Source organism: Paramormyrops kingsleyae, chromosome 24 (assembly GCF_048594095.1).
Source record: "Paramormyrops kingsleyae isolate MSU_618 chromosome 24, PKINGS_0.4, whole genome shotgun sequence".
NCBI classification, from domain to species: Eukaryota; Metazoa; Chordata; class Actinopteri; order Osteoglossiformes; family Mormyridae; genus Paramormyrops; species Paramormyrops kingsleyae.
This window is the reverse complement of record NC_132820.1, coordinates 5860575-6002420: the sequence shown is the minus strand read 5'-3', so window position 1 is coordinate 6002420 and position 141846 is coordinate 5860575. Positions and strand designations below refer to the sequence as shown.

General features: G+C 44.8%; 8 protein-coding genes across 21 annotated transcripts; 5 read left to right on the top strand and 3 right to left on the bottom strand.

Annotated features, from left to right (window-relative positions):
* Window positions 1-22313: 22313 nt before the first annotated feature.
* septin8a (septin 8a) lies at window positions 22314-41459 on the bottom strand. 2 transcript variants are annotated; one of them, XM_023838332.2, is made up of 10 exons: window positions 41096-41459; window positions 38512-38626; window positions 37853-38048; window positions 36621-36807; window positions 34765-34926; window positions 34029-34125; window positions 30254-30422; window positions 29623-29755; window positions 29290-29477; window positions 22314-23947 (listed from the first exon to the last, which is right to left on the bottom strand). In XM_023838332.2, exons 1-10 carry the CDS (start codon window positions 41123-41125, stop codon window positions 23782-23784), a joined length of 1443 nt encoding a protein of 480 aa, XP_023694100.1. In that variant the 5' UTR covers window positions 41126-41459; the 3' UTR covers window positions 22314-23781. The 2 variants fall into 2 exon arrangements, with proteins under 2 accessions (XP_023694100.1, XP_023694101.1); XM_023838333.2 differs by lacking the exon at window positions 22314-23947 and adding an exon at window positions 27406-28191 and having other exon boundaries at window positions 41096-41452.
* Window positions 41460-41604: 145 nt separating this feature from the next.
* Window positions 41605-44466, top strand: sowahaa (sosondowah ankyrin repeat domain family member Aa). The gene has a single exon (XM_023838335.2). The coding sequence runs from the start codon at window positions 42360-42362 to the stop codon at window positions 43716-43718; it is 1359 nt and encodes a 452-aa protein (XP_023694103.2). The 5' UTR covers window positions 41605-42359; the 3' UTR covers window positions 43719-44466.
* A 4308-nt stretch (window positions 44467-48774) lies between these two features.
* Window positions 48775-73710, bottom strand: shroom1 (shroom family member 1). Of its 5 annotated transcripts, none has more exons than XM_023838361.2 (8): window positions 73508-73710; window positions 55918-58533; window positions 55316-55365; window positions 54194-54736; window positions 53568-54107; window positions 53268-53382; window positions 51394-51666; window positions 48775-50667 (listed from the first exon to the last, which is right to left on the bottom strand). In XM_023838361.2, the coding sequence occupies exons 2-8, from the start codon at window positions 58462-58464 to the stop codon at window positions 50413-50415; spliced, it is 4323 nt and encodes a 1440-aa protein (XP_023694129.2). In that variant the 5' UTR covers window positions 58465-58533; window positions 73508-73710; the 3' UTR covers window positions 48775-50412. The 5 variants fall into 5 exon arrangements, with proteins under 5 accessions (XP_023694129.2, XP_023694126.2, XP_023694127.2 ...); XM_023838358.2 differs by lacking the exon at window positions 73508-73710 and adding an exon at window positions 61254-61406; XM_023838359.2 differs by lacking the exon at window positions 73508-73710 and adding an exon at window positions 61254-61406 and having other exon boundaries at window positions 53568-54104.
* A 1363-nt stretch (window positions 73711-75073) lies between these two features.
* On the bottom strand, window positions 75074-101402 carry LOC111857448 (AF4/FMR2 family member 4). 5 transcript variants are annotated; one of them, XM_023838338.2, is made up of 20 exons: window positions 101262-101402; window positions 90663-90789; window positions 88142-88900; window positions 87841-87885; window positions 87516-87602; window positions 87346-87391; window positions 87010-87082; window positions 86760-86852; window positions 84989-85112; window positions 83624-84484; window positions 83336-83415; window positions 83008-83221; window positions 82376-82473; window positions 82101-82164; window positions 80882-81018; window positions 80517-80588; window positions 80335-80428; window positions 80165-80208; window positions 79441-79655; window positions 75074-78492 (listed from the first exon to the last, which is right to left on the bottom strand). In XM_023838338.2, the coding sequence occupies exons 2-20, from the start codon at window positions 90783-90785 to the stop codon at window positions 78365-78367; spliced, it is 3357 nt and encodes a 1118-aa protein (XP_023694106.1). In that variant the 5' UTR covers window positions 90786-90789; window positions 101262-101402; the 3' UTR covers window positions 75074-78364. The 5 variants fall into 5 exon arrangements, with proteins under 5 accessions (XP_023694106.1, XP_023694105.1, XP_023694104.2 ...); XM_023838337.2 differs by lacking the exon at window positions 101262-101402 and adding an exon at window positions 95039-95235; XM_023838336.2 differs by lacking the exon at window positions 101262-101402 and adding an exon at window positions 93068-93868.
* Window positions 101403-101540: 138 nt separating this feature from the next.
* On the top strand, window positions 101541-105306 carry zcchc10 (zinc finger, CCHC domain containing 10). Of its 3 annotated transcripts, none has more exons than XM_023838342.1 (4): window positions 101541-101678; window positions 103544-103705; window positions 104020-104061; window positions 104155-105306. In XM_023838342.1, exons 1-4 carry the CDS (start codon window positions 101662-101664, stop codon window positions 104384-104386), a joined length of 453 nt encoding a protein of 150 aa, XP_023694110.1. In that variant the 5' UTR covers window positions 101541-101661; the 3' UTR covers window positions 104387-105306. The 3 variants fall into 3 exon arrangements, with proteins under 3 accessions (XP_023694110.1, XP_023694111.1, XP_023694109.1); XM_023838343.2 differs by lacking the exon at window positions 101541-101678 and adding an exon at window positions 101726-101828; XM_023838341.2 differs by lacking the exon at window positions 101541-101678 and adding an exon at window positions 103125-103236.
* Window positions 105307-106482: 1176 nt separating this feature from the next.
* Window positions 106483-118455, top strand: LOC111857450 (heat shock 70 kDa protein 4-like). Its single transcript, XM_023838345.2, has 19 exons — window positions 106483-106801; window positions 107994-108051; window positions 108545-108685; window positions 108854-108976; window positions 109516-109615; window positions 110567-110700; window positions 110792-111036; window positions 111155-111231; window positions 111343-111494; window positions 111689-111795; window positions 112342-112475; window positions 112976-113157; window positions 113454-113546; window positions 114359-114514; window positions 114947-115072; window positions 115176-115283; window positions 115516-115635; window positions 115721-115882; window positions 117102-118455. Exons 1-19 carry the CDS (start codon window positions 106695-106697, stop codon window positions 117321-117323), a joined length of 2547 nt encoding a protein of 848 aa, XP_023694113.2. The 5' UTR covers window positions 106483-106694; the 3' UTR covers window positions 117324-118455.
* Window positions 118456-120097: 1642 nt separating this feature from the next.
* rnf14 (ring finger protein 14) lies at window positions 120098-125590 on the top strand. Of its 3 annotated transcripts, none has more exons than XM_023838346.2 (8): window positions 120098-120278; window positions 120909-121067; window positions 121192-121322; window positions 121760-122254; window positions 122670-122898; window positions 123152-123375; window positions 123743-123873; window positions 124061-125590. In XM_023838346.2, exons 2-8 carry the CDS (start codon window positions 120917-120919, stop codon window positions 124119-124121), a joined length of 1422 nt encoding a protein of 473 aa, XP_023694114.1. In that variant the 5' UTR covers window positions 120098-120278; window positions 120909-120916; the 3' UTR covers window positions 124122-125590. The 3 variants fall into 3 exon arrangements, with proteins under 3 accessions (XP_023694114.1, XP_023694116.1, XP_023694115.1); XM_023838348.2 differs by having other exon boundaries at window positions 120102-120278; window positions 123203-123375; XM_023838347.2 differs by lacking the exon at window positions 120098-120278 and adding an exon at window positions 120308-120474.
* Window positions 125591-126545: 955 nt separating this feature from the next.
* LOC111857456 (NEDD4 family-interacting protein 1-like) lies at window positions 126546-136135 on the top strand. The gene is made up of 8 exons (XM_023838356.2): window positions 126546-126998; window positions 129385-129472; window positions 131852-131982; window positions 132474-132561; window positions 132702-132826; window positions 133573-133639; window positions 133832-133937; window positions 135052-136135. Exons 1-7 carry the CDS (start codon window positions 126969-126971, stop codon window positions 133933-133935), a joined length of 633 nt encoding a protein of 210 aa, XP_023694124.1. The 5' UTR covers window positions 126546-126968; the 3' UTR covers window positions 133936-133937; window positions 135052-136135.
* The last annotated feature ends 5711 nt before the right edge of the window (window positions 136136-141846 follow it).

The following is a 141846-nucleotide window of genomic DNA, read 5'->3' as shown; positions in this document are numbered from 1 at the left end:
ATGGAAGCGGCGATATTCTCGCGTTCCGCACTGAACGGAGAGCGCTGTCAAGCTTCATGCATACAGTACTGATCACAGGTTTCCCCCCGATGTTAAACTCATTAATAATAGTAGCCTCATTTTAAAAATAGTTACGCGTGCTGCCTCTAATAATATATACAAGGTATAGGTTTCTACCCATTATGAAACAAAAAGGAAAATTAATATATTATCGGATAGTAAAGTTTAAGAATAAAATATCAAGTACTAAACAGAAATGCACACATACACACAAAATTCATATGGAAAGATGTAATGTTGTCTTGTTTCTTTGGTGTATAGGAGGGTGTTTCATATTTGAAGGGTCAACTTAATATTTTAAATGTAACAGTCTGTTTTTTTTTTGGGAGGCTAAAGTCAAATTTAATACTGGGGATATACTTACCCCTATCCGGTTCCTACACCCCAGAAAGGACCAATTCTACCAAAAATACATACCCTAAAACTATTAATTGTTACACTGGAGTTATTATTTGGGAAATGTAATCTCTGCTGATGTTAACTAACCGGTGTAATAGCCACCAAATAGATAGGTGGGGGCCTTCGGAGTAGGTAAGAGTGCAGGGGTGCAGCATTTTTGGGACTCATTTGCCACAACTAGCCATGATTGTTTTTTCCCCGGACTGCCCGATTAAAATTTGCAATGGAAATGACCTCACATGGTGACCCCATCGCACACTGACCTCAAAGGTGCCCGACTGTCATTCGATCCCAGCGAGCAAGACCCGAGTCAGTCTGCCTGGGGGAGCCGGCATGGTTGTCGTGTGAATAACTATCGCTTTCATCCAGTCAGCCATGCCAGAGGAGTAAAACCTAATGGATATATAAAGGAGAGAAAACTTTTCATAGTTGTCAATCGGCTGCCGCAAGGCCGGGCTAGTCATGTGACACGTCACGGTGCACATAGTGTGAGTAGAATGAAAGTTGTCAGAAATCTTAGCTAAAAAAAAAAATAACTCACGGACTGTAGGACATATTGGGAATTTCAGTACCGTGCAGCTCGACTTCACTCCGTTATATCATTTTCTTCCCATGTATTTTTGTTCAGCACTGCTAGCCTTTCTGTCAGTTTGTGACTCTCTATCTTAAGTTTAACGAGCAGTTTTCTCCACGGGAGGAAAGAATCAGAAACAGCTGACCGATAATGGTTCCTTAAGGGCCGGTGGGGGGGGGGGGGGTTTCAAATACTTCAAATCATTCCCCTCTGTTCACTGATTTCACATGGGCTTATTTCATAGGAAGCCTCGCCAGTAATGGGAACATTTCTTTCATGGCTGCCAGTGATACTGCCTGCAAAATCATCAAGGACTCCTTCTTCTTGCACTCTCTGCCCACGCTGGGAAAACACACGGCACACATAAACCTGGCATTCCAAGTTCTGGATGAGATCCTCCTCATCCTCACCCAAAGACAGAAAGTTGGACTGCAGGTCCAGAGAAGTAAATTAAATATCAACCTTAAGCTGGAAAAAGGTGCACAACCTCCACATTTCAAAGGTAGAGTACGGTATATACACATTCAAAGGGAGAGTATGGTATATACACATTTCAAAGGTAGTGTACGGTATATACACATTTCAAAGGTAGAGTACGGTATATACACATTCAAAGGTAGAGTACGGTATATACACATTCAAAGGTAGAGTATGGTATATACACATTTCAAAGGTAGAGTACGGTATATACACATTCAAAGGTAGAGTACGGTATATACACATTTCAAAGGTAGAGTACGGTATATACACATTCAAAGGGAGAGTATGGTATATTCACATTCAAAGGTAGAGTACGGTATATACACATTCAAAGGTAGAGTACGGTATATACACATTTCAAAGGTAGAGTACGGTATATACACATTTCAAAGGTAGAGTACGGTATATACACATTCAAAGGTAGAGTACGGTATATACACATTTCAAAGGTAGAATACGGTATATACACATTCAAAGGTAGAGTACGGTATATACACATTCAAAGGTAGAGTATGGTATATACACATTTCAAAGGTAGAGTACGGTATATACACATTCAAAGGTAGAGTATGGTATATACACATTTCAAAGGTAGAGTACGGTATATACACATTCAAAGGTAGAGTATGGTATATACACATTTCAAAGGTAGAGTACGGTATATACACATTCAAAGGTAGAGTACTGCATATACACATTCAAAGGTAGAGTACTGCATATACACAATCTAACCTGCCGTTTCGAATTCTGCATGAAATCCTCTTCAGCTCTGTGCAACGACAGGTGGCTCAACTGTAGGTCCAGTGAAGAAAATTAAAAATCAGTGTTACTTTGGAAAATGTAGTCAGCATCCATATTTTAAAGACTCTATCTTTACAATGTTGGCACACATAGCATATCCGCAAGCTAACATGTCAAAGAACGATATGAACTGTACAATAACTTATAAAAAAAAACATATTGATATTCCAATGTTGAAACTTACAAGTCTGTCATACTTTTGTAATATTAATGACACCTATAATGTCCCAAACGTCAAATCTGCGGGAGACTAAATGAATCATATTCATCTCTGAATTCAGCTTGGACCCCAAAGGTGAATTACTCACAAATAAACTCTAAACCAGCCTTACAATAAATCACCTCTCAGACGTTGTTTGGAATGACAAAAATTCGAAATTGCAGCCCTGAAATATCATTAATCTCTTGAGGGCACATTCGTGTTTTTTACATATCTACAGCGTTGCATTGTATTTTCATTATTCTTTTTTTCTTTTTTTTCCATTATTATCACAACACAATTACAAGAAAATATATTCAGGCATTCAGCCAAAAATTATGCGAAAAGAATGCATCCACTGAGCGATGACGTAAAATAAACTGCGCAAAGAAATGGATGCTGATCAGATAGCTGCAAAGCATTTCAGGCATAAAACGTGTCGTAAATGGGATATGCTTCAGATAAGTATATTTTTAGATGGCCGTGTCCGCTTACTGAATAGATACACAAAACAATTGTTACGGCAAATGAATCAAAATTATGAAAAGCTGACTACTACCGCAGTGATCGTCAATTGAAAAAGAACTGCTTCCATCCATCCATCCATCCATCCATCCATACTTTTTCTGTAATCGCTTGTCCTTTTCAAGGTCGCGTGGGGTCTGGGCGCAAGGCGGAGAACAACTTACAATGTAAAAATGAAACAATGTAGCCTAGACAATGGTGCCCAATATTGGTTCTGTGTTTTATTAATTATCACTTAAGTCTTGGCGTCACTCTTTTCCCATAAGTCGCGATTTTATTTTTAATTAAATTTTTTCCTATTATGTGAACGGAAGGAGAGGCTTTCCGTCATTACTAAACGCTCCCCGGGCGCTTTTCAATCTCAATAGCCGCTCTGGAGCTGTCTGGATACACTAGGATGTAGCGGAGAGAGATGGGCGCTGAACGCCGGGCCGTCAAGGCTGATTATGCGGGTGAAGATGTTCCCGTTTCCCTGCGGGTCCCGGCGAGACGTAGATCATCATCACACTCGAGACGCCATCAGCCGTCAGGGAGACGTACACTTGGCCGTAATATTATATCTTATGATGTCCTTATTTCAACTATGACTTTTATATATGATCACTGCCTTCGCTGTATGTTGTCTGAAGAGCTGCGTAATCGTTTAAGAACATCATTCAGATATCTGTCCGAAACCGGTAGACGTGGCTCGCACAGTTTATTAACACCCGCTCAGTTCCTGCGGGGTGACATCTCTGGAAGCTGTCAGCTTCACGCCACAAGGTGGCGACGCGGGAAGGGGCGCGCGGCCGCTGTACAGTATATAGGGTGAAGCTCTGACACCGCACGCTATAACAAGCGAATGCATGGATTCAGGCCGGCCGCCAACACATGTCAAGCGAGGCGTGAAAATGGAGCCCCATCACCGAGGAAGCTAAATCTGCAGACACATCTAACTTTAGCAGAAGCTCCATCAGAAACCAGCAAGCCTTATCAGCTGATTTCAGATGGACTTTTGGACGCCAGATCTGGGTTGCATCATGCTCTGATGGGTTAACTGGTGCACCATGACTCCAGCTGAAGAGGAAGTTTCCAAACTCACTCATTCCACCATGTAAGTAAGTACCATTTCTGTGGACTTAGTGAGTTTTGGCAAATTTAATAAAACTTCATGTCGTCTTGGGTTACATGAGGACTGAGTGAGTTTTTGGTCCCTGATACCGATGAGGAAGATCATTTACGTCATGGGAGGACTTGTCACAAGCACAACAAAACAGATTTGAGTGAGCTTTGGAAATTTGCTCTTCAATTTGTTTTAGAAATCAGTAAATCTGAGTTCATATCGTTCCTTGACATGTTAGCTTGCGGATATGCTAAGTGTGCCAACATTGTAAAGATAGAGTCTTTAAAATATGGATGCTGGCTACATTTTTCCATAAAGTTGATTTTTAATTTGCTTCACTGGACCTAAGTTAGACTAATTAGGCTGTTTAAAAAACACCACGAAACCTGTCAGAAATTATACTGAAAAGTTAATTACACCTGAATGTTAATAGAGACACAGGAAAACGGCGGGGGCTAATAACTGAAACTTGCCTTCTGTCTGAAGGGGGGCGCTGTTCCAGGCGGGTGTGGGGGGGGGGGGGGGGGGGTCCCACAACCTTACTGGAAGGCAGAGGCAGAGATGGGATTCAGAGAATAAGATACAGAAAGAGTCACCGGCATCATGTGGAGAGTGAGATAAAAATCAGCAGTAAAATATGGAGCAGAACAGCTCCTCTGGGTCATTTCAGAAGAGCTCTACTTGCCGGGTGAGTATCGATCAGCCTTCTTTCAGCTTCCAGAGATGGACGGGAGGATTAATGGCACGCAGGAGGATGACTAGAACGAGGAAAAGAAAACGTGTGGGGGATGGGAGGTGGATAGCAGGGATGGGCATAAGTCTCGCCTTGGCGAGTCCGAGTCTCAAGTCAAAACATTGCAGTCTAAGTCAAGTCTCGAGTCATTTGCCCTCAAGTCCAAGTCAAGTCCAAGTCAAGATCAGCTTGCTGCAGCAAAAACTGCAGGCAGGGGTGTCACAGGGGCAGGGATACCCAGGCTGACTCCGGGAGCCCAGCACTTCACAGGGGCCCCTGAATACATAAAATCATGTACAAAATTAAGCAGGCGGCCCCCGAGGTGACATTTTGTCATCAGCCCCAGAATTTCCATGTACGCCCACAGAGTCTAGATTCGCTGGGTTGTCAGGAAAGCTTTAGGCCAAAATCAGTTGTCACACCTGTATGACACACGACGAGGGCAGGATAGTCCGCTGCAGACGCCAGTCTTTCACTTCTTTCACAATTTCCATTTGTCTCTCGGCCCCCGAAACTTTCCACATCCTGATTTTGCAGAGATCGACAGGTCCATGGGTCAACGTAGGAGAGGTTTGAGTTACACTTCTTCAACCAATCGCAGGCTTCACCGCATGACATCACCGCTTAGCTTGCTGAGACACTCACTGCCCCCAAGCAGATGACAGGATGGTTGTAAGCCTTGAGTTTGAAAATGAGAAGAAAAAAAAAAACAGAGCAATGTGGTGATGTCATACGATGAAGGCTGTGATTGGTTAAAGAAGTGAAACGCAAGCCCCTCCCTTTTTGACCCAAGGACACTTCAAGCTCAGCAAAATCAGAACATCCCCAAAAGCAGCTCAGACCCTCCTCACAGCTCACCGCAGTGATCCCCAGAAACTGAATGCCCCCCCCCCCCCCCCCCCCCCCCCCCCCCCCCCCCCCCGCATCGCATCCCTGTGGAAGTCCCCCTCCCCCCCCAGCTGTCGCGGAAGAGGGAAACCGCAGGAGGGCCGGAACCTTCCATTACAGCTGCTCCTCCATGCTGTGGTACGCACTGCTCTTCCCGTTTTACAGTCTCCTGTCTGAAGCAGTAGGGGGTTAAATTTAAAAGGCCAATATAATACGAAAGGGCATAACCTACTGGTTCTGGTTCTGACTGGCCAACCTGTACCTGGTGTCCCCATTCCTCCCAGCCACGGCCATGGCGAGATTAGCGGGTGAAAGGTCGCGCAGGACAGGGGTCAGTCCAGTGACTGACCGCATGTCCTCATTGGTTCACAGCCACCAATTACGGCTCAGTAATTAAAAGACCGCTGACCACAGGGTGGAAGAAACAGGGGCAGCGATCTGGAATTCTTGTACCCTCAAGAAAAGTACCTAACCCGAATTTCCTGTGCAAAAAAAACAACAGCTGCATTAATAGGCATGAAGGACCCCCCCCCCCCCCCCCAAAAAAAAAAGCAACAGTGTCGGAGAGAGTGATCAGCCCCCCCCCCCGGCTGCTGGCCCACAGAGTATGAGACACGCACTGTTTTACTTGCAAGGGTGCACACCGCAGTGTAGCTACAAGGGTGTGGCACCACGAGAGGGTTTATTTATACTTTAAGGTGATCAGGTTACATTGTGGGTGTGAACAACAATTCGAGTGGGATAGAATGGGATGTGGAAGTGGGAGTGGAAATAGGAACAACAGAACGTACAGCAGAGGTGGGCTCGACTGCTGCACGTGATAGAAAATTACTGTTAAGCACTTACACAGTTGCCATATAAAACAAGCTATACATTCATAAGAATACACATGAGTGATAATATATAAACAATTCCAACCCAACAAACAGCAATACATCCATGTTTACACCAGATAATTCAAGGAGTCGACAGCATTCCGGCCACATTCCGGAAACATTCCTGCCAGCGTCCGGGCTTTCGGGCCTCTCAGTGAGCGACGCTGATGTCATCCGCAGAGTGTTCATTCAGACACGGTTAGGTGAACAGCACACCACAGATACCCAAAGCCGGGGTGGGGGGAAGCCGTCTAGGCATTAAGGAGCACCTTCTCCCGCCAGGGGCTCTTTATGTCTGTCCACCCATCCATCCATCTATCCATTCACCCATCCATCCATCTATCCATTCACCCATCCATCCATTCTCCATACATGTGCAAGGATCACGGCGATCCGGGGCCCATCTCAGCAGGGATAAACCCAGGATGGGGTGCCAACCCATTGCCGGGCACACAGACCATTCATACTCTGTGGTGGAGACTCGAACCCTGGTCCCACAGGTATGAAGCCACCATGCCCCCCCCCCCCCCCTTTATGTTCAATGGAATCAAATGATGATGAGGGCAGCATCCTGATCGCTCGCTAAATACAGTAACGGGACGATCTCTCTAGGATAGGAAGGAAAGCAGAAAGCAAATATCTGTGTGTCCTTTACAGAATCATTCCCTCCTGGTGCCGTCTGACGGTCCTACAGACCCCTGACCGGCCCAGACATGTGCTGAACCGACCAGGGCCCCCAGTCAGAACGCAAGCTGAACTTTTGGCTACTTGGCAGATTCCCACAGCAAAGGGCATGATGTCAGTCTGGGGGCTCAGAAGACCCCAGATGGGACTGAAGCTGTTCATGGTCCCTTATATTACATTTATCAGCAGTGCATCCTCACACCCTCAGGGATGGGGTTCGACTCCCAGCACCGGGTAAGTACCCCATCTCTGTTTATAAATGTTTCCTCGGACGGCTCCAGGATCCTCCCCCTGTCCAGAAACAGGCAGCTATCTGGCGTGTCGGAATTGGTGTGTGGAAATGCGAGCCTGATTGTGGGCTATCATCCCATCCAGGGTGGCCACTGCCTAGCAACATCCAGGCTCCAGGCATTCCATGACCCTATCTTGGATGGATGGATGGATGGATGGATGGATGGATGGGCGTAGGTTTGGTACCAACATTAGTGTGGACCAAATCAGCTCCAAACCCCCCCCTCCCAAACACACCTGCTCCTCCCACAATATTTGCAGAGACGTGACCCTACCGTCCATACTCAAATCTACACCTTTAGATGGATGGATGGATTCAATATACAGTCAAACGTCGACTTACGTTCGATCGTATTTACGTTTAACACCCCGATTTATCGAGCCTGCAGCAGACATAGTGGACGTTCGCAGATGTGCGGCACGCGGCACGAAAAAAAACCAAAAAGAGGTTTAGTTAAACGTGTGTATTATTGTATCTTATGTAACAGTATAGTAGACCTCTCCCCTATAATAATCAGATACATCCAGATTGACTTGCATCCTCGCTTCCAGAGCGCAACCTGGACGTCGACGGATACCCGTACACGTGATGGAGTCGAGCTTCAAACATCCCCAGGCATGACTGAAAGGACAGGTGACATAACTGTTCTCCACAGGTGGCATCTCTTGTAGCAATTTCCTGTTGACGTATCAAATAAATACACTGTCTGATTATGTTTTCCCCTACACAAGTTCCTCCTCTTTTTGGAGGGAAAAGAGAGTTGATATATTAAAGATTTATGGCAATGCCTTTTATCCATAATGGGAGACAACTTAAAACATAACTTTAGACATGAAGAGGTGATAAACACATCAAAGCAGTTATTATTTATAAGACTTGATTCAGTCCCATTTAAAAGTAAACACGCTCATCTAATATTTCCATTGACTTGTTCCAGTGAATGATCTTAACGTGTTTTTCTCGTTTGTTTTTCAGCGTTTTCCGCAATGACGTTTAAAGTCAGCTCCTTTTTAGTCTGTCTGTGATGTTGTTCCTATTTTTATTATTAATCTCTTTAAATGTACATGTAATTTTGTTGCCAAATCCTTGCTAAGCTGTTTGAGAGAACTAGATAGGGAATGTTGCTATTTAAAATAAACTGAGTTGGGCTCAATTTTTAATGCAGTTTCACTGCCTTTACCGTGGAAGGCACTGTTAAAAACAGCCCACCATTCCATGGCATGACAGCAGTTTTCAGCCTACCACATTATATATATTTATATGTCAGGAATGTCTGCTTGCACGTAAGCAATCTTATCCTATGGAAATAGCACTAAACGTCAAGACGTTAAGAAGCAAAGAATACCCATTATTCAAAGAAGGCTAATCCCGCTGGATTTCTTCCCATATTACTGCAAAATCGTGCCTTCAACCCAGAATGGCCGCGACCATCAATGATGCCTTTCAAACTTCAAAGACATGACACATAAGCTTTGGAAATTAAGCTTATAGCTAAAAGAAGAAACCAGTACCAACCAGCTGTACCGGAACATATGAGTCACCTCCTTCAGTACTGAATAAGCACCATGTTATCTATATTTCAACGGTTATAGACCGTAATTATCCATGCCTATACAGTTAGACAATGTAAAAGGATGTTCTGATTCAAACCCTCACACTTAGAAAGCAATATTTAGAATAAGCCATTGTCTCCCACATGTTTCTCTCGAACATAAAGCCGTTATTTTCCATTTTATAAACTCTGCCTAGATGCATTCTATCATCGCCTCCTAAATTAGCCGAGGAGCTGAACTCCGCACGCGCTGCTCCCCACGCTGCGCGCCTTCCGCGCGACATCACTGCCGCTCCGCGCTGGGAAGCGTCATCGCACCGCAGAGACGGGGCACCTCCGCCTCCCGCCGGCACTGGACACGCACTGTTCATTTTAATGCTCCGTACTGACAGGCAAGATAATAGTGTTTAAAAACGTGCATTTAAAGGGAATTAGTTCCTCAAAACGTGCAAATTAAATAAATAGTATTTACTGCAATCCATCCATCCATGTTCCAACTGCTTCTTCTGGACGTGGTTGCGGGGACTGGGGCGACTTTCCCAGGCAATATATTTTTCTTATTATTAGGCCTGTTTCTTCTCTGTCATCACCCTTCTATCCATAAGGCAGGGGATATACCAGCAGTCCTCTCTGAAGTGCCGCATTTACATTATAATATGGATGTTGGTATTGTTCATTGTGTTCAGAGTACAGGAACAATGGGGAAATATAATATAAACACAAAATAAAGTATCAAAACAGAAAGGGGCTTCAAATATACACCATTAAGATGGGACAACTGAACTTTCTCACTTAACTAATTCCATAGTTCAGTTGTCCCATCTTAAGGTGTATATTTGAAACCCCTTTCTGTTTTGATACTTTATTTTGTGTTTGTTTTTCTATAGGTCTCCTATATCACGTTTAAAACAATTGGGACAACGGGGACCGTTTTTGCTGACCATTTTTACGATCTTCAACGCACCTGATTTCCCCATTGTTCCTGTGCTCCGAACACAATGAACAATATCAACATCCATATTATAATGTAAATGCGGCACTTCAGAGAGGACTGCTGGTGCAACTGTCTTAAGGGAATTAAAGGTAAAAGCTCACTTTCCCAGAAAAACCATTAAGCGAGCAGATGGACACACAGCGGTGATTTTATGAGTACATTATTCCACACAACAATCAAATTATCTCCCATATTAAATTTATACGTGTACCAGGGCGCGCGTTAAGTGGCTCTATGTTTGTCTATCGCCTCTTTTCCATCCCAAGAAAATGCAACTGCAAGCTTTCCGAGAGATGCTAATGGCTCATTGCCTCGTATTATTGATATCTCCATATGCAGTATTATGTGGTTTTGCTGTGTTAGTATGCTAACCTTCACTTTATGGCTCTGTTGCAAATGTAAAAGGCAAGGGAAGGAAATTACAACACATTAAAGCAATTTCAGGTTGAGAGCAGCAGAGCTGCGGAATTCGGCTCTTAAAGGGATTGCAGTTCATTAACAGATATTTGGCTCCCCCCAGTGGTTGATTGACAGTATTACTACTAAAAAAAATCGGTACCAAAAACGCAATATTTCGGTCTTTCTTTCGACAGGTTCATTAACACAAACGAAAACCAACATTCTGCTTAATGAGCACAATCCAGGAAAACGGTTAAAAAGGTCTCCCGCAATGCGGCTAGGACCTTTAAAAATGGGAAAACAGGTGCGTTTCCCATTAAAAATAAATGTTCAATTCATGCTAAGTTTAATTCTGAGATCGTAGGTAGGATTTGTTAGAAGCGTGGTTTTTAGCTGAGGACCCGACAGAGACACTCAGTGTCAGTTCGGCTGCATTCCGTTTCAACAGACAGGCCATAATTCGAATCGGACGTTTGCCAGAATAGGATAATTGATTATTATACATAGATAGGATAATCGCACAAACTTTTACGTGTGAGAAGGACGCTGGGAGATACGTGTGAGGCTGGGATGGTCACGCTGATATACAGTACAGCACTGTCCCGCACTAGGTGGTGTAGCGCTACCGGGCGTACGGCTGCCAGAAATGCATTTTAACCAACATTAACTTAAAAAAAAAATAACTTTTTCGTGAGGAGCACAGATTATAAGTCGGGGACAGTCTGTGTATAAGGACTGCAGTTGGGATACAGTTTGTATTTCAATATTTACGATAAGGTTATGCTCCGGTGCTTGAATATTCTCTCCGTGTCGTGTAGGTTACATCCCACAGTTCAGAGATTAAACGAATCGGCTTCTCTAAATCCACGTCCAGTGATGGACTGGTGCCCGTCTCATTCGGATCAGTGGTTGGAGGATCCATGCAACAGCTGACAGATTTGTCAATACCCTGAGCCGCGGGCGATTCTACCGAGGACACAAGAGGTGCAGTTGCACCCCCTACTGGTCAGATGAAAATGCTATTTCAACACATTGCATATAAGATTGAATTACATTGTAAAGTCACATTTGAAAACTGTGGCATGTATTAGTGATATCAATGTGTAATTATAATTTATTGTAAATATATTTACTGGTTTGGAGAAAAGCGTACCCACCTATGCCAGTTAGCCTTAGCACAAAACTGTTATTCATTTAAAGAGTAGTATTTAAAGGACTGTATTTGAGGCACTGGAGGGGCATAAACATCTGTGATCCCATTTTCCATTGCATTTTCTCCTTTACTCCACACAGCAGCATTTTCAATTCACTGTAAGGCAGAGAGCGTAGAATTCACTGTCCCTGAAAGTGAGGCACTGCTGTTTATCTGCTGTAAACAAACAGATGTGTTGGGAACAGGCAGAGGACACCAGACTGCCTTGCGGTCGGACCTCACCAATGTCTACTCATTCCGTATCCCACAGTCAATCAACCACTCGTTCTTTACATAGCACTGTGTTAACCACAGGGTTTACAAAGTGCTTTACGAACATTTTAAAAGAAGAAAAAGAAAGGAATTGAAATAAGGACACAAGAAATTAAAATTAGGACAAAAACATGAATATATAAAATGTGACCAGAACCGCAGAACTTTAACCACCAAGTATCTGTAGGGGACTTTAACCCCTCCCTTACAGGGTACTCCTGCCCCTCCCTCACATGGGACTCGCGTGCATACCTCAGAGGGGAATCTAGCCTCTATCTCACAGGAGACTCTAGTCTTTACCTCGCTGGGGACTGTGACTGAGTCTGATGTCCAACAGCCCCTCACCAGTGCATACAATAAAGATGGCCAAGCGTGGGGTATAGAATGTATAAAGAAATATGGGATAAATCTTAGAATAATTATTTTTCAGGGGGTGGAAGGGCCCCTAAATAGGGTCTATAACCACCTTTGGTTAGCGTTAGGGTTAGAAAAAGTATGGCATTTTCAGGCATCAAAATGTGTTTTTATAACAGATCAGCGCCCCCGTATGATGAGAAACCACAGTTTAGCATGCTTTAGTAGCATATTTCTTACTTTCCAACAGCCTGCTGTTTCACTGTTTTCCAACAGCCTGCTGTTTGGTACCCAAGGTACCAAATCACAGTTAGGAATCTGAGGTTAGGGTTAGTTCTGGTTCTCCATTAGAGGGGTCCAGGTTCCATCTCTCATGTAGAAACCAGTGATGAACCTGGGAACTGGATTCAAGGTTGCCCCAGGGCTGGCAGGTAAGATGATAGCCTGGACCAGCATGGTGTCCTGCCTTGAGTCCTCTGGTCCCTTACTGGTCTGTGGTCAAACTTTATATCACCAATAGCATTTATGAAGATCAGCCTTTTCCCTCATACCTGTAGGTGGTTGGACCTCCCATATGGCCTGACACGGATTGTTTACTACTGGAACATCAAGCTGTGTCTCCAGCATTCTGGCAAGAGAGGGGCTGTGATTTACTGCCTCATCTGACGTCAAAGCCTCCAAGACCAGCAGAGAAGTGATGACAGGGATCAAGTGGAGGATGTAGGGTACAGTGGACCAGGCCAAATCATGACTGGACCAGATGGACAAGGTAGATGAGAGGAAAAGGCCTATATTTGAAGAGATGGTAGGCAAGTGCTCGAGTCAGGGTTAGTAGGAAGAGTTTGGAGTTTGCCCAAACCAAGGCTACCATTATCCATGCTCACACACTCATAGCGCCCCCTAGTGTCTGGGTCCCTGAATGTCTTTCCCCTTTTATATTGGCAGCCCTGAGGCCCTCAGGCTCCATGGAATCACAGGTCCGCACATAGCAGGAAAGCCATGTCGGACATCGCAGAGGACGTAGAGAGGATCCCCAGGTATGGTCACTGATGTCGTGTCTCAAATGCATTGCAAGATAGATAATACTTATAGATAATATAGATTTATCCCTTGTACAAACAGGCCACCATACTAAGGTGGGTAATAAGCAATAAATGTCTCTGTATTCTTCAAACACTTTAAACAGGAGGTATGAGATCCTGATGGTGACAGATGAGATCAGCCCCCCGAACCTACATGAACTTAATATGGATTCATGGACAGGATGCTGCAAACGTGAAATGACGTCAGTCCCATTTAAATCGGAGCAGGAAGGGAGGCTTGGAATGATCCACACTGGTGGGGCGGAGCCAGCTTCCAAAAGGGCTGTCTGCCTCACTGGTCTGCGCTCCATCTGAGTTCTTCATTAAGTACTCTAATGCAACGTTTCCCAACCCAGTCCTTGAGGAACCACAGACAATCCATGTTTTTGCTCCCACCCAGCTCCTATCAGGAGCAAAAATGTGGACTGTCTGGGTGGGAGCAAAAACGTGGACCGTCTCTGCTCTAATGCACCTATAATACAGCTCAAATCATAGCAAACAAAAAAAATAAACCAGTGCAGAGACCTGTGCATTTCACTAATCCCAGCATGCATCAGAAGCAATACAGGAATGCAATCTAGATTGCCTTCTCATCGGTCACTAGTGAAATACCTGATAACACTTTACTTGACGGAGCACAAAGAATATATTAACCTCAAACTAAGTCTGAGTTACATACTGATCTCATGTTATTTTATCATTAATGAATCATGGTGCAACTTTTATTTTAAGTACCTCCTATATTTGTTCATGATTTGTACTTCAGTAATAACTGGTTTATTACCCCTCAAGTAAAGTATCGCCAAAAACCTCACATGGTTACAGTTTAACAGTCTGGGTCGCAAGCATTTGTGTGAACAAATGTTGCCTGTCTGATATAGAAATTCGCCCCACGATAGGTGACAAGATTGATATTTCAAAAAACTTTCATATATTTTGTGCCAGATGAGAGAGTTTTTAATCCTTAATTAGGGGTAACAGAGGGTCATAGACACTGGTAAATTCAGGAGGCCCAGCACTTTATGGGGGCTCTGCCAGCAAAATCTACTAGTGACCCCCCGCGCCCCCCCCCCCCCCCCCACCCCAGTTGGCAAAATCTACTAGAGAGGAGGTGACTCTGTCAGCTGGCCCAGTATTTTTAGCTAATCCCCAGTCCTTAATGCAGAACTATACACTGTGATAAATTCATTCAGCTACTTAAGTAAAAGGTTTAATGAATAAGCAATATGGGTTTTATATTTAAAATCACTTACAGAAATTAATGAAAGTAAATTAGTTGTATGAGATTAGGCCGCTCAATGATTTTTCAGCCCAGTCAACAAAAAAATCCAAACTAGAGTCCAAAACCACCAGGATTCTCCAAGTTAACAGTCTTAAAGATTTCACACCCTCTGTATCTGTTCTCATTTTGCTTTATCTTGAATTGGTTGCAATGTGACACTGAAGATCAAAAAGCACTACCAAGAAGTTCATTGTCATATGCACAGTAAAACAGTCAGTTACACAACACAATGGAAATATTACTCTTACATGTTCTATCTGCGCACAGATCAAACATGAGACACAATATCAGCGTACAATGCAGTAGAGAAATATACATAAAATATATCAATATGATAAATACGCAAAAAGGAATTCCTCAAGTAGAGGTAGATAGGTTGTGCAAAGTCTGTGGTATTGTCCCCTGTGTGTATTTGGGGGTGGGGGGAGGAGTGCTTACAGCACTCACTGGTCACAGGTAGATTGTGTCAGCAACACTGGGGTATTTAGGGGGGTGCGAGTCATTCACAAGCCTGATGGCCTGTGAGGAAAAGCTCCGTAGTGCGGTGATCCTTCATTTCACCTTTCTGTGTCTATCTGAAGGTAGGGGCCTAGACTGGGGGGTGGCTGCTGTCCTCTATGACAAGGTTTCTCAACCTGGTCCTCGGGGACCACCAGACGGTCCACGTTTTTGCTCTCTCCCAATTGGCAGGGAATTGGGAGAGAGCAAAAACGTGGACCGTCTGGTGGTCCCCGAGGACCGGGTTGAGAAACCCTGCTCTATGACGATGCTGATGCTTCTGGTGACCCTGGTGTGATACACGACCTCCAGTGAAGGTAGAACTGCAGCCATGGTGGTTTGAGCAGTTCTCACCGCTCGTCCCAGAGCTTTCCGCCCCTTCTGTGGTTGAATTACCAAACCAGACGGTGATGCTGCTTGGTGAGAATGCTCTCAGCCGTACCCCCGTCGAAGTTTTTGAGGATTCCGACTGGCATGCCAAGTTTCCTCAGCCTTCCCAGGAAGTCCAGATGCAGCTGAGGCTTGTTTACCAGCTGAGCGGTGCTGCGGGAACAGGTGAAGTTCCCACTTAAGGGAACCGCCGAGGAATTTGAAGACTTTCACTCTCTCCACCTCCATCTCCCCAATGTGCAGTGGTGTGTGATGTTCTCGTCTCTTGCGTGGATCCACAATCATCTCCTTAGTCTTGCTGGCATTTAGGGAGAGATTGTAGTGTTGACACAACTGCACTAAACCCCCATTAATCAGTCCAATGACTGTCGTATCATCAGCAAATTCAATGATTCTTGTTTTGTTCTGGGAGGCCATACAGTCGTGGGTGGAGAGGGTGCAGCCCTGTGGTCTTAGCGCATAGCCCTGGGGAGTTTCTATATTGAGAGTCCGTGTAGCGGAGGAACGGCCCCCCCACCAGAACTGACTGAGATCTGCCTGTAAGGAAATTCACAACCCAGCTGCAGAGAGTGCATGGTTAAGGGTGAGGAGTTTACCAGTCAGTTTTAACTGTAAGAACTGTAAGAAAGGAGAAGGATGGATGGATGGATGGATGGAGAACACAGCCTGGTGGAGCTTTAACTGGCTCTACAGCAGGACTATTCAAATCACGGTCCTAAAGGTCCGAGCCCTGCTGAATTCCCAGCCTTCCTTCACCTGTGATCAGGTGTGAAGCCTCTGACCAATCAGAATCACTAATTATTAAACTATAGCTACCTGGGAGAACCGAAAACAAGGCCTGGATTTGGAGTCGAGGTCCGGATTTGAATAGCCCTGCTCTACAGTCTTTGATGGATGTTTGCACTCTCATTTCATTCGGCTGTAGCAGACGCCATTTCATTGGTTCATTACGGCATGCCGTCTGGCCAATAAAAGTTCTTCTTTTAAACAAGACTTGTCAGATTTGTACGGGTCATTGTTTTGCTAGGAAGCCTTGACAGGACAGATCTATTACACCCAGTTGGGAGAAGCTCACTGACTGCGGGCAGCAAACTGCAGGGCTGCAGAGAGCCGCTAACAAACATTAGCTTTGAAAGCCTCTCACAGCAGCGAGAGGGTCCTCGTGCAGGTGAGCTTGCTCACGGCTGAGTGCTCACGGCTGCGGTTAGTGTGACAAGAGGGAGGGTACGGACGGTTGGTTTTAACGTCAGGAACTCCAGTGACACACTTTCAGAAAGGAAAGCAGGGCAGAGGAGCCGGAAGCAGAGCAGTGAAGCCGCAGACTGATTCTGTAGACTAATTTCCTGTGCATGTCTATATCATATATTACGCTTCCTATCCAGATCCAGGCCTTGTTTTCGGTTCTCCCTGGTAGTTAGTTTAATAATTACTGATTCTGATTGGTCAGAGGCTTCACACCTGACTGACAGATAAAGGAAGGCTGGACAACCAGCAGAGCTCGGACCTCGGGGACCGTGATTTGAATAGCCCTGATATACAGGAAGGAATTGACGTCTCCAAAAGTCAGCAGGATTTCTTATTGTATTCTAATAGCTTTGGCACCGATACCAATTCTGCTGCAGGTGATCTCTGAACCTAAACAACAGGGTCTGTCAAGTCACACTGAAAAATCATTATTTTCAACCTTCTTTGATTAGTTTAGTCCATAAAAGACCCTTAAATGAAGAGCAAACATCCAAAACTCACTCAGATCGGGTTTGGTCGTGTTTTAGGTGACCTGAAGTCAGGCTTCCTGATCACGTTACAGTATTGGGAACCAAATGTCACTCAATCATGTGATCTAATGAAGAAGTTTCATTACATTTCCAAAAGTTTGCAGAAATTCTCGATAACATATCGCATGGACTGGTTGAACTTTGGAAATCTGCTCTTTAGTTGTGGGTAGCGAATGGTGACAGTTCTACTTAAAATGCCTTGTTGAGTATTGCAATAAGTATTTGATTATGTATGTAAACATAGATGGATTTTTTCTCCTGTAATCGCATTTCACAAATGCACTGTGAGGCGCTGTAGCTGCCTTTCTCCAATAACGATGCACTCCTGTGCAAATCCATCAACCACAGTTGGTTCAGCTACCCCATCTACAAATAAAGTGGAGAACAGCTGACCTGCTGTGCTATTCTGGCACCTTAGAACAGTGAGGAGGGAGCAAAGATGTGGTCTTCAGCCAGCATCAAACAATGGGGGCAGAATGGGGGGGTCATACAGAAGAGGTTAGTCAACCCCACACACTCACTAGACACCATCTTTCCAACAAGTCGGTTCTCCAAATGTCTGTCCTGCTAGAGCTGCCCTGGTCAACCGCAAGTGAAGTGGAACCATCTGAGAGCAGGTTCAGCTGCACAAGCTCACAGAGAGGAACCTGATCACCCAACATCGATACCCAACTCGAATGGCAGCAGATCCCTCCAGCGATGTCCAACATCTAATGGAAAGCCTTCCCAGAAGATCAGAGGTTATTACAGCAGCTAAGGGTTAACCAGCTTCACATTAAAACCCCTTGATTCAGAGTGAGATGTGGGACAGGCTGGTGCCCCAGTACTTTTCTCTATGTAGTGTATATTAGAATTAGGTGATCAGTGGCCATTGCTGACTCACCACAGCAGACAGTGCACAACAATGAAATGTGACATCATGACATAGCAGGGGACAGCTAATTCAGCGCCCGGGGAGCAGTGCTTGGGGGCGGTACCTTGCTCAGGGTACCTCACCGGTCGAGGATTCAAACCTGTAATCTTTCAATTACAAGGGCGCTTCCCCAACCATTAAGCCCAGGGTTTACCCATCAGTTAAACCACTTTGCCTTGAATAAACCCTCTGTAGAGGAATTAATAAAGTATAGCTTTACCTTCATTATATTAAAAGATCTTTCCCTCCAAACACAGATAATTAGGAAGGAAATGCCTTCACCATCTTACACTGTGACGCATTCATGTCTCGATTTGATTGACCTTTGCCAGAACTTGTGCTGAAGTCCCGTTCTTCCTGAAACTGTACTTTTTTTTGTTTACATTTAGTAGACACTTTTATCCAAAGTGACATATATGTTCAAGAAAGCAGAGTCAGCCAGCAATTGGGAGTTTAAGGGTCTTGCTTAGGATACCCCAACTGCAAGGCTATACCGCCATTTGACATACCAGACATTTTTCTGGTGGACCAGTGGGTATGTGGGTGTATTGTGGAGGACCCCCACCGTCGGTTAAATTCATCACAGGGGATCCCAAAGTCCAGGGACAATTTTTAAACCCAGCGCCACACCCAACTACTGACCCAGGGACTTAAACCGACAACCTTCTGATTACAGACACAATCTCCTAACCCGCTAAGCTAGACGCCTCTTAGAACCAGTGACTTGTTCTTTGACCAGTGACAGCCAGCCTCACTAACAAAGTCACATTTCACTGGTCCCACTCCAGCATACTGGTAATGAGCTCATGTCTCGTGTTTATGTCAAATTCCTAATGAAGAGTTCATGTGCTATGGCAGAACCAGTGATATTTCAGCATATTTTTCATGCAATGACTTGCAGGAGGCCATGTAAATAAGGAAGCATAGCAGAACTATGCACAACGCAACGCAACGCACCGCGGCCCCGACCAAATCATCTGAGAATCTGAACCGGACTGTCGTATATATTTACTAATAATATGTGTAAGGTATATACATTTATGGCTGATTTCTTGGTGGAATTGTAAACATTGCTAAAAAAAATTTAGTTTGGACGCATGTTAAGTATGTCTGGCTTGCTATCTAATCGGAAGCGTGTTGTGGATCTTATCCATTTGTGCATCTGGGTATTTTAATTGGCCATCTCACAAGGTACAACCGCCGGGGGGGACGCAATGCTACATGCCACGTGACACATTCAGATCGTCCGGTTTTTTAAGCGATATTTCTATTATGGGCGTGACAACAGATCTGATGAAAATACCACAATGAGGTCTTCAGCCAGAAGTGTCAGGAAATGACAGGATCCCACACGCTGCTTGCTGTGTGGTAATTACAGCTTTTAAACGATAATGTTCCAGTTGCCTCTGTCTCTTTTATGGGAGCGCGCCATCGAATACAAAGGAAATCTGCGAAACAAGCCCTCCAGCTAGCAAATGAAAACCAAACCGCTCAACCAAATGCCAAAATACCGTTTTTTTATACAGGCTGTTATGCAACCCGTTCCCTAGAAAACAACTGGCACATTTGTGCGCTGAAAACTGATACTGGATCTAAAAAGCGGGGGAAAAAACAAGCGAAATCAAAAACAGAGTTGTGCAATATTTTAGCAATAAATACAAAAAAATAAAATTAGATAGATAATTACTAAATTAAGAATAATTACTAAATAACTAAATACTTCACATTTAAATTATACATTAAAATTATGTATTAATCCTCTACACGATTATAATATGTACAATTGTAAATAGCGAAGTCACTGAGAGGACTATTTCAGAAATATTTCCCCTTGATTGTAGGTGCGCTTTGTGCGCGGGGCGGAGGCGCACGTACCCGGCGTAGCGGCCACCCTGACGACGCGGCGCGGGAGGCGGAGCCGCAGCCGTTCAAACAGGATCATTATGCCGTGCAAATGTAACATCCTGCCCCCCGTCTCTGTTTTGCTTGCTCGTCTCTCGGCCTCGATTCGATTTACTGCTGCACACTTGACTATTTCGGCGGGATTTATGATGCGCCCGTATTGCATTTCTGCAGTCTTGAAACAGCGACTGAGTAGTATTTGCTTTTTTTTATAAAGTTTAAACGCGACCCGCTTTTTTTCACCATGGCAGGGATGAATATCTGAACTTAAATGCGGCGCTCAGGGCGGGAGGGTCTCTGTTGTTTTCGTGCGCGGAGGTAAGCCCGATCTCTCATGGAAAATAAAGTAAAGTAACATTTGGCTTTGTGTTTTGGTAGCTAACGGGCTGTCCAGCCCACAGCGTCTGGCAGACCTGCTACTTTCTGGCTCTTTGCAACATTGTTGCGGAAGGCGGTCTATATGTAGGAAATACAGGATCGGTTCAGTGTTTATGTATACAGATACATGCAACTTCTAATTCAAACACCAAGTTCTGTATTTATATGCTTAAACATTTCAAAAGTTTAGGAATCTAAAATTGAGCTACCTATTTAATAAGCGTCGAAAAATAGTTACTCATCTTACCGATGACAATTTTCCCACTGTTTTTCTGCATTATGATACTTGGGGCATTGTAAAGGCATATATGTAATACTGATGTTTTGTTACATTTCCCCTTTGTTGTTGCAGTTCACCATAATCTCCCCCTACTACCGTACGCGATGCAGTAAAAGCACAATATATTTAAGGTTTTTTTGAATTTTAAATCTGTTATTTCAAATAATTAAGTAGTGGATGACGTTATTAAGCATTCCAAGTGATTTCTGGGACGTTATTACAAAATGTTTGAGGGACATCAGCATCGGGGTGGTCCGATTTACTTACTTTAGTTGGAAGAATAGCGATCATTGACGACAGATGACCCAGGCATGACAAACAGATGCACAAAACCCTGATAAGCTAGGGCAGTCCGTGGCTACAATATATGGGCTAAAGTCGTGAAATGTAGAGGAGACATCATCTAATTGCTGCATGCTTGACTGCAATTTTAGATACAGTAACAATTTTACAGCTATGTACACGACCTGTTTACAGAGAACTTTAGCACTGTTAACTTTTTAAAGCGCTCATATGCGTTATATAGTGTGAAAGTGTTAACGGCTATTAAAGCATTTTCGTAACAGTCCATATCCGTATTTATATAGGCCTACACGCAATGATATACATCCTAGCATGCAATGTTATTTAAATGCTACGAGACCCGAGGCTGATCTTATCAGCATATCTACTGGTTTGTTTATTAAAATAACGTTTTCAGGGTGGAGGGTGACCGACATTTTGTGTCTCTGCAGGAGCCCGTGACCCCGGGAAAATCTGGCTTGCCCGAAGGTACCGATGAAGTACCCAGAAAGTGCAGAGTGTCGCCGCCTGGCGGCGTTGCTCGAAGACGCGCTCGCCCGGGAGCGGCGTCTGTGGAAGGCGCCGGTTTTTAAAAACCACCGCATTCAGGTTTCTGTCTTCTGCCGTCAAGAATGAACGGAAGACAAATAGTTTCGCATATAGATGTTTGCAAGCAACCTGCATGCTAATTTCCATGCTTGTTTGTGCGTTGCAGGGCACGGACATATCCTCTTTCCAACACCAGGATGCCATTTTGTGGATGGACGAATTGAGCCAGCTGTTTAAATTCTGCCCAGAAACATTTGCCCTTGGGGTGAGCATTTTCAACAGACTTTTGGCATCAGTGAAGGTGAGACTTTATTTAGCTTGGTTACTTAAGAACCTCACAATTAAATTCCAAATTAACCCTCACAAATCTTTCCTTTTTTACAGGCACAGCAAAAATATCTTAGGTGTATTGCCATAACATCACTAATTCTTGCTGAAAAAATCAACGAAGAAGATGAGGTAGGTTTTTGTCTCAAAGTACCATTTAAAAGATTTGTATGTTATTTTCAATTTCTAGACACTTAACTTTAAGTTCAAAGTATAAACAAGAATCGTTTCTTCAATCCAAATGAGCACATTTCTGATTATAAAAAACAGTACAAGATGTTCATTTAAGAAAATCAGTATTTATTGGGTGTTTTTTTTTTTTCGCCTGTTGGACCAGGTGATTGCGTCAGTAAAGGACTTCGTGAATCAGAGTGGATGCAACTTTTCAACAGCAGAGATTGTTCGCATGGAGAGGATTATACTGGACAAGCTTCACTGGGACCTAAACACCGCAACAGCGATCGACTTCATTCATATCGTAAGGGATCATCTCCGTTTTCCCCCTTTGAACCGAAAGAGCAAAAAACGTACACTGGAATGTATAACACTTTGTGTTTCTTCGGGAGCACAGCTACAAACACGTTCTTGGTTGGATGCACTGCATTAAAATATGGCACCGCGAATTGTAAATGGTCCGTCGCAAGTTACTGCTCTGTGCTCTTACTCTGTGCAGTTGTGAAATACTCGAATTGGCCAAGGCACCTTCAATTGAGACCTGTAATTACAAAGACTAACCGCACGAGGACAAAAAGTTATTTAGAAAGGAAAAAAAAATAATCTCTGTATTCGATGCCTGCAACATCTAAATAAGAAAATAAAGCTTTAGGAATTTAAAAATTCTAAATGGTATCGTTTGAACTTTTTAATAGTAAGTAAAAACTGAAGTTCACCTTTTATCAATTCCACCTGTTGACGTATTCAAACAATTTGTGAGCGATATTTCTGCCTTCCACTGTTACCTTCCCTACAACCATTCAACATGCTCCAGAGAGGGCCGTAGATGTGATATATTTGTATGAAAAATTGAACTGAATCCAGTTTTTGAAAAGGACTACCATAGTTGTTCTTTAAAAAAAAATGTCTGTTCTGGGGCACAAAATATGTATAAAATATAATCTAATACTACTGATCTAGGGGAAACTGTTTTAGATATTAAAGTTAGCCTGGATGATCTTGGCTGCTTTTAAAATTTTACTTGCAAAGTTTGTAATTTGTCTTTCCCAGTTCAATACTGACCTAAATATTGTGTATTAAATCTTGCTAAAAATAAATTCTCAGTAAATACTCTGCTACTCCATCAACATGTACAATTCACTGTATAATCGTAGGGGTCGTATCCTCGAATCCTGTAGCTATGGCTTATTTGCTAAAAATTGCACAAACAAACAGTTCTCAATCCGGAGTAAACAATTCTGACAGAAAAGACACTCGGGTTGGGGGCAGAAACGGGTACTGGCAGATACAGAAACACGGACAGAACCGGCGATCAACGTGACAGGTTGGACGGTCCTTTAGTTCGTCGGGACGGACAAGCACGGCGCACGCATGGTAGCGAGGAAGGGTAGACACCCCTGCCAGGAAAGGGGGGGGGGGGGAATGGAGAGTCCACCGCTAGTAGGAGGGAATGCTGGGTCATCGAGGTGGGGCGGTCAGCTGACAGATCCCTGTGTTCTGGTCTCCCTTGGCGACGGCCGCAGTTCCACGCCCTGGTGACATCCGGACAGCCGCGCCTACCTCAGCGCCGCCATCAGAGAGAGCCCTTCTTCCACACGGCGCTCTGGATCAGACAGGTGCAACACTGCATGGCCTGCCACCAACTGTCGCAGTTCAAGGGCTCCACGCTGGCCCTAGCGATCATCACCTTGGAGCTGGAGAGAGCGGCACCCGATTGGTTCTCGGTCTTTACAGACCTGCTGAAGAAAGCACAGGTAGGTGGTACAGCGCCGTCGGAAAGCTACAGAACCGCGATGCGGAATAGCCAGTCTGCTTACGGAGAACGCACAGCTTTTACTTACAGTGTAAGGAGTCCGTACGTCTGCATGCTCGCTTTCTTTTTAACCTGCTCAGTGGGTTAGGATGCGGTCTGTGATCGGAAGGGTGTTGGTTCAAATCCTGAAATCGACTCCGTAGTTTCACTGTCGCCCCCCCACCCCACCCCACCCCACCCCACCCCACCGAGCAAGGCCCTTAATCCCCAATTGCTCCAGAGACTGGTTGACTGTTTCTCAAAATGTACATTATTTTTCTAAACACCTGCTAAAAAACTTAATGAGGATGTGGCTTAAGAGAAAAATGGAACGGTGTACTCCCCCCACCCCGTTCTTATTTTTTTCCCCACTTTCTTCCACGTATCCAACCCTCCAGGTCGAAAGTGTGGAGCTGATCCGCTGTAAGGAAACGGCGGACGAGCTCCTCTCGGGCCAGGAGCTGACGTTCCCGCCCAACGCGCTGTACATTTTCGACGGTGGCAGTGTAGCCCGTGGGCACCCAGAGTTGGCACCAGGGGGCGCCTGGGGGCGAGTGAGCCACGCGGGTCGCAGGAGGCGGAGCCAAGCTCAGAGGAAGGAGAAGGACGCGGCCGAGTACTACGACGGGTTCGGGTGCCTGTACGACCAGGGGGTGGTGCCGGCGGACATCGGGGGTGACCCCCCAGGAAGCTACACGCCGTGTCCCCCTCTCCAGCCCCCCGTCAGCTAAGCTGAGCAGAGACACTGGAAGTGATAAATAATGAGATTACGAACTTTGCTCTCATAAATACTGCATCTGCGCATAAGCTTTTTTTTAAAAAAAGGAGATTCCTGTCTTTATCATGCAATATTTATTAACCACAATACTGTCGCTTTATTTTATACAAAGCTTTAATTTTATCTTCTTCGCATGTTAATATTTTTTACGTGGCACCTTTTACCTTTAAAATGATCTTCGTTGGTTGTTACGTGGTCAGCAAAATAATTCGGTTGTTGACATTTGTAGGAATTACGCCGTTCAGATTTGCTTGGGAGGTCATGTTTTTCCTGGATGGCCTCATCCGTAGAGCATTACGCAATACCTATATTTCATGTCCTTTTATTGTATAACGATAGTGTACTTCCTTTTTATACTGTAATAAGTCGAAGAACTTGTGAATGTTTCAGTACAAGGCAGCTAACGTTTGCAAAGGTCTCAACTCATTAACCAAACTCACCTGTCATTATAGCCTGTGAAGTTACTTTTTATAAAAAGTGGACAGATGTGTCCAAACCCATATTCAGCAAACTATATTTCAATAAGAAATATTTGCGATGGGGCATTTTCTCTCACTCCAAACCCTAAGGGGTTGGCCAATGTGCTTATGATTTTGTATTTTGTGAGTTTATGGTGTCTATGTGCCAGTTTTGCTGAATCAAAGCCGTCTTTTGGACAGATACTTGATTCAACCTTTTTTCTTTTAATTCTTTTTAACTACAACTTAAGCTACAAGCTGAATGGAATCCAGATCGAACTCGCGTAACAGAAGCCAAGTAATTCCCTAATGCAGACAAACCCCAAAAATCTCCTGCACTTTAGCATTTTTGTAAAGTAATAAGTACTTTTAAAACAATAAAGTCCCTGAGGAAAAAAATGATGGCATTTCCACATTATTTTAATTCAATACAACGTCTAAACAATCAAATCAGAAGTAGGATTGCGATGTATGCAATTCGCAGACTATACGGAGAACAGGCTGAAAATAAATCATTCCGTGACAGCGGCGTAAGCAGACCGGACACCAACTTCCGCTAAACCAGCACCACATATACATCACATTGCCTACACAAATATAAATGGTTTTCCCTCTAGTTGAGCGGCATCGGCAAAAATTATGTAAAACTCACTGTCAAAGAAAGTGCTATAAAGGATTAACTTCGCGGCTGAATGCTTGAATGCGTGTATTTATATGACAATAAGGGTCGCGCATTTTATTCCCACCATATTTATAGCCGCTTGGTTGAGCAGAAGCATAACCGCAGGGTTGCCAGCTTCGGTCAGCTGGCTGGCGTGAGATTTCAGCTCGATACAAGTCTGCGCACACATGCACACGCATTTACATGCGCGTGGGAGATTTATTACCTTGTAAATTATGCGTAGGGCTTGCGAGCTACCTCAGTGTTTCTGATGTGGCTAATTAGGTATATAATTGAATAATTTAGACTTGCCGTAAGATTCCTCGCGTGAGAGTCACGCCGGATGCGCGAGAGCTGGCAGCTCTGCTGCTGCCTTTTGACACTAAATGTTGCAGATATTTTCGGCACTTGAATGCGCATATTGTTTATGTCCAATACAATCAGGTTTATGCTTAAGCAGCGAATCAAATAGCAGATTCACGCTGAAATGCTGGTTATCTCTAAACATTAAACGCTTAATGCGATACTGTTCCATTTGCGTCGTGCGATCAAACAAAAATTACATGCATACACCAGTTACAGGAAACCAACCATTTGGTATACTGGGGAAATGAATAAAATGGTGCTATAGATAAAAGGTATGGCACATTAAATTGGCCTCTACAGCAGCAGAACTTCCGCCTACTGTGCTAACAGTTTTTAATTATAGAATTGATAGAATTTTGTTTGTACGGGCTATAGATCTTATATGTGGTGATCGATATGGTTTTGATATTCATTTTGACTACAAGTTTGAAATGTAGAATTGACAACTGGTCAAGGTTCCGCCACCCTTGAAGAGTGAAATTCGTTTGTGGAATTTTAATTCCACTTCCTGTCACTTTTCTTCGACTTCCTGGGACATTCTGGAGTCAAATTCAAATGCCAGAAAACATCCTGAAGTCAATTACAAATTAGTTAATAGATTCCAGCCATGGACTGACATTAGTTAAATGCTCCAAACTATAAACAGAAATTCAACATTTGGGATAGTAGCCCATGCATACTCACCTAGAAACACAAACCACTTTGCACCTGGCCAGCGCAGGATTAAAGGTACGGCATCACCTTATAGACTGCAAGTTGCACGTAGAACAAACACAACTTACCACCTCATATCGCCTAAAAGTATCGAGCATAGCCGTCATTCTCCCCCAGGGCCCGGCACCAGTATGACACATACCAAACCACCACCCATCCCTGGCAGTCCTGCCTCACATGCTCACATACCACGGCCGCGCGACCGCAAAAAAGCCGGCGGAACGACCACATGACCCGAGACATTCCGTTTCATTCACCCAAGTCACGTGACAAGCTCCGAGGTTCCGATTGGCACAGAACGTGGGAAGAGGGTGCTTTAAAGACGACCAGACTGGAATTTCGGCCAAACAGGCCTCGTTGTCACGGCAAACTCCGCAATCCCTGGGGCAGAGAAAGTCTTAAAAGCAGGCACATTGCGACCACTTACAAAAGGTGAGGTTTTAACTTTATTTTCAATGAAAATGAGTACAACTCATCGCTCCTCTTTTACAGTTTATATACCCGGAAAGCCCACCGGCCGACTAGACCGCTGTCGTCGGCCACTGCCTGTAGCACTAGTGCTGTTAAGTGTCCGTTTTATGCACCCTGTGATAAACATTGCTTAAAATATAACATTGTACACTGATGCTTTGTGCTGAAAAAGTAAGAAAATTATTTCTAGAGTAAAGATAGGTCTTTATATATACATTGATACTCCTTGATTAATATAAAACCAGCACCTGGTTAATGTTTAATGGATAGGTAACTAGCAGGAATGTACAATTCGTGTTAAGGATTGGTCTAGCCCCATTTTGAAAAAAGCAGCCTGTCAGACACTACATTTAGTCTTTTACTATGCATAGTACGTCGTCGGTCCACAAAACGTCTTTGAGGAGAAAGTTGCCAAAAAGATGAAGTACCAAGAATCTAAAATCCGTAGTCCACTATTTTGCGTTCGTGAGCCACGTACAAACAGGTTTCCATGACGTAAAAAAAAAAAGGTTCAAAGTAAATGAAAACATGACTGATCTTAAGTGGCAATTCTACCCACCCGTCAGTACCCACAATGCACCAGTCACACTCTGTCCCTCATACTTGCCATCACCGTCTTTGGTCCACTTACATGGTGTCATGAAAGAATGTCAAAAAATAAAAAACACACAAAAATGTTCACGTTGCTATAGTGATGAAAGTCAAATCCGTGACCAGTCTGGGATGTGGAGGCCATAAATTAACTGAAAGAAAGAAAAATGACAAAATATAACAAAAATAAATGAACGAAACGAAAGCACTGATGGAGTTAGAACTTTCAATCAAAAATTGTTCGAAAAATAGTCATAGAAGAATTAACGTTATACATTAGTGATGTCAGAGTTTATACATGGAGGATAAAATGAATGGAGAAGATTAAGTGAAACACTTTACAAAGCATAATCTTTTATGGATAAGTCATGCCTTTTCCCTACACTCCCTATAGATGGCACCACAGATCTACGTATTCCAGAAAACTGGCTGAAAAACACTTGCTTATATTTTAGGGCAGGGTTTCCCAGTCCGGTCCTGAAGAGCCAGTCTGTAAGACAGTTTGAGGATTTCCCTGTTCAAACACCTTATTCAGCTCACCAACCAATTGCCAGGTTTAGTAGGTGTGTCTGAGCAGGGAAATCTGCAAACCATGTCACGGACTAGCCCTCCAGGACCAGACTGGGGAACTCTGTTTCAGGGCATCAAATCAGGTATTTCTAATTAATTGGTAGGGCCCGTCGATTATTTCTAAACCTTCAGTAAAATGAGAGCGGCATGCAGTAAAAAAGCATGTCCCTGGACTGTGGGAGGTAATGGAAACACAGGGGCTGGGCGGTTTCTAGAATGTTCATGGCATATCAAGACATTTACGTAATATATAGTTACATCTCTATCAACATATTTTCAGATATACTTTGTGTCGTGTGTCAAAATTTGTGCTCTGTTAAAATATTTTGAATAGAGACCAACACTAGAGCTTTGGTCATGACACAGCACAGGATCCCAGAATTCACATCTAAAAAATCAAACCATTGTTTAGTTCTCAAGGGGAATTTGATGGCGGGGAAAGGCGAGGAATCACTGTTATATCTTACATGTGGTTCTGATTTTAAACTGAACATTTAGCACACTTCGTAGAAAATATGGTGCATCGCTAATCTTGGTCCTTTTCTTAATGTATGAGCAACATTCTCATTACAGTGAAGGGAAGAAGGATGCAAAAGTCCCCGGCGCAGATGGAGAGCAAGGCACAGATAGGACAGCGAGGGGGGATGACAGAGACGGAACAGATAAATATCTTTACTTACTTCTTCCTGTCTTTGTCCTTCCTGAGCGACTGCTGTAATCCTTGTAAAGACTGGGCCTGCAGAGTCTCAGTGGCCACCTTCTTCCTGTTGAAGGCGTTCATTTCCTCCTCGAGGTCCCGCCTCTTTTCCTCCACCTTCCTCTTCTCTTCCTGATGCATCCTCTTCAGCTGCTCGAACTTTTCATGCAACTGCAAAAAGCAGGAGCGGACCACCGGGCCCACGACGTCGAACCAATCACATCCGTGCCTTCGTGATGGTTTGTGCATCTGATTGGCTGGTTCATGTGGCGTCGAAGTGACCTTGCCCCCACCGTTAGACCGGCCCCATTCTCACCTCCCTCTCCTTCTCCTTCAGCTCTGCCTCTGTTTCCTTCACCTTATTGACGAACATCTGCCTCATCTCTTCCTCCTTGCGCTGAAGGTCCCCTAGGAACTCCTTCCTTTTGGCCTCGTACGTCTCCTGTAAGCTGCGGACAGCAAACGTGGGCCGTCACACGCCCTCTCTACTCAGACCAGCACACCCAATGATAATTTCAAAACAAACAAATGAAACGAAACAGCATTTGTTTGCGCATTACACATGCAAGAAATGCCAGACAACACTGCGATATCTGTAAAGCGAAAACGGGAGATGAACGTGTCAAATACGTTGGTGGTGTTGCTGAGAGTTGCATCTCTTGACTACGGCTGCGCAGTGGGTTTCATTTTGATGGCTACTGGCATCGTTTGGTCTAAGTGGGTGTTTCCGAACCTTGGTTTTATACGATTCCCTCACGTAAGGGGTCACAAATCCTATGTATATGGCCGAATAGACTTGAGCAGCTGGAAACCCTCTTCATAAATTCCCGAGGTGCAGTACCTATGTGTAGAGGACCTTCTGTATACCCTCAGTAGGGGAGCGAATTGGCCTTTAATCAAAAGCACCAGGAGATGTGGATCGAACCCAGACCGGGGTCCCAGCAGACCTGAAAGGCTGGCTGTCGGGGTCCGTGTCCTTGAAGCCCATCTCCTCCAGCTTGCAGCGGCGGTACAGCTCGTAGTGGCGGGCGTGCGTCTGCTCCCGCAGGTCCTCCATGTTCACGCGCAGCAGCATCTCACGCAGCTTCACGAAGTCACAGTGGCTCTCGTTCTCCACTGCCAGAGCACACATATACACAGGAGGAGAAACGTCACTGCCGGCAACCCATTAGCATCTGGCCAGGTGTTACCGAGGGCAACAGACGCCACGGTTTCCTCGTTACTTCTCAGCAGAGGCACCCTGATATGGGTAGAAGCCCGCAGGCTGTTCAGCGAGGGCCCCCTACCATAACAACATGTTGTTAAACACAGTATGAGATGTTTACGCTCGCAATCGCTACGGAGACTGGAAGCATGGTCGCATGGATGCTGGCAATTGCCCGGCATTGGTTGAAACCATCGTACGGCATATCGCTAGCCCAGGAATGGATCATAATTCAAAGCTGACCACTGAATGTGCATCGAGCATCAGCGAGAATCTCTAATAAGTGCTACGGGCCTTATTTGAAGAGCTCTGCCTAACAACGCAAAACCCAGGCCAGAGTCGCTGGGCTGATTGTGCCAGGGAAGTGACCCATAAGCAATATGTCAGAAAGCACGGGTGGGGGGTTAAAATCAAGAGCGTGTCACAGTGAAATCTGCTGAGTGCTTTAGCCAAATCATTTCCTTTTTCCAATTCTTATTTTGCATTTCCTCATTTTTCCCCTCTTAGCTTTATAGGAGTGGCACAGTGGTTAGCACTGGTACCTGGGATCAAGTCCCCACCATGACATGTGTGTAGAGTTTGCATGTTCTGTGTCATCATGGGGTTTCCTCCAGGTACTCCGGTTTCCCTCCACAGTTCAAAATCATGCTGAGGAAGAACGTCATTTGGAGTTACCAAATTGCCCATAGGTGTGCAGGTGTGAGTGAATGGCGTGTGAGTGTGCTCTGCGATGGGTTGGCACCCCATCCTGGATTGTGCCCTGCCTTGCACGCATGGACTCCAGATCCCCCCCTCACACACCCTGAATATGACAAGTGATTACAGAAATTGGATGGATGGAGGTTTATTTCACATCTTATACATTTGGGCATCTATTCTAGTTTCCCTGTTTTTACTTTCTCAGGCTTAATTTAGTTTCCTTTCCCTGTGTGTGCTGTAATTTGATCGGCAATCTCTACCTGTGGGAGGAGCGGAGAGGGGAGGGGCCATCGTTTCAAGCATGCCAATCGTTTGCATGGCAGCCGCGAACGCAGTTTCTGTTTGCACACCAAGTCCAACCAAAAGCTAAGAACAGTTCCTCCTGTGACTTCCTCCACTCAACTCAAATGACCAAGAAGAGATTGTAAAAAGAAATTGAAAAAACAATACTGTTTATTCCTGGAAATTAACCAGCCGTAGGCGGAGTTTGATGTTTACACTTAGGCGAGCAAACCCGCATCTTGCTTATTCTGTATTAGCGCACGTATCTGATGCACACATAACCTACTATTTTGTCTACCTATAAGGCACCAACAAAACGCTTATGCAAAGGTACAAAGTGCCAGCATCGATAACAATTATAACCTCACAACACCACTGATTCACTGAATGAATGCAGTGGTTTACTGTCAAACAACTAACCAAAACAAACAACCGCTACATCCGTGTAGAATTAGCTAGCCAGGTAAAACACTTAAATTGCAATTAAACGCTCCTGATCATTGCAATGCTGGACTTGCCAATCAACTACAATTTTGATTCAGGTGACTGTGCGATGGGGTGACAATGCCCACCCCCGCAGACTGGGGGTTGGCAAGAAGAGACAAAGGACACAACGTACTACTAGAAAAAAATCATCAACACCCTAACACCTATTTCAGTTTACTGCGCAAGGCCCAAACGGAACCAAAAATAAAGAAAATGTTTCCAGCGACGATTCTTATAATTCACTAAGACAGACATGCATAATATACTGAAACACATGCAAGAGGCATGCAAGGAAATGGAAAAGATACAATCCTTGATCTATGTTTAATCACAGCAAACCGAAAATACCAGCTTGGTCCCAGAATGCCTCCAGGAAAGGCAGCGGCCACCGTTGCGTAAGAGTCATGTGGTGTAACCTCCCCCGCTGGGAATCAAGAGGTGGTTTGCTGTGCTGTGCCTGACAGCCGAACGCAGGAACTGTGGGCCATTCCATGTGGAAGAGGGGAAGGCCACAAAACAAGTCCCCTAGTCGTCATCCCAGGCATTACGCCACAGGAATAGACACTAGCAAAATTAGGTAGCCGGGCAGATGACCAGGTAGGTAAAAATCACGCAAAGCAGGGGACAGGTCCACAGCAGCTCAACTGCGCAGATTCAGCAAGCCATGCTCAACATGACAGACACATGGGGATAGTCCTGAAAAGCATCTTTGGTCCTCTCTGCCTCACAGACCCATCAGGAACTCCATACATGGTCCATAATGTTTTTCAAAGGGAAGAGAGACCCATAGAGAGCACAGAATAAGCAAGGCTACCTGCAGGAGGCCTCACCTGCTGATAAGGGAAATATATATGTGCATACTTTTCTTTCCCACAGTACTCTCTGATCAAGCACAGGGCATGAGGAGGACCGAATTAGAGAGGGTGACATCACCAGGTTTCACAAGCAGCCTGGTTCCCATGGTCCATCCAAGCTGGCAGGACTGTTTGTATAACGCGCGGCTCTCGAGTCAGAGCTCTGGGTGAGTTCGAGCTGGAATCTGCAGGATCGGGGCAGGAGCACATTCCAGAAGGATTACCGGCCGGGCTCGGATTTCCCCCGACGCACAAGCACGTCCATCAAATTACAGACGCGGATCGGGCCCTCCGCCGATCGATCGCGGCTAAAACGAAACAGGAGGGAAAACAGAAGTGGTTTCCACACATCTGTGGATGCAAATTACCCCAGCGGATACAGGCTGGGCCGTCTACAGTACTGCCTGTACAGAATAACGCCGAGCGGCAGGCTTCAGCTCCAAGACCAAGGCCGCAGCAGCATATTAGCAAAGACATAGAAAGAAAGAGGAAAAAAAAAAAAGCAAGCAAAACTTTGGTCGACAAAATATAAAGCTGAAAGTGACTCTTATATAAAAGGTGTCTGAACAGCTCTATAAAAGCACCACCTTAGTCATAAAATAATAATAGCAGCAACAATAACAGGCGACCCCACCTGAGCAAGGAGGAAAAGGAGACTGACAGCAAAGAGATTCAACCTACACTCCTTCGCCCCACTGCTGAAGTCACTGTTCCATTTTTACATTTACATTATATTTGTTTAGTGGGTGCTATTAAAATCGAAAGAGACCTGCATTTTGAGAAGGCAGGGTCAATCCATCCCTGGAACAACTGGGTGTTAAGGGCCTTGCTCAGAGGCTCGACGATGAAATCATTACTGATCATTACTGCTGGGATTTGAACTGGCGACCTTTCTATTACTGGCACGGCGTCCGAACCCGCTGTGCCAGACTCCGCCCCCGAGTTCTATCAGGCACTGGCCGAGACCCTACGGCGACTCCAGATGAAACAGGGGTTTTAAGCAGACAGGGTACAGGTGCCGTTTAGAAAACACGGCTTCCCTTGGGACCAGAGTGCGGCAGACAGCCAGGATGATGACAGCAGCGGTAAGAGCAGGGAGAGACCACAGCAGAGCGCGAGAGAGGGGTCACGGCCGAAATTAGGGGAACAAAAAAAAATCACCACGGAAACAGACAGAGGTCGACAAGGAGTACTTACCCTGCACCACCCCCCATGGGTACTGCCTGGCTCTCACCATTTTGTTGCCAACCTTCACCTCCTCGATGCTGCCCACCACTGCGAACGGCAGAAGAGCCTAAGGCGAGACATGGAGACTGTATCAGAACATCATGCAAGATCCACGTCCTCCCAAACGCCCCCTTTAGGCAGCTGTCAGTAGTGCCACAGGACTCAGAGCATGTTGGTTTTAACACCAAAACAAACAGTTTCATCTCTGTAGCGACAACAAGGCGAATATTTCAGCCTGTGGTGGTGTTGTGAGACGCATTCATTCCCCGATTAAACACACTTCATTATTGCTCCCAGATTTACCGCCCCCCACCCCCCGCAATAAATCCCTATCTTCTCCAAATGGATAGCACTTCCTGTCTCTGCCCTCAGGGGAAATGAAGGACAGTGGGAAAGCGACTCCGAGCGAAAACCAAAGTTCGGAAGTCACACACGGCTTGACCCATAAACATCCAGAGAATTCCAGTGGGGGGGGGGGGTGGGGGGGGGGGGGGGAGGGGGTCTCCTTTTTTGGACGGCTTTTCAGCAAGTATCACGGTTCTGTGGCCTCAGAATTTATTAACATAATTTCCCAGGCCTCCCTCCCCAGCGCAGAACAGGATGCTTAGCAGTGGGGTGCAGGGGTCCAACGGAAAGATCAATCGACAGCTCTTTCAGAAAAGCGTTCGGTCTCAAGACGACAGCTGGGGGGGGGGGGGCAGCTTACATTCATGGATGAATTAATCTCGGCGACAGTGTCGTCGTCGGTCGGAAACTGGTAGATTTGGACACCGTTGCTGACCAGCTCGCTCATGATCTTGATCTTGAACTTGTGCAGCTCGCTCTTTGAGATGGTGTCGGCCTTCGCGATGATTGGGATGACGTTCACCTGCAGCGGAAAGCCAGCAATTCCGGCGTACACTTTACTCTGTAGCCCATGTCCCCAGTACATGTCCCAAGAGGAGTTCGCAGATATTATAGCAATTATGGTTGTGTAGAGGCGGCACAAATTTAACACAACACAGATATTTTACGATAAATTAATAAAGAGGAGCAAAAGACCGGTTTAAAATGCAAAATGACAGGAGCTAGAGCATGTGGAATCAAGGGTGAGGTTTGAGTTCATATTCCATCGTTTGTCATCGGCAACAAATCGAGACACTTCAACACTCTCGCTCCATCTCTTCAGCGAGAAACGACACAGCATCTAATGTTCCCCTTGATCCACCATAATGAACAAGGCCCAATACGAAAGTCACTATTCATACCAGCCAAGCCCCGCCCCATCGCACACCAGCCAATCAGCTGAACTGAAACTGTGTTTTCATGATTGCAGAGATCCATGATGATCCGGCAGCTCAAAACACAGCCTGGGCCTAGCAGAGGCTATTTGTGCTATAACATAATATACAGCCTCTGTTTTTAGGAAAAGAATCAAAAAGCTGGAACATATTTGACAGCGCTGCACGGTACGGCAAATCTAAGTAGAGGCTACAGAAATTTATGGCAACGTTTTCCTGATGCCTTCCGAGTTATGTCACCGACGCCGTCTGCAATTACAGGCTATGAGGTCATGGGAAGGGCGAAAGGACTTATCTGGAGCGCAGCTGTGTGGTGCGGCCATGCTAAGTTAGGGTTAGCGAGCAAACAAAAACAACAAGTGCTGTGTATCTTAAGGCTGGGACAGGCCCTCGAGCAAGACCTGAGACACACACCCTGCAGGTCAAAGGCTCACTGAACATGACCAGACAGGAGCAGGAGATAAAGAGCATAAAAATAGGATATTTAACTATAGACCATAAACATGATCGGAAACCCATGAGCCTCTCAGATTTTCATTCGTGCACCGTCATTATCACCGTCCCGAAATTAACCCCAAATCATGAATAAAAACACCACAAATCTCTTCATACGTGGTTCCCCTTTGCGTCAAGAACCAGCCTGCATGTTCAAAGTGATGTAGCAAACAAGAGACCCTAGACTTTACTGAAGACGAGACAAAGTTACGTCCGATTCTTAATTGGCAAATAACATCTTCCCAAGTTACCATGGTAACAGGGGGGCAGATTCCGACATGCGGCATTCTTCGTGGAAATAACGCCAACCGAGAGTTGTTTACGTTTCCTGTTGTATGGAGCGGATCTTTTATTTTTTTCCCCCCCCCTAAGCCTCTGAGAGAAAGCAGCCCGGGCTTGACGCCACAGCGGAGCGGATGCCTCCAGCCGAGAGCGACTGAAAAGCCAGCCGCAGACCGAGCGAAGAGCCCCTGCGGAGTTTTCTGGGGCTCGTGTTTTCATCCACGGCGCAAAGGAACCAAAGGAGGGGGAGAAAAAAAAAAAAACAGAATGGAATTTCAAGAAGTCCGCCCTGCATAAACATACGTATATCTGCGGGGAAAACTGACACCAATGCAGGAGAAATGAAGGAATGAATGGAATTTTGATTTGTTGGGCCTTCCCAAGCGCAGCTATGGGTGTTTCTCTTCGTCAACTGGATCTCTCTTACGAACACCGAAGCGACTCATTTCTAGGAAAAGCGGAGCGTTAAGCGCGGGGTTTTTAAAAGCGACTCCGGCGCCTCTACCTTGCTGTCCAGTTTCTTCATGGTAACCAGATCAAGGGATTTCAGCGAGTGGCCCGTGGGAGCGATGAAGTACAAGCAGATGTGGATTCTGGTGTCGTGGTAGTTATAGAGCGATCGCTTGATCTTCAGCTCCTCTTGGAGGTAGTTCTCGAACTGCGTGTCGATGTAATCCACGATGGGCTTGTAGCTGCAGACAACGCAAACACACAGCCGCGCACTTTAAAATAACGTGGCGTTGAGTAAATCGTAAGAGCTAATGCATACCGTAGATATTAAGTAGCCTTGTTTCCCAGAGATGAGACATCATCTGGATACATACAGAGCTTAGAAGCAATACTATACAGAATTAGTGTTTATTGTGGGATAAAGACCAAATCTTAGATATTTTAATTTAATTAAATCAAGTTTATTTATATTCATTAATGAAGACACAGGACCCCTTTTGACCAAGACACAATAAACATGCAAAATAATTCTTCATTTAAAAGGTTTCAATTACTAAAATTATTATTTATTATGCATATGGTGCATGTACACCTTCATTGTTTTAATCATTTTATACTCCAGTATTTATACTTCAGAATTCCTGTTAACAAATGCAAACCCTTAGATGAAAACCTGAGGTTGTCCTGCCTATGTAAATCAACACATAGATATATAAATATAATACTAGAAATGTCACGGTCTTCCATGTACTCCTTTGGGTGGATGTGTGAGTGTTCTGTGTCTTTAAGATCCCAATTAAAGCACATCAGTATTTAGTGTTAGATCTACAGATGACCCTCCTCAATAATGTCTAAATAAATAAGGATCTTTCACACAGCTGCCATGGTTTTCTCGGGATATTCGTTTTCTAAATTCCTCCCCTCATGGCCTCCAGAGGCACTTTCCCCAAACAGGCTGCAGACTGACCCCTCCCCTGAAAGTTCGCGCCAGCCTTTCCCTCCCGGGGTCACGCAAACGCTCATTTCCACAGCTGCAGTTCAGACCAGGAATTTCCTCCTCTCCCACCCAACCCTAGACATTCAAAGTTCTCTCACATCTTTGGAAGTCGCTGTCACCTGCCCCAACATCTCCACCCCCATCTCCACTCAAACTCGCGCTCCATCGGGAAGTTCCGTCGATCCTACACCCCTCAACAACTAACGGGATCTTAAAACGCCACGACGGCAATGCGGCCATCGCATTGCCACATCTCCCACGCTTCCGTGTAGCTAAAGGCCTGCACCGACCTCTCCTCCTTGTTGATCTGGTCTCCAAAGCCGACCGTGTCCACGATGGTGAGCTTCAGGTGCACATTGCTCTCCTGCAGGTCATACGTTCTGGGTCGCAGGTACACGCCGTCCTGGTAGTGGCTGGCCTCTTCGTTCTCGAACGTCGTGTTGAAGAGCGTGTTCATGAGCGTTGATTTACCAATGCCAGTCTCCCCTATGTAACAAAAGATGGGAAAATGCAGCTGCTGATCAGGCCAATGGACCCGTCTGGCACGTATCTCTCTCGCCCTGAGGACAAGGGCTGTTCGTTGAAAAATAACGAAAGAAATGTGCCTCAATGTTTGTGCGCTGAATACAGAGAAAGACTGCAGGACAAACAATATGGCTGCCAGAAAAAACCCAGCGACCACATTTGTGTTGACAGATCTTCATCCACTGCCTGTGTAAAAGTCATACACAGTTAAATCAATTCAAAGGGAAAAGCAGGCTTCAAGGGTAGACAGAGGAAGCTAATATTGCACCAGGTTCATGACTACATACAAACCACAAACACATAAACCATAGCTTGATGCATTTGATGTAACTGGAGGCCTCAAACGCATCCCTATCCAGATCTATCTCACTTTCTGATGTTAATGATTTTTTTCTGGGGGGAGGGGGGGGGGACCATTACTCACCTACGCAAAGGATGTTGAAGCAGAAGCCTTGTGTCACAGACTTACTGACCAGCTGATCAGGAAGACTGTCGAAACCAACATGGCCGCCCAAAGTGAGGTTCCGCTTCTCTTCGTGCTGTAAATGTAAAAGCGTAAATGTTTTACACACCCCTATGCCTACAGCAGAGGCACGTGGGACTGAAACACTGCTAATCATCTCGCCTCCTGCTTAAGAAGTGGAACACTGAATGATAAACTTCATGTTTTATCTAGATGAGCTTCCAGACCCATAATCGCTAAGTTAAATAAATCGCCGCTGTAGATGTACGAATGGCTGTGAACATGCGCTAATCATACGTTCGCCCTAACAAACCCATGAACGCATCTGAACATACAGAAGCAAACAAGACCGAAGCCACTGAACGACTCAACACCTTATGGTGCCCTCAACAAACTACGTGGATGAGACCATAATCACTGGGCATCAACACAGCTTTCAGGAAGATCTAGACACCTCAGACAGACTCCATACCTACAGAGTACATAACCCTGCCTCAATACTTTTTAAAAGCTTGACATTTTCAGCCGTCGAGCAAGACTCAACATTTCACCAAGTTTTAATCTTCCTGGCTCTTCACGTGTCAAGGGGCCGTTTCTCACAAAAATAAGGCAGGATAGAACACAGGAGATCCGTCCCAAAGCTTCCACGCTTGTATATACGTCGCTGCTGAAAACACTATACATACACAGTAAATTCAGGAAATGACACTGGCCCAGTGACATTCTCTATATATACACACACGTGTGCTAAATATGTATATGTATGTGATATGTATTCTACCCATCCAGGCCCAGAGTACAGAAATGTGTAAATGTGAGATACACAAAACCAACTGCATAATAAATAGTGTAATACCTGGTCAAAAGGATGCACCAGTGATATAACAGTTTATGCATAATAATTCTACTGCTTGTTTTGAAGGTTCTGTTGAATGTATCCACCTGTATGCCACTTAAAACACTCAGAAATATGCGGGTGCTCCGGTACACGGAGAAACAACGCCAGTGCATAACCGCAAGATAATCGCTTTAAAAATTAAATCCGATCATCCGCTGGCTGTTCTAGCTTGTCGAAGTGTGTTAAACATTTATTCTATTTTATATTTTTAAATGGTTAAAAAAAAAAACAGAACAACTGGCCAAGAAATGGAACAATAATGACTTTTCATAAAATTGATGCGTATGAGAAAAGAAAACCGCAAGCGGTATCACTGAATAAAATGCAGAGTTTGTCCTATTATACGGCCGGATCCACCATTACATGAGCACGCATAACCTAGTTTATACCTAGGACTGAAATTACGATAAAGCTGCACCACGACGTAATTACCATACAAGTTACTACTTTCTACTATATATAGCTATGTAACAAACTGCAGAATCAGGTACACGGCGGGAGGCTTATTGTAGGATCAGCAGTGACCCTAGGCGGGGGTACAGACCCTCACACAATGGCCCCCATCGCTTTTGCGAACACAAGACATGTGGATTTGTCATTTATTCCGAGTAAGTCCCCTTCACGTGATCTTTTCTAAATGCCAAGCTAAGTTTTCCATCCCCTTCACGCTTAATTTCAAATACTAAACTCCAGACATCCGACTTTTCTCGGGAGAGAGAGAAAAAATCTGCTTACTCTCCCCCGACAAGTCAGCAGAAAAACCCATAAAGTCCTGCACATGCAATCATCTCTGCCAGTACCCCGGCCACCTAGCATAAGCGGCAGGCTGCTGCACCCCTCCGGCGTCGGAAGCGCCCCTTACTGGGTAATAAATTAAACTCACACCTCAGCCATCTAACAAAGGCACTGTCCTGTAGGATGCACGACATACCAGCAATCAAACTGGTTTCCAAATCTCTATTCACGATCCCTCCCAGTTCTGCAAAAATAGAAAATCCGGGCACTGGAAAGGACTCATCAGACTGTAATGTGTAAAACTTGTTTTTAAAAAATGTTATGACTCGAGTGAGATAAAGCGCATTCTTTGCACGCTGCATACTTTGGTAGTGCCGGACGGCGTGGCGACTCCGCTGGATCCCTCCGAGCTGGAGATCAGCCGATCGCCGTCCAGGGGCTGCGTTGTGGCGACACGGCGCGAGCACCGACACCCTCGCACGTTTATACCCCGCTGGCGCGCGGCGTGACCCCCAGTGCGGGTTTTAAGTAGGGGATCTCTCGTGATGTCAGCTTTAAACCAGCAAACGGTGACAGGTTCGTCCACTTCAACGGCACAAGTACGACGTGTCACCGAGTAAAACTACATACATACATCCACCCATACTTACATCCATCCGTCTATTCATTCATTCATTCATTCATTCTTCCATTATAAACTCCGAACACCGATCCATGTAAGACCGGCATGTCCCCGCACCCAGTATAAACAGAGACGGTGGATCATTGCTCTGTACTGGTTTCCAGTACCACCGGCGGCCAGCGTAGCGAGAGCAGACGAGCCGCGCCGCGTCTCACCGCACTTCCAGCGACCAGGCGGGACCGTGCAGGCTGCTCGCCGAAACCGCCTCCCCGCGGCTCCCCGGTACTCACCGAGAACACGTCTACGTCCGTGGCGGCCATCGTCCGGCGTGGGAGTCTATCGACAGCGAGCTGTGCTGGAGAGACGGCGCCGCTTCCTCGGTCCCTGGGCAGGCAAACGCAGCGGATCCAAACGCAGCGCAGCCAGACGCGCAATATGGCCGCTTCCTGGAAACTCCCATTAGGCGCAGGAATGCCTGCAGGAATGAGCGCCGCCTGCACGGTGCGGCTCCTCGTATCAGCGCATCCGGCGCGGCTTCACACTCAGTCGCCGCACTTGTTCACTACAAACACATTGTAAAAGTGCGCATAAGGCATTGAAGAACAAACTAAAGGCACCTTCATTTACCAGATGAGAGTTTGCGAGCGGCTGCCGTCCCGAGCGCTCCTGGGATCTGTAGTTTTTCCAGAGGTGCCAGTCTCAGTCGCTGCAGTTTTTTTTCTCTTTCGTTTGCTGCATGTCACGGCTGATTAGTACGTTTTGTTTTCATCCACTTTGTTATGGAAGCCTTTTTCTACACGTGCATGTTACTTAGCATCCAATGCCCAATTAATTAATTTAATGGACCAACAACTGTACACTGATATTTAGGCTTGTAGCGCCGATACATTTGAATACAAGACATACAACATATGTTGCGTATTACACACGAAAAGTTTCTATGTAACGCACTTCTGTAAGATAACTGATTACAGTAATACGTAAAAATAAATATATTTTACACGAATTTTTAGAACACAATAATTTTCTCAATTTAACCTAATTTGATCATGAAAACCTTCCAAATGCAATACTTTAAAAAACCGCAAATTTAACTTGTAATTTGATTACCTAGAATAGTGAAGAGGCAAACATTATTTAGTATACATAGCAGCTGTATAATAGTACTGATTGGCTTATGTCACGCTCCTACATGTTTGAGAAACAAACGACATGCTGGGTCTTCGCTGCATTGTTTAGATAATAATCTTTACAGTAAGGTAACTCACTCGATGCTTTTGTGTGTTAATCAGTCTCTGATCTAAGTGTCGCCCATTAAATGTACAGGACTAGCAAGTTCCAGCGTTGGACTACACCTACCAGAAACTGTCGGGCTTTCCAGAACTGCCCTCTTCTAGGGTATGTGCAAAATAATCATACCAGCAATGGACTTTCACCCCGGAAGCTGCACATGGAAAACAGTATAGTGCGGTGGATTGTGGAAAAAGTTTGAGAGCTGCTGAAATGAACTGACGCTGGCACACATCTTCGGAGAGTAAAAAGCAGCTGAGAGCCATGAGTGTTAGTGAAGAGACTCTTTTGACCTTTTTGCTGGAGCGAGGCGGCACAGCAGAATACACGCAACTCCTAAGTCATTTCAGGCCCTTCCTGGATAGTAATGATCCAGCGGAAAAGGAGCTGAACAGAGAGCTGTTTAAAAGGTGCGTGAACTGTGTGGCATTCGTTAAACAATTCGAAGGAGAGCGATATTTCATTATTAGAAAACAATATGTACATTTATTGACGCAGTCTCATACTCCAGTCTCGAACAAGCGTGAACCAGAAGATAGAACCAGCACTCATAAGGCTTCATCCTCAGCAGAATCTGCCAGAGAGCAGAGAGAAGATGATCTCTCTGAAAGGGAAGGGAGAAAGACTCCAGGTTTTGGTAGCAACCGGATTTTGGGTGATCAGTTAACCGATGATGACAGTCAGTCAGCTACAGGGCTGAATCTGCAGAGAAGACAGGATAGAGGCAGTTTCAAGGAAGAGATCATTCATGGCCCCATAGAGACTTTACAAACCAAGGAGATCAATCTCCCAGGGGGTGTCAGGAGACCTATAGTCCAGAAACCCTACATGCTGCCTTTAAGAATGCCTCCAGTGCGGATGGACACAATGACTACAAAGCCAAACTCCGAGGAGGAGCGTTTGAAGAAGGTTGATACTAACCAGAACATGTGTGAGCTTCCTGAGAATAACAGAGAGCCAGAAGAGTCAAACACACACTCATCACAAGTCATGAAAGGTTTCAGGAGTAGCATCCGCAATTCCGAGCTGAGATATTCAGGGAACATCCCTCTGCAGAGCACGGAACACGAATGGCTGGTGAAGACCGCCATTGGCCATTGGACCAGAGTACACGGTCTACTGCTGCAGGACATACAGCTGGCCGAGAAGAGGGACTTCACATCCGGCTTCACGGTGCTCCACTGGGCCGCCAAGAGCGGCAACTGTGAAATGATCGCAAAAATCGTGGAGATATCGAGACGAGGCGGTAGGGAAGTCAACGTCAACTGCAGAACCTACGGAGGCTACACGCCTCTGCACATCGCCGCCATACACCATCACGAGGCCGTCGTGACTCTCCTGATGGGCTTCGGCGCTAACAGGAACATAAGGGACAACGATGGCAGGAAGGCGTGTCACTACCTGCACAAAGGGGTGTCACGTGATGTTAGAGAGTTGCTTGAGGGGCCCGGGGACCCCGGACGAGGAAAGACGCAGGGACACAGCGAGGTTGACTACCATTTCGACTTTGCTGCAGGGTTTAACACAATCAGCAGATTATTGCAGCCTTATGTCACTGGGCATAAAAAAAGACATAAACGGCCAGAATTGCACACAGCGAGCGATGACCCAAGCAATGATTAATTCCCAGGTTATTTTAAGCAGAAAATTATACAGATGATTTTTAAAATCTGGAGGATGTTTCCACAAAATCCACAATGTATTTTTCAAAGTATGAAATGGGCAAGAAATTATGGTTATGATTATTTTACCTTTTTATTCTTTTATTATCCTTTGAATAACGCTGGGTTTATGCATATTTCGCTCTCCGGAAAAGAAATTCCATTTGCATAGTAAAATTTCCTGCCTTCTAGATTTATACGCTGTATAATATTGTGTAATATGTAAATGAGAGTTTGTTAGCAATTGGAAGGTTTGAATTATAAAGTTACATTGAATTGTACCTCGTTTAATTTTTTGAGGTAATGTCATACAAAGGTACCAACTAGAGATTTACTGAAGTACTGCGTACTTGGTGAAGCACGATTAATTTTGCTGTGTTTAAATAACCAACACCTCCGGCGGACAAAACAATGCTCCAACGACCTTTACATGTTTCCCAGAGGACTTTACTGCAGCTTCTACCTCATGTTTTAGCAAAGATCCCATAATTGATACGTTAGACACACATTTGATACACTTTCAAAGCTAAATGAGTGCATAATGGGTGATCAGACCATAATCAGCTTTATAGGATTTTCAGTATTGGACATATAGTGCACTGGATGAGCAGTGTTGGATAGATGGATGGATGGATATGTGGTGCTTGGGTAACCGTATGATAGATATTTTCCTTTTGTACAACTTATTTTAACATGGATGTGATACAATAATGACCAATGTATTAAAATATATATTTTTTATTTGATATTTCAAATTGTATTTGATATCGAATTCAGTTGATTCTAATTAATAGTTTGATCTTGACATCACTTGTCTGATAAAGTATATTCACCCCAATTTACTCATGCATCTTTCTTATGACATGAATCATACGTTTTATGGACATCTAGCTGACCACCACTCTTCCAAAGAGGCCCACCCAGCCGGCTGTCTCCTGGCCTGTGGTTCTGGTCAGGGTTTCTGGGGTATTGAATTATAGATGCTGTCAAATGCAGACGAGATGAATCCTTGAAGCAAAATGACAAAAAAAGGCTCATTAACTTTGGTTTGTTGTCATTTTGAGTAAAAAAATAAATAATTGCAGAGTGGACAAGCTACCTAATGAAGTCATTGAAAACCTCGGCATTTGGTGGCCCAAACCATGTGACCTGAAATCATGTGATGGGTCATGTGACCCGCCCCCCCATGTGACCCCAAACCAAAGCCCCTAGCCTTTCCCTGGGATTATGTTTCACAGCTGCTAATGTTACCTCTCCCAAGATGTTTCATCTGACCGCACTGAAGGAAAGCCCCTACCCTGACTAAAACTCCCTCCCCTCCCCCCTCCCCACCCCCATACCCGCCAATCCTTCAGGAGGGTGGCAGTCAGCAGGAGGGACAGCTCAGCTTGGACGGCCCCTCTGGGCCCCAAGACAATGACTAAAGTGTGACTGTTATTTATTTGTCGTTACTTAAGAGTTTGGAAGCCAGGCAGAAGGACACAAAGCTTGTCTTGTACTGCAAAGCACCAGAGCTACACGACAGATTTGGCCTGAAGCCTTACAAACTGGGCAAAGAGGGAACAAATCCTCCGCCACCAATCAGGGCTCGGACGCTGAGGTTGCCAAGGAGCCATATACGTCTCGGTTAAAAATTACAACTGTGGGAGCTGCTTCCTCTTAACACTTTACATTTTAGGAGATATTTCTAACACCTCCATCTTCAACTGAACATTTTTAAAAGCCATCAGGTGTATCACGCTTTGCTTAGACACACGGATGATTTTTTTGTTCTAGATGAATCTCGATTGGTTACTTGGTATGGATGCAGGCGTTCAGAGAGCAGAGCCCGGTCTCCGTGCCAACCAGAAGGGGCCTTATCCCCGGTCGGCCGCAGAGCCCCTCGGTGATCGGCTTTTGTGTTTGGGAGAGCAGTTGAGGTGCATTGTTCCGGAGTGCCAGGGAAAGGGCAACGAAAACGCGAAGGTGAAGCACTCAAACTGAACTGAAACCTGAAATCTCCCGCAGTGACAGAATGGCTCTGTATGTAGCAGAGGTTGACAGTTCTAATCCAGGGATTAAAAATCCACACCCGGATTTTGTTTCAATCAATCAGCTGAGTACTCTGTGACTCTTTATACTCAACTGGTTGGTTGAAACAAAATCTTGGTCTGGATTTATACTTCCTGGAGCTGAACTACTGGTAGCATTGTGGCTTCACACCTCAGGTTCCGCAGTTTTCAGATCCCGGCCCCCGCTCTGCGTGCATGGAGTTTGACATGTTCTCCCTGTGATGTGTGGGCTTTTGTTTTCGCACTTTAGATGCCGACTGCGGTCCAGAGACATGCTGGGAATCGCTGCCTCTAAATTGGCCTTTGTATGTGTGTTTGTGTGCCTTTTGCTGCCCTGGCATCCCACGCAGGATGCTCCTCTGCCTTGGGCCCTCTGTCGCCTCGGACGGGATCCAGGGAACCCTGCACTGGATTAGCAGTTGGAAGAGATGGAAAGACATGCTATTTATTCGTGGAATTTGTGTTTTCATTTCTCGCCGCCGCTCTGGTTTTAGTTTTACTCATTACAATCCCTGTCCCCAAATAAAACCACAGCTCCTTGCCCCTCCCACAAGACTCTGGTCATAGTTCAACCTGAAGCAAGTCTTCCGCTCACATTCTTTCATAAAATAAAATTGCTATTTAAAAATGTCGAAAGGGCAGAATCAGGTGAGATTAAAACAGTGTGGGCTGGCCAGAGATTCTGTGACAATCACACTGCATAGCAGGACATTGAGGATGCAGGTTGGCATTGAAACCGTCACACGTAGCAGACAAAGAAAAAATGGAAAGTGCTGCATCGTTGCTCTTTTTTTGTAACAGATCTTGGAAACGTTCTACGGGAAAATCTCACCATCTTTCCGCGAAGGGGCTTGCGGCTGCTCGACGGAGCGTGAAATTTGCTGCGGTGGCTTCGCTGTCTGAGGCTCCAGTGATGGGGAGAGACGGCCCCGTACCGTGTGACCTGACGCACTGGAACACGGAGCCTCCAGATTTACAGTGCACTGCAGCACAGTGAGGAGGATCTCCAACATCAGGATGCTCTCGTCTCGTTCCCTCTGCTGTGGCTAAGCGGGTTCCGTGTCTGCGAGCAGAGATTTCTTCCCCGCTAGATATTCACCAGTCAACTGTAAGTGGTATTATTGCGAAAGTGGGAGTGTTTAGGAACAACAGAAACTCAGCCATGAAGCGTCAGACCACATAAAGTAACAGTGCTGAGGCGCATAGTGATTAAGAATCGCCAAAGCGCTGTGACTCAGTAACTGCAGAGTCCCAAACTTCCACTGGCATTAACCTCAGCACAGAACTGCATGTCAGGAGCCTCATGGGATGGGCTTCCATGGCCGAGCAGCTGCATGCAAGCCTCATATGACCAAGCGCAAGGCCAAGCATGGGATGGAGCTGTGTAAAGCACACTGCCACTGGGCTCAGGAGCAGTGGAAACGTGTTCCGTGGAGTGACGAATCACGCTACTTGGTCTGGCAGTCTGATGGATGAGTTTGGGTTTGGTGGATGCCAGAAGAATGTTACCTGCCTGACTGCACTGTGCCAACTGTAAAGTTTGGTGGAGGAGGGATAATGGTATGGGGGTGTATTTCCGGGGTTGCGCTAGGCCCCATAGTTCCAGTGAAAGGAACCCTTAATGCTTAAGCATACACAGACATGTCGGACAATTCTATGCTTCCAACCTTGTGGGAACAGTTTGGGGAAGGTCCTTTTCTGTTCCAGCATGACTGTGCCCCAGTGCATAAAGCAAGGTCCATAAAGACATGGTTGGTTGAGTTTGGTGTTGAAGAACTTGACTGGCCCACACAGAGCTCTGACCTCAACCCCATCGAACACCTTTGGGATGAATTAGAAGGGAGATTGTGAGCCAGGTCTTCATATCCAACATCAGTGCTTGACCTCACAAATGCTCTTCTGGATAAACAGGCAAAAATTCCCACAGACACACTCCAGAATCTTGTGGAAAGCCTCCCCAGAAGAGTGGCAGCTGTTATAGCTGCAAAGGGGGGGGGGGGGGGGGGGGGGCAACTCCATATTGATACCTGTGGATTTAGAATGTGATGTCATAAAATTTCCTGAAGTTGAAATGGCCAGGTGTCCCAGTACTTTTGTGCATGTAGTGCATGTTTTGAACTGGTGAGTGACAGGGGAGGGGGGAATCTGGGGGCCAATTGGCTGCGACCCAGAGCCTCATTCTCACCTGTATATGTATCTGTTAAGAAAGGATCGGGCTAAATGTACGTAGAAAGTCTCTCCTGCCCTTGTAGAAATAGCATTTAAAGTAAACGCTCACCGGGTTACGATTTCCACTTTACGATGGGTAAATATTTTTCAGCACATTATTCAATAATTTGCATGAGATATTTATCAGTTTATTATAAAACCGGCTTTGTGTTAATGATGTTGCCCAACTGCAGGATAATGCAAGTGTGCTAAGCATGTTTAAGGTAGGCTAGGCTAGGCTAGGCTAGGCTATGGCGTTTCCTAGGTTAGGTGTACTGTATTTAAATGCATTTTCACCTTACGATAGGTTTGTCGGAATGTAATCTCATCATAACCTGGGGAGTATCTGTAATTCACTTCTGAAGGAATACAGCACAACCCACGGCACCTAGAAAGCAACCAGCTTAAACACAGCTAAAGAATCCAACTCAGACTGAACTTCAGACTGATTTTGGCCCAGCGCTGCCTTTGGCTTACTAACTCATTCCCAGGCTCCTCTGACATCCAGCGCCGTACTCTGTGACACTTTTCCCACATCCTCCTGTGGACCACCAGTCAAAGAGTGCAATGAACCAGCGAGGAGACCATTTAAACGCCAAGGCGTCCTCACTCAATGTGTTAGCCATGGAAACAGGAGCACACAGCTCGCCTGTTTCTACACAGCAAGCATTTATTCCGGTAAGAGGAGATCCGTCATTTCAGAAACAAGAAGTAAAACACACAGCTCAAGCTTTGAAATGAGAGACACAGAAGACAGAGTTAATAATTAAGAAAAATAAACCACTTTATTTCATATACACCGGAATTCCTTATGGGCACAAACATTTTCAGTGATCTGTTTGTTCTACGCTACTCAGACAGCGTTCCGTAGGCCAACCTGAGCCTAAGTTCAAAACACGACCACGTTTTTTCACGCCGTTATAAGATGGGATGATGTCACAAAGGGGAAAGTGCTATTATTAGTCCGACGACCTTCCGCCGTCTCCTTGACAACATTCCCTCCGTCAGTGAGCAAAGTACTTGTCCAGTCAGGGTCAACAGTTTAAAATCTACATTAAGGGTAACTGGGTTGCATATGGCAACCTAATAAGTAACACAGTGTTGACAATTAATACAAAACGTTTTGTTTTGTTAAAAGGGAAGCAAAAGCAGAAACCCAGATAACACCATGGTACATATCAGCAAAAGTAAAATTATGCAAACAAACAAGTTATTACCAACAACAAAACCGGCCTCCACAGTGAAAGCGAATGTACATTTATTTTTTTAAGCAAGACAATTTTATGCTTAAATCAATTAATGAAGTGCAAATATTAATTTCAAATTAATCTGTACATTAAAACATACTAATGCAATTCATAAATATTTTTTCAGTATAGTGGAGAAAAATGAAATGATTCATAGTTTGTGATACCAACAACAAAGCAGAATTCAACACTAAAACGTTCCCACATCTTTTTGTGACGATCCAGGGATAGTATTTGAGTATGCAGGTCCTAATTCCTAAGGATAATTTACTTGCATGTCATGAAATGTTCTTTAGGTTATTGACCATACATGAGATTTTCACCAAAGCCATATTAAAAAATCACTACATCTGTGCATCAGGACAGAGATACAAATTTTCAGAGGCAGAGACAAGTTTAAAGAGTCAGGCCACCTTCTGTTGATTCCTCATGCAGTCTAGCCAATATTTTAAAGACATTAAAAGAAAGCTTGGTCTTAGTCATTAAAGTAGTCAAAAATTAGAAACATTCAGTTCCTTGTTAAGTAATATATGCTGGTTTATTTTAAGCAGAAGCGGCGATAAATGATGTAATCCATACAGCCCCTGAGGGGAGATCGCAAAGATCTCTTTGATCCAACAAAATATCACAGTCAGTTTCATTTTTCCAAGACCATTGAATAAATAATATTTCATTGGATACAGAAAAGGCCTGATATTTCACAAAACATTTTGAGAGGGGAAAAAAAACAACCTTCTGGAAACAAAAATCCATATATTTTTGTGCAAGTACATGTGAAAGTGCTTTTTAATCTTTTTTTGGTTTTCATCGAGTGCCAAAATGACCAATAAAAATGCTCCACCTTAAAACTATTATGAAATGTCATGATTTTCTTCTTCTTCAAATAATCCCAAAGCCATGATTATTTTAAAGCTTATTAATTCCAGGTTATTAAAATGACTTTCTTCTCTTGGTAACAAGTGACTATAGCGGAATTAAAGACGCGTTAAAGTTTAAAATGTAAATTCTAAACCGGAGACAAATTCGCCGCTGACACACCCGGCACAGACATTCCACGGAAGCAGAAGGATGGGGCGCCATCTAGGGGTGGGAGGCCTGAACACAAATCCCCATGGCTGTGAGGACAGGCGAGCGCCCAGCAGGACGGCTTTCAGGACGGGATGCTGTTGAGCAGCGACTCCAGCTGCTCCTCGCTCAGCCTCTGCTTTTCGTCCAGGTCCTTCTGCCGGATGAGCAGCGCAGCCTTGGTCTGTACAAAGCAGCGATAGTCCTGCAGCTGCCCGGCTGTTAGGACCCGGGCCAGGATGGTGGACACCACGCGCTCCCGCCGATCCAGGTTATCCTTCAGGTCTTTGGCATCCTCCTGCTGTTTACACAGCAAACGGTGCCGGTTGTCCAGTGATTGCTGACACACAGGGGGACACAGAATTTAATTACTTTCAGGACGGCTTTTCATTATGTGCATCAGAGCGGTTTAAAAGCATTTCACACACCAGGCAAGTCCTGGACAACTCCTAATGGCACCAAGAGAAAAGAATATACTGCTTGCAAGTCTAGCCCAAGGATGCGGTATGACTTTCTGCCAGCAGAGGGCAGTGAAGACAATCTAAGACTGATGGTTAATAATCATTTTGGCCTGTCCCCAATTTGTAACCAGGTTCCGTTCAGACAGGGCGCACGTCGAAATGGACATATGGTCGGAATAAAATAGATGTCAGTGACTTTTAGCTATGAGAATGTGTGTGAAGCTGGGATGCATGCATCTACTTTTTTGTTTTGAAGCACGTGCAAGTTCTTATGAAAGTCAAACAGGTTGTAAATCGGGGACAGTCTGTAATTTGGGGAAAAAAAAGTCAGTAGCAATATTTGCTCTCTCAAGGATTTTTTGAGATTTTGTTTTTTTTTAATTTTTTAATTTTTTTAAATAAACCAAAAAAAATAAAATTCCAGATTTTTTTCCCCCCCCAAATGATTTTCAGGACTATAGGGGAAAGAAACATTTTTAGAACGAATCCAATTAAAAAGCAAACAAATTTTATGCATATCATTTTTAGAAGGAATCCAACCAAAAAAATTTATTTGTGGGTGTATATAAAAATTTTAAAAAAAGTAAAAATATCGTGTTACTCACCTTCTCCTCCGCGTCGGCCTGCTCCCCAACGGCGCTCAGCGCGTTACGCACCCTAGCCAGACGCACCGACAAGCACAGCAGCAGGCTCACTACGCGCTCCAGGTCCCCCACGAACAGCGTGTAGCGCTCGTACTCGGCTGGCGGGCAGCTCTGCTGCACCAGGGTGTCGACAGCGCCGCCCTGCAGGCCGTTAGCCTCCACCGCATCCTTCAGGGCCACTCGCTGCTTCTCCACCAGCTGCAGGCGCCCCTTGATGCACTCCATCAAAACCCTCTGAATGGGAGGAAGGAGGCCTTGGAGTTACGAGAGGCCGGGAGACAGACGGGTGCAGCATAGACCGAGTTAGCCTGCATGCGACTGTCTGCGTGCTACACCAGGGGTATACACATCTGACACCCACAGCCGATCCACGTTTCTGCTACCGGAAGCTGGGAGGGAGCAAAAATGTGGACCAGCTGTGGGACCGGATTGGAAAACACCGCTCTATAGCTACCCGAAAGCAAGCCTGAGCGGTGATCATGGTGGTCCAGGGGACGATGGACTCCGAATTTTCAACGATGTTTATTCGGTAAGAATCAATCCATCCATTCAACACTGCTTCTCTAGTACACACTATATGTCAAGTGCTGAAAATCCTATGCACTATATAGCTGATTATGGTCTGATCGCCCATCATACACTCATTTACCTTGCAAAGTGTATCAGACATGTGTCTAATGTGTCAGTTTAGGGATCGTCACTAAAACGTCGAACAGAAACAGCAGTATCACTCTCACTCCAGTGCTGTGGTTTGGGTTGCGGTTTGTTTGCATAAATTTTACTTTTGCTGACGTACCACAGCGTTCGCAGAGTTTCTGCTTCGTTTCCATTTTTACAAAACAAAATATGTTTCATATTGATAATTAGCACCGTGTTACTTACTAGGTTGCCATATGCAACCAAATTTCCCTTAATATAATGACTGTATTACTGCTGCTGTCCAATGAATCACTATTACAGCTAAACACAGTCCCGTCCCCCCCCCCCTTCACATCCGGGAGGGTTAGGGTTGGAAGATGTGAAAATGCGTGAATAATATTTGCCCCTGACCTCAAGCCATAAGTCTGCTAGCCTGAACATTAACATTAAAAAGTCTATTTATTACATAATTACATATTTTTATTACATTTTTAAACAAGCAGTACTGCACTGTACACATTGCATGTCAAATTACTGTCATTTCCTATCTAGACCTTTTTATATAATATGCAAACCATCTAAATTATGTCCGGTTATGAAGTTACTACAGTACGCACTGGGAGCACTAGGTTTTGAACGTCACTGAAAAATTTATGATTTACTGTGAAGAACGCGAGATTCCAAGGTCACAAAGACAGCTACCACATGAGCGAGGCTTACCGAGACAGATATGCAGAGTACCCAACCAACAATTTTTATATTAAAGTTATACTATGCACTTAAACTAACGAATATTATGTATCACTAATAAATATATTTGATATATGATCCAAATGATTTTCAGTAATGATTTTAACTTACGCGTTGCCTGAGTTTCTGTGATATTTCTACAATCCCTAATGTTTAACACACACAAATTAGGCACCTAACTGCATGCAGGACAGTTGAAGAATCCCCAGAGAGTTCCACAAACACAGAGCGTAAGTGGAATTCAAACCAACAACCTGCAGGTGTCAGGCAAGTTATATACTTAAATATAACCAAAAATGGCTAAACACGGGGCTGATGCTGAGCAGTTATTTGGTCAGTCTACAAAGATTCTTCAGGAATCTTCACTAAATTTCCTTGAAGTCATTTCCCTAAATTCCCAACAGGCAAATCTGGGGACACCCATGTAGGGCCTGTGTTGGATTTACCTTCTTTTCCGTGATGTCACTTCCTTTATTTATGTGGCCATCTTGCATCTGCCCATCGGGGTCTGGGTTCTCATTGCTTGGTGGCATCATGTTCTGCTGCTCTAAAATTTCAGAGCTTGAAAACAAACGAGGAAGTAAGAAAACCCTACTATACACATACATTCACAATCTGATCTTTTTAAACACAGAGTCTTGTATTTTCTCTGTAACCAGAGGGAACATGGCTTTAATTCACATAAAATGTAATACGCGTAATCACACATACAGTATCCTTTTGTGTTTACAGAAGCATAAGGTTACCTGACGCCAGGTTGCTGTGTGTGTTTATGTCTGTAATGCTCCTCCATTAGCAGTGTGTCCTCAGACAACAGCTCCTCCATCAGCATCACTGCCGTCTTGCGATTGGTCACCGGAAGCAGGACACGGGCCAGTGATTGGTCCTCCGCGACAACTTCCTCCACCAACACCTGCCACCGTGGCTTGGCTGGAGCTCCGGTCTCGACCAGAGTCTCACCTCCTTTCTCAGTCTCACCTCCTTTCTCAGTTTCCTCTTTAGGCAGATCACCGTCTTTTCCCTCATTTTCCTCCAGGTCTGGACCTTCGGAGGTCGTCGCCACCGGTGGCTCGTGCGTCGCCGGTTCTGGCAACGCGCTCGGGGATTCAGTCTCACCGGAGATGTGGCGAGATTCTTCCATAACCTCTTCGTTCTGCGCGACGAGCCACGAACTCGGATCGGTGGTGACGCCGCGGCCCAGAAACACCTCCTGGGAGGGATCAGGTCTCGGAACATCATCCTGGCCCGGTAACAGGGCGTGCACGGGAGGGGCCGCGCCGATTCTGCTGTGAGCACAAATCGCATGTCAGTGATGCCAGTCTTTCTGTGTGAACGTGTGCGGCACATGCCGCGAGCAGTCACTGCTACATACCTGGAACCGGTCGGACTAGATGGCGATACGGAACCGGTCCTGCTGGTCCGTCGTTCCTGGGAGGCTTGGCTACTGGGGAACGGCGTCTCAGCGTCACTGACGTAGAAGACACTGTTGCCCACGACACTACTGGCCTCGGATGGAGAGGGGGGCCCCGTCGACGAGGGGGACCCACATTGTGGCCTGTCTGGGCCGTCGCCGAGGCCCCGGAGCCCTGCCTCGCTGCCCCCTGCCTCGCTGCCCAGTTCGGGGGCGGTGTCCTGTCTCACAAAGGGCGTCCTACGCGGCCCCAGCTGGAGTTTCCTCGTCGCGTCCCAGAAGGACAGCCGCCGCTGCTCTCGGCCCGGAGGGTTCCGCCCGTCCTCCAGCTGGTCCAGCTGCTCAGAGCTCTTGCTTAGGGCCTGTACCGTGTCGATCCGGCCCGCTCCCAGCTCCTCCATGGACTTTCCCCTGAGGGCCACCGGTCGAGCTGGGATGTCCCCCGACACGGAGACCGCCCGCTCTGTAAGAGCCCGCACTGACCCATCCGGTCTCCTCTGAGCACTGGCCGAGCAGGGAGAGGGACTCGTCAGCAAACATGTGCATGAAGACTCATGCTAGCCTCGCGTTAGCCGTCAACACGCTCAGGAGTAGGTCCCACCCTCGATTATCATGTTGATTAACTGCCACATCCACAAATCCTGCATCTTCGCTAAACACAATGCAGATGGTTCACCACATCCAACTGAACATACAAAACCTTCTTCCGTGAGTAAAGGCGACTTACGTCACCAGCACGACCCAGAAGCTAAGGAAGCTAAGCTGCAGTTTCGACATCTGGAAGCTGGGAACGGGCAAAAACGTAGGCCGCCTTGGGGTCCTCGAGGACCGTTTTGAAAAACACTGATCTCATTCATACATCTATGACCAGCGCATCCTAGTTAGAGTGGGGGCACATTCATGCTCACACTCACACAAACATATTCTATGGGCAGTGTGACCTAACTGCGTGCCTTTAGAATGTGGGAGGAAGCCGGAGTAGAGAGAGACCTGGTAGCACACAGGGAGAACACGCAAAACTTCACACACACAGGGCGGAGGCGGGATTTACACCTCTTATTCATCACCGGTGAAACGTCTTACCAAGAATTCTGGGTGGAGGAAACTGGAGGTTTGTGGATGTCATCTTCAACCTGGCGGCATAGAAACACGAAACGAGAGAACGCAAAATACATGTAAACCCACTCATCGTTTGCGTGTTTATTTAATTAGAGCTGTTAAAATTTTATAGAAGGTCCTGCTTAGACGGGTCTAAGGGATGTGCTTCCTAAATAAATTACTAGCCGTGAAGGAATTGGGTCTTCTGTGAAATTAACTTCAGTCTCACATTAAGATGATGTAACTTATTGGTTCAACTGCCAGCCAATCACAAGCCAGACTCAGATGGCAGACCCCAAGTGAACGTCAGCCCATGGGAGTTTTATTTATAGAAGGACAGAAGGAAAAGTGATTGGTTATCTCTCTGAATCAATCAGATTGTAGAGGAGGTGGGCTAAAGTAACTAGATGAGGTGGGATCAGCCAATCAGATATCTTGGTCCCACCTCTTCTAGTTGTTTAGACTCACCTTCCTCTACAATCTGACTGATTCCTCTCTCTGAACCAATCATTTTTTCTTCTGCCCTCAGAACAGAAGTAAAACTCCCACGAGCCGAACACCACAGCAGTTACCAGGACATGACCCACCTGAAGGTTGTAGGGGGTGGAGGTGGAGCGGGTTTGGAAGAAGGTTCCCTGTTCGGGCTGATCCAATAGGGTCTCAGCCGAGGCAGACTTCCCGGTTGCGGAGCTGGTACATTCCCTCCAGTTGGCTTTACTTGGCAGCACATCACTGTGGACAGAGCTGAACTGCGAAGGCAGGAAGGGGCCACTGGAATCCAGTATGCGGCCTGCAGAAAGGGGCCTTAGGAGCTTCGGTCTTGGCGCCACATTCCCGGAAAGCGACCTCAGGGCGAGTACAGCTGGGAGGCCTGCAGACGAGTGCCTCTGGTAGTGTACAGGCTGCTGGGGCTCAGCCGTCTTCTGCCCGGTCTTCCTCTCCATATAGGCCACCAGGGCCTTCTGCTGGATCTGCTTCAGGGTGTTTTTGGGCCGGCCGGAGGTAGAGTAGGCACGGTCCCGGGTCTCGAACAGCTTCTTCCTGGAGGCCACCAGCCCCTGCTCACTGACATCATCCCTGGACAGCAGGCCTTCCTCCTCATTGCCCAAGGAGTTGCACACGGGATGCAGGGGTGCAGCCCCCACTTGATTCAGCTTCTCCGGCTCGGAGTAGCAGAGTTTCTTTTGCTCAGAAGTCAGCCTCCTCCTGCTCCCGATTCGTGCTACCTGAGGCTGAGGGACAATAGACAGCTTCGCCTCGTCTTTTTCTTGCTCTTCTGCCTCTTCCCAGTTCCTGTTCTCTTTCCCTTGCAACTCTGTTTCCAGCTCGAAGCAGGGCGAGGGGCTTTCGGGTGTCACCGGAGATCCCTGGAGGGACACGGTAGAGTTCAGGAAAGATGGCCTCAGATCGAGCCGTGGTTTGATCCTGTGAGGCCAAGAGAGCTGCAAGTCCCTCCTTTTGAATGATGTTTCCCTTAAGACCTTCTTCTGAGCATCCTTTACCTTTTCCCTGTAATACTTCTTGAAGGATTCATCCAGGGTTCCTACTGGGCTGGAGAGATGCTCTTGGTTTTGCTGGTCTACGCCGCATGTGTTGTTCAGCAGGATACCACTTCTGCTGGAGGTGCTCCCTTCCTCTACACTCTGCTGCCTGAGGGGGGCGCTATACCGCCTGGACTCCCTCCACTTCCCACTGGTGTCACTCTTGGGCCTGTGCATCAGCACTCCCCTGTTCTCACCCGTGAGATGGTACAAGAGAGGAGTGGTCTCCTTGTTGATCTTATCACTGGCTAAGTCTCCCAAAGGCTGTCTCTTCCCTCTTACTGCAAGGTCTGCTTTCTTATCGATGCCTCCCTGGTCTGCGTTCAGTACAGCAGCAGTGTCCTTGTCATCTTTGTAAATTCGGGGACCACCGTCCTCTGGACCACAGTAGAAGATGGGATGTCTTTGGGAGCTACAGTTTCTCTCACTGGTTGTTTCTTCCGAACTCTCCAGACCATAGAAACCCTGGTTTGAGATATTACTCTGAGCACACGAGACTTTGCTCTGAGATTCCTCGTCTTTGATGCTGTTGTACACATCGTGACTCTTATGGCAGGTTTCCGAGTCCTGCAAGCCATCATGACTGTTCTCGCGTCCTTGTCGCACATTGTGGTCAACCACAGGACCGAGTAACCTATCTTCCATCTCCACCAGCCTGTGTGTGTCTGCTGTAGATGAAGGACTGATCTCGCCCTCTGAAAGAGCATCTCTACAACTCGACTCTGAGGATTTGCACACGCCGGTTACGAAGTAGAAATTCCCTTTGTGCTGGATGTTGCCATTTGGCAGGTTCTGCATTGCATGCTGGGTATCCCCGGGTTGCAACTGCTCCGGGAGGTTGGCCCTTTGCTCAGAACGTGACCTCCTGCTTTGATTTTCAGACCAGTTACCAGCACCTACGACCTGCTGTTTCAGGAATTCTGGTTGAATAAAGGACGAAGACTGCTGGTTTAAAGAACTTTGAATAGGCTTTTGTTTGGGTGTCTGATCCGAGTCTTCCAGACCTTCTGGACATTCCAGGTTAGACCGTGAGCTCCTTCGGCCATAGGCCAACTTCTGTCTGGGATGAACAGCATCAGGATTAGCAGTCTCAGACCTCTGGTGTGATCTTTCAGCCCAAGGGCCATGAGAACTCAAGTTCTCTCTGTAATTTTCCAAGTTCTTGATGGTTATGAAACTGTCTAGACGAGCTGGTGGTGGTGGAGGTGGTTCCCGGTGGCAGTCTGCACCATGGCAGGGACTGTGGCAGTAGCACTCCTGCGAGTCACCCCCTACGGTCTCAAAAAGCTGATCCACGCTTGCGGATCTGTTGATGTTGAGAATGTTGGGACTGTAGACACCCTTGACATACTTCAGATCTGCGTACTGAAGGCTTTGGTGGTGGATGTCGTCTGGCAGGAACGGGGAGGTGTAGTCTGGGGCATTGGAGCCCCCGGAGAAGGAGCTGTACGCAGAGTCCCCTTTCCCGTGGTGGTGGCTGAACTGGTCGATGCTGCTGTTGGACTTGGCCGGCGAGAGTCGGCTCCCTGGGCAGCTCAGCGGCTGCGCGTCCAGGCTGCTGGTGCCCTCAAAGTGGAAGTCGAAGGAGTCCATCGCGGTCTGCCGCGCGGAGACGGGGACGTGGGAGAGCGGGTCTGTCACCACGCCATTCCGCTGCAGTTTCTGCGGAAAATAGGTACATACAGAACAAGAAAGTACAACCATCAAAACAAACTGCAAATGAGAGGACATTCGAAATATCAGCTTATAATACTGATTCATTGTGCTGCTCTGGGTATTACTGAAATTAGTGAAAAACCTCAACTGGAATGATTTTTGAATGAGATAAAATCCTCATTGACACCACAGCTTTAATGTTTTTTTTAAATGTTTCTACCAAAAGATCCACATACGCTGCAAATTCCATCGACCAGCTGAATGTCTTATTACAATCAGTAATTATACTTGAAGGGCCTATTTTACAGTGGCTCTCTGCAGTGTTAATTCATTAAAGCATCACCAAAATATCGATCAACAAACTGAGGTACATTCTTGGGAGTAGTCCAGCATGTTTAACATTTAAGAATATGGTTATCTTTTACGACAGGTCATCAATAGGTTATCAGTCAACTGAACAGCTTTTTGTTTTTTTTTCCTTCAACTGCTACAAACTTTCCCTAGATAATGTGCAGCAATGGATAGACTCCACTTCATCTTTAAACGCTTACCATGCCAGTTTAACTTGGTTTGTTAAAAACCACATAAGTTTTGAAGGACATCATCTTATGAAGATCCTTTACTTAGGGTGTCCACCAGCTCACTTTCTACCCACAGCTTAGGCGACATTCTCGTGTCGTGAGGACTAATGCTCTCTCATTCGCTCAGTGGGCCAATTTAACCCATGAACAGGGCCGACATGCTGAAGGTCCCGTGTGCTGATGGGGACCTGTGACCGCCCCCCCCCCCAACCCAACCAAGCCCGACGCCATAACCCCACACCCACTACTAACAAACAAGAAGCACTCGAGTGGAAATGATGGTCTGGGAATGTCCGTGAAGGAACGCGCTTAGAGCAAAAGAACCCACACACGCACCGCTATCATCGCGGCGACTAACGACTCCTACGGACTCCCCTTCGGCATGCTGAATGACTCCTAACCACGCATCAACAGCTCCAAAACAAAGGACATGGATGAACAAAATTATGGAAATTACGCTGGGAAGTATCACACAGACTTCTGGGCTCTTTCCAATCAGTGTGTGGGGCATACAGAGTATCACAACACCATGTATTTAACTTTCGGGGAAAATAGGACTACGAAAGACAACGGCCGTCACATTCTCATCGCTTTCTGTATCACACAATTGCTGTAGTTTGCGTAATATCTGTAGTGATATTACGCTCTGTTTCTGTACTGTGGCATCACAGAGAGCGAAGCACACAGGAACAGACGCAAGGTGCCCGCAGATACCAGGTGCACGGCCAGCCCCGCGATGTCCCTTCAGGACGGGAGTTTGTGTCAATTCTCTCTGCTCATTTCCCGCTGACACACTCTGGATCTTATTCAAGCACCATTCAACAATAGAGACAATGCACACAAATCGCAGTGCTTAAAAAATAAATAAAAAAAAATCGAAGACATTTAAAACATTTAAAAATGTTGGTTTAACTTGTTTTAGCCAGAATAATCCTCTCAGTCCGAGAAGTTCAAGCAAATTAAGAGACACAAAAAAAAAAAAAGGAAAAAAGTTAAACGACTTGTAGTACAATTTAAAAATACTGAAAAACAGTTATACATCACTTACCTGATATCCATCTTAAAAGATAATAAAAATAAAATAAGCTAGATATGAGATGTCTCCTCCTTAACTTCTTATGAATTAAACTGTTCAGGAAACCAGGCGTTTGACTTCACACTAATCCAAAACAAAACAAACCAAGACAGCAGAAAGGAGGGATTTCATTGACGTGGATGAAAGGGAGAGAGAGGAGGCTGGCTGGCTGCAGAAACATGCAGAGGGGAGAAGCTCCAGCCAGATGCTAACGCCGTGCACCAGTGACGTCCACCTCGCCGATGTACGACCAACGCGGGAGAAGGCATCTCTCTCTGCTGATAATGCAGCCTGAAAAAAACAGAGTTTGGGGGGGGGGGGGGGGCGCTTGCATTCCTGCCTCCCTTCAATGAAAGACTGGCTGAGTAGCCGCTCTCCCCCCCCCCACCCCCAGGCAAGCGGGGGCATCTGCTCTCATCCCAGCCAAACAAAGGCCCAGGAGGAGCCCCCCTTTTCAAGGCCCAGAAGTATACCACCACCCCCCCCCTTCTGCTGGACCCCAACCAGCTTCCCCAGCACCCAGAAAAAAAAAAAAAGTCAGCCATTAAGAACATGGCGATGACAGCGTGGGGCTGGGGGGGTGGGGAGGACTTAGCCGCTGAAGATGCTCCATGCTCCTTGAAGTCCTGCAGTGAGGTCATCATCATCATCACCATAATCACTATTATTAGTGCTAACCAATTAAAACTGATAAATACAACTGGGAACCAGAACCACTGGTGCTTGGGCCCATAATTATTATTACTCTTCTTCCTTCCTTTTCCTCATCATCATCACCACCACCACCACCACAATCACATGGTTTCTGCCAAGTCAAATACAGAGCATGACAGTAAAACAAAAACACACACTCCACATATACATGTGACACGCCGTCACCGTCTCGCACACAAAGTGCAGGGACCCTTTTCTGGAAGCATCTAATCGCCCGTGTGTGAAATCTGCCCCAGGATTTCGTGCTCCGAGGGCTTATCGACCCGTCAGGGCGAGGAGAAGCGACCCGGCATAGAATTATGCACATACTGAAGGACAATAAACGTTTGCAGATATCATAAACATTTAAATATAACCTGCTTGTGTTCAGTAGTGTTTAGCCCTCGAGACAGAGAGTAGATCTTCACCAACATTACAGACGTTCCTCTCCAGCATATCAGTGTCTAACTTTGCCTCTCCAGCCTCAGCGTTCTCCAAAGGAGCACCGGAATACTCTCGGTGCAGCAACGGACCCCCTCTCACCTTGACGCCCAATCAGAGGCCAGCTTCTTTGGGCAAAGGCCGGAATGCAATTGTGCGAAAAAGCTGGAGGTGTCCGAGCTCAAAATCTCAGTAAGGAGATTGTATCACAAGGCTGGCAGGAATTCGGAACATTTCTCAAGCTCAAAAACGACCCTCATTTCTTTGTAGCACAAGACTCCGACTGCTTAGGGACCTGGCATGCGTTAAAAATCCTGCTGATGTCATCGGAGCAAGTAATCCCATTGGCTCCTGAGATGTTGGGATTCACAATTACATTATCAATAAATAAATAAAACAAAACGACTCTCGCACGTGAATAGCCAAACATTCGATTGGTACAACCTGAAGCTGTATTTGTAATATTTTTTCCTTACCAAAAATAAATACTGAGACTAGCAGGCAGAAGTTCAGGTCCAGAAAGTACAAATCCAGTCCAAGATTTTGTTTCAACCAACCAGTTGAGTTACTCTGTAACTGACTCTTTATACTCAACTTGGTTTGGATTTTTACTTTCTGAACCTGAACTTTCCACCTCTGCTAGCAGGACCAACACTTCCAGTAATCTAGACTAAAAGTTACCAAAGCATACCAGTAACACTGACACTGTCCCAGAACATTTGATTCACATTGATTGATTTTATTCACTACCGTCTGCGACCAATGGAAAGAAACCCTCTTTTTTTTTTTTGTTTAGCTAAAATTTCACATGTCAGACAGTCCTGGATCTTCTCCAAACAGTGCATCCAATCAGCATGTGAACAGGCTGAACTGTGGGCACCTTCTGGGTCAGTGTCCGGGTCATTCCAGAACCAAGGGGGGAAAAAATGTTACATAAAAACCATGACAGTGAACTAATAGAATGACCCTATATTAATTCAACTAAACGGACAAATAACACCGTAAAATGCACTGATCATCCTACCAGAACCTGGATTCTTCAAAGAAATGTTTATAGACAACAGTTTGGATTGGTTTGACGGAAAATGCGAGGTACCATCATAGTGAAACGGAAAAACAGGAAAGTATAAAGGCTACTTTGCAATCCCATTCATAAAGACTCCTTGAGGGTTAAACAGCAGCCCCTTCACAATTCAGCCAGACCGGACTGGCAGCTAAATGCCACCTAATTAATCACCATTATAGACGAAGTCGAGGTGACGGAGGCGTGCGAGACCCCACACTAAACACGACCCAAAAGTACCATTTGAAAAACACAAGACTGAAGCTCGACTGGTCCCAGAGCAGATTCACATGTGAGGGGCAGCGTTTGGGACTTAGCGACCCTTCTGGCCAATGTAGAAGGGACAGGGGGGGAGGGGGGGGGTAAGAGGTCATGTGTGCCTTTAATCAAATAAAGGAAGGATGTGTTTGTGTTTGCTGGTGCTGTATGGAATGTGGACTCTGGTATCAGTCCCACATTCCTCAGGAGCCAGATCAGCTTGCACTGAAACGCTGTCAGAAATGCCCTTTGCTTCTGGGGAAGGGACAAAAAAAAAAGGAAAACATTGAAAAGTGGGTGAAAAATCAGATATATTACTCCATGGTTACCTGCTCCACATCTCCAAGACTCCAGGCTACGAAAGGCGGAAGCTACCGCTACCGGACTCTCGTTTGGAACAGTCCATCCGCTCTGCAGCATAGGACACAAGCGGAGGCTGGCCTGCTGCACACGCACTGAAAGGTGGAATTTGCGCAGGGCAATGTTTAACTTGGTCTGGTGTGACCGAAACACATTACACAGCATTATAAAATACTCCAGGTTAGCGGTTAGTCATCTGGCAACTCAGCGCCGGGTAAAAAATTAACCTTTTCAGTGCAGCCGTGGCAGACATGTCGATCAAACAATCTTCCTCGCCTCAAGGTGGAACAACTCCACCCGATGTGTACATCCAGCTGTGCTTCATACCATATTTAGTCAAATGGGGGCTGCACATTTAACAGCTGAAGGAAATTTCAGCAGGGGGGGGGGACTTATTCAGTGGTGACTTATAATCACAGGCAGATTAAATCATCACTCAAATATTTCAGTGCTATAGATTCAGTCATAAACGATGTATGAATTGGTTTAATATATATTTTGATTGAAACGGCTATAATCAAAAGGCTAGCAAACTTCTACAGTAAATGCTAAACTGATAAGAATACAAGAAAAGTGTTAGGATTAGACACTTAAAACTAACCAACTGAAAACCGTAAAAACACGACTAATGCCGTTTTGTCAGCCAAATCCGCTTCCACACACCGATAAGCCGGTAATAGCGAACAGTAGCTAACGTCCTGAAATCCCCCCCCCTCTCCTTTTTCCCCCCAAAACTGACAGTGCAAACAGCAGTAATTTGTAAAAATTTACAAAAAATACGTTTCACACGTTGGATAGAAGCACGATGAACCATTGTAAACCACCTCAAAAGAAAACACCCGAGACCAGTGTTGTGCATTTCAGGGCCAGAAAGTACAAATCCAGACCAGGATTTTGTTTCTACCAACCAGTTGAGAAGAACAAGTCAGAGTACTCAATTGCTTGGTTGAAACAAAATCCTGGTCTGGATGTGCAGCATTTGGACCCGAAATGCTCAACACTGCCTGAGAGACCATGCAGAGTACGTTATCCTTTTAGGTATATATATATCTTTTTTTTTTTTTTTTTTTTTAAATGAGGGAATTAGTTTGGTTCAGTAACTTGCAAAATAGTCTTAAAAACCAACATCAAAAAAGAACCTCGATAAAATCATAATCATGATCCTACCTGAAAAATTAAAATGTTGTATGACATTTTTGCGGTTTTGCCCACCCCTGCTTCGGACCACACAAACGCAGACGGGTGCATGGTCATGCTCGGAGCCAATGAGACGGGTGCATGGTCATGCTCGGAGCCAATGAGACGGGTGCATGGTCATGCTCTGAGCCAATGAGACGGGTGCTGTTCTCCTGCTCTCCAAGGGGGAGCTTGCTGCCAGGAACAACCACTTCCTGCAATTGTTAACTAAACACAAAACTCATTCATTCCTTCCACTGAAAACCGGCCGTGTGTTAATCTCCCTGGTAGTTTATTAGAAATGTATCTTCTGCTTGGGCAGGATCCAGTATGGCATAACTAATAAGGAACACGCTCCTAAGCCTTCACTCGATGCCCAGCCCCTAAATTTGCAGCCTTATTTCCGTTCCTGTGTAGCTGATCTTTGTCCATTTTATTTTATTTTTTTTTGCAGTCGCATCATATTCAGTTTCCTGCAGTAGATCTGACCTGGGTGTCAAATTGAGGTGCCGCCCAGAACTGGTATGACAGAGTAGAGCACATCAAACACAGGGGAAGGGGGGGGCGCGTCTGCTTGCCGTCTGCCGGCGTTTGCTTAGCAACGGGGGCGACAGACGAGCTAGCGCTCGGCGGCGAGGTCGGCTCAGGTGAGCGGGAGGCGGTCAGGCCCTTTCCACCGCGGTCACCCTCAGGTCAGATGGCCAGGAATGGAGGCACTGCCTTAAGATGCATTAAATGTTATTCAGAACGACTGCAAGGAATGAAAGAAGGGAGAAAAAAAAAAAAAAAGAAAGAAACAAGCCAACTAGGCCAAACAGTGAGACACCACACCCGCGAAAATCTCCAGAGGAGACACGACGACGATATCATTTCTTAAAAGGGAGGGGTGCAGCGCAACAGGTGGGTGTGTGAAGTCCAAGCACCTTCCAGCAAACAAAACAAAACAAAACCTTGTATATAATCAGACTCCAAACCTAACCAGGCTTCCAAATCAGGTTTAAGACCTGGGGTATCGTCTCCATCGCACGGAGAAATCTGCTGAGAATCATCAAGCGGCACGACATCAAGGTCAGGTGGGCAGCCGGAACGCTTACCTAGGACTCTTCTCAGATTTACGATGACGATCTCTCAAAAAGGCGTGAAGATAAGCGAGGGGGGGGGGGGGGCTCTTTAAAAAGCTGAGCCGGCACTGGGAAACCACAAGGGAATGAAGGCGGTTATTTACACCCGCTTTCAGCATGGGGCCCCCCGAACGGCTGGTTGCCTCGACTAGGGCCTAACGACGGATAATGCGCCGCTTGGGGCGCCCCGGCCGTTTCCACGGCGACTGACATCATTTCCTTGCAGCGATGTGAGCTCATTGTGTCGGCCGAACCCGTCTCTCCATCCTGGTGATTATAGACGGGGAGGAATGCAAGGTACGGGCTCTCTTGGGCTAAAGCAAACAGGCCTGGAACAGACTGTATTACATCACAGCCTGCCAGCACACTTATCTGTGCTTGGAGATTAGAAACCAAATATTAGCTCAGGCCATAAAATGTTCACTTTTCTGCAGTAAATACGCTTGAGGCACAGAGGCAGGATGACTGGTTATAATACTTATTGCATTTAATGCAGTGAATCATGTAGGAGTTTCAAATTAAGCTGGACGTTGGCTAAAAATAAACACGCATATCCGCGTCCGCGACTAGTCACACACATGCAGACGCATGGAGATGGCCTGCAGAACATCTTGAGATGAAGCAGACGGCCCTTGTTTAGTCTCTCGAAGCTCTCTACTTGATTACCCTTCTGTCCTTAGACCGGATAACCTTGACTGCTGCCATTTCCAAATCCTACAAGTGGAATCTCCGCCCCCCACATTCCTACAGACCTCCTCATTAATCCCTAAAGTCCAGCCTTTTCTCATCTATCCCCCCCCCCCCCATCAGCTTCCCAGCTGCACCGTGATATTTTATTTTCCAGGATGTTCCGCTTCGTTTACCCTGAGACTTGTCAGGATACCAGTTGGCTCTTTAACTGCTTTACCTACAGAGTCCAGGTGGAAAGTTTCTCATTGGTAGGTGACACAGAGTCACTTTACCCATAATCCAGCAGGGCACACGGTGTCACAGGCCTGGTATTCGGGGTATCTTTTGCACTGGGGCCACTCAGGTGTCAATGCTTCTGGGTCTCAGGTGACGTCCCCCCCCTCCCCAAATCCACCACGCATGCCTCGGCTCCTCAGCTCGGACCACAGCTCCCCTCCCCCCTCCCCAGTCACGCACCGACGACGACCCCCCACCACACTCTGCTGCACGCGTGACAGCCGACACCACCTTCACGTTCTCTAAAGTGCCAAAACGAGAAAAAGCATAATTAAGCGGTTAATGAATCAGCGTCACCTTTTTAAGCCACGTTCACGCAGTGTCACGCTTCACATCTGCTATTAAAAAAAAACAAAAACATATCACTGAACTGTTTGGAAGAGAGAAAATCCAAGATCAGGATTAACAGTTCCAGAGTCAAAATTCCAAACGGTCCAAGATAACCTTATTGCACTGTCAGTTATCTGGGACAGAAGGCTCAAGTCAGGAGAAATTAGCCCCAGACACTAATCTTATTCCACATCAAAGCTAGTGAAAATAACAGAAGAAAAAGAGCAGCAATGTCCAAACAAGGCAGAGTGCAGCAGGAAAGGATTATAGAGATTTAAACACAGCCAACAGCTGCTCAAAAAGGACCTGCACAAACTCTCTCTTGATGTCTTGATTTGTGACACTTATATGTCTCGATATTTGTATTCTGTTTAAAACTTTTCATTTGCACTATTCACTTCAGTGTATGACCCAAGTGTGAAGATGACAAAATAAGATGCATTGAGTTCATTGTTCTTATGGATTCATTTGAGATAAAAAAAAAATGAGAAACGTCACAACATGTAGTTAATATACATACAAACACTGGAGATGTGGCCACGTATATTTACAAAGCTATTCCTGGCAAACCCTACTATGTAAAATATACATAAACGTCTTGAATGAATGAATGTTACATTGACACAGAACTTTTCCAGACACCCGAAGCGTTTTACAGAACCAATGGGGAGACACTACAAGGTTGGGCCTTGGGTTGGTATTGCGACTCCCGAAGACAGAACGGAAGCCCAAATGTCAGCACCTGGAATGAAAACAAATGTCACAAAGTCTTAATAACACTGACGGTTTACGGTGAGAGAATCAGCATAATCGAGGCTTTATAAAAAGCAACATAGGGACGAAAATAGAAATGTACACAGGAACCGTGCTTTGCCAGACAAGCACCCGTCCGTGACCAAATAAATTAAATGCATGAATGAAACGGGCAACCTTTGCGTGGAGTTTCACGTCTACTAAATGCGTCCATCGTCAACAAAAACAGCTAGGCAACAAGTCAATAGGAAATGTAGAGACTCTGGTTTCTTCCTCGATTACGTTAATAATCCACAGGCCAGAAGATTAAAAATTTATCCTCCTGCAGTGAAAATTGGTAACCTGTGTCAGTGTCGGCTTACTTTTATTGCGGCCAAATGACAACAGCGGGGAGAATAGTTTTAAACTCACAACAACCTCAAGATCGTTTTACGAGCACATTTCAGTCCAAGTGATGTGCTTCCAAGGAAATTTCTCTGGACTTGGAGAGTTTTAGTCATTCGGCAGAAGTTCCTCCTTGGATTACATGAGGATTGAGCTTAATTTGGTTCCCAGCACTACAACACAGGACGAGGAAGCCTGACTTTAGGTCATTGGCGATCTTACCTCAACAACAACAAAAAGGACTAATTAAGTTTTGGGAATTTGCATTCCTTACTCATCCAACACATGCTGTAAAGGCTGGCATGAAAACCAAATTCTGCTCCTAACATACCTCCACATCATAACTGCAGATTACGTCACCCATACCAATAAGGAAGCAATGTCACGGCCGTAGCGTTTGTGTGATTTATAGACCGGCATGCTTGCTAGTCCCACCTTAGCTTGAACGCGTGTTATTAAACATACAGAGACGCCACAGCGGGAAGAGCATCTGTGAAGCGGGAGAAACACCCTCCGCTTCTGGGAAGCGCGTCACGGCCGATCGGCAACATGCGCGCGCGGTGCCGCCAACGTGTCGGATTGCACCGCAGAGGTGCGATCGGTGCATTAAGAAAAAGGAGAGACGTGCGTTTTAAAAAAAGAACGGAATCCGCCAGAACAAGGAAAACATTATTTTCCCCCCCTCCCCGAAAGCCGCGAACACGAGAAGGGTGCACACGTCCTGCTACGATATTTCGTCGTGCGTCGAACTGCGTCGGTGAAGTGCAGGTGAAAGGTGACTTTAGGGGTTAAGGCACAAATCAAACGATTTTGAGAAACGTTACTCTGTCGGGGGATATTCTCTTTGAATAAATAAGACATTTAAAATTATGCTTAAATTAAAATCAAACAGTTCTGACGCAGGAAAAAAAAAAGTTTCCTGACACAGAAACAGACATGCAAACGTGGATATATTTGCGTATTTTGATTGGATTTGCCTTGCAAAGTTTACCCCTCCCTGCAAGAGGTAGCCAAGCCATTCTATTCACTGAGGGCCTTCTAATTGGTTAAACGCTAACAAACACTCACACGGTCTCTTCTCACACTCCCCAAGCATTAATTCTCTCAAAAGCTCCAAACCAGGCATTTCATTTAGGGCTATAATTTTCTGTCAGTTGCCCCCCCCCCCCCTTGATTTTACCATAACACAATGGCCGTTTTAACCCCCAGTGACTACTATTATTATGACGATCACTCACGCTTAGAACCGCTGCCTATTGTGGGCAGACTGGGGGTCTCACTTCAGCCGGTTACAAAAGGACACCCACTGAAATGAATTTTCAAAAGGGACCTAAATCAGGGGGTGACACCGCGAATGAACTCGTACTGCAAAGACGCAGTCGACCTTAGTCTGCAGCACTGTCAAAGTAAAACTCCCCTCCATACTCTGAGATATGGAATTAGAGCAACACAGAAAGAATATAATGGCTGCGAAAGGAGAGAAGAAAGGAGAAAATCCCTCTCTGTTTTCCCAGTTATGAAAAAATATGAGCACTGAGACCGGAACAGAAGCCATAATGTGAGACAGAAAAGCGCAATGAGCAGATTTGTTGAAATGTTTGGTTGATCTACGAGCAGAAGAGATGTAACTTCTGCCGATCCTATATCGTGCGAGGTTGGGGAGGGTGGGGTTAATCATAACGTGTTGATAACTCTTGGCTCTTCGCGTCGATACTCCGTAAATACCACTGTTATGAGGTTTAATAAGGGCGCGGATCCCAGTGCGACCCGCCGGAGTCCTGATTGGTGGCAGTCCGTCACAGACACCTCTTCATTACGGCCCGTGAAACTTTACCCTCCGCCGTCATGCGACGGGGCATTCCGCAGGAGCCAGAGCGCCTCACGGCTGCTGCGGAAGCCAGGCGGACACGGGTACGGACAAAAATAAAAGCCTCCGGCGGCTGAGTCACTCCGCTGATGCTTTTCATACAAAGTAGGTAATGAGCGCTTGAGGTATTATTAGCAAGATCCAGGTACAGTGTAGTGCAGCTCCTTCTGAGACTGGAACCAACAGCACTTTGCACACTGAGCCAAAGTCCTTAACCACTACATGTTCCTCCCAAAAATAACCCAAAAGGCCAGGAAGGATTCCAAGAAATTAAAACCCAATAGAATGCACTTCCTAGTGACACTTTCTAGTGCATCCTCCACCAGTTTCCAAATAGTATTCAATTCGGTTTATTTTTATATAGCGCCTTTCACAGCGGTGTCGCCCTAAGGCGCTCGACATGGGTGTGTGTTAATGTACTACATCATTTACACATAATACAAAAAAAAAAAAAAAAAAAAAACACAAAAACAGGGAAAGGAAAAGACAAAGAAAGAAAGAAGAGAAGAACCAAAAACTCAAATGGCTGCTCGGCCGCCCCCTTCCCCCCCCCCCGGGCATGCTGACCTTATAGAGACAGAAAGAGTGGGCCTTCTTACTAAACGCAAGGTGTTAACTGTGGCCAAGGTCAAAGCCAACATCCATCGATGAGTCGGGTCTCCATGCCGACCCGAGCTGGCAGACTGAACGCCGCACCCATGATGTCATCATTTGTAAGCCGCATCCACAATGTCAGGCTTACAAAGGACGGAATCCACCTGGGGCCACCACCCAGACACATGGGACGGAAAGCATGCTGAACGGGACATACAGAGCAATCGTTTACAGCTACATGCAACACACTGAACCTATTGAAGCAGTAGCCAATACAACAGGGGCGGGACTACAGGGGTACTGGACTCAGCTGAAAGCCGATTGGCCCCTGGAGTTCCCACTCCCCTGTCAGTCACTCATTCAAAAGATATTATTGGCCAATGATAAGGTTGCCCCCTCTATATGAATGATGGCCCCTCTTGTGCCCTCATCTAAAAAAAAAAAAAATTAAAAAAAAATCCTACAATCACCTCTGCAATATGAGCATAGAATTATTCGTTCAATTAAGATACCTATGATACAGTCTTTAACAGACCAATCATAGCATTACTCCCAGTTAATTCCACAAGTACTGCTGTTAGTCACGCTGACTGTGCATAGAGACCGGGGGCCCGGCCACTCGGGGGCGCTGGGTAGCCAGAACGCACGTGATGGGATTCTGACCCCAACCGAGGAACCGCCAACTGCAGTCTCGGGGCAGGTTTGCACGCGTGATGTGCGGCTCAGCGGATTACCCAGGTTTGAAGAGACAAGCAACCACGTGAGAAACCTCAAAACTCACAGAAACCAGAATTAATGGGGTTATCCCCACCCCCACCACAGGGTCCCATAATCACATCAGGGAGCAGAAAGGAACCAGGCCGCAATGGGACGACCAGGGTCCAGCTATGTAGCACATTTCAAGCCGTGCACAGGTGTTGCTGTATACAGCTTGCCCCCCCCCCCCCCCCCCCCGAGATGGAAGGGCTATGACTCCCTGTAGAGAAATAGGCTGCAATGAACACGGTTTAATAATAAACTCAGACAAACAAAGAAATGGTAACTCGGTGCTCCTAAACTAGAAGGAGTGCGGAAGAGATCCGATTGCAGGCAGATTTAAAACAAAGCCAAACATTTCCTACTGTGGGCCGAGTCGTACACAGCACAAGGATGCGGGTACAGCAAACGGATACAGGGCGATTGGCTCAAAAGATATCAAATCTCCTGTTTGGTCCATGACACTATTAACAGAAGAATAAACCGTTTTTATGCAAAAGAACAATATGACAGCTGAATGCTTTTAATAATCCTCATTGGGGGCTGTTTTGCGATGCAAACAATGAATAGCTTTAGTATATTTACATCATAAGTCACCCCTCACATTTACAATCCTGATAATAAACAGTGCCAAAGTTCTACTGATGGAAATATCCGTCATCACGCTAGAAAAAAAAAAATCAGCTAAACACGATATGCATGGTGAGAGTTCATGTTTGCCTCTCAACTAGAAGCGGCGCTGTGAAGGATGTCAACCTACAAAATCATAACACAGCTCGCAAAAAATGTCACTAAACCAACATTACCAGATCAGACACGCCAAGGCAAAACCAAGCCCAGTGTCTAAACAGAAATGTTCAACAATTAAAACCGCACGCCAAATGGCCATGGTATTTACCCATTTATCATATTTTACGTATAGAGATTCCAAGAAAAAAAAAATGGATGTTTGCTAGCCGGCTATACCCGAGACTCCGGCAGAGGAGAGACTCGGGGAAACTTTCACTGACAGCTCGGAGCACAAAATACAGGAGCCGGGCGAAACGCGATGAGGGGACACAGAAATTAATTATTCATCCGGGCCGAAGTATAGAGGCATAAATTGGCCACCAAGCGAGAATTATGATCAGAACTCTAAGTTCTGCAGCCTTAGGGGAAAAGTAGCCCCACATTTCCTGTCGGTGATCCTCATAGCTGGGAGGGCAGAGCAATTAAAGGCCCAGGTGTGGTCTGAGTGAATAAAGCGAAAGGTAGGCTGTGTTCTGGTATGAGTACAATCCCAGGTATGGTGTGGTAGAAGCAGGACAAACCTAAAATCAGCTACATCAAAAGCGTTGTGAAGGTCCAAACCCTACAGGCAGTTTACAAGGCAATAAAACTTTCACATGCGTGTGCAGACTTGTCTCGAATAGAAAATCTCACTCCAGCCAGCTGACCAAAAGTTGGCAACCCTGCGTACAGCATCACTGCATTTTCAGGCTAAAGCACCGCTTCACATACGGCTTATATGTGCCGTGAACGGAGCCGGACATCGTGCCCATTGCGACCGGATGGCGTGCGGACCCATTTACCGCAGTTAACAGGCTGGTACTCGGAGTGTGGAGGAGACCTTGACCCGCTGCAAAACCACCGTGTTTCTCCCGTGTGCCAGGGGAGACACAGAGGGACAGTGTTCACGCGGCGTGGCCGATTCGGTTACAGCCTCAGGACAAAACCCCAGTGTCTAGTTTCCGCCAAACGGCTCCGGACAATGCTGCCATTTTTTTTGTTCCCACTTTAAATTAAACATATAAAAGTCATCAGGCTGAAAGGGGAATTGTGCATTATTTAGTCAAAATTTGCCACGACTTCATTCTCGTAAAATTTGGTCACAGGAGATGAGAAATGCACCAACTACCTTACTCTTTACCCCCAGATATTTTTAGATTTTATCTCCCAACAAAACTTTGTACATTACACAGGGAGAGCAATTTCTAAATGTTAATAGCGTTTAACTCGTGCAAGTGGAGTTGAAACATATCTGCAAATAAAGAAGCGTAAAGCACTTTGAACCACTGGATGAGAGCAGACAATAAAAGTGTCAGAATCTGTCTAGGGCATCCCATGCAAAGCCATCTTCGGCGTGCTTACCGTGCTTTCGTTGTAGGCCTACTATACTCCGCAGCTCTGACAACAATACCGAAAACGTCCAAAATACGGGATTACAACCTGCCAGGCCTAGAAGTTTTACCTACATATTTTAATGCCCGTATCAAACTGCATAGCACATCAATACGCACAACGTTATGTTAACCAGTCGTGTCCATTATACGAACACATCAAAGATCACTACCTATATCGGCAGTGTTTCTTATTTAAAAACTATAATAAAAATGGTGATTATAAAATAAGGCGGAGATCACCCCCAACAAAAAGTTGCTTTCTTGTTGGGCGGCTGGATACATTTTGTAGCACTGCATCACCAGCCCTAACTCTTGTTGAACCGCTGAGATCGAAACCAACCCACGTTGCCGAAAAGGGGAGCGATACCAAAAGCACCTGCCGGTCAGCGTGGACACATACCTGGCGATCCCCCCCGAAAAGCTCCCCAAGGCTTTCCTGTGGCGTCCGAAAAGTCTCCTCCTGGGGGAGACCTGTCCTTCCACCGGCAGCAAAACTGACTGAAACTTTTCCTCCGCTTAATGCTCCCAGAAAACAGCTTGTCCGCCGCTTCCATATACCTGCGCCCTCAGTAGGTTTCACAATGGGCTGAAAGGAAAGGGAGCCTTTCTGAGGAGGAGGAGTAAAGCTGAGCCAATGGAGGCGGCTTTGCCAAATAAACACGCCGAGCATTACAATATCATCATATTCAATATCATATAATGTTTGATACACTCTCATAATAGATTTTATTTTCAATAAAACAAAAATAATAATGCACGTTACGTGCGCTTGCTTTTTTATTTTCTGATCGACGGCGAGAAACTGTCCGACGGTCCCTAAGTCAGGTATTTCTGCTCCACAGAAAATCCAGTTTCGAGTCCCGGGCACTTCCTAAATTCTGATTATAGTTTAGTTACCTATGTTGCTCGGGATCGGTTCCAGCTTCCATGTTCTGGATAAGCGGCATGGATGTTTTACCGATCTGTGAAATTTTTATACAACGTAAACCGGTCCGTGGATGGTTGGGAACCCATAACCCGAATTTCCTTTGTAAATGTGTGTAATTACAATTCCAAATTAGAGTGCTCACTTGTATCATTGTGATAATCATATATCCTCCTTGTGTGACTAGCATAGCTTACAATAATAAACGAGCACGTTAAAGTTTCGTTCATCTCCAATTCATGAATAAATCAAAGGCAGTTCATCATTATTCTGTTTGGGGAGATAGAAATACTAAACGTATATAGGTCATAGTTTGAGCTGCACACCTTGTTTCTCTTACGTTGGCCTGTAGCTCACTAAACCTGTTTGACCCAGCAGACTACATGAGGAACTAAAGAGTAATGTCCAGCTGAAACGGTCATGTTTGGAATGTCTGGCGTTCATGTTCATTTTCGTTCACGTGTCTATCACAATAGTTCAATAACTAAAATTAGCAGTAGCACACATAGGTGTGTACATGACCCACCCATCATACCATATTATCATCTTGTGCTAATTTGGGATCGTTACTAAAAAAAACGATTACACAGGTTAAAACTAAATAAACCCGCAAAAAAACTGGTTGTATCAGTATCATTGCTCACGAAATCTGTATTTCTGTAACGTAAGCGCTTGCATTTTGCAAGGCTTTTTTAAAATCCGAAATTATTTAACCCCATATCCGGCAGATTGGCACTTTTTTTTTTTTAATATGCCAGAAAACTAACACAAGGGCTGCAATTCTAAATTCCTACCAGTAGGGGAAAACTAGACAACTGCGCATAGACGTTGAGTTCCTGAATGCGCTCCACAACGCACTGGCAATGTTGCTGGTTAGCAGTAATGCAGTACAGTGGGGAAATATCCATTTTGATTATATGTCTGTTGCTGTAGCTAAGACAAAAAACCTGAGAAACTCAACCATATGCAGAAACCTTTTACATACCATTATTTGACACAATGCAGTAGAAAAAAATGTACCAAAAGATGACACAAGCAATGTAAAACTTTACCATAGAGTTTATTCTCAATACAACAAAATACCAATATTTAAGAGACTCAGAAACCCCTTGATTACAAGTTAATACTCACTTAACAAGAATATGTAAATTACATGTTATTCCAAGACTGGAAAACTAAAAATGGACTCTAAAGTACCTTTATTTCATAATATTGCCTCCATCATATATATCTTTAAATTTGAAAAGCATAAACTGACAAAGAGCACAATGTATCAAACCACCTAGTTCTATTTAAAACATTGAAATAACACCGTCTAGTTAACATGACCTTCTGATTTAATTTTAGCGATATTGAACTTTTCTACATTATATCCCAGATAGACTCTGTGGAGCGATTCTTCTCCGCAGCTGTTAATAACAGTTACGAAAAGTCTATATTCTTCCAGCCTTCATTGTATGCACTGAATAGAGAGTTAACTCTGTACCATATATACAAAATAGGACATTTACAGTTCAAGGTACATCAGGGATAAAAGGTGACAGACAGCACAGAGGCTTGTACAAACACCGCAAAAATGTGCTGGAAACACATTAATTTCTAATGTGTTGATATATACAGACTTCTAAGACTAAAATAGCCCATTATGGGGGTGGAGCCTGAAATATGGGGTTACATTGTCGTTTCACCAGCAATATTTACAATTGGAATTTATAAACACAACGGCAACAAAATAACAAGGCATGCAGAGACAAAACATATTAATATACATTTTTACAGAAGTGTAATTAAATTAAAAACATGCAAGTGTTTTTTAGGTGGTACATCAGACTTTGATTGATGATTTCTTTAACAAACTTTAATTAAATCTAGGTCAAGAACTATCAACAAAGGCTATACAAATAGTACTAATTTAACATTGTTACTATTACAAAGCAGGAAAATAATAACAGTACATAAACGTGTCAAAGCTTATTAAATATAATTAAATATTCAATTACCTTCCTGCTTTTGGCCATAGTGACAATAATGAAGGATCCTTGCATTTGTATATTAATAAATAATCTGAAAGCTAAGACAATAAAGTACTAGAAAGAGAGAGGTTTCAATGTACAATTTTAGATGGTTACAGTATTTTAACCAGTCCTGAAGAATACTGTTATTCACAGACAGAATGATCAGATCACAAATGCAATGTCCAGTTTTAACTGCAAATTGATTCATTGACCGGTCATCACACCGCATAAACAAACAGCATGAGAACCAAGCGAGCAGACCCAGTGCCCTATAGGGCCAATTCTGACTAGGGCCAGCTAAATTTTGGTCTGACATATAAAGACTAGAGAGGAGTCAAACGCCATTTTGGAAATTCATCCTTGTGTCCAAACCTGTAAACCCCCCCCCCACCCCCATTTTTCTTAGTTATGATTTCTAATCCTGTAATTAAAGTTAATCGGAAAATAAAACTGCATAGATTTTTGTTCTGATGCTCTTACTAGTGTAAGAACAGTTAACAGTTTTCCCAAAAAATAAGTAGGGAGTCAATGTTAAAACTGTAGTGCAAAATGATACATTTCCAACACAGTGGTCCACTCAGTACACACACATACATAATGTATACAGCCTTTCTGTCATCATACTTGTTGTGAAACCATTTCATTTTTTCCTAACGAACCCCACTTCTCTTCATAGTCTGCATCAGCCTTCTGGATGCAAATCACAGACCTCCACGTCTGTTTCTATTCGTCTAACGGAGCATCTTCAACCAGAAAACCAACATGCACTTGATCACATCTTTGAGCAAAACAAAAAGTGACTTAGAGGATAATTTAAAAACTGTTTCTATCTTTAATAAACTTCTTTATCTTAAAACCTGTACAGGTTCTGTAGACGCCTTTGAAAGGAATCTTCTCGCACTTTCATTATAATATAAATTATATGCAAAATGTATTTTATTAAGCCACTGCAGGAGACCATTAATACACCCAAATTTAAATATTAAATTTTAATATACAAATTTAGTCACAGCACTTATATCAACCCTGTTAAGTCTTCATTTCTTGAAGTGAAATTACAGCTGATCTAGAACAAGGCAATTGATCATAATAGAAATACTTTTATAGGGGTATTTAATTTGTACCTGGAAGAAAAACTAGCCCTGCACTCTGAACAGTGATAAAAAAAAAAAAAAACACAAGCATTTCATATATGCTAGGTAAAATCTCATATTTCTTCTTTAAAATGGCTGGTCTTACGACTCTCTTCCCAGACTAATCTGGGGGGGAAAAAAGATACAATAAAATATTCTCAGGTGCAGCTTTTATAAAAGAAGAAAATCCTACTGATAAAATCATATTGCAAGGCCACAGACTCAAAATAAAGTTTTTTGTTTTTAGTTTTTTGTTTTTTTTTTTTTTAAAGGTAAAATGTCCTGTTTTAGCGAGCACTAAAGAGGCAGAGAGCCTCGCAGCGTTTAGCAGGTTTTTTTTTTTTGCAAAAAATAAATACAGTAGGTGGGTGTACGTGGCTCCAGTTTTTAGTGTCCCTGTGAGGTACAATGATCTTGGAGATTCAGGCAGGTAAATTGTGTGCAGGTATCTCCTCTCCCCACACGGGGGCGCTCTCACACGGCTGCCATCTGCCCGGAAGACCAGTCGCTCAGGTAATTCTGCTTCTACGGCGAACCTCAGCGGGGAGCCGCTGCTGGTCCGTCACCCGTGTGCCACCTGATGCTCCAGCAGCCGCGGAGACCCGCGACCTCCGGCAAGTCATCGCCGCTCCGTTTGCATGCGCGGTCATTTGTGCTACTCGCATATATAGAAAAATAGTACAGAACTGCGGTGGAACTTTCTTGTGTATCAAATACAAGGCACAAAAAACAATGATATAAAAAAAAAGAAAGAACTGATCTTAGTTTTTAAAAAAGCACCTTTGGTTAAAAAGGAGGTACACCAGTTTAAAGACAACGGTAGAAAAAAACCCAAGATAAATAGCATTTGCTCTTCGTATAGCAAACAGATTCTTTCAGAGCGCTTTAGTGAAAAAGAAAGCAGTGGCTTCATTCATTCATTCTTACAAACACAGATGGCTTAAAAACAATAAAAAGACCCAAAACATCCCTCAGTATGTACAGTGCACACTTAGAAATTCTCAGATAATCTTTGTAGATGCAGAACCACCAATACGAGGATGTTGTCATTTTTACAGATGTATAGTACTTTCTGGTTCTGGTTTTTTGGAAAACTCATAAAGGATTGAGCACAGTGCTATGGGTGTATTTGAGGCAGACGAGCCCATGTTGAGGTGTGTGGGTGTGGTGCAGGGGGCCGGCCACTAGGGGGCGAGCTTGGCGTCCAGCCGAAGCCAGTGCAGACCCTGCCGCGCGTAGCGTACTAGCTCTGTCATGGTGCTGGTGTTGAAGATCAGGGGCGTCATCACCTTGTCCAGCTCAGCAAAGAATTCTGGGAAAGACAGCACACAACAGTGGTGCCACATGTCAACTCTAGCTGGTTCAGAATCGTCTGTGAACCATAATCCATGTTAAAAAATAAACCTTTAATGAAGGTGTTCACTGAATAAAGCAGAAAACTGGTGAGAAAGCATACAAAAATGTAGGTGTCTGGCAGGAACATGGGAGGGATTGTCTGGGGGTCCCTGAGGACCGAGCTGGGAAACATTGTTCTAGATCAGGGTTCTTCAACTCTGGACCTCGATTCCAAATCCAGGCCGTGTTTTCAGTTCTCCCAGGTAGTTGTTTAATAATGACTGATTCTGATTGGTCAGAGGCTTCACACCTGACTGACAGGTAAAGGAAGGCTGGAAAACCAGCAGTGCTCGGACCTCGAGTTGAATAACCCTGTTCTAGATCATGGCAGCTCAAATCCAACTCCAGAATACATTTTATGTGTTTATTATTATTACTTATATACAATTTATGTTTATGCATTTACTTTTTTTGTTCCTGCATCAGATCTGTTTATGGTGCCATGTTATGTCTTTTCCCTTTTCTATTAGAGGGGTCATTGTCTTGGTCATTGTACAGCACTGTGGTCTGTTGGGGCTGCTTGTAAATGTGCTATATCCTCCTGAGACCCCACCCATTCATTTATGTCCATTGCAGTGGACATTTTGTTTTGGCATCTATCTTTTCACTGATGTAAGGAAACATATTTAATCCTGTTGTACACTAAAGAGGACATGCTGTGAAATTAAAAATACATTTGAAAAAAATCTAAATTGTAAGATGTCATTTCCCCCAAAGACAAATAACCTAAAATTGAAGGACACTTTTTTTCCTTGGGTCTCATGAGGATATAAATAAATACTGACTTAACAGGTGTATGCGTTCAAGTTACTTTAAAGTATATAAATATGCATGCAGTGCAGCGCATGACGAGAGGGGTCCGTACCTTTCTGCTCTTTGCCCACTTGGTCTGCTTGGTCCCACACCTCGATGGCGTACAGGAAGTTGGAGGTGACCTGCACGTAACTGGCAGCCATCTGATGGATGCGCTGGGGGATGGTGACTGAGGAGCTGCTGTTGGCGCTGGAGCTTCCAGAGGAATAACCGGCTGTCCCTGGGGACAGCTTGGGGGAGACGGGGGAGGGCATGCCCGCCGCTTTGCTGCATGGGGGGGGGGGAGAGATGACCCATTAGCCGATGAGGCTGACCAGCGGTCTCTCATGAGGAACGGTATAACACTTAAGAGAGCTCATAGGAGTTTTATTTGCAAAAAAATGTTCTAAGGGCAGAACAAAAAAAAAAACTGGTTCCAATGATAACCAATCAGATTGTAGAGGTGGGTCCAAGCAACTAGAGAAGGTGGGACCAACCAATCAGATGTCTTGGGCCCGCCTCCTCCAGTTGCTTGGACCCACCTCCTCTACAATCTGATAGGTATTCTCCCTGAATAAATCATTTTTCGTTCTGCCCTCAGAACAACCTGGCTTCAGAAACACTCTGCCCTTAATCTACAACAATTTGTTGTTGTTGTTAACCTACAGTTTGATCCGTTTAAGACCATACAGATAAATCGAGAAACAGACTATTTGAGAGGCCGCCATACCATACATCCCATTACAAAATATCCAACCGTTTACATTTTATTTACCATTTTAAGGCTATAGCCCTACCTTCCCATTCCAGGAGATGGGGCTTGAGTATTGTTTATGGAATTCTGTTGACAGAAGAGACGAAAAAGCGACCGGAATTACGTTTCTCAATAAACACCGATCAGTGATTATATTTACACTTGTATTTACAGTCAGAAAATGTGTCTGTCGCTCGACTCAGATGAACCTACCTTCAAGTGTTCGGTGAGAGTTTTAGAGTATTTCAGCGCACTTTCCTTCCTCAGCTTGAAAAGACGCAAGTAAAGGAGAGACTGGCACCGCAGACTGGATGGGGATAGACAGGTGCGTTAGGGGACGTCCACAAATGCCGCACGCTGGAGGAGCCGACATGCCGAAGAGGTACGGCACCTACCAGAGCACTGCTAGCCTCTTATCTGTTGAAGTGGCATCTGGGGCCATGTAGCTCTTTAACTTCATAGTGTACCTGGAAGAACAGAAACCGTCCCGTCGTGTTTGAGTCGCACTGCGCGCGGAGTGCACTTCAGACACGCCCCCTGCCAGATCACATAGGTCATTAACACCTCGACCGGTCCCTAAAGCACGGGATTTCAACTAAGGGTCCGTAGCCCAGTCGAGGGGGGACCGCAGAGAAGTTTTGCAGGTTGATGAAGTACCAGCATCCAATACACGCAACAGGAGAAATACCAAGCTCGTCCCCCACCCACCCTTACTCCGCCGCACATGTCAGAAATGCAAATGAAAAGCAGAGATGCTTACTTGATGAGCTCTACGGTCTCCGCGTACATGGGGAAGGGGGACTTGGCCTCTTGAGCACTTCTCTCCAGCGCATTGCCGCACTCGATGAATGACACCACGGCATCCAGGTAATACACCGCCTTCTCGAACCTGTCCATCTGCCGTGGGGGGAGTGGGGGAGGGGGCAGAGCAACGTGTCATGACAGCAACAAGCCGGCTCGTCTCTATAGATTACAGTTTCCATCATTAATAGGAAGCTGTGCGGCAAACAACTGGACCACTTCCCTAAAGGCACACAAAAGGAGCCATACATTCAACCTTCACATGACTATCATGCAGAAATGATCGAACACAAAACAATGTAAACCCGGTTCACTCGGGCTGCACAATATCACATTGCGACGCAAATCGCGATTATATGCCTCATTCACAATCATCACCAGGGCTTTAGATGATGGACCATTACAGCACTATACAGACGTTTACTTAAGCCCACAATATGTAAGCATATCAGAAGTACGCCAAAAATATTATCGAGAGCCGTATTGTGTTGAGCAAGAGTTAGTAACCTGTAAAAATGTTGGCACATCCTTATGTTTATCAAATTCAGTTAGTAGAACAGGCCACAGGCTACCGTCTTGGTGCATCATGGAAGCGATAAGCACGTTGTGGTGAAGAAAGGGACAGATCAGCAGCCACAACATCTTTTGAAAGAGGAGATATTGTGGATAAACAAGGTTATGTTTATTTTTATAAACAAGGTGATGTGGTATTTTGTGCAGTTTAAAGTCAGCATTATTAATTAAACATAAGGATACACCATATTTATACGGATTACTAACTTTCTGGGCATCACAATTCGCCTCTCATTAATATTTTAGGTGTACGACTAATCCACTTACCAAATTATGGGTGTAAGTAAATGTCCACGTAATACCAAAAAGTCAGCGTCTGGACAAATGTTTACGGCCATCCTCTGAAGTCCTGGTGATTATTGCTCGTGCGACATATAGTCGCGATGTGATATCGTGCGGCCCTACTTTTCGCACACCATAAATCAAAAAGACTCTGGAGATTGAGCAGTACCTACCCCTACTGTCAAAAAAAAGCTAATTCCAACAGGTTGAAAAGTCATATATACAAAAGACTATCGGACATCTCATCTGATAGTTTAATTTGGTTTCACCCATAACAGAGGAGATCTTGGTAATGTTGCTCATCGCGCTCACTAGTATCTTACCAGAGCATCTGCATTGTGCTTCAGCTTCTTGGCTTCTTGTAAGTAGTAATCGGCAGAATACATCCTGAAACGCGGCGCGGGAATAGACTGCGTTATCAGCCGGCCCCATATGGAATTACAGATCGCTCTTATAAAGTTCAGTAACTGTCAACAAAGCACAAAACAGCTTGGGAATCCCCACAAGCCAGGTGTAGGCAGACCTCCGCCCACCTGTTACCCCCTCTGGGCTGGTCGACCTGATAAAACCAGCCCTGCATTCAGTGTGAATTATTTACCTGTCTTCGAATGCGAGTTTTGGTCTTTGAGACTTTGTACTTTCAGAGGAGAGGATCTGATTCGCCATCTGGCCTTCAGAGGTCTTTGAGGCTTTTTCCTGAAAAGATCACAGCAGCACAAAAGAGGTGATTTCAGAAGAATATCTTAGAAAGCAAACGTTTTCAGTGTAAACATATACATCCATCTTCGGTAACGGTTTATCCAGGATGGGGTCTGAGTGAGCCTGGAGCCAATCACAGGCGCGGACTGGAGAACCAGGAGGAAACATGCGCAAATTCCACAAAGATGAGGGCGGGAATGGAACCCACAACCCTGGAGGTGTGACGCCATATTATAAGCACCACACTGCCCAGTTTAAAGGGCCTCAAAATCGAAAACAATGAAAGATTCTATTAAACACAAGGCTACACAACTCCTCTGCTGGGTTTTATTCAACCATAGCCCTTAACTGAGCTAATTAATTGGATAGTTAAATTAACAGAATATAGACATTTAACTCAATTGGTCTTTCAAGTGCAAAGCTCCATTCTCTAAAACCTTCACAGTTTTGGTCTTTGAGGACTGAGACTGTAAGCCACCAGTTACGGGAACCATCTCTAAATAAAAAGGTCGTGGGGAGCCGGAGGGGTACCTTAACTTCCTTGCTGCTCCTTGGCTGTTTCTCTTCGCTCTTCTTGTGCTTGGAAGAGGAGCCCCCAGCCTTGGCACTGCCGTGTACGGAGGTTGAGGACTGGCTTGCTGTTCGCTTGCGGCTCTGGTGCTCTCCTTTGGGGGTCTTCTGGGGACCCGCGATCACCGGCGAGGGAACTGGCTCCTTCTCCTTGTCCGACCCCCTTTTTGATGCCCTGCGTTTTCACAGAAAGTAAACAGGTCATGTGACTCCATCAGTGTACTTCACGGCTGATCTTCTGCTGGATTTGTGGGACCATGGGGGGGGGGGGGGGGGGCACTAAACTTACTCCTTGCTGCTTTTGTGGTGGGAAGAGCTCTTGTCTTCCAACCTAGGCCTCTTGCTGTCACTTTTGACGTCATCCTCACTCTAGATTGAACACGAATGTGTTATCACAACATAACTATGATGATTTGATTCAAATGCACAATGACTGGACAAAGGATGTTTATCACTGCAAAATGCTCAGCTTCAACTGACTAATAACGGTTTTTGGAATGACTGTTTTCAGACTATTGCAATGAGGAAAAAGGATTTTGAAACAAACGAGAAACCAGTGAAAAGCCAGAACACAAACCTTGTGTTTCCTTTTGCCTTTGCTGGCAGTCTTCTCGGGCAATTGCTTCTGGATGTCCTTGCTGTCCCTCTCGGTGCCATCTTTGTCCCACTTGGACTGGTCGAGCTCCATATAGGGCCTGCCTGGTATCCGGGAGAGTAAACTGAGGTCAATCTTCACCATGAGCACCTGTCTGACAGGGAAGCGGTCATCTGGGTCACTGAGCGGGGAGAGCAACTCCTTCTCTTCCATGGGAGAGAATATGCACACTGGAGTCTGGATGCTCTCCTGGGAGTACTTTGGAGTCTGCGACAAGGAGGGAATGCTGTCGTTCTCCTCTGCCTCTGAAGACGACGAGTCCGTATCCACAAACTTCTCGGACTTGATGGGCGTCTTGATGGGGGTTTTACACTTCCGCTTGTCGGCGGTCTGCCTGGGCGAGATCTTGGTCTCCTTCCTGATGCTCGGTTTGCGGGAGCCCTTGGTGGCCGCCTTGGCCCGGTGGGGAGGGATATCTGGGGTAGGTTCACTCTCTACCTTCACACCCCTGGACTCCTCCACCCCTGGGAGCTTCTCAGACTTCTTGGGCTGCTTCTTGCCCACAGTCCTTCGCTGGGCGGCACCGCCGTCACTCTGCGCGGGGGACTTCTGCCGGCCACGAGAGACATCGGAGACCTTCGCAGCCGCTCGGAGGTCCCTGTTCGGGGCTGCAGTCCCTGGCTCTTTGGTCCCACCCTGGCTACCGTAGCCCCTGCTAGAACTCGGCTCTCGACCCTCTTTCTTATACTTCGTGGGTACGTTGCTGTCCACCGGGGATGGTGGCGACAGCTTCTTGTGAAGCCAGTTGTCCAGCTGCCACTTATTAGCGGTTGGTTGCTCAGGCTGAATAAAAAAAAAAAAAAAGCAACAGATGGATTACTGTTAGCAATTAAGTGCAGATTCTACGTGTTGTGCTTTCGATTCGCCAGCCACATAGCAGTTCATTAATTACTATCCTGGGACCCTTTGTTATTTAATCCCCAACATGGAACTTGCTGTCGTTATCTATCCTTCGTTTAACCAAAAAGGTCCCACTGAGATACAATATCTCTTCTTCCAGGGAGTCCTGGTTAAGATGGGCAACAAAATAAAAGTTTCACGTAAAAGTTTCAATAGAAGCAGATAACGCCACAAAAAGCATGTTAAAACAAACACGGAGCATACAATGAGTAGAAGCTAAAATGGATCGATGGGAAATAATGGCAAACAACCATGCATAATAGATCAGGGAATGTACAAGGCAAACTAGGAGTTCCCCCACCCACTTTCGGTGGGTACTGGGGAGGAAATCTGATCTGGTAAATGTTTACTACAAACAAGACTGTATTAACGGGCATGGAAAGCCACCTCGGGGGATGCAGCGCGGGGAGGTTCGGTGGCCTCGCTGTCGCTGGAGCTGCTTTCGCTCTCGCTGTCGGAGCCGGAGCTGCTCTCCGAGCCGCTGGGGCTGCTGGATGCCTCGCCGTGGTTGCTGAGAGGTGACAGAAGTGGCAGGCAGGTAAGCTTGTGCCACCGTGGTACCTCCCAACCAACCAGCCAGAGCTGACACATAAATCGGCCACTAATGTTGAACCATCCATGCTAATACCTGGCAGGTGTACTTCCCGAAAGAGGACGGCGATGGTCGTTCTATGCTAACGCCATGCTAATACCTGGCAGGTGTACTTCCCGAAAGAGGACGGCGATGGTCGTTCTATGCTAACGCCATGCTAATACCTGGCAGGTGTACTTCCCGAAAGAGGACGGCGATGGTCGTTCTATGCTAACGCCATGCTAATACCTGGCAGGTGTACTTCCCGAAAGAGGACGGCGATGGTCGTTCTATGCTAACGCCATGCTAATACCTGGCAGGTGTACTTCCCGAAAGAGGACGGCGATGGTCGTTCTATGCTAACGCCATGCTAATACCTGGCAGGTGTACTTCCCGAAAGAGGACGGCGATGGTAGTTCTATGCTAACGCCATGCTAGTACCTGGCAGGTGTACTTCCTGACAGAGGACGGCGATGGTCGTTCTATGCTAACGCCAAGCTAATACCTGGCAGGTGTACTTCCCGACAGAGGACGGCGATGGTCGTTCTATGCTAACGCCATGCTAGTACCTGGCAGGTATACTTCCCGACAGAGGACGGCGATGGTCGTTCTATGCTAACGCCATGCTAGTACCTGGCAGGTGTACTTCCCGACAGAGGACGGTGATGGTCGTTATGCTAACGCCATACTAATACCTGGCAGGTGTACTTCCCGAAAGAGGACGGCGATGGTCGTTCTATGCTAACGCCATGCTAGTACCTGGCAGGTGTACTTCCCGACAGAGGACGGTGATGGTCGCTATGCTAACGCCATGCTACTACCTGGCAGGTGTACTTCCTGACAGAGGACGGCGATGGTCGTTCTATGCTAACGCCAAGCTAATACCTGGCAGGTGTACTTCCCGACAGAGGACGGCGATGGTCGTTCTATGCTAACGCCATGCTAGTACCTGGCAGGTGTACTTCCCGAAAGAGGACGGCGATGGTCGTTCTATGCTAACGCCATGCTAATACCTGGCAGGTGTACTTCCCCGAAAGAGGACGGCGATGGTCGTTCTATGCTAACGCCATGCTAGTACCTGGCAGGTGTACTTCCCGACAGAGGACGGTGATGGTCGTTCTATGCTAACGCCATGCTAGTACCTGGCAGGTGTACTTCCCGACAGAGGACGGTGATGGTCGCTATGCTAACGCCATGCTACTACCTGGCAGGTGTACTTCCAGACAGAGGACGGCGATGGTCGTTCTATGCTAACGCCAAGCTAATACCTGGCAGGTGTACTTCCCGACAGAGGACGGCGATGGTCGTTCTATGCTAACGCCATGCTAGTACCTGGCAGGTGTACTTCCCGAAAGAGGACGGCGATGGTCGTTCTATGCTAACGCCATGCTAATACCTGGCAGGTGTACTTCCCCGAAAGAGGACGGCGATGGTCGTTCTATGCTAACCATGCTAATACCTGGCAGGTATACTTCCCGAAAGAGAACGACGACGGTCGTTCTATGCTAACGCCATGCTAGTACCTGGCAGGTGTACTTCCCGAAAGAGGACGGCGATGGTCGTTCTATGCTAACGCCAAGCTAATACCTGGCAGGTGCATTTTCTGAAGGATTCTTGGCAGAATTCTGTTCTGTATCACTCTCCTCATCACTGCTCAGTTTCAAATCCTCTATCAGCGAGCTGTGTAACAAAAAAAGAAATGGCTTACACACTCCTAGTAACTGTATGAACATTACATACCAAATACGGATTTTATTTACAAGGTGTGCGAGAGAAGACACAAATTTATGTCTCTGATGTTTAGTCTCTCTGACGTCAGAGAGAGGTGGACCCTTACTTGGTTTGGTCCCCATCACACGCTTTGGGCTGGTGGCCGGTCACTGAGGATGTCTTTGTTAAATTGTACCTCTCTGAAAATAATAAGGGGGGGGGGGGGGGGGGAGAGACAGAGACTAAGCACAGACTAAAAAAGACTTCCTAGGCGGAAGGTTTGCTTAAGTAGGACTGTAGTTTGTCCTTTTCAATATTCCGAAGTAGCTGTTCTCAAAACTACTTCAAAGAATTTTAGGGAGATGAAAAAATATGGTGGGAGGGGGTTTAAATATTAATAATAAAAAAAAACACACAATTAGGTTAACTCATGCAAATGACAGTCCTTAAATGGTAAACCTACTGTTACTGTGTCCTCCACTGGGGAAACTCGCTGGGTGCTGGGCATCCTATAAGGGGAGGGCTATATTTTAAAAACACGCATTTTAATCGTACAGTTTTAAAAAATTATTATTCATACGGAGGTGCAGTTCTGAACCCTGTCTTAGCCAAGCTCTGGCCTCTCCCGCTGACCTTGGAGGGGAATGGAAACTTGGAAGGCTCCGTTTTACAGGGGGTGTGAATGGCAGTCAGTGGGGGCGGCCATGACTGAGTCATTTCCTGCGCAGGAAAGGGGGGGCAGAACATTAATCCAAGGAGACCAGCATTCAAAACTCTCAACTCTGTTATGGATTTATTCTAATCTGGAAGCAATCTCCAAAAAAAAAAAAAAAAAACTGCCCAGTGCACAAAACATTACATCCGAAATGTGTTTCACAACCCAGTTAAGACACAAATTCACAAATTAAAGAACGGACTTGTAAATTCAAATGAACCACTCTTACTGCAGCCGTCTTACCTTTAAGATTTCATCTACACAGTTAGGATCTCCTGACATGGATGCCTGAAAACAAAAAAAAAAAGAAAATTGTATACACTACACTATTTCATCCAAAACGATGTACAACCGAGAAAGCAGGGTAATCCCTGGGGAGGGCAACATCACAGTGCCGACCCTGGATTTTAAACCAGCGACCTTCCGATCACAGGCCCGGGGTCTTAACCCGCTGAGCTACACGTCATCCCAATACTGTGTAATACCATTCAGAATGAAAGAGTGATGCATTGACATCACCACTTTCACCGCGGACGAGATTTACCTCCAGCGGTTGCGAGGGAATCTTCAGCTTGGAGAGGGAGGCCTTGCTACTACATTTCACCTCCCCGGCGGCACCACCGCTGCTGCGCGACTGGCCGCCGTAAGCCTCCGTCTTTGGCTCCTGGGTCTCCTGGCCGTCCATGGGCCGCACGTAGGCGGTGGGCTTCTGGGGCATGGAGCTGGGCTTGGATATGAGCGAAGGAGGGAAGGACTGGCCGGTGTGCTGGCTCCCACCGGAGAAGGTGTGCACGCGCGACGGAGAGTCCCAGTTGGCGTCGTGCTCACGCGGCGACTTGGAGCGGTAGCACTCCTTGCCGTGGTGCTCGGCCGCGTGCGCCCGCGAGTGCCCGGAGCCCTTGGTCGGGCTGGATGCACGTGACCTCGGGTGCTCCGAGCTGTGCTTGCTGGACCGCTTGCTACTACCATGGTCGCGCTCGTGCCGCTGGGTCCCGCCGCTGCCGGCGAGCCGAGGACCGCCGCTGTGGCCGGCCTGGGAGCTGGACCGCTTCTGCGACTGCGACGAGGTGCTGGGGGCGGGGCCCACGGGGGTCCATTTGCTACTTGGGCCGCCCCCTCCCGAGCGCTGCAGCGGAAGATCCCCGAAGGGCGGCGCGCCGGGCTCCTCGGACGAGGGCGCCCCCCCGGGGGGCTTGGGCACAACGCTGAGCTTTTGGCGTGGCGGTTCTCCACCCTCTTTCATCTCGTCGTAGTTCCCGAGCATGCTCTGAATGCGGCTGGAGAGCTTGTCCTCTTTGCTTGACTGCAGAAAGGGAGAGATGGTGCAAAAAAGGATAGCCAACGATTAACCAGAGAGGCCAAGAAATAATAGGTAAAGGTACAACCTCACCTGTGCGCAATACAACTCGGTCTTTAATGCTATTTTTGTGCTGTACAGGCCGGTTCTCGTGGCGTCCCCAGAGAATAGCCAGCGTAAACACAGCACCAAGGAATAAGCACAATATGGACAGAATCTCTCCCAGGCAACTGGCGTGGTTAATTAAACCTGGCGTGGTTAATTGCCTGTAACGTCAATCAGGGCACTGCTGCCCATTTCCTTCACAAAACCTGTATAACCAAACAGCAAAACCAGCTGCAAGGCATCAGGTGAAAAAAATGGCGATTGAAAAGGGAAAAAAAAAAAACACGGCTTTGAAATCCGGTGCGCTGCCAAGAGTTACACTCGTTAAATGGTACTTAAACTACAATGTACACAGTGCTCGGTCCTAGTCGAAAGCCCCAGTTGTTGAGGCAATGTCTCCCTGAAGAGTCAGTGGCTCAGGAAAATCCAGCACAAAAACATTCCCTCAATCGTCACATCAAGCCGCACAAACACAAACAAACAGAAGATGTGGATCAGCGGGGCTATGGACAGCTCTGAATTGCACACGCTGGCCTTCCTTCTTTAAAAGCATGTTAGCAAGGCTTTTTAAAGCATTCACCATTCTCAGTAGACACCATGCACAATAAACTGTCCGCAAAGGACTTAATTTTCAGGAATGAATAAAAATGCATTCAGGAGAATAATAAAACTAGTTAAAATATCAGTTAAAACACTAAGACCTGCTTGAGTTAGATCAGCCCTTGAACCCTAGCAAAGCTCCAGTTAAAAACCGTGACCAAGCTTTTTTTTTTTTCTCTACGTATGAACCCACATGAACCCGTATGAACATGAGCTCATGTGTAGTATCGCTTATTTCCCGGGAATTCGAAACAATGTGCTGCTCCCCCCCCCCCCCCAACCCCACCCCACCCCACAAAATGCACACTGGAAGGCATTAACCATCACAAAACTCGAGATTCAATCACTGCTGTTTATTGCGGATTTTTGTTTTCGCTTGAGTGGCTTAAATTTTCCACGGCTGCTTTCCGACCACCCTGCAGCTGTGAATCTTAATTTGACCCTTACACACTTAGTATCTGTCCCCAAAAGCAGCCTAATTCCCAGCACTGGCTGTCTGGGCTAGGACGGAACGCACTCGACCTGTCAAGACTCATTCCTATTGAGGCTTCTCGATGACAACTAAATTCTCTTCGGAATTACATTTAATGGAGGGTGAGGCCACCGGCCTGACTGTTCTTAGTAATTTTATCAAGCAGATGGGTGTGTGCTTCAAGAGCCGGGGGGGGGGGGGGCACCAATCTAAGGCGAGATGTTCAAAAGCTAGGCACTTGCCGAACACTTCTAGGGAGTGAAGGAACGCACTTTGGGATTCAGAAGAAATCTCTCAAGCTTTTTAAAGTACCAATCTGGGACATAATTAGTAAAAAGGTTTAATCTTTGTGTTGTTCCAGCTCAACCTGTAGAAGGCCGTACGCAACCTTCTCCTATCTGAAGCGACCTGAGCTTCTTACACCGATCCCAAAGGTGCACTTACCTCAACCGCCACCGAAACTGTCGAATGCAAATGCGCATGAGGCGTGAGGGTATCAGTAACCCAGAATGATGCAAGAATTGAACACTAAATCTAAAACCAAAACCAGGAGATAAGAAAAAATTATACAAATGGAAAAACAAAACTTACAACTTTATAAGGTTCTGGAAAGAGAGGAGAGCTGGTTGGGAAGGCCTCTCCTCCCGGCTGGATTTCTTGATTTCGCCTTTCGCTTTCTTTCATACGGAGCACATTCCGGTCTTCACGGTTCATGTTGCTAACAACAGAGACACACATCACTAAGTGTGGAGAAATTGGGAAAACTAGCAGCTCTACAGCAAACACTACAAAGGCAACAAAAATGATAAGATCATTTATAAAGGCCCACAAAAGTGGGACTTTGGTGAGTGAGAAATAAAAAACAGAAACCCCAGGTCCTATGCGCTGCCTCTCAAACTGCACCAATACTGCCCCAGAAAACAAAGCCTGAATATAAAAGACCGTTAACTAAAAGCGTGTCATTTAATGAACTATGCATTAACTACATATGACTGGAGAATCTTTTTCTATTACTTCCTCTCAGGTTTAATTGATTTTAGCTTTCTTCATGGTTTAATGCATCACAACCACGGGAATTCATACATACACTGCAGTTTGCCTAACATCAGGACGGCTGCAGATATGCACGTTCTCAAACTTGAATTTCTCAACTCACTTTATCATTTAGTGTTCTTAGAAAAAAAAAAAGGGAAGTGCTTTAAAAAATAAGTTAATGGAAATGCAAAGAGAGCAGATGTATCTCTGCCTCAAATTGGCTTGGAAACACTCATGATGTATTGCCAATATTCACCCAATGCCTCCTGGGAAGTTAATTCAAATCCCCACCCCCTCTGTGAAATGATCTCTCAAGTTAAACGCCGGCCAAAGGGGGAAAAAAAAAAAAACTGGAAACAATGACTCTTTGATATTAAAAAATGAGACACTATCATCATCATCTTTAAATGTGCTTTGCAAGGCTGTCTACATGGCTCCAAATTAGCCGATACAACAAATGACTCATTCCATCAAACCAGACTGGTAAGACATTCGGAGCCAGGACAAGACCTGCGGGGGTCCCATACCCTCCGCTCAACACAGATGCATAGAAAATGCATTATACCACTGTATTATAACACCAGCGTTATCCAGATAAAGCATTACACACAATCAGAACAATGCTACCACTACTGCAAATTCTGGGATTCTCAATGTGTAATCAAGGGAGGAATGGCACAAGTTATGCATAATCAGCTATTTCAAAGAATGTTGATACTTCCACAGACAGCAGAGGGAGCCCTAGAGCTCATGTGACAAATTAAACATAATACCTGAAAACTGCTTGTCACCATAAGGTTTAGCATGTTCTAAGATTATGCCCCCCGGCTTAACTACACTGGGCTTTACCCTGCCCCCACAGTACTGATTTTGAATCAACATACACAGCCCAAGGGACTAAACTGTGCAAACATCTTCTGGAAACAACGGCTGATAACCGCTCAAACCTGTGACGTGCTTCAAGCATCTGGATAAAACCAGGGCCAAACTGAACTGACCCCACCACATTAGTGACCCTCGTGATGATGCAAGAGAGTCAGTCACTTGTTTACACAGAAAAAAAAACGACTATCAGAGATTTAAACCATGAGAAGTACATGCAGCACGCAGTATGCTTGTACAATTCAATGTTAAATATGGGCACGCAATCCATAAAAGTGTATAAAAAGACAGTCCATTAAAACTGAGCGCTGATGAGAAACTCCAGAAAAGGTGGACTGACTATATAAGACCATTAAATAAAAATCCATTAACTTAATAAATGTGGGGCATAATTTATAAACTTATAGCCAACCATTACAAGTTGAATCACATATTTATACAATTATCACTCCGACAGATATCCATCCATCCCTCAACCCCTACATATACAAACGAAGACAAGCTTTTTGTAACGAATCTTCTGTCGCATCGTATTTCAGATTCGATTTCTTCGCAGAATTGCTGTCCCACTTGAGATTTTCACGCTTCGGAACAAGTGCTGGGGTTATGGGAGTCGTCCCTCTGCCTGAAGCTTGCGCCTGACGAGAGGCAGGTGTAGAAGAGCATAAGCCTGAACTCAGTGGTGGATTAGGGTTAGGGAGTGGCTCCTGGTTTCGGATTCGCAGTCAAGAACATGGCCGTAGTCATCCGACTTCCAGCACTGCGTTAAACCCCCCCCCCCCACCACCACCCCCGCCATTTAAAATGTCAGAGTTCTTTCAGTGGTATAAAGTTAAATAGTCCTCACTTCTAAAAAAAACCTTTTCTAGTATTTCTTGAAATACAAATAAGGCCACTGAGAGGTGACTTCAGGTGAGCACCTTGCTTCAGGGTACACATTAGCTGCCGCTCCTAGGAACATCTACTGTTGTACCAGTTTCTCCTACCTTGTGACCACACCACTTCTTGAACACTAGATTAAACAAAAAAAAAAAATTAACTACCATGAATTGGTGACCATCCATTTTGCAGTTGTTTACCTTTCTGATGTCTTGCGCCGCATAAAAAAAAAAAAAAAACAGAATGACATGACTTCGTATGGAATCCTGACTTGTGGGTTCCTCGTGGACAGATAAGTCGGCGAGAAAAGACCAAGGTGAGCGCACTTCAAACACAGTGCTGGGATTTAAAGGCAAATGTAAGGTTGCTTTAAGCACGGCGCACACTCAGTCTCTGCTACTTAACACACTGACAGTGGAGGTAGCTGTACAGAGAAATGAACACAGCGCTCACAGAAAGTCTTGCGATGCTTAATTCTGTAAAAATGTTGCAAATGTATTGGTTTCATAACAGTCCCCTGACAGGCAATGTTTAACAAATCTGCAAATACCTTCTGCAAAGATATTTTCTTAAGTGTCAGTTTTTTTTGACTGACTCATTCAGTTCTGTTCCTGCCACTTTGCTGTTATTTGCAATTGCAGTCACTGGCTGCCAGAGAGATAAACACAAATGTTTGGTGTTTGTTTTGTGTTATATTGCAAACATGCTACTAATTAAAAAGCACCCAATGAGACTGCTTGTCAATGAACTTTTTAACTCAGAACAGCTCTTTTATAACTTTGGGTTTCAATTTATTACTAATTCAAACAAATGGTTTACTTAAAATTACTGGTTGTTGCAATATGATATATGTTTGTAAATAAATGAATTAAGCAATGACTTTGATATAAAACCAATACATTCGCAATATTTTTACTGAATTAAGTAAGTGTCCCACCACTTTCTGTGAGCACTTTACATCCCAGCAGCACCAATGAAGCTACAACAAGCTTAAACACAGAGTTTACATACAGTAGCTTAGGTGCTTAACAGTCTGCTGTTGTCTGACTTATCATACTAACTCATTTTGAAGCAATTAAAGGATTTAAAAAAGGTAAACCTTCAAGACAATGAGCTTACAACTTGTGGACCTGTGGTCCAGCATTTTGCCCAGTCATGACATCTCTCATTACAGCCACCAAATAATTAGGGCTGAGAAGGGGGTGACGACATGATTAGAGGGAGGTAAAATGCACGAGAATTTCCAGCACGTTTAGCTACAGCCATAACCTCAATTTAACGCAACTTAATAAAACGTATCCTTGACATACTTCCATTACGAATCGGCCACTGCGGCGAACTGAGGATTTGTTCTTGCGCCGAGACCAAAACAGGGCCACAAGGGACCCGGACTGATTGATATCAGGACGCCAAAAGCATAAACAAACCACGGCTGGGGTGATTTTTACAGCAAAACGGACCAGATGCCAAAACCCAATTCATACATATGACAGGAATCATAAACAAAATCAATTAAACAAACCTCATGAAGACTCAAAATTGCTGCTTTTTGAGCCTACCCTCTCTTTTATCTCATTCCCCCAGCAACCTAATAAAATCCTTTAGAAGTGTAGCAGATATGCAACTATTTATTAAACACCAAAGGGTATCAAAACAAATATATTAAGAAAATATTTACATCTCCCTATCACTGAAATGCCTCATGTCAAGATCAAACAAGATAAGCATACAAGTTGTGACACACAGCGAGGCCATCAATCGAATTCAAGCAGCTGTTACATGCTATCTCAAAATGCTTCATGTGTTATACTTGAATGTTCAAGAAAACCACAAAATGGAGAAACACGCTTTGTGGATGGTTATACAGTAACATCCAATACCTGAAAATGCCACCTGAGCCAAATAAGAAAAAACACAGCCTGCACGTAACAAACTTAACACAAAAAATTGCTATAAATATACAGAAAATAATGCACCTTAATGCTTACAAAACAAGCAGTAACATTTGCCTAACTTTTTAGTTTACGATAAGTAGACACAAATGTGCTCATAGTCCACAATGGCTGGGAACAACCTGTACACAAGACACTTTCCGGTAACATTGTGGTCTAGAAAAATAAATAAATAAAATTATAAAAAAAAAAAAAACTCAAAAAACATTTCTGGCTTACCCTATCTGAGAGGCCATTTCTCTAAGCAGGAAAGCATCACACTACGAAATGCCAAAGGTTTTGCACAGTGTAGTTTCACAAACACAAAGTGTTGCTTCCCATTCCAAAATGTCCACAAGACGGTCTTTTTAGAAAAATCAACATTTTCTGAGCGTTCAGATAAAACTGACTTAGGGAAGGGAGGTTACAGCTCGGTAACAGGAGAGACCAACTGGCCAGGGCTCGCAGGGGTGTTGTGAAAAGGGACAAAAGGTTAGATTGGGAGCTGACTTAAAGGTGGATTGGGGCAGGGCTGTGTCAGCTGAGCAAGTGGCTAAACAGCCTCGGAAACATATGAAATACAGCATAAAAACAGAATGAAAAATGTCCATTGAGTCCACATTACCCTTCCAGAAAACAGAGGAGTTATTGTTCATTTATGACTTCAAGAAAATTCATTACTGAAACGGTCTACTCCACAAGAAAGGTACAGGAGCAGAACCTATTAAATAGTTAAATATGCAAAAAAAGAAAAAAGAAAAATGGATACACCAGACCCCAGCAGCCCTGTACAAAGCTGTGATTACCTTCTAACATACTTTATTTTTACATTTCAGTAGTAACACAGTGCTGCCAAAGAACTCTCATAAATGCTGACCCCTCTGCTGTAATAGAACAGTCCATGTTGTTCCATAAAAGGAGATGTTATTTTATCCCGCTGAGCCGCTCCTCCATGTGATGTCACTGCTCAGAAGACAGCCTACCCAACCAGAAACTCCCACCCTTCCTCCCTCACCAGTACACTCACACCATGAGAAACTTATTTAAAGGGAAAGCTGCTGTTTAAGGAGGAATCTGCTCCTCTGTATTACGATGGTTTAATTTCAGCCTCCATGTCACCCTTTATGCTTATTAACATTATTATTCATTTATTTTAGTAATTTAAGTTTTGAACAGCTGATACATATTGTACATCTATTCGTCCATGGTTCGAGCGCTTATCCTGAAGCCCTTGGCAGGACCCAGACACAAGGCTGGGTTACTCCCTAGATGAAGTAGCGTGCCATCATGGGGCCTACACCACTGACAGACACAGGTTAGTCTGTAGGTCCTTGTGGCATGGGTGACCGGAGCACCCAGGGGAAACCCACGGGTCACAGGAAGAACACCCCCCTCCACACACACACACACACACACGAGTTTGGAACAGCACATGACATTCTGTAATCATCACATCCATTGTGCTGCACATGCAAGTCAGCTAATTAGTGCCTTTGTTGAATGAGCCTCATTAGACCCCTGACTTGCATCTAATATTTAATCTTCCACATATTCTACCAAACTTATTCATCCAGATGACGTTTCCACGGAGGCCACGGCCTGAGATCCTACAGCCAATGGCATCACTTCTCTCGATTCCAAGGAGAACATGAATCACGCCTAACAGCAATTTCACGAGAGGTGGAGCGGTAACTAACATCGAGAGACAACAGGCGGCATCTCACACTACCTTTAAGGTATATACTAAAATCTGATGTAACAGTACGAATTGCTACCATTTACTGTAAAGTTCACAGTGTTCTACTGCGTGATAAGGTAAAGAAAAAAATGCCTTATGAGGACTGAGCTAAACATTTAATGAGCGCAGGTTAAATGCTGAGCACTGCAACCAGCCACGTACCTTTTATTCCCGCATAAAGGGTTTGAAGTCCTGGACTGCAGGGAGCAGCGCCTCGCTACAGATGGGCCGGCTCGAGAGCGCCAGGAAGCCAGCATATTTACTGCATTTGTTATCTTTTACAATCACTTTCGTCTCTCTGATGGACTTATTGCATCACGTTTTACACGCAACTAAGCTGAAATGCCACTTCCCCTTAACGGATGTCTTTTAAAAGTGCACTTTGGAGACACAGAGTCAGGGGGTCTGTGCATCCAACCTTAAATGCGGCATATAACAGTAAAAGAAGAGAAGTAAAAAAAAAAATGTTTTATAAAAAAAAAAAAAAGGAAGGTGAGGGGGCACATACCAACTGAAGGCTCCTCATGATGATGTTCATAGCGAGTCAAACATTGTTCCTTTTACCTAAACTTCCACAACTACAGATCTCACTAAACAGGTGGGCAGGCTGTATTTGGAACACTTACAAATCTCCTAGACATCAGTGCTAAAATAGCAACAAAACCAGCCCACCCCCAATAAGGTGAGGAGCAATCCCAAACCTACGTGACAAGTGAACATGCATGTCGCTCACAAGCTCCAGTCGCCTTATCATAAATTAACACCAATTATTATTCTGTTCGTACATGACTGCTAATTTAATTTTCACAAATTACAGCCTCTCCCCAGGTTATGATAGGGTTACGTCCCAATAAACCTATCGCAAGGTGAAAATGCATTTTAATACAGTACACCTAACCTAACATCATAGCCTAGCCGACCTTAAACATGCTTGGAACACTTACATTAGCCTACAGGAGCGCAACATCATTAACACAAAGCCTATTTTATAATAAACTGTTAAATCTGTCATGTAATTTATTGAACAATGCACTGAAAGTGAAAAATATTTACCCATCGTAAAGTTGAAATATCGTAACACAGACCACCGTAACCCGGGGAGCGTCTATAATTGATTCAAGGTGAGACACTGAGCAGGATGAGATGCACCCCCCTTGCTCCCCGAATGCCAAGCATTCAGTTTCCTCACTGCAGGCAGCTTTCTTGAAGCAAAGGGACAGACAGTGGAATGATCATGGCCTGAATGTGTGGACTTGAGCCGTTCTACTTAGAGCAACCTAAGCTCAGTTCATGTGCAGTTACATTCCATCGTGTTGTCTCATCAGGATCGAGTGAAGAGATGCAGGCCAAACACACTCTGGTGGCACCAATACCTGCCAACACCTCGTCAATTAGAGAATCCATGTTCATATTATCCTCAGAAACTGCATTCGTTTGCAAAATGCGACATCTTGATAATGAGACCCTATGGTCCAATTCAGCAGAAACTGGAGAAGCAGTCACTGTCTTCCTAAAATAAAGAACTTATGATACTGTCACTTTAACAACAAATTATTCAAATACTCACTTCCTTTGCAGAATTGAAACTTCAGTATTAGTGGTATACTCTGATACTCTCCAGTATCTAGTGATCAACTGCAGGGTTACAGCCCTACCGTCCATAGAGATGATCCTGTGGAGCAGATGCTTTCAGCTGCCACAAAAACCCCTGCACTAGTTAATACTCTCACTTAATGGCACTAGTTAATACTCTCACATAATGGCACTAGTTAATACTCTCACCTAATGGCACTAGTTAATACTCTCACTTAATGGCACTAGTTAATACTCTCACTTAATGGCACTAGTTAATACTCTCACTTAATGGCACTAGTTAATACTCTCACTTAATGGCACTAGTTAATACTCTCACTTAATGACAAGCGAGAGCAAGGCCCAAATGTCTGCCTTAAACTCCTGATAAAGCATTATGGGCAAGCATTGTATCGCACAGTTTCTCTGGTGAGACACATCTCACCTCAACCACTACTTCTAGACATCGCTAGCCTCAGACCAAGCAGCAATACCAGAGTAAACTATAGCCCTATAAAGTTCTCAGAGTCTCCTACAATTCAAGGGACTTGTGGGACTACCTGTCCAATGCTACTTCCCACATCAGTTGGTTCCTTCATTGGAGAGGTAGTGGTTTATTTTTAGCAGAGAGCCTTAATGGGGACAGAAACTGCCCTGCCATTAATGCCCGTGACATTATCCTGCTAACGCAGGTAATGTTTGACACACAAGATGCCTGCTCCGCTTGTACTTTGTATGACTGGCCAGGCTCCAAAGCACAAACACGGCCACAGCAGTTGCTCAGTACCCGCACGGTTGCAGTTTCCCATGGGGATATAATGACAGCCAGCATTCAATTTACAGGGTGAGGGGGAGCCTGCTTTGCATGCTGGGGAATCTAACGGCTGTCGAGGTGCACGATAAGCCAACTATAATGGACACCCGTTATTGCTGCAGTGACCAGGCAGATGCTGATCCATCCCATAATGGATCCTCCATTACAGTAGTCTAGGGTGGACGAAATAATAGATGACATTTATATAGTGTTTTACACAAACCCAAGGTTGCTTTTTACAAGGAGGAGAGGGGGGGGGGAATGGATAGACATTTAGAAGATGCCAAATCTCATTCGTCAGCTGCTTTGCCTACGGAAACAGATATGGGCATAATCTTGCCAAAAAAAAAACCCAGATAAATCTTCAGTTTTGAAATGTGTATCAATGTTTCATGCCTTTTCTCACCTCACACACCTCTGCACCTTTTGTTGGTGAAAGCCAAGATAAGTTACTTATTCGCTTAATTCTAGGCTTCGCTTTTACCAGAGTCTACTGCATGTATTTGCCATAAAGCTTTTAATTTTAAATAAAAATATTCCACAGTTGAAAGTATCTAACAGCTATTCATCACACAGAAGACTTTTCTGCAAAACGAAAGCTACTCCATTTTCTGCATCATAGGGCCTGGCCTCTGATAAGCTAAAACAGAAACAGAAGTAAACCCACAGAGAAAACAAGCAGACGAAAATATAAGCAAGAAGGCAGCCGAAATACACAGAGAAACTCTCTCCCGGCCAGAGAATCCACTGAAACCCACTGAAAGTAATCCCTTGAGTGTCAGGTATCATTTGTCCCATAATCCCCTTCAATAACACAGCATCGTGGATTTCAGAGCACATTACTGTTTTCCAAATGTGATGTTCCTTTTGTGTATCTGAAATAAGACCAGCACAACTTTCAAGTCGACCAGGTTACAAACCAGGGAGGTTTATTGTTACAACTACAGTTACCTCCCAATTTAGAGGCAAATAAAATTAACATACTTCTCCCTACAGGGAGTTAAGACTTCACAGCCTTATTAAATTACTGCCAGCTTCCTACATTTAAAATATGAAAAACACATTAGGCAAAAAGAAGAATGTTCTCAATAATAGAATGACTATACAAATATTAATGCACCTTAAACCTTTTCTGAGATTTTGGGTTCATATTACTTTTCGCACTGATGTTTTATAGCAAAATTTCATGAACTTCCTGAATCAACCCATCAAGAAGACTCAGACAACTTAAACCATTGTACTAAGGTGAAGAGCAAATATGAATGCAATGATTTACACATTGATGGAAACGAATCCACATACTACCAGTAATTACACTAGGAATCAAAACCAAGTAAATAATACAAGAATCAAAAATAATTCGGGTTGTTTTTAATGCGGTGTTATTTTATGTCACTGACGCACAATATATTGCATTGCGCCAAATCCAGGTCATCTGAAACAGTAAGTTAATTGTAAACAACAGGCAAATTGTTCATGCGTTAGATTTAAGCTCCAAACACCTTTTCTATACTTATCTAACATCAGTATTCAAGGCCAATATACACCGTTTCGCCTCATTTTTACGTAAAGCCTTTTAATCGAGTTTTTATATAATCCAGCAGCAGCGACGCGAACAAAGCATTGACGTCACTAATAAGACAAAACTCATACAGTACTAACTTCAAATTTCAAGGTACTTGGCAGTTCGAGGTAACATTAAATTTCCATACGACAATCATATTATTATACAGAATTACACAAAGCCATTGTTGGTAATCGGTTAGCAGAGCTCATACGTATCACACTTGAGTGGCTTCCTGGATATCAGGTCAAGCCTATCTTTCAGGGAAGTGAAGTTTCTTTATAACAAAGTTTCACTGCGTTTTTGCAACGTTAAATCCACAGCATCAATAAAACAATGAAACGTCCACTTCAAACTCACAATATTAGTATTAAGTATAGGCGTATGTTGAACCCCCACCGCTCCCCAACCCTAATCATGGACTATTTACAACCAATAAACATGACAATTTGACTCATTCTCAGTGAATCGCCATGTTTATTCTATTGCACAATCTGCAATTTACTGTCAGTATTTCCACCCAGTAAAACACCAGCAAAGTGTTAAGCATATGCTGGAACCAAACTAACGATTCACTTAACGCCTGCCTCTAAAGTGGATAGTTAGTGGTTATTGCTTTATCCAGTAACGGGAATAAGCTACCCACTAGGCACAGGAAGCCAACCATTTTAATGCTATTTTATACATTTAAATCTAATCTGAAATCCCCAAATCGTCATTGTAATGGCAGCTCACTAAAATGGTAGTGTCTACATCAGAAAGTTAATCCGCTTACCTCTGCGGTCTTCTTTTAGGCCCGGAACATCTCTAGCTAGCTAAAGGAAAGCCTTTCTCCTTTGTCTTTTTTGCACTTTTCAGCTTATAAAAACACGTTTTTTGAAAAAAATTTACCCGCGGGCCGCGACGATTAATTAGATAAACGGGCCTATTTTCCAAATAAAATGCGTAAAACCCGACTCTTCCCCTGGCTACTGCAGACTCCGTCGCCGGCATGAAAAGTGTCGTCTACATCTTTCTCAATCCGTTTTTTTTCCTTTCCACCCATCCATCCATCCATCTTCTCTCGGATCGAGGGGGCTGATCGTTAAGCACATCCTAAGCGGGGGACACCAGCCAGGCGCACCGACCTCGACTCCTAAACCGCGTCATGTGACGGTGACGCCGGCCAGGCGAAAATGGCTCGCTGGCGCAGGTTAGAACGGAACGGCGTCGTCGCGCGGCGCTGGAACGGGGACGCGCGGCGTGTGGCCAGGCGGCGAGGCAGCCCGTAAATGCCGGTTTTATTTATGTTTTGAGTATTTAGTGGCGCTCCTCCATCCCTTTCTCTGCTGAGCTAACGATGGTGCGTCTCAGGTTTTTATTCCTTGCAAAGCGTTGCATTAGGGTGGCTTAGAATGACAAGGCATTAGTTAGTAACCATTGGAACAAAGTGACTAAAATGGCAACATGGGTAAGAAGAGACAGCCATTTAGAAAGATTTAAAAACAGACACATGTGTCAGTTAAGAAAACGACCTGTGGTTTTGCACTAAGATGGAGAGTGGGGGGCTTATTTTACAGAATGCTTCGCAGTCGTGAAATGGATTAATTGCCAGAAACTAGAGAAACAATATTACAATTGTATGAGCAAAGAGTGCCGCAAGCTAAGAATTTGCAGATTAGGCGTACTAGTGAGTTCCGGGTTAAACCCATACTGTAAACAAGGAATTCCTTGTGCTTTGGTTTAGGTTATTATTACATTTTATTTTTCCATTTAATCCCTGACAAGCTATTAGCGTACGTTTAACTGCAGTTTTTGAAACTGCATGGCATGTTTTTTTAAGTAATGATGAACGTCTCAATTCAGGCCAAAGTATTTTCCCCCAACAATTTAAATTTAAAGTGGGCAGAACTTTTTTGCATAGGCAAAATAAAAGGAAATAATGTTTTTCCATATTCCCAAATCGTGGCAGGCCGCTGGCACGAATTGAGCTGTAACAGGAGTAACCTTAAATATACTTACAAAAATGGAAAAAAGTACAATGCCCAGTTAGTCCGAACTGACTCATTACAGAAGTAATTTAATTAGTGTAATTTTACATTTGTTTCTCATTCTCTCAATAAGCGATTCTTGATTTTGGTAAAGCATGATCTTGGGATTTTGTACATGTAAATATTTAAAGTGTATGTAAAATTCCACCACAATTGTGAAATACATTAAATTTAAAATTAACAAGAGTGAAATGCATAATCTGAAGGGTCCGTTTTCTTAACACTAGTACCCACGCCACGGTCTGGAAATCTCGGATAGAAATTTACCCCTTTTGAGAAACTGTTATCGAATAAACATATTTTTATATCATTCATTTAGATATGTGTCAAATATAACGACATGCCCATTTTTAAATATTTAAGTATTCTGTTTTTGGTTTTACTCATCGTGACAGGTAAAAAAAATCTGTCAACTTCACTTTGAGGAAAAATTGGTCACCTCATTGTTGCCTTTCTGTTTTCTCACATAAACAACTTAATTGTGTCACGCTGTCTAATTTTCCTGTCATTTTACATTCGTGAAAATATACATAAAAGACACGTTATTAGCTTAATTTTTTACGTTTTCGTATGACTGAATTAATCTACACCGGCAACGTTGTGAGGGTCCAAGGATGCGCGCGCTTACAAGCGCGTCATTCACCGCGCGACGCGCTTCTCGAGACGCCGGAAATTCAACATGGCGACGCCCATGCATAGGATCATCGCGCGGAGACAGGCGTAGGTTTTGGCGATTATTCGTATTTTACCGTAAAAAAATTATTCAGCTCTTTCCTTTATATCTTAATTTGAAAACCAAATGCATGCATTTGCGATGTGTGTCTGTATATAACTGTAAATAGGAACGTCATCAATTCGTGGGATGAATAGTTGTGAACGTAGCTTGGTTTCGGTCTTCTAACTTATTCGCCCACTTGCTACCAGGATAATATGCTATGTTAGATTTTTCACGAAAAACTGTGCGCTGATTAAATGTTTATCTTCAGATTTAACTAGCAACAATATAATGATTGTTCTTTTTCAATAGGGAGGCAAACAAACAACATGTTCGATGTCAAAAGTGCTTGGAATTCGGCCACTGGACATACGAATGTACTGGGAAAAGGAAGTACCTCCATAGACCTACAAGGACTACAGAGATGAAGAAGAAACTGAAAGAGAGCGAGAAAATGCTTCCCATCACGGCAGGGTAAGTGTTTATCCACTATTGCTTAAGGAACGACAGATGTGTCAACAGATTAGTCTATTTTTCTGAAGGTGTGCACTCATTTTAAGTGACAGAAATACCATATTATGACCCCTGGTCACGTGTCTATTTGAAAACATGTTAACTTTTTTGAAGTGTTACTTCTTTGTGTTTCCATTAACTATACTACAAACATGGACAAATATGCTATATTATATGAAGGATAGATATTTTATAGAAGACACATTTGCTGTTTTGTGTATTCAGATTTTGTGTGTTTGATTTGTTTAAAGTTCAGTAACACTTTCTATTTATAGACCAGGAACAGAAGGCTCAAATGAGAAGGTGAAAAAGAAAAGGTAATGACCAGCCCCTGCCTTGCTATAAATTTCCTTCCTGCATGGTTCCATGTGGTTGAATGCAGTGTGATGTACACGCTCTGCTTATTTCAGGTCAAAGGAGTCGAGCGGCTCCAGCAGCGGGGACTCTGGCAGCTCCTCCGGCGATGACTCTGACAGCAGCAACTCCAGCTCCTCGTCGGACAGCAGCAGCGACAGCAGCAGTGATAGTGAGGACAGCACCAGCTCTTCCTCTTCCAGCAGCTCCAGCTCTGACTCAGAATCATCCTCCAGCAGCAGTAGTTCCGACGAAAGCCCACCCAAGAAGAGGAAGAAGAAGAAGTAGGAGGAATGGGCTGCATTGTGATCTAGGAGTAGAATTTCAGGCTTTCCGTGACACTACACCAGGACCAAGACCTACCACTCTCCCCATAAAAAACATGTAGGAAGGCCTTGTAGGATATTGGTGTTATGTGGGCAAAAATTCAGTTTTCTGTTAAAATATCATAGGGATGCAAGTTGTAATCTTTAAAAATTCAATCACAATGCAGGCTTTCTCTTATTGTCCATGCAAACTTTGGATTTCAGGTCTAAATATTAAGTCACACATAATCATTCAGTTGAATAGTCAAAACATTTGCATGAATCTTCTCTGAAAGATATGGATCTTTTCTGAAAGATAATATGTAAAATATTGTATGGACTTTTAGTGTTACCGGAAAAAGAAAGATTTGTACATTTTACATTGCAACAAGTCATCGATACTGAGAACTGAAATTGTCTTTTAAGTATAACATTGTAGAGGCAATTATGATGTGGCAAACCCTCTTAATTAAGTTATGTTAAGATAGCAGGTTCAGCATCCAGAATTTGTCTTTGTGGACAGTTCTATGTACAGATTGTTCAGATCTGTGGACATCAGAGATAATCCTTGGTAATGAAAGATATTAAATTACATTGTGGCTTCATTTGGTGGAATGAAAATCTGTGTATAGGCAGTCCCATTTTCCTGGGCCCCTGGCTTGACATGACCTTAACAAATATGTTTCACGATACCTCTTGCCCTTCGTAAACTGGATATGAAAAATATGCTTTAAACAGTGTCATAGTGGAGTTTTTTCTTCATGCATATTGAATCCGGATTAGGTAAAATCATAAAGTTATCTCTTTTGTATAGTAATCCTCACCAGTTTTGGGTACGTGTTTTTTGAAGAACGCTCTTGTTTTTATTTTTATAATGCAAAAATAAAAAGTATAGGACAACTGTGTAATGGTATTTCTGTAGTGTTTGAAGAGTTGAACCCAATACTTAAGAAAAAAAACAAAGCAAAAAAAAAATCATTAAACAGTTGTACCATTACAAATAATTAATGACAGCTATATAAAAATTGCTTGGAGCGTTTTTGGAGTTATGCCAAATTTGGCATTAAGATTAGTTCATCTGAGAAAAGACAATTTGGTAGTTCTTGGATGTATTGTATTAACGCGGCATTTTAACAGAATGGATAACACACATTTGTAATACCCGTGTGTATTTGGCATACGTGCGCATTTCTCCTGTTAGCGCACTTTCCCCTAGCTGACGTCAGCTCTGCGGAAATTTCCAAAGGATTGCTGCTGGCGTGCTTGCCTAACACCCACCACAACATACACACCCATAAAATTGTGTTTTTACGCCAATGTTGTCCTGTAATGTGGGACATTTGGCCGAAGGACGATTTACGGACTGCCGCGACCAAATTTATGCAATCGTGCTAAAGCCAAATGTAAGATTTTTCAAAATTACCACCTTTCAAAAAGTTGTTAATGTGATGCTTTGTAACAATTGACTGCTCGTGTTGGTTGGGCATGCATGGTTTGTTGAGACTTCATGTGTGTGCCATGACACTAATTTACGCGCTTCCGTAAAAATAAGATAATGCACAACTACTAGTTGTAGACTGTTCAATGTGCACCTTGCCCACTGCCCATCGCAGCACGAGACACGCCCCTATTGGCGTTGCGTCACAGCACGAACGCACATTACTCCGCGCAAAAGAATGCATAGGCTAGCATATAGACTTCCTTATTTCCCGTAAGTTATATCCAGCTGTACTTCGCTGCTTGTCTTGTAGTTTATACTACAGAAATTGTTGCTAGAACCAAACTACATGCAGAATAGTAAAAAGGCCTATTAAAAATTAAACCACGCCACGTTCCGCACAATAGCCGATTTGTCTCATTCTTAAGTGCTGGCCTTTTAATGTAACATGTTATTCCAAATGTGATATATATATATATACTTTATAGTGTAATGTGTTAAAAATATCACATATTATGAATACTCAAACTCCAAGAGGCACGGTGTGCCCAGCAAAGCCTTCAGATTAGTCACACGCCCTTTAAACGGCTGTGGAAAAGTCGAGAGCAATCTAGAACAGATGAGATCTCGCGAGAGCGGGGGTTTTACATTGTGCAGCCGTGCTGGTTAGCTCGCTCATTTCTAGCCGGTTCACACTTCCATACCAGGCAGAAAGCCGAGTGGATGATGATTTGAAACATTTTTTTTATTTATATATCTCGTTGGGGTTTCCTTAATTTATACACTCAGTCCTTCGTCATTTTATATCACAGAACGATATTTTCTTCTCCATCGAGACAATCCACAGTGGAAGATGTCAGTGGTAGGATTTGATGTCGGATTTCAGAGCTGCTATGTTGCTGTAGCCCGAGCCGGGGGAATAGAAACCATTGCAAACGAGTACAGCGACCGGTCCACACCGTAAGTACAAAGAAATCGTCTCCTCGGTGTCATTTTGACTTTCGGATTTTTCAGCAGTCGGATTTGTCTTTGTAACATGTAACATTAGTGGCTATTATGAAGTGATATTTCGCGGGTTTATTAGTCCGGTAAACAATATCTTACGACGAGCACATGTGGACGGACTACAGAGTCGGTATGAGCCGACATTACTTTGCGACAATCCGCCGCACGTCGAGACGCGGCCGTTAAATAGTGCTCTCTGGTCCAAAGTAAAAAATGGATTGGAGGGGCCATCTAACTTGTGTGCGGGTGTGTGTTTTTTTTTGCCGATTAGACGGCTGCTTATTATTGTACAGTGATGCAGTTAGCCGGAGAGCTAGTTGTCAGAGTGACGGGCGGTGACGTCAGAGCGGCGTGCCGCGCGGCGGCCCGCAGATGGAATGTTCTAGCAACGTGCACCGGAAGAGCCGCACTCTGAACGGGCCCCCCAGATTCAGGGGGTACCCCCCAGGCCGTGCGCACACGGGCTCGTACCCCTGGCCACCGCTATGATGGATGGATAGCGTATAGTGGTCTCGTCATTCACGTCTCCTGTTAGCATGCTGAGCAATAGATCAGTCATTTTATTGGCTTTGCTGACATTCACGGCTCGCGGGGGCGGCGGGATTCTACATACTACATTCAACGAAATTCAAGGGAGATTCACATTTTCTACGAATTGTAATTCATCACTAACTATATTGCAATAATGATCGCACGCGACTGAATGGGAAAAATGGACCCGAAGCAAAGAATAGCTTTTGCTTTAATAATGTTTCAGTGTGCGAAATTTCTAATAAATGTGACTGCAGCTTATTGACCAGATACCACTTACAAATCTTTGAGAGAATAAAAATTGCAGTAATCTTGTCTTTCAACTGTCATTTTTTTCAGATTTTTAAATTATGGATAAATGGCTTCTATGAAGTAGTTGGAAAACTATAAGCTACTATTGCTGTCTACACTGAAATGATTGCAGCCAGGGTTCACGTTCGATATGTTGTAAATGGAATTTTGCATGCCCTTATGTGAATTGTACTGATTTGCGCATTTGCTGCATATACCAGGTTGCAAACCTTTTACTGTCAGTGTTTTAAAGTTTTTTTTTTTTTTTTTTTTTTTTTTTTTAATAGAAACCAATAATTCACATTTATTCTTAAATCTTTATCAGGTCATGTGTGTCCTTTGGATCCCGGAATCGCTCTATAGGAGCTGCTGCCAAAAGCCAGGTACCCTCATAGTTTCCTGATATCTTCTGCTGGTAGTAATCTGTCATAATACAGTCCTGTACGGCAGTGTTTCCTAATCCAGTCCTCAGGGATTTACAGACGGTCCTCATTTTTGTTCCATCCCAGCTCCCTTCCATGCAATCTGTGGGTCCCCGCGGACCGGATAGAGAAACACTAATCTAAGCAAGCAAAAGGGGTCCCTGATTCTAGTACCTCATAGGCCTGTATCTACTGTATGCAGGCTTCCTAGCTGTTTGTCAGCGGGTTCAATTTGAACACAGCAGGACACCAATTTCAGTTAAATTACAAGAATGATTATCGATAATTATGAAATAAAAGGTTTAATTGCTTAAGTAGATTTAAAAACCAGCATGAACATCAGCCGGGTTCATAACTTGCCTTGATTAAAAGTAGTCTGCAGGATCTCCGTTTCATGTACGTCATTTTAGTATATAACCTCTAAAATGTATGTATTTTCCTCTTCACTCGCCAGATTGTCACACATTATAAGAACACGGTCCAAGGTTTCAAGAAATTCCATGGCAGGGCGTATTCTGATCCGTACATACAGTCCTGCAAATCAAGCCTTGTCTACGATCTTGTCCAGATGCCGACGGGGACAACCGGCATTAAGGTAATTGGTTAAAACACTTGGATTGAATCCGCACAAATTTAAGCACTGCAGTGGCAGTGCCTTAATTTGTTTTGCTTTTGTATTTTTTATTTTTTTTTTATTTTTGTTCATATTGTGCACGACGTGCAAAACGAGAGCGTAAATGACCTGACTTGTTCTGCTCTGAAGGTTATGTACATGGAGGAGGAGAAAGTTTTCAGTATTGAGCAAGTCAGCGCCATGTTGCTGACCAAACTGAAGGAGACGGCTGAGAGCGCACTGAAGAAGCCTGTGGCTGACTGTGTCATTTCTGTAGGTTTTGATAGTGTTTTATTCATTATCAGTGTTTTCTAGCTCGAGTAATGGATTAGTGCAGTGTTTCCCAACCCAATCCTCGGGGAACACTGGCCAGTCCATGTTTTTGCTTCCTCTCAGCTCCCAACGCACCTGTACCAAGTATTCGGTGTGCCTGATTGGCTGGGAGCTGAGAGGGAGCAAAAACGTGGACAGTCCGGGGTTCCCCGAGGACTGGGTTGGGAAACACTGGATTACTGGTTTTTAACATCAGTTTTTTGGTTAAGAGAAGTGAATAGCCCTCCTTTGTCATTATTGTGTGGTTTATGATTCCAGTAACTTTTAATCTTGTTTTTAAAAATATGGGTATTATGTGTACTGACATTTTGTACTATATTTTTAACCTTCATCTGGGGTACCCCTGTAGTAAATTAAAGCTCTGGGACATAAACTCGCTAGTGATGAATCTTAAGGTATTTGGGGACTGGACACTAGTGCCATGTTGCACGATAGGTCAGGGGCGTCAAAACCGATGTGTCACTGTGCCCCGTGCCCAGGTTCCGTGCTTCTACACCGATGCAGAACGGAGATCCGTGGTGGATGCTGCACAGATCGCTGGACTCAACTGCCTACGACTTATGAATGAGACCACAGCAGGTAACCAGACCTGATGCCGTGGTGGATTTAAAGGGACGGTTCACCCCAAAATATATAAAAAAATAAAATGTTTTTCAGATAACTTGTAGTTCTATTTATCCACCTAGATTGTTGTGGTGTGGTTGCTTAGTTTTGCAGATATCGTAGAAATGTCTGCCTTCTCTGGAATATATTGGGGCTGAATGACGTTCTTTCCGTGGCAAAAACGTACGTTAGTAAAATTCAACAGCAGCGTCTCTTACGAGAAATCATGACCCGGGTACTCAAGAAAATTCAGACCTCGTTGTGAGCAGTTTCATGCAGGAACTATTTTCTTTATGCCAAACTTCTCACTGCAACCGTATCGCCCGTGACAACGTGACACATCAATGTTGTCGTCCTTGGCTGAGCTCTAACTTAAGCTGGCTCAGTGGTGGTAGGTGAGCAGTATCAGTTATCAATGTCGGACTACGAGTTAGACAACGAGAACTGTCTCGCTCAACTGTATTTACTTAAACCAGAGTACACAGACCAAAATTAGAGCTCAGCCAGCGAGCAGGCCATTGATGTTTATATCCAGTCATGTTGTCAGTGCTGGATCTAGATGAATACCTAGCAGTACAGGCTTTCTGAAAAAAAGTTTTTTCTTTTTGATTTTGGGGTGAATTGTCACATTAAAGCGGAACAGAGTCTTTATCCCCACAGTCCTTTGGAATCTGGGCCTGTGGGGGGGGGTGTATCACGAAGCAGGATTTCTCGTTTAGTTGGGTTTAACTTGGATTAAAGTCATGATTGTCCAATAGAAATGCTCCTTACCTAAGCTCTTATTGGACAATCATGAGTTATAGCTAAGTTAAACCCAGCTAAGTGCGAAATCCTGCTTGGTGGAATACTCCCCTGGTCTGCTTGAGGAGATGAAAGGCTGTCCTTAGTCATGGCGTTTATGTGGAAGTTTCTGCATTTCTCCCACAGTGGCCCTGGCTTATGGGATTTATAAGCAGGATCTTCCTGCTCCGGAAGAAAAGCCGAGGACAGTGGTGTTCGTGGACCTCGGCCACTCCGGGTACCAAGTGTCGGCATGCGCGTTCAACAAGGGAAAGCTCAAGGTAGGCCGGTTCGTGGCTCGTCCGTGGTGTTGCCGGAGAATAGCGCTTCATCGCGGCAAGTGTCCCAGGATGCCTCGTTTGTGTGTTCCAGGTGCTCGCTACGGCGTTTGACCCGCAGTTGGGTGGGAAGGACTTCGACGAGATGCTGGTGAATCACTTCTGTGAACAGTTTGCTAAGAAGTATAAGCTTGATGTTAAGTCCAAGCCGAGGGCGTTGGTCCGGCTTTACCAGGAGTGTGAGAAGCTCAAAAAACTGATGAGTGCCAATTCCTCCGACCTGCCTCTCAACATCGAGTGCTTCATGAATGACATAGACGTCTCTGGGGTTCTTAATAGGTAAGCAGATTGCGTTAAGGTTGCATAACGTGAAATTTTTAATATTGCACGGTATCGGAATCTCTGTTTCGAAAGTATGGTACCTTTCGGCTGTTAACCCACTGCTTTGTTTCAACAGAGGCCAGTTTGAGGATATGTGTGCGGATATTTTGTCCAGATTTGAGGCTCCCCTGCGGAGCATCTTGGAGCAAGCGAGTAAGTATCCGGTGGTTCCTAGTGTGTCTCATCGACGTTTTAATGTTCCTTGAGTAGGACAAATACTTGGCAGATGTAGCGGGTATTGATCTGTCTTTCTGGATTCATCAGAGCTGAAGAAGGAAGACATTTATGCGGTCGAGATTGTGGGCGGAGCCTCAAGGACCCCCGCTGTCAAAGAGAGGGTCAGCAAGTTCTTCGGGAAAGAGCTGAGCACCACCCTGAATGCGGACGAGGCTGTGACCAGAGGCTGCGCCCTTCAGGTGGGTCTTTGCTTTAAACCGTACCCTTAAGGGGTCTGCACCCAGGTCCTACTTGCCGGTTCCTGAAGAAATAGCTTTCTTGAAGTTTATTGGGTAAAAGTTCATATTTTTGATTAGTCTGGGAGCCATATTTTACTATGATGCATAGCTGGTTAATCAGATTGGGTTTTTAGAAGGTTTATTTTATTCTCCAGTGTGCCATCCTGTCCCCTGCATTCAAAGTGCGCGAGTTCTCCATCACAGATGTGGTTCCTTACTCTATTTCCCTGAAGTGGAACTCTGCAGCAGAGGAAGGCTTGAGGTACGACCGTTGTTTCTGCTGGCAATGTCTCTCCACGGTGGCCCACCACCAGTCCAACTGATCAGTCATCTAATCTAAGCACGATCTCCGTCCCCTGTCCCACATTATTCAGTTGGTTTAGGCCAGTAATAGACTGTATTACATTATTTAGCTGTCACTCTTATAAGGCTCTAATAAAATTTGGAAAAGTATTTTCCAAGGAGATGGTAAACAGAACAGGTGACGACGCATCTCTCTCCTCACTCTTTTCCAGTCTAACCACTAAAAATAACAGAAAAATAACTAGCCTTTTTAAATTCATAATATTAAGCGTTTACCTCTATCGGCGGAGAGGGAACATGGATTAGGGACGGAAGATTGAGCTTAGATAGGGAGAGGAGAGGAAGCGAGGAGAGGAACGTATGCAGGCAGAGGGAGCATAAGAGGAGAGGAGAGGGCTGAGGAAAGAATGTATGACCGTGCTGGCCTGCTATGATCTCTCCTCCACCAGTACGTCCTTCCTGCTGAATCCGTAGATGCCCATTTTTTGACCTGTGCCTCTTTCAGTGATTGTGAGGTGTTCCCGAAGAACCACGCGGCACCGTTCTCCAAAGTGCTGACGTTTTACCGCAAGGAGCCCTTCACTTTGGAGGCCTACTACAGCTCCCCGAAGGAGCTCCCCTACCCAGATCCCACCATAGGTACGGAAAGGCCTACTTGTATTCCCGTGTGTGTTTAAGTGCTTGTCTGTTTGCTCATCAGTGGTGTGGTGGACTGAATGGAGGCTGGAAGGTGTTCTCACCTTATGTGGCTGTGATGGTCTTATGCAGAAATGACAGTTTCTTAGTTGTTCCCTGATTGAAGCCCTTAAGTTTGATTTAGGTGTTGCCTAACTGGGCCCCAGGGCAGATCTTGGCAAGAATGTTCAGATCATTCAGTTTCAGGGCGCATCTTCTCAGCTGGTCAGATGTGATGGCAAGTAATGACAGCCAGGGTGTAATGGAAATCAGGTCCTGAAACTGTACCAGGCCGTTGTGGTACGAGGATTTGTGATTAGGGCGCTGGAGCAACTTTTAAACTCTTTCTGTCGTCCGTCACAACCATTTGGTATGGAAGAGTAAGCTGCTATCGCTCTTGTCACGTCTCTGACTAAGGGGGGGTAATCGAATTATTATTTTTTTTTCTCCTCCATGATGCGTAGGTCAGTTTATGATCCAGAAAGTGGTGCCGCAGGCTTCCGGCGAGAGCTCCAAGGTGAAGGTGAAGGTTCGGGTCAACATCCACGGGGTCTTCAGCGTGTCCAGCGCCTCCCTGGTAGAGGTCCAGAAGTCGGCTGAGGTAGAGGAGCCCATGGAGACGGAGCAGGCTGCAAAAGAAGACGAGGTTCGGACATTTTTTCGATGCTTCCTTAAAGCGCACAATAGCACAGCTCTCGTGAAATTTTGCTGTCCGGCATAAAAATAGAATAGGCCAGTGATTCAGGAAGTCGGTTATGGAAGTGTTGCTCAAGAAAATCATGTCTCATTGTGGCCTTTTGTGAGGTTTATGTACACTACTCTAGATGAGCAGTCAAGGAGACATTTTGGAAAATGTGTTACTCATCTGGGAGTCCGAAATGAAGTGTTTGGACCCTGTTTGCCATGAGCATCTCTTATGAAACAATCTACCCCTTTCTTTAGAACAAGATGCAAGTTGACCAAGACGAACACAAAGCTGAAGGCGACGGGCAGAAAGAAAACACAGAGAAAAAGTCCGAATCAGAGGAAATGGAGGTTTAGGAATCATCTAGTTTGTTTCTAAACTTTTGTGCAGTTTTGGCTTATTAAGATTCGTTACATTAATCTAAGCCTCGTTTGACGCCTGGGGAACCGTTCTGTAATGTAAATGCAGGGTTAAAGAAAAAGACTACTCCTACTTACAGACTGTTTGGGTTAAATCCAGTGGGTTAAATCCAGTGGTTTGTAATAATGAACGCGCGCACTACTTTGTGACGCTCATGAAAACATTGCATGGCTTCAGCAGCTTATTGGCAGGATTCCATGAAGTATTGAACAGAACACTTTGCTAAATTAACATCATGCACACAACGCACCTGTCAGCATTTACAAATGTTAGACTTGTCGCAATAGGCGTGAGATATAGTACTTTTACAGTACTGTATTATGTACTGCACTAGGTTTTAGATGTTTTAGTGCATTTGGAAGTGTTTAAAAGTTTTATGTCCATAGAAAGATAAAATATACTCTATATACAAAGACAAACATTTGACTGACGCTAAATGTAACCATATGTCCTTGTTCTGGCTTACCTACAAACTCGACTTCAAGACAGACTTGGGGAATGGATCTCATTTAACCTGGGGGCTGCCTGTATGCCCCTTGGAATATGATGGAAACCTTGATGTGTGTTTATTTGATCTTTATTAATCCTTTGGTTGTGTAAAATTGGATCAGTAGTGGATTATGACTTGATCCATCCATCCATCCATTGGCCTGTTGGCTTATCCCAGTGTTGGAGCAGCATAGGGCATAAGTCGATTATTCTGATTGTGTGTGTGTGTTGGTTTTTTTTTTTTTTTAATCAGACTTCCTCTGAAGACAGCAAACAGGAAAAGAAGAATGATCAGCCTCCGCAGGCAAAGAAACCCAAAGTTAAAACAAAGACGGTTGATCTTCCCATTGAGAACAGTCTTCAGTGGCAGCTTGCAAACGACATGCTCAATCTCTTTGTGGAGAACGAGGTAATGCAAGTGTATACTTTAACTCGTCCATATATATTTCTTGGTTTGTCAGTAGTAGTGGGATGTGTGCTCACTTGAAATCAGAGGTGGAATGTTCAGGTCCAGAAAGTAGAAATCCAGACCTAGATTTTGTTTCAGCCAACTAGTTGACTACTCCTGTGACTGTGACTCTTTACACTGAAGTGGTCGGTTGAAACAAAACTTCAGTCTGGATTTGTACTTTCTGAACCTGAACTTTCCACCTCTGCTTGAAATTACCCAAAATGTAGACGTGTTAAGGTAATGCATTGGGCTTTTGTAAATTTTGGTTGCATAAGTATTGTTGAAGCGTTACTGTTTTTATCACTTGGAACGCGATTTCATTCTTCGCAAAACTGCGATGAGTAAGTCAAGGGAGGCTTAAAAATAGTGTGCTTTTTTATCTGTCTGCAGGGCAAAATGATAATGCAGGACAAGCTGGAGAAGGAGAGGAACGACGCGAAGAACTGCGTGGAGGAGTATGTGTACGAGATGAGGGACAAGCTCCATGGAGCACTGGAGAAGTTTGTCAGCGAGGAGGTAAGAGGTCCTGCTCCATTGATGACTTAAGGTAGCACATCGGCAGTCTGTGTCTCACGCCTTCACGCAACGCTGTGTGTGCTGCTGATCTGATCCAATGCAGGAACGGGATGCATTATCCTTAAAGCTCGAGGATACGGAGAACTGGCTATATGAAGACGGGGAGGACCAGCAGAAACAAGTGTACATTGATAAACTAGGTGAACTGAAGGTATAGTCTCAAAGTCCTGTTGCTTTTCAATGTGGTTTCCATGTGATGGTACCTCGGCTAAGTTCGGGAAGTTCCTATGGGTCGGCCAGAGGTATGGCTGTGTAGCTTTATTAGTAGGGAGAACCGAGTCATCTTCATACCGGTCAGTCGAGCAACGTTGACCTGCTCAGCAGTTATGGGGAAATACCGTTGAGTGTCACTGAAATTGAGCAAGAAAATGCCCTTTGTGCAGAAACTTGGCCAGCCAATCCAAGAGAGGTTCTTGGAATCCGAGGAGAGACCAAAAGCCTTTGAGGAGCTCGGGAAACAAATCCAGCAATACATGAAATTCGTGGAAGCTTTCAAAACTAAGGTGACGTGTGAATAGCCTTTTGTCTTCTTTTAAAATTTGGTGTTCCTGAGGTCTACAGCCGTTTGACTGAGCTGTCGTTCAGCAGGATGAGCAGTACGACCACCTGGACGAGGAGGAAGTCGGTAAAGTCGACAAGTTGGTGAACGAGGCCATGATCTGGATGAATAACAAAATGAACGAGCAGAACAAACAGTCCCTGATGGTCGACCCTGTAATAAAGTACAAGGATATCCAGGCAAAAACAAAGGTATCGTGCTCGTCGAGAAAGGGGACACTTCATAAATAACAAACTCTGTGAAATTACCTCTGTTACAAATGGTGCAACAGTCAGTTTTGAGAACCGGTGGGACCAGGTCATTTATACAAGGTCGTATTGGGCATACCGGGCCGACCTGCATGTTTTTACTGACAGGTGAAACTACCTGCATGTCCTGCATGTAACAGTCCTTTGACTATTAAACACGTTTTGTTTTTTTGTCCTCCTTTTAAGTGCCTTTGGCATATTTACCGTTTTCCTGACAGGTTTTTAGTAAAGTCAAGCCATAAGGATCATATTTTATTATATATTTTTTTTTAATTAAAGCAATTTTATTCTTTAATTGTTCGGCCTGTTTTCTCACCATGAATGTAGCCTCGGCTCGGGTTAAAGTAAACTTGCCTTCATTCCTAACAACTCATTGAAGACTCATGATGGTTTGACAACATAACGGAGTTAACTTACAAGCCAAACAACTTTAAATGGTCGGCAGTTGTTGAGATTTGACTTTGTCTTCTAGATTCTTAACCTGGCTCATTTTGGCTTCCACAAATAAAGAGGGTACTAAGGAAATAGATGTCAGTCAAGCCCTTTGCTCAGATTTTATACATATGGTGGTGTTTTCTTCATACGATGACTGATTTCCAAAAATTAGATTTAAAAAAAAAAAAAAAAAAAAAAAAATTGCGGTATATGACCTTGCTTACAATATCACAGTATATTGAATCGTAACCCCTGTATCATTATACATTATGGTATCGTCAGATACTTGCCAATACAGGCAGTCCCCATGTTACGAACAATATCCATTTTCTTAGTTGGTCTTTAAGTTGAAACTGTAGATAAGTCGGAAAAATTGTACAGTTCTTAACAATGATACAGTAATTAAGTAACTGTATAAAGGACTGTACTGTACCTCGAGAGAACAAACCGTTGAAGCAGAGCAATGTTTTCACGAATGTTACAAAGTAGCGTGTGTGTCCATTATTACGAACTATTGCGTTTAACCAGATTTTTAATGTAATAGGCTTTATGGCAGTTCGTTCGTAAGTAAGTTCGTAAGTACGAATTGTCCGTAAGTCAGACTTTCTTAACCCGGGGACTGCCTGTTCACAGCCCTTTAATGGCGGCTTTTTTTGCTAACAAAGGGCTTATTGTAGACATGGTGAAGCCTCCTCGTCTGTGACCATGTGCTCCCTCCCACCAACAGGAGCTAGTTTCCACCTGCAACCCCGTCGTAACAAAACCCAAGCCCAAAGTGGAGCCGCCCAAAGAGGAGAAGGCGCCGGAGCAGAACGGGCCGGTGAACGGACAGGACAAGCCTCAGGGGGAGGCCGACGCCACTAGCCCCGAGACGGGCACGACGGAGAGCGCCGGCCAGCCCGCCGCCGGCTCCACAGACGGCAAGCTGCCCGAGATGGATATCGACTAACCGCTGCTCGGGCTTGCGGACCCTCTCCTGTACGCTGACGTGTTAAGATGATCGCCCTCTGACCATTACAGGCTGTTTGACATGTCCCAAAAAGTGCTCGGTCTGCCTTTGACACCTGATTGAATGAACTGAACGCGTATCGTTCGACCTGTTGTGAGGGTAAGGTCCTAGGTAAGAATTAAAAAAATAAAAATTGCTCGCTGTGTCAATGGCACATCTCGGTCTTAGGAACCTGTCTGTAGCTCACTTACTTCATTTCCACTAAGAATGTCAGCCCTAAATGTAAAGAGTAAAATATACTCGGGGGGGGGGGGTCTTTTTTTTCCCCAAATGTGTTGTGTGGATGGAAATAATGTTCCCGGTTGTCTTTCTTGAAAGATTGTTTATTACAGCGTTTCCCTCTCCCAAGACACGACTGGTATTTCTGTTGTATTTGCAGAACAAATATATAAAAATTGTTCTCTGCCTTTCAGTCAAGTGTTTTTTTTTTTTATTATTATTATTTTTAAGCACTGAAGATGACGAGCATGATAATTTTGAAAGAGCAGGATTATTATTTTTGGAACATTATTCAGAATTCAAGTTTTAATAAAGAATCCACTCGAACACTTAAATCAGGAGGACATGGTCAGTGGCGTTCCGAGTTGTTATAGAGCAGTGTTTTCCAGCCGGGTCCCCAGGGACCCCTAGACAGTCCATATTTTTGCTCCCTCCCAGCTCCCTGCCATATAGTCCATTCTTGCCACCTAAGTTGGAGCTGGGAGGGAGCAAAAATGTGGACTGTCTACGGATCCCCGAGGACTGGAATGGGGGAACACTGCTGTAGGGGCATAGTGCAGTTTGACTCTGCCATTGCTACAAGTCACCTATTAATGATCTAGCGGCACTAACCCTGTTCACTTACTTGGTGGGTCTTTCTATCTTTACTGCACTCTGACAGAGTATGTAGGCTATTTAACGCAGGAAAGCAGCGAATGGATTGTTGCCTATTAAAGCGACACACTTTTATCCACATGTGTAGATGGTTGTTTCTTTGCAGTGATTGGAGTTTTAAGTACAACCGCAGAGTACAACCTGATGTGCTTGTTTGATTGTGTGACATGAATAATAAAATACTCCATTTGTATAATGAGTCCTTTCCCAGTGGAGCTGTGTCTGTGGGTAGCCTTTCATTGAGAATACATTAGTGATGTTTCTACTTACCGCGGATCACATTATGTACTATTGTGGTGAATTGTGTTCTGTGGAGGTGCATTTCTATTGTGTGTGTGTGTGTGTGTGTGTGTGTGTGTGTGTGTACATGTGCATGTATCTTAAGGGCTTTTTGGGACAATACACTGCACTTTCCACCTCTGGAAAAGGCACTGGAGTAGAGTTTTAAGGTAAGCTGGGAACTGCATGCTTTAAACTGCACCTTCCACACCAAGATGACCAGCATTTAGTACTTATTTTTCACATGGTTGTGTGTGTGTGTGGTCTGTGGCGCTACACCTTGGGTCCAAAAAAGTTATTCAAGTTAAATAATAGTGTGTGTATTTTGTGTCAGTTTTAAAACTGCTGGGCAAAAAATTGCAACACCCGGAGTGAGTTTTATTACAAATTCGAGCACTATGAGTGCTAGATACAAAAGAAATACTGGAAATCACTGAAGGGAAATTATTAAATGAAAAGCATGGGCTATGTAATGTTGTAAAACAGCCTTAATTTCATAGCAAAGATTAGAGGGTTTTTTTCTGTTGTTAATTCCGATGCCTAAGGAGGATAAGCCTTGATTTCTCTACCATTTCATCCCATATCACTTAAATGGGGGATAAGACAGGTGTCATGTTATGTCTGCTCCTACGTCATCTTCAGTCTTCTGCAGCATGTTCTAAATGTGTTTAGCCTGAAGTTTAATCAAAGTAAATATACACAGAAATACATATAGATGCAGGTAAAACACACATGACTATATATAGAAATAGTATAGACTGCATGGTTATAGGTCAAGCTATCGTCACAAATAATAATGAATATAATGTATACTTTTTGCATTTATAAACATAAATATTTGTTTGTAGAGTGCCACTTAAGCACCTCCCTGTGTGAAACGTGGCAGCCATTTTGCGCAAAAAGAACAAAAATGGTAACGCTTATTAGGATTAAAAAAAAAAAAATGTGGAGTGGGACAGCTGCGTAAAATTTTGGGTATTTCGCTGAACAAGAGCCAGGTATTTACAGCTGGGTCAATCCATCTAAGAAGATATATTGCTCATAAGAAGTCGAATGAAAGAGTTATCCAGAATGAGCCGTAATTGTATTGGGGAGCGCCATGAAATATGATTCTTATGTTTGCTATAGCCTGGGCGGCTAGTAATCCTGCTCAATCCGGCCCATCAAATATACAATCTCTTCCGGCATGAATCTTTTACGGTTTTCACGTGCGCTACGGAGTCCGTATTACCACCCTAACAAATACAAGCAGACCAGCACAGCAGACCAAAGACAAACTCAGTTTTACTTTTAAGCTGCCATTTAGCAATCATATCTAGAGAGACCATAAAATATTCAAGTTACTATTTCGTACGTACTCAGGGCACCTGTTATGATCACTAATTAAGCCCAGTGACCAGTAACTTACTGCCCTTGCATATCTGCAACGGGGCCTAATTGACCTCCAGAAAACAATCATTGGATATTTCGTGCACTTGTGAAGTAGAACCAGTTTACATTAACCTTTAAATATGGCATTCATACAGGGTGATTATTGGCTGTTTTGTCAACTAAAATTCGTTTTAGACAATGCCATCTTGTGGTTATATGATGTGACTTACAGCCACGGGACCGGGCAAAGGGGGGGAGGGCGCTAATTTAGAAGGATTGAACTCCGACCTGCAGAGGGCGCCGCTCCTTTTCTCCAACACCACTTCCGGTGGATTGCGTAGTCTGATCTTCCTGTCGGTGCGAACTCGCAAGGTAATGCAATACCTCTGTAATTAAACATTTGTTTTATGTCAGAAGCAGTACTTTTGGTGATGTTATAGATGTTATATTCATCCCTATGCTTTTTACATTTCATACTGGATCGGGCCTTCCTGTGCTATGATAGAAGATGTGGCTATGATAGAATTCAGCTAGAAAGCTGTGCTGTGTTAATTTGTTAACTAGTTAGGTAAGAGCAAAGTCTTTTGTCTGTAGACTTCGTTTTAAATATTTACTGGGGAGCTAATTCAATGACTTTAGCCCTTCTGTAATAATCATTTTAATAACCCAGGAGCGTATCGGCCATTGACTGAACATGTCGCCAGTGATAGTTGATATGTTTTGGAAACCTTAATGCAGGTTCCCGGGACAACGCAGTACTGCGTGGGCGTGGCAACAGATAAATTGCTAAATGTCACAAAAGAAAAACAGCTGCTGGCCGGCGTTAGATGGTGTGGCGCCCTAAGCTAGCATTATCGCCGGCGCTTATGCCCGAGGCAAATTGAAATTGGATTGGAAGTCGGCGCCCTGGGCGGCCGCTTATGCTGCCCGTAGGATAGAACGGCTCTGCTCACAGACGTTACCGTTCGTCCGTTCATCGTTCGCATGTTCTGGTGGTTGTAGAGATGTAAATGTCTGAGGATCAGGAAGCACAGGAGGATGAGTTGCTGGCCCTAGCGAGCATCTACAATGAGGAAGAATTCCGGAGATCAGAGTCCACTCAGGGGGGCGAGATCCAGCTCTGCCTGGAGCTCGCTAAGGATTTCAAAATATACTTGAAAGGTGAGGGCAGGTATGATTCCTGTACTTTTGAAAGGGTTCACTCATTGCCTGAAGCTTTGGATGAATTCAGACATGGTGTGCAGTGCCTGTTTTTATAGGAAACCATGTCCTTGCTTATCACCAGGGGGAAAACAAACAGAATATGCTGTGTCTTTTCTACCTCCTCTGGTCCTGAACTTTGAACTTCCCCTGGATTACCCATCAACCTCTGCGCCTGCCTTTACCCTGAGCTCCAAATGGCTGTCAAGGGCACAGGTAGGTCAGGTTGGAAACATACAGTTATACCATTCAGACATTATACTGTGGTGTAGCGTATTTTAAATGTATTCTCAAAAGTCGCGCTATTCCTAACGATAAAATTTGCTGAAGGAAAGTGCTGCGGAATACATGAAATCCCACTTATAATATAAATCACAGAATTCCCAAATCAACACAGTGTAACAGGAATATGTTTTTTTTTTCTTACTGGGAGTCAGTTGAGATTCCATGAATCAGCTATTTCATATGAATGAACGCAAAACAACCTCTCAAGTTCATGTTTCGCAAATCCCTTAAATTTTAATGACATCCTGTTTAACGGTAAAGGAGAGGAAAGTAAGTAGATGGAATATGTTTTTTTTTCCTCTTTGTCGTGGAAGAGTCCTGCATAAACTTATCTTTGCACTAAAATAACCCCCTTCCGTGCCACCAAGCTGACAGCGGTGTGCCGGCGCCTGGACGAGTTGTGGGAGGACAGTCGGGGCACCGTGGTCCTCTTCTCCTGGATCCAGTTCCTCAAAGAGGACCTGCTCAGCTTTCTGTCCATCGAGTCCCCGCTGGAGATCAGCAGCCCTGCCAGGGCCCCCCCGGAGCGGACGAAGGGCGAGGCGGACGCCGAGAAGGGCACCGGGAAGGACCTGCCGGACCCGCGGGCCGTGGTGGACGTGGACCCGCGCGAAGACATCCTGACACGGCTGCTGGACTTTGATGAGGCACAGCGGCAGAGGGTCTTCGACGGCAGGGTGTACAGCTGTGGCATCTGCTTCGCCGAGAAGCTGGGCTCCGGCTGCCTCAACTTCAAGGAGTGCGCTCACGTGTACTGCCGGGCCTGCCTTGGCCAGTACTTTCAGATCCAGATCCGGGACGGCAATGTCCAGTGCCTTAACTGCCCCGAACCCGAGTGCAGCTCTGTGGCCACACCCTCGCAGGTGTGCTCTTCTCTTTCCAGAAAGGGGGATAGATTCACTGTTAACTTGTATGAATTAACACATTTCACTTACTGGGGGTGGCATTGACTCGGTGGCTCAGGATGCTGTGGCGGTGATTGGAAGGTTGTCAGTTTGAATTCCAAGGTTGGTAGAGTGATTTCCCCGTTAGGCCCTTAAGCAAGGCCCTTAACCCACATTTGCTTCTAGACCTTGACGCAGCCAAAATTACGGCACGATCATCAGCACCTGGGCATCAAGCTTATACTGCATGGATTCCAGAAGTATGAAATCCATTAACGAATGATTATAACGTCGTCCTTAAAACTGGTCGCTTTCTGAATTCCTCATCGCTTCGGGGAAAAAAAAAACGTCTGCAGAAATAAAATGTGAACGTCCTGTGAATGGACTGTTGCAGGTGAAGCTTCTGGTCGGGGAGGAGCTCTTTGCCCGCTACGACCGTCTCCTGCTCCAGTCCAGCCTGGATCTCATGGCGGACGTGGTCTACTGTCCGCGCAAGATGTGCCACTCGGCCGTGATGACGGAGCCCAACGCTACCATGGGGATCTGCCCTTCCTGTCAGTTTGCTTTTTGCGTGCTCTGTAAAAGGGCCTACCACGGGGTGTCCGAGTGTCAGACCACGGCAGGTACGCAGAGACCCTTCGACCGTCCAACCATATGCCTGTCCATCTGCCATTCAATGCTTAGCCAGCAGAGGGCCACGGTGAGTCGGGAAGCATAGGGTGCAAGGCAGGAAACACCCAGCAGGGGGCACCAGTCTATCACAGGGTGCACACACATATATACGTATGATTAAACATCACAGGAAATCTAAAGAGACCCCTAAGAATTCCAATGCAACCACTCTAGAGAAACTGGTGTGTCATCACTGTCCTACAGCAGGGTTCTTGGCGATGCTTCCTACCTTCGAATGTTCGGCATGTTCTGCAGAGGAGCTTCAGAGCCTGAGGGAAGACTACCTGTCCGCCAGTGCCGAGGGGAAGAGGTTCCTGGAGCAGCGTTATGGGAAGATGGTGATCCAGAGGGCCATCGAAGAGTCCTTCAGCAGAGAGTGGCTGGATCAGAATTGCAAGGGCTGCCCCCGCTGTGGTACCAACATACAGGTGGGGGGGCTGCTCATGTGGCACTTTGGCCAGTACTTGAGGTTCCAGGATGCGAGGCTGAGTTTTGGAGGCGGGACTAAGCTTTGGGGCTGGATATGAGGTTTGGAGGCAGGACTAAGCTTTGGGGCTGGGTCTGGGGTTTGGAGGCAGGACTAAGCTTTGGGGCTGGGTCTGGGGTTTGGAGGCGGGACTAAGCTTTGGGGCTGGGTCTGGGGTTTGGAGGCGGGACTAAGCTTTGGGGCTGTGTCTGGGGTTTGGAGGTGGGACTAAGCTTTGGGGCTGGGTCTGGGGTTTGGAGGCGGGACTAAGCTTTGGGGCTGGGTCTGGGGTTTGGAGGTGGAGCTGAGTGCGTGCTGTCTTTTTGCAGAAGATAGATGGCTGTAACAAGATGACCTGCACCTCCTGTAAGCAGTACTTCTGCTGGCTGTGCCTCAGCCTGCTCACCCACGGCAATCCGTACAGTCATTTCAATAATACGGCATCTCCGTGCTACAACCGGTGAGTCAGTTTCCTTGAGTTGGCCATTGAAAACCAGGAAATTAAGGAACGGAAATCATTTTGATTAGCGTGACGTTTTGTTTTCGTTTAACCGAGTGTCTTGGTGCAGTAAAATGTGAGCCTCCAGTCTGATATCCAATCATGGTGGATGTTTCGCATGTGGTATAAAAAAGATGTTTGTTTCTAGGCTGTTCCAAGGAGTCAATATGAATGATGAAGGCGATGTATGGAGCGATGAAGAAGATTAGCAGTCAAGATACTGGCTCCAGAGTTTCCTTATTCTCCTTGCACTTTAGGATGCTTGTTATGTTATATTCAATATTGAGATGATTAAAAAACATCTATATTACTTTTTTAGTTTCTACTAAATGATTATTTTAGAAGAACATCTATTATAGTAAAACAGGGGACGATTATACTGATGATTATGACATTTTTATGTATGAAAATACAGATGTGTTCAGTTTGCACAAGAATAGTCTCTGTCCACAGCTGCTTTGCAGTCCTGTTCTGCTTCTCAAAAGATATTTAAGCGTTTCGTTATCTTTCTGTTGCTAGGGGAACCTTACTGTAGGCGCTGAACATTGAACTGAGGCTAAACAGATGTGGGGAAAAAAGGGGTATTGCGCTAACGTGCTGGGTATTTCAACAAGTGTGGCTGTGTTCGAAATGCCCAAGTAGCTAATATGTAAACATTAGCAATAGGGATGGTGATAAAAATACACCGAATCGGAGACATGGAACCCGGGAATGTGGAGGATTGTTGCATTAATGTAGGATTTTATTGTAGCTGTGTCCTTTAAGTGGTCACGTTGTGAAGGTGAGTGCATTTGGAGTGTAATTATTCGGCAAAGTGAGTGGGATGTGGACAGGCTGACTGCACACCCAGTGAGTATCTCCTGAGCAGGTACCTCTCTCTTTGTTATTAGTTTGACCCTTCCTGTATGTACTCTTACACGTGCATGGGATTGGTATCCCAGGCTCAGGTTAATTCTGCCTTGGCCTGAGAGAACCTCAGCGTGAACACAAACACACATGCCTCACTATCCTTGGCCGGCTTGCCACAGACTCATCTTAGGCCCTGACCACATTCAGGGGAGTACCTAGAAATTCTGCCCCCTGACAAAATGACACCTTGAGCCCGCCCTGCCCATATTTTACATATAATGTTACGTATTCCAGGGCTGCAACCCCCCCCCCCGAATCTGTCAGGATATCCATGCCCCTCTGACACGCCTCACCACATGTGACTACTCAGAGTGATCAGAGCAGTTGTTTTTTTTTTTTTGGTTGGGGGAGGGGGGGTGGAGGTGTTCTCCAGCTGTCAAGTAAGTCTAGCATGGAGACTAAGCAAGGGAAGGGGGCATCAAGGTGGTGGGGGGGACGGGGACGTTTTATTAAATTAGGTTTCTGCTAAGAGTAATACAAGCAAATACTACAGATCAAGCAAGGAAGACATCAGTAAACCAGGTAATGGTTGTATATCTGCATGGTACTGAGACTGGATGTCGTGGCTCATCCTGCATCGTGGATCCCACACAGTCACTGTCAAACCAGCAGCTATTTACAGACCAGGGCCCTGGGTTTTGAATCAGCCATCCAACGGCACCGGGTGTTATCATATGTAAACCGGACTGCTCCCTTAAGAAAGGGATCCCAACAAAGCAGAGGAACTCTGTAAAAGGTGCCAATTGAAATAAATATACTTTGTGTTTAATGCAGTGACTCAATTTTCGTATTTTTTTTGTATTTATAATGTGACAAAATAGTTTTACATTAAACTTCACTAGAATATCTTAAGTCACCTGCATGTCACTGCTGATTACTGAAAACCTTGCAAGCTTTTGGACTAAATATTAAATCATCTTGCTGTAACGGAGAAGATAATCTTAAATTATTAGTTGTGTGAAACAATGCTTGTTTTACTGTAGCGCCAGAACACTTTATCCACATTCAGCTGTTGGTACAGAATGACAGGAAAGGCATCAGCAATAGTAAACAATGAGACTGGAAAATGACAGCATGTTAGCATGTTTGCTGAGAAAAGAGATGTTACATCGTCAAACTGCTAATCCAATTCAAGGTCACAGTGATCTTAGAACCAGTCCCAAGAAGCACCGGGTAGGAGGAAGAGGAATGCCAGTCCATCGCCGGGTGCCAAGGATAATGGCACATTACGGGCAATTCAGGAATGTCGAATCACCAAGTTAACAAAAATGTAGAAATGGATCATAGCCTTATGAGCAGTATTAGCATACAAAGCTTTATCAGTCTAAATCCTAAACAAATAAAAGCCACTAGGATCTGTGACGCACGCTAACACCATGAAGAAGGACCCTGGGTTGTCATCAGTGGCAGAATATGTTTGGAACAACATAGTCCCGTGGAAGAACGTGTGGGCTGAACATGATACATAATCACTGTTTGACCTGTCTGTGATAGTTTGGACGTACCCGACTCCATAATCACATGTTTTTGTTTTTTCATTTTGTGCAACCATCAAATAATATTTTGCTTAATTTGAGGTATTCCAAGTTGTGCAAGGCATCCAGAATAGTTTTATTATTAGGTACAAATAAAGGGCGTGTGACACGATGTCACTCCTGTCTCAAAATTGCTTTGCTATTTTTTTTATTAGTTCATACCTTTGCTGCCCTACCTTTGGCATGTTTTAATTAATGCACTTAAATTTTAGCCGGTTCAGTGACACGGGTGAGATTTTATATTTCCAAAATTATTATCGTCCATTTCGACTACTAAAGCAAAAGAGAAAATCATCTATGTTGACAATTTAGCATATATTAAAATATATGAGCTGAGAAAGGAAAACTGTAAACGTTTTGCTGAAATATATGTAGGCCTCAAAATTTTTATTTTTATTTTAAAACATGCGGCTGCCTATAGGGGACAGTAGTGTTGGGTTTTGTTTTCACCGTCTCCATTAGCAGGAATTCGCCTGAGAGCAGCGGAGGGGAAGCGGGCTTGTGGCGTCCCACGGATAGTAAAAAAAATTTTTTTTACATTTCTTGACGGGGAAGGTATTGTCCACCTTTTAGTTTTTGACCTGGGCTCGGCTTTCAACGTATCGCTTCATAATGGCTGAACAAAGCAGTAGGTACCAGCAGGTGAGTAGAATTTTAAAAGGCGCTGGACACCGTGGGTGCGTCGGCCGTCCTGTCATTCGGCAGACGGGCCCGCCTGCGCTAGGCAAGGCCGGGGATGATGTTTTGCTTGTAGGCCGCATTGTTTTGCTTCGCAGCGGTCCTTTTAGCTATCTTAAGGGAGTAAAGAAACGCGTTCAGGCTAGGCTTTTACCATGATTTCAGTCGTCGGCAGTTTTACATGAGATTTTTATAGCTTCTAGCGAGTCAGTAGCGATTTGTATTAGGACTGAACCTGGGTGTGTAATCATGACAATACCACTGGAGTTTTTATATGACTTGCGTTTTATTTTCTATGATTTTAGCGTTATTGGTACCAGGCTGTAACCAAAAACTGTCCCGTATTTGGTTCCTCTTGCGATTCAAGATTCATCCGAGTAGCCATTATCTATGCACTTTTAATAGGCCTGCGAGGGCAGTTGACTCCAAGTAGCTGTCGTAACGCCCTTGTCCGATATCAGATTTTTTAATGGGTTCAGCAGAGATGACCAGTGAGATTGTATCACGGAGCTCGTTTAATGTATACTAAACTATTTATGGAATGTTAGCTTCCAAGATATACACAGCATATTACTGCTGTACAATTAGGGCATTCATTTTAAGCCAACCTGAGCACGTAATGGCATGAATAATCAGTATTAGTTGCTCGAGTTTGCTAAGATGCAGAAATGAATCACCGGGAATCCGGTGTTCCGGGCAATTCAGTTTCCCTATGTTTCCCCTGTCGCGCACTGATTTGTACACAGTTTCGCTGTTGTTTTCATGTCTTTTTAAGAAGCTCTTGAGGTAAACAAGCCATATATTTTAAAACATCACATGCCTTTTCGATATTTTTTGTTTTTACAGATAATAAATGAAAGTATTTAATTCGCTGGATAGAGATATTTCTTGATGAAAACGGTATAGTATTGCTTATATAAGACTATATTATGCGTGACGATCTACTGTATTCACATGTAATAATGTACCTGACTGATTTTCAGACATCTCACATACATATTTGCCCAAATATTAGGAGAAACTATTTCCTGACATCCAGGATATTTGGTTCCCCCCCGTTAAAAAAGGTATACAGCAACTCTGGGCCTCGGTACTAATAACAATACAGTATTCACATATAATAATGTACCTGAGTGATTTTCAGACATTTCACATACCTCTTTGGTTTAATATTAGGGGAAACATTATTTCCTGAAACATAGGGAAACCAAATTGCCCGGAACACCGGCTCTCTATTAGAGATCCTGATTAAGGTGAGGGGTGTAGCCATGTTTATTTATCTTGTCTTAGTTGTGTGACTGGACGTTGTATTGACTAATGTGCATTTAATGAAATCGCTTGCTTTCTGTCTTTTTTTTTGTTTGTTTGTTTTTGAGGCCATTTTAACCAAGTGTACAGGCAAAAATGTGCTGAGGGGTTTCAGTGAAGTGACTGCTATCCTTTAAGATGGTAGCCTGCTGAGAATTGGGATTAGAAATGTTACAGTTAGGAGGAATAGCTGGCTTTGTACACCTGCATCCAGGCATGTCTGTTGGGGTGCATAATCAAATAAGGGGTGTGTGTGTGTGTGTGTGTGTGTGTGTGTGTGTGTGTGTGTGTGTGTGGGGGGGGGGGGGTAGCATTTTAAGTTGCTAAAATGTAAATCATTTAAAGAACTTGAAGTTGCGGGTTAAGGTTTCTGGGAATTAGGAAGTTCACAGTACAAGCGGTTAGTTTGTTTGTTTGTTTATATATATATATATATATATATATATATATATATATATATGCTAAATTCATGCGGTACCTGCTGCTTAGACTTGCTGTTTCATATTGGTTTGGATATCTATTGGCAACGACGTGTGGGACATGCAATCTTTAAAGTGTAACTACCTTGATTAATGTTATTGGGCTGTTCCAAGTTTGACAGGTATCTAGTTGTGTAGAAGCAAACTGGATTACGGATTGAGTGTATTAGGTTTGTAGAAGGGATGCCTCTTTAGAACCTGTTAATTCATTCACTTGTGCTCAGTAGGTTGTGGAGTTTTAGTGTATGAATGTGTTTTTTTTTTTTGGCAGAAAATCTGCGTCGTGTGTGTGCATCCATCAGCGTGATCAGTGAAACTAAAACTGAAACTGCCAGTTGGTTTCCATCAAAAACGAGAGTTCGGTCCTCACTATCGTTTCGTTCTTTGTTTATCCCAGATGTTTTTTATGGCTTTTAGAAGGTCACTCTTGTCGAGAGTGTCTTTTCTTGTCATATTTGTTCCTGGGTGATTCTCCAAACACTTCGAGTCAGTCTTTGCAAGAATTTGTCATTCTTTCCTTATCAGTGGGGAAAGTCCTGTCTTATCTGTGTCTCTGCCTACAGCTGCCTAACGAGGAGGAGCCAAGGGAGGCTTCTCAGGTGGCTGTTGACGCCCCCCCCCCATACAGCAGTATCGCAGCAGACAATGCTGGTAGGGCTGTACTTGCGTCGCACACCCTTTTACGCCCTTTTACACCCTTTTACGCTCCAGCTAGCTGTGAAGTAGTATAGCATGTTTATTATTGCCCGTTTTTTTTGCCGCCTTTGTGCTACTTACTGTGTGTTTGTTTTTATGTGTTGTCTTGTAGTGTTGGTGTTAACAGAATAGTGGCGCTTTATTGATCCCTGTGAGGACAATACCTTTATTTTTGCCCCATTTTGCTCGTCATGAGAAGCTTCGGGGGTCACATCGAAGGGGCAGCTCAGGGAGTTGGGTATTAAGGGCCTTGCTCAAGGAGCCCATGGACATGTGACTCAGATTGGCGACCTTCGGATCACAGGCACAGAGGCGTAGCTTCCTGTAGATGTATCATAAGCCTTTAGGGGGCGCCATGTCTCTTTTTTTTTTTTCTTTTTCTTTTGTTTGTTCAGTTTTTTCTAATAAAACTTCCTGACAACTGACTGTTGTGTAAAACCTATACTGCTTGGATTTTTAGGTCTCATCAGATTCACTGAGGATCTATCCTTAATCTATGCTTAATTTCTGAAATCTAACTTGCACATCTCCGAAAGTGAAAACTGTCGAAATTTGCTGACCACATTCGGTGTCTGTTACTGTGTTACTCACTGCAAGGCAGCGCATGTACAATGATCTATCTGTGCAAGCAAACGAGAAAGAGCACGGGCAGCAAAATGCTACATATACCTGCTGAAGAAGACTTTCCAAATCCTGTGACTTTTTTCCCCCACCCCCCAACCTATAAATAGGACTTTTTGGAGAAGCAAAAAAAATTAAATCGAGTTTAGTTGTAGTATACAAATATGCAGTGACATGCAGTTTTTCTGCTTATATGGTGAAGTGGTAGCTGGGTGCCAGTGTAATGTTGGGGAATAGTAAAGATACTCAGGATTTTTACATTATCATAAGACCCTGTGACTTAGTTCCCAAATCTACCGTTCAAGGTCACGTCTCACTTGGTCAGCAGCGGCACGTGATGCTTGAGTTTCTAAGTGTTACCACTGATTTGTCAATTCAGCAATAATCACGTTTTCAGTTCTTGTATATTCAGAATTTTCCATCGGTTGGTGACCCCATGGACGATGTCGTATCACAGTGTTTCCCCTACCATTAAATTAGGGGGGCGCCCCACCCCCCCAACGGCACCTCCAGACCCCCCTTGAAGGTCAAGTTAATTTAATTTTCTTTTCTATATAGCGCCAGATCACAACAGACGTCATGTAAGATTACCTTTCCTATAGAACAGGTCTGTATATTGTCCTTTTATTAAACAAACTAAATAGCTTTATGTTATTTATCTTATTTACACAACAGCTTGTCATTTTTGTCTCTACACGGTCACGCGTTAACAATTCTCCTCTGCTCTCTGTATCGCGCATGGCGGAATTCCGCCCCGATGCGTGCGCACAGACACGCACGCACACAGGTGAGCACACTCCCAGCAGCGGACGGAGAGCGCGCGTCGGGACATATGTCGCGTCAACCACCCACCCGAAAAGCAGGGTAATAAATACGTTTCACAGTGGGATTTTCTGCTTTAAACTATCACTATTTTAAGCTACCAGCTATCACTTTTAAAGCCTAGCAGTTAATGTATTTGCAGGTCAAGACAAAAATCCACAATCTGACTTTGTTAGCTGACGTCACACTCGCTATAACCGCAGTGTATTATGGGTCGAATCGCCACTGCTTTCATTAAAAGAAACATATGAACACCATGAATCCTGTCGGTGTCCGTCTAACCCCCCCCCCCCCCCCCCCAAACTGTAAACCTGGGGGAAACACTGTATCAGTTCAGAAAACTTTTTCTTTTTGCCAGCAAAGCATGTATATAATTACGATTTCTTTTGGAACTTTATGCTAGCTTGGTAGAGTGGAAGGTGACATTTTTTTGTCTCTCCGTGGAGGTCAAGGCCCTTTTCTCATGTCTGTGAGTTCCATTTGCCTTCGGATCCGAGTTTTGGTTGCCGATATTACGTCACATCCGCTAAAAACTCGGGGAAACACGAGTCGGATGCTTTCCATTTGCCACAGAGCCGAACAACTTGTCGGATTTAAGGTCCCTTAGTTTAAATGGCCTTTAGCTTTGTTCACTCACAATTAGCCCAAACTACCTTTAATCCGACAAATAATCCAACCAATCATGAAATCCATGAATTCTAGCCCAGTTAATTGTTAGCCATTGTTAGTAATATCATTTGATAACACATTAAGCGCAGAAACATTAGTAATACTATAGATAGGCCTCAGGCTGTATCAGATTTAGGTAATGGGTCAGCTGATAGCTAAACAAGGCGCCAGTGCTGTGCTGTTCAAGGAGATGGTTTAGCATTAGTGTCCCATATTCTTCAGCTTACTTCGATTACAAGGAAGAGGGCAGTTTCCCCAAGCCGCCGTCATACAACGTGGCAACATCACTGCCATCCTACGACGAGGCGGAGAGAGCCAAGGCCGAGGCCACCATCCCCCTGGTCGCCGGAAGAGTGAGTTCTACTCCGTGGTCCTACCTGTCGCCCATCAATGTTGGACTCTACCGTAATTCAACCACATTTGAGGGAATGCTTAGCGTTAGTAGATAGCTGGCATGTCGTTCTGCAAAACTGGACCAGAGTTCTTTTGAAGGATGTGCTATTTTACTGGTTTGTGTCTATGCCACGCAATGCTTAGGAACAGCACAGGGAACGGCTGGACACTTTTGATGATCTAACACATGGTTCCATAGAGGTACAGTAACAGTGTGCGTACGGTAGTATTTAAATGCAGACCCCCGATTTATGCTACAGATCCATTTAAATACTCTTTATTTACCATGACCCTTAAATAAGTAGGCTGTCCTTTTTAGCGTTCATGCTATGTCTGTATAGCAGCATTTTTAGGTTTGCATTCCTCTGTCTTGGATTGCTGCAACGTATGAACAATGTTTATGTAATTAAAGCCATAGTAAGTAGGAACCTTACGGTGACTCTGTCCACAGGATGACGACTTTGTGGCCAGGGACGACTTTGAGGATGCTGACCAGTTGCGGATCGGCAACGACGGCATCTTCGTGCTGACTTTCTTCAGTAAGTGTACTCCGTCTTCCCCGTCAGTCTTCCTGACGGTGGTACTCGCCAGAGAACTGTTGGCTCTGGGCGTCGTTTTCAGATTCTCTCTGGGAAGTCCTTGAAGACCTTTCACTATGACCGTCTGCTCTCTTTCCCAGTGGCGTTTCTGTTCAACTGGATTGGCTTTTTCCTGTCCTTCTGCCTGACCACCTCTGCGGCCGGCCGCTACGGAGCCATCTCTGGGTTTGGCCTGTCACTCATCAAATGGATCCTCATTGTCCGCGTAAGACTCGCTCGTCGGGGGCTCGGCGTTCTGGGGTCGGCGATTTATGGGCCTTAAGTAGCAGCGTGTGTGAGTTGCACTCCTGCGTGTGCATTTTCCTAAATGTCCGCATAAATTTTTCTTATTATTATTATTATTATTACTACTACTACACCTATTAATTGCAGCAGCAATTGCTTTTTAAAATATATTTATTTATTAGAATTTTGCAATAAAAATACAAAAACGACCAACTACATAGCCCATAAATACGCAACGTTATATGAAATAAGAGGACTCATCACAGGTGATATTGTTTAGAATACATATAAAAGTGTCATACAGCTAGATAGCTTCTTGAAATACTCCATAACCGTCAACCTTAAGCTTGTACATAGAACCTCTATCCACAGAAATCCCCTTAACATAACTGCAGAATGATCCTGACCAATATTAGAAAGCTAAGACTCCTAGATCCCACAGAACTGTTCTGATTAGGAAAGTAGTGTACGGGTCAAATATTCTAGTGGCCAGTGTTCCGTGATCACTCTGTGCCAATTCTTAATCAAAGATGTTTATCACTTATCCATTGCAATAAGACGTTCTTTCTACCCATAAAGGTCAGTATGTTAGACAGAATGTGTTTCTATTGTGTAAGGAGAGCAGGTGGGTCCATCTCCAGTCCTGCCTTCAGTATCCTTTCAATTTCCTTAAGAATATGTTACCAGAATTAGTAACAATATGTTGACTCTTCTGTGTTTATCCAGTTTTCCACTTATTTCCCTGGATACTTTGATGGGCAGTATTGGCTGTGGTGGGTGTTTCTGGTATTGGGTGAGTATCTAGTTCTTACATTCATGGTGGTTGTAATATGTGTTTTTGATGCTTTTTCTTCCATCTTTATTCCTATTAACTTGTTACAGTGATTCTTCCAGTTGACTGAGATCTGACTGGTCTGGTATTCCGCGGGCCGCCAAGTCGATTCCCATCTGCGTCTGACCCGCTCTTCCGTCTTTCCTTCTCCAGGATTCCTGCTCTTCCTCAGGGGCTTCATCAATTATGCCAAGGTCCGCAAAATGGCCGACTCGTTTTCCACACTGCCCCGGACCCGAGTCCTCTTTATCTACTGAAGGTGAGTTGCCACGGCCGATCTGTGCCCCCCCTGCACACGCAGCATGACTCACTGGCTGAGCTGGTCATGTGATCTTTCAGGGCTGACCTACATAGGAGCGAGACAGATTACAGTCCAGCTATCCAGTAGGGCTGCTCGATGGCAAAAAATCATAATAGCGATTATTTTGGTGAATATTGATCATGATTATTCAACACGATTATTCATTGACTTTGGAAATATCAAGCATATTTAATATTTTTAATTTGTCTCTCTAACAGTGGATGCCCTTGAACTTTGTAATTTAAACTGAGAAACAAAAAGGAGTTGGAGTGGGGTGCACAGGATAACACGAGACAAAACGGGAGCATATCCGCGAAATGACATGCGGCACAATCATTTCATATCTCTTATTTTATTTTGATAATCTTTGGGGCCAAAATTGTAATTGAAATTAAAAATGTGATTAATTGCTCAGTCTGACCATCTGGGCACCTGCTCCCACCTTATGTGACTTGCATGTACATTAAAAAAATAATAATTATACGTATTTATTTAAGATGATCTTATAAAACTGTGATCTCTGTGAATCTTTGACATTACTAGATTCCGATTCAAAATACTTTTATCATCCTGGAGGAAAATTGTTTAACAGACGGCACTTTAGGGCTGTTTTCTTATCTGCAGTTTCAGATATGCTACCTTTTCATATAGAAACATGGAAAACACAGACAGCAGAACCCCTAGACGGATGTAATTTTGGTCCGATTATTGTACGCAGTGGTCTTGGTAATCCCTTACCCAAGAAACTTAGGCCTCCTGTCTAATTCACTGGAGGAAATAAACATGCTGTTGCTATGCAACTAAATCCATATAAATACATACACACACATGTAATGCATATGTGTGTAACTGCATGTAAGTCCCTGCTGAATGTTAAACAAAGAGGAGTGATGTAATGGGAACACAGAGCGCTATCTGTACGTTGGAAATCCTGATTGCCCAGCAGGCCTTCGTAGTAACTCTAAATAGCCTCTGTACGACCCCATAGGAAGTGATTTGCATTCTTAAGCGATACGGCGGTTTTCCCAAAACGTGGCACCGCTACATTAATAATCTGTTCTTTTTATTGCAGCTGTGCTCTTGGAATGAAACAAATTCACTTCCTGCAGCAAGAGTCCCGGATGCAAAGAGAAAATAAAGGGAAAAAAAACAAACCTTATGGGTCGAAATCTACTGCACACCTGCGAGGAAGTCGGGGAAAAACAAGCCACAGAAGAAGAGGAAGAAATACTGATTCGATTAACACTCTTCTCTTCATGAATGAGACGTTACTTTTTATGTTTATAAATGTACAATTTTACTAGTGGATGCTTACGATTCTGTAACCATTCGGTCATTAGTGGCTAATGTTAAGTGCTATTTGCAATCAAGTCTGTGATGTATGAATAATGCCTTATACAATATATCATCTGTTCATAGTTGAGGAGTAGCATGCACATGTCCTTTTTAGCCAGTAGGGGGCAGTGTTGTTTTTCTTCTGTGTTTTGAAAAACTGTATTTGATTTGAAGGGTTCACGCCAGCTCTAATTCACAGAAAAGTTGAGAGAGATCGGAGAATCTTTATAAGCTGAGAGGATGATATTTGGCATTTGTAGAAAACCAAAACGGCGTTTTTTTTTTTTTTTTTTTGACTAAATCATTTCTTTCAAAAAAGTTACATTTTCTTGACTTACATTGAAAAACTCTATAATCAGGGTGGGTTTTGGGAGGGTCTCTAGGGGAACAAGTAACCGTCCACAGTGCCCCTGCATACTGCACCCTGCAAAAAAACGAATCCTTTCCCTGTCTTGGCTGGAAAGCACCGACCCAAGACAGCTCAGAGACGTATGTAGAGCTGTGGTGATTTCTCTACCTTCTGGACTCTTTATGAGGCTTTACTTCGTAAGTAATTTTAATACGAGAGGCTGAAGGTGTGCTCTCAGCGTGCCTGCGTGCTCCTACGATTCCTTAACGATAATAAACCACGCCAGTGCGACAGGCTAACGAGAGGCGGCGTTCGACCACATCTCGTCAACGTTGATGAATTGGACCTGTCTCGTGTCTTTGTACAAGTTTCCTTACTCAACATCGTAGTACCGAACTTTAAAAGTTTTTATGCTTTGTATGTATGACTGTAAATAAAGCAACATGGGTAATAAATGTCACTTCCATAGTCATGCTTGTTCATGTCTCTTGGTCTTTACTGTCTGCTCTAAGGGGCGTCCAGAGATGCCTGATTGAGTTACCCTGGCTGTTTTCCTGAACACTCTGCCCCAGGAGGCCTGGTGAGATCACATGACCAAGTTCACTGGAACCTTGGGAAGCCAGTGTCATATAGGGGTGTGTTTCCCAAAAGCGAATAACGCGAGTGACTTGCGTAGTTGGAGCCATGCAACTAAACTCTTCCAACTAAGCTGCTTACTGGAACTTTCGGAAAACATACCCGTGGGCAGTCGGTCTCATCGAGACCTGCGTTTTCCTCGGTCATTAAGTCGCAACCCAAATTAAAAAAAATTTTGAACCAAATTTTATTTCACAGAAAATTGCGCAGTAATAATAGCATGCATCGTTAAAAAAAACAAAAGTCTGAAGAAAGGAAAAATTTCAGAATTTTTTTCAACCGCACACCACGAACCAATGAAAATGGTCACCCATCCATCCGTTGGGCTTATGTTCGGGGAAATTAAAGTTGTCCAGACTCGTTAAAGGCTCCTGCAATTGTGGCACCCAGGTCCCCTAAGTGTGAGGGACGTGTGAGAAGGTGAGGTCATCACAGCCTGAGGTCCCCTGGGCCCCTTTCATTCACCTGCTCTCCCTCCTTACTGCCAGCCCGTGTGTGCGTGCATGTGAGTCTGCATGTGTGCTTGTATGTGGCCTAGCTATACATTACATTGTGGGGACTTGAGAATAAGCTGTCATTTTGACATTATAGGGACCATTTTTTCAGTCCCCACAAGGGGAAATTCAGTTTTAGAAAAGTCTGTAACTGCAATCAATGAACTAAAAATGCCAAAAGGCTTGTGTTTGTTTGGTTAGGGCTGGGTAGGGGTTAAGGTTGTTATTGTTGGATATAAATGAATGGACAGTCCTCACCAGGATAAGAGTAAAATGTGTGTGTGTGTGTGTGTGTGTTCGGTCTCCTCCACCACCCTGATTATACCCGTTAATCCCGTTAAGATGCTGTACCTGCTCGCCGGGGGGTGGGGGGTAGCTGGTTAGTCATCCTCTGATGTGCTTCAGAGACTCTGTCATGGCCGGCTCAGCTGCGTAGTTTTATGGTGGCTCCTGCACTGTCTGATGCGCGATGGCATCGGATGCGGCGGTGGGGGCGGACAGCCTGACTTCCTGTCGCCGGTCGCGTATCCGCGCGAGCCTCTGCAGCCTCGGCGGCCCGGCAGAACGGAGACTTCGCACGTCACGGCGCGGTTCCGCAGTGAGATTCTGACTCATCCTGTCAGGTGGGGGTGTGGGGGGGGGGGGTCCGCTCTGAGGAAAGCCAGCCGCTCTCTCTCCTCACCAGCGTCATAACGCGTTCCCCCCCCCCCCTCCAGCTGGATGACAGGCTGAATGAGGGCCCCCCTCCCCCACCATAGAGCATCGCTGCTCTTTCTGAACTCTGTCCATGTGTGTCATACATCTCCAGCCATCAGTACTACATCTGATCGCCAACATTAGCGTTCTGCTTCGTAAAAAATAGATTTTATTACGGATAATATATGTGGATATAAATACAATAGACACCAAACCCTAACGCTCCTGTGGTTGATCCTTTGGGGGGGGGGGGGGGGGCTTGGGGGGGGGACTATAAGCATAGTGACTCCCCCAGTCTGCAGATCAGTCACTTGGGGTGTAATTACCGGAAAGCTTCGCTTATTGCTTTTGCAGTTATTTGTGGCTGTGGACTGGTAAATGTTTAGCTAGGATTGGATAAGGGGGTGCGGGGGGAGGGGGGGGGTGGAGGAAGGAGATGGAGAGATGAAGGAGGTGGCTGGGGAGGGGGGGGGTCCCCCGGATACCGAAGCATGCTGGGATGCGGAGTTAGTGATGACTCAGACCGCTTAGGCAGACGTAGAGGACGAGCTGATTGGCTCACCAGGCTCGGAGTATCCCCTGTCACAAAAGGTATTTTTTGTCACTGGTGGGAGGTGGCTGCACATCTATGATATATTCCTGTATAGCGGGAGAATAATGCCAAAATGACATAGTTAATATGCATCGATTACTCAGAGTTCTGTGTATGCAGTCAGTCTTGTTACAAATGTAACAACTAGAAAGTTGTTCGGCCGTCTCAATGCATTGAAGAAGGCAGTCTTTTCAGGGTGTGGACTTTTAAGCAGTCATGTGACCAGGCTACATTTCAGCGTCTCTGAGGAATCCCACCGTGTGGCTGCCTGGTGTCCGCGGACCAAACCATGACTCACAGCCTCCCCTGATTCTGCTCCGTAACTCTTTCCTGAGATGCTCGCAGTGCTGTCACCTTGAATCGTTGGGCTAAATCTGGGTTCCCTGATTCCGGTCCTGGAGGGCCGGTCCGTGACACGGTTTGCAGATTTCCCTGCTCAGACACCCCTACTGAACCTGGCAATTGGCTGGTGAGCTGAATAAGGTTTGTTTGAGCAGGGAAATCCTCAAACTGTGTTACAGACCGGCCCTCTAGGGCCGGGACTGGGGAGCCGTTATCTAACCCGTGGCTCTGAGGAATTTGGATGGTCAGCTCCGTTATCTGCCAAGCCTTGTGATGGACAAGGCGAGCGTGTCCATGTAGCACTCCTCTATACAGAGACGTCGGCCATATTGCCTCTCAGAAATACTAACCTCTAACGTAAATTACAAGAAAAACACGATAAAGCATATAAAATCATAACAGAATAGAAATGCAGTGTTCTACAGTGTACTGTAGTTAGCACGGTTGCCTCTGGGACCTGGGTTCGAGTCTTGACCATGAGTGTGGAATGTGCATGTTCCTCCCATGTCATCGAGGGGTTTCCTCTGGGTTCTCTGGTCCCTCCCCCCTACAGTCCAAACACCTGTTAAGGTGATTTATTTGTACGTATGAATGCTGAGTTAACCCTGCCATGGGTTGGTGCTCTATCCTGGGTTATTCCCTGCCTTGATCCAGTAGTTGCAGGTGACCAAAGCAGGGTTAGGAAAAAGAGAAGAGAATGATGAACTGTCTCCGAAGGTAACTGCGAGCTGCGAGCTGCCAGGGCCAGCGATGTGAAAATAAGCCTGTTAATGTGACGTTTTGCTGCTTCATTGGTTCCCAAATCCACCAGATCCGTACACATCACTTTCAAATAGCCTTTCCTTCTAATTTTCATGTCTTTCTGTTTATTATTTTTATTAGTCTCTAATTTACATAGATTTATTTTTCTATACATCCCCCATCCATCCATCTATCCATCCATCCATCCATCTTCTATTCTGGCTTGTCCTATTCAGGGTCGCAGGGCTCTGCAGCCTGTCCTGTGGAATAACCCAGGACGGGACACCAATCCATCACAGGGCCTGTATCTGGGGTGATTCTAGGATTGGACCATTGGCGGGGGCTCAGCTCCCTGAAGAGATACAGGATGCCCCCCCCCACAATTAAATTATCCAAGCAGGGATGGTGGTCACCCTACAATAAAGTTTGCTGAGCCGGGGTGTTACAAAATGTATACAAAAATACAGGACAGATCCCTAAATTATTTTTCCGGGGGGGGACAAAAAGCAAGTTACAGAAGTACCTCTAAATCGGGTATAGAACCAGCTACAGCTATTTGCTTTATTTGTTTTGCTGTTTTATTTTGTCGCTGCTGTATGGGACTTTGCACGCAAGTATTTCGCTCACCTGCACTTCGCCAAACTTGACCTAAGACGCCGGAGGATGTCGCTTATCGCTTGAAGATCGCGGGACACGGCAGCGCATTCCACCCCGCGCTGCGAGGAGCGGGGCCGGCGGCATGCGGGTTAGCGGGAAACCAGCCGCGCATCAACAGACCGGCAAACCGCCGAGACACAAAACCGTAAGATCACAGCAAATATGAGGACGTTCCTCCTGCCGAAACCTGGCTGCTGTGCCCCCTAAATGTCCCCCCCCCCCCACCGTCCGACTCCTCATCTGTCAGCCGTGTCGTCCGTGGGCCAGGCGTGCAGGAAATGCGACTGAAGCTGCAGGAAGGGCACGCAGGGTGTAATTTGGAAACCATCTGTGAGGAGCCTGGGGGCTTCCTCACTGGGCCTCCTCCTCCGGCGTGCCCCAGGTGTTGTTGGCGGGGGCGCGGGGGGGGGGTGTGGCTCAGGTGTTGGGAGTGACATTAGTGAAGTTGGGAGAGGCCACGTTCAAAGGCCTAAACCAGCTGTTTCATCAAGACAGGTGTAAACGGAAAAATCAGAGTCGGCAAAATGCGGGTAAATGCGACCCCCGCTGGGGGCCGCAGGCCGATCCTTTGCGCTCCAGGACGCTGTGCTCGTGATCAGAAGGTCGTCGGTTTGAATCCCTGGGTCAGCAGAGCGATTTCACAGTTGGGCTTTTGATCGAAGCCTTAAATCCTCAGTAGCTCTTAGGGCTGTCTGACCCGCTTTCTCAATTGTGTGTTGCTTTGGGTAAAAGTGTCTATTAAGTAAACATACATGTCTAAATGAATCTGATCACCATTTTCTTTGAAAACAAAGTTGACTGTGGAAGCCCAGATGTCAGACCAATGGCAGAAATGTGCGACAATGCGTAAAAAACAGGGTTCAGACACCAGCTTGCTCGATTCTGCCCCCCGTAAAAGCGACAGGGCGCAAAATGACGCAAACAGACTCGCCATGGGAGAATTGCAACGTGCTTTCGGAGGGAAAACAGAGCGGAAACACAAGAGCATTGTTATCAAGCAAATCTCCTCCCATGTTTGCTTTAGTGAATGTTTTTTATCTGTCACATGAGTGGAGGCAGTCACATAAATAGCGTCACGCGAGGGTGAAGCATTCCTGCCAGAAAGACACAGTAAATACACTCCGCACTAATCGCGTTGCACCCGAAACAGGTCTGCCTTCTGCCCACAGCCCGGAGACATGCAGTCTGATGAACTGGTATCTCTTAATCGCCCAAAGAGCATGGATGTTTGATGCGTGCTTTGGGATGGACTGACAATTTCCTCTGTCTGGGGATAGGCATCATATTGGAAAAGAGGTTAGAAAATGCATGGATGGATGGATGGATGGATGGCAACAAAACACTTTTTCTCTTTACCAGCATGTGAAACAATCTTTTGAAGCTTTAAATTATAAACCTTAACCGTAACACCAACTCAGGAAGGATTAAGTTACTGTTGCTGCCACCCACGTCCTTAACAAGCGTATATTACGTTCATTCATTAAACACTGATTATACATACGTGTGTGTTTACATCCAGTGGGCGCATATGACATTTTTCCAGTCCTGAACTCTAACTGAAAATTTGTATCCAGTTCTTCACCACACCCATCCCCCCCCCCCCCATTTTTTCTGAGAACATAACGGCACATTCCGAGAGCATTGAACCCCCCCCCCTGCGCTTTGCTGCCAAACAGATCTCAGGTCCTGTTTACGTATCAAAATAAATAGTGTCTCTGACCGAACAAAACACTTCGGAAGAAATAAACAGGTGTCTCCTGTTCCTGGAGACAGGAACGAGGACGGGGGATGGGGGGGGGTCGCCCCCGTCGGGGCGGGAGGGTGTAACCAACCTGGGCCTCATTAACTTCCTGTCCTCCCCATGCAGAACTGCTATGTCTCTCTCTGTAAATAAAAGGAGGTTGTAAATTTAATGGCAGGACAGGTCCGGTGGGGGGGGCCCTTGATCCCTTCTGGCGGTTCCCTGTCCTTAAGAATCGCAAACAAAGAACCGGCGAGTCGCCGCGGCTCCAGTCGGGCCCCTGA

Excerpts from the sequence above, each read along its gene's own strand:
- septin8a (XM_023838332.2), bottom strand. The coding sequence starts at position 41,125 with ATGGCCGCCACGGACGTAGACGTGTTCTCG. Across the intron at positions 34,126-34,764 it reads AGATTAATTCATCCATGAAT|GCTCTTCTGCCGTTCGCAGT; the intron begins GTAAGCTGCCCC and ends GTCTCGCCTTAG. Across the intron at positions 29,756-30,253 it reads CCCGACAGCCAGCCTTTCAG|CTTACAGGAGACGTACGAGG; the intron begins GTCTGCTGGGAC and ends TGCTGTCCGCAG.
- sowahaa (XM_023838335.2), top strand. The coding sequence starts at position 42,360 with ATGAGTGTTAGTGAAGAGACTCTTTTGACCTTTTTGCTGGAGCGAGGC.
- shroom1 (XM_023838358.2), bottom strand. The coding sequence starts at position 61,310 with ATGTTGGTGAAGATCTACTCTCTGTCTCGAGGGCTAAACACTACTGAA. Across the intron at positions 54,108-54,193 it reads TCTAGTCCGACCGGTTCCAG|CAGAATCGGCGCGGCCCCTC; the intron begins GTATGTAGCAGT and ends TTGTGCTCACAG. Across the intron at positions 53,383-53,567 it reads ACACAGCAACCTGGCGTCAG|CTCTGAAATTTTAGAGCAGC; the intron begins GTAACCTTATGC and ends TTTGTTTTCAAG.
- LOC111857448 (XM_023838336.2), bottom strand. The coding sequence starts at position 93,117 with ATGTCATTCTGTTTTTTTTTTTTTTTTATGCGGCGCAAGACATCAGAA. Across the intron at positions 80,429-80,516 it reads AAGAGGCTAGCAGTGCTCTG|TCTGCGGTGCCAGTCTCTCC; the intron begins GTAGGTGCCGTA and ends ATCCCCATCCAG. Across the intron at positions 80,209-80,334 it reads CTCTCACCGAACACTTGAAG|AATTCCATAAACAATACTCA; the intron begins GTAGGTTCATCT and ends TTCTGTCAACAG.
- zcchc10 (XM_023838341.2), top strand. The coding sequence starts at position 103,196 with ATGGCGACGCCCATGCATAGGATCATCGCGCGGAGACAGGC. Across the intron at positions 103,706-104,019 it reads ATGCTTCCCATCACGGCAGG|ACCAGGAACAGAAGGCTCAA; the intron begins GTAAGTGTTTAT and ends TTCTATTTATAG. Across the intron at positions 104,062-104,154 it reads GAGAAGGTGAAAAAGAAAAG|GTCAAAGGAGTCGAGCGGCT; the intron begins GTAATGACCAGC and ends TGCTTATTTCAG.
- LOC111857450 (XM_023838345.2), top strand. The coding sequence starts at position 106,695 with ATGTCAGTGGTAGGATTTGATGTCGGATTTCAGAGCTGCTATGTTGCT. Across the intron at positions 111,232-111,342 it reads GAGCATCTTGGAGCAAGCGA|AGCTGAAGAAGGAAGACATT; the intron begins GTAAGTATCCGG and ends TGGATTCATCAG. Across the intron at positions 112,476-112,975 it reads CTACCCAGATCCCACCATAG|GTCAGTTTATGATCCAGAAA; the intron begins GTACGGAAAGGC and ends CATGATGCGTAG.
- rnf14 (XM_023838346.2), top strand. The coding sequence starts at position 120,917 with ATGTCTGAGGATCAGGAAGCACAGGAGGATGAGTTGCTGGCCCTAGCG. Across the intron at positions 122,255-122,669 it reads CTGTGGCCACACCCTCGCAG|GTGAAGCTTCTGGTCGGGGA; the intron begins GTGTGCTCTTCT and ends GGACTGTTGCAG. Across the intron at positions 123,376-123,742 it reads GCTGTGGTACCAACATACAG|AAGATAGATGGCTGTAACAA; the intron begins GTGGGGGGGCTG and ends GTCTTTTTGCAG.
- LOC111857456 (XM_023838356.2), top strand. The coding sequence starts at position 126,969 with ATGGCTGAACAAAGCAGTAGGTACCAGCAG. Across the intron at positions 129,473-131,851 it reads TATCGCAGCAGACAATGCTG|CTTACTTCGATTACAAGGAA; the intron begins GTAGGGCTGTAC and ends CATATTCTTCAG. Across the intron at positions 132,827-133,572 it reads AATGGATCCTCATTGTCCGC|TTTTCCACTTATTTCCCTGG; the intron begins GTAAGACTCGCT and ends GTGTTTATCCAG.